Source organism: Diplotaxodon limnothrissa, linkage group LG8 (assembly GCF_057381915.1).
Source record: "Diplotaxodon limnothrissa isolate DT_005_m linkage group LG8, D_limnothrissa_male_GT1.1, whole genome shotgun sequence".
In the NCBI taxonomy this organism is placed as follows: Eukaryota; Metazoa; Chordata; class Actinopteri; order Cichliformes; family Cichlidae; genus Diplotaxodon; species Diplotaxodon limnothrissa.
The window spans coordinates 560,138-689,766 of NC_140603.1; the positions used below are offsets into that span (position 1 = coordinate 560,138).

Consider the following 129,629-nt stretch of genomic DNA (forward strand, 5'->3'; position numbering starts at 1 on the left):
TGAAACTTGCTTGTTTGGCGTTTGACAATTCTGCGTGTATTTGCTTTTCTTTGTTGCTTCAACTCAATAAAAATATCTTTGAGAAAAAAAAATCCTCATTCAGAGTGTATTACTATAAAATGTGATTCACTGTGAAAGCAGTATAACATATAAACTACAATATACAGCATAATTTTTAACTTAAGGAGTAAGTTGCAGCCACACTAAAATTTAATTCCTTGAACTGAATGGAACCTCATATATTAATAAATGCATTTGTTTAGTCAAACAATGTGAAACATTAGTAATACTATTAATTAATAGTATACTTGTAAGGTTAGTATTGTGATAGAGTCGAGTATATTTAATTATACTCTTGTAGACATTATGACATTATGCTAGTACAATTATGGTGAACAAAAAGTACATCTAAAAGTTAATTTCAAGAATACTGTTATGTACTAAAACGGGGGCCAATATAGTCCCAAGAAGCATTATTAGTATACGTACTAGGTAAGATATACTTGGGAAATATAATTGAAGTATACTTATTTTTGTATGGCCAGCAACAAAAACTAATGGCTACATTTAGAGTAATGTTTAAAAATGACTTCATTTAGCAGGATGTTGCTTTTTTTCTCTTCTTATTCTTTCTTATACTGGACCTTCATTTGTTTTGTATAAGGTGGTACTTTTTAAGACACCTCTGCCTAACTACAGTGAACTGACCTAATAATATGCTCTGGTCGTCATTTTACACAAGGTGTCACATCCATGAAACCTACACCACTAACCAGCATCAGTCCTACAACTTCACTCTCAAAATTAATAAATTCTGGGACAAGCAGAAACTGTATTTTTAGCGGTGCATTTTGTTGCAGGCCAGACTGCTATTAAATGCTCTCCTAAAGAAATAATTCCTTTGTAGCACCACTTCGTCTTGGTTCAGAAGAGATGTCCTGATATACGTGATTGTTAGGTATTTTAGTACCATGGGAGCATTTACTGGATATTGTTTTATAGTGACATTATGCAGGAAAACTCTGTCATTCAATAAGGCCCCTTTGTTTTAGTTATTTTTCTCTTTGACCCAAGAATTGATGTGTGAGAATCACAGGCTGGTACAAGGTTGAAATACCACAGAGATCACTCCCTCAGCTACATTAGTTTCTTAATCTTTTAGGAGACGCCTGTTGAAGGCCAGATGGTTTGTTTCAGAATTCACTAATGAAAGAACTCTTTATTTCGTGCCTTGAAAATATGTCGCTGAGATAATCACAATTGTAGCTGAACTGATACACTATACAAAGGATGCTTCTTCACCCAAGGGCAGGAAGACGCTCCCTTATCTTGGTCTGTACTGGTTTAAACTGAGAATCTGCTGACTCATGAATTTGTCCCTCTATATAAACTGTTGTACTTGTGAATAAAGTTGAGTCAATTTGGGAAGACAACCTGAAGCAGTCTCTGTTTTCTTGTTCTCCCAAGCTGCTCCCGAGCTCGTACTAACACGCTGAATGGCATGCTTGAATATTACTTGAGAATATATTTGACTGTGTTACAGACTAAGGTACATTCTCTGCTGATAGACGTCCACGCCTCGGAGGAAGCCGATCCACGGATTAGGCCCTGGAAGCCGTTTCCTTCAATTTTGGTGTCAGAAGTGGGATCCTGACGAAGGTAGGCACTCGTCTTTTATTTTATAAGACTGTGTTATGCCTTTCTCAGTGATCCACATAGAAACGGGATACGCTGACGAGGCCTTCTTCAGTGGCCCACATAGTAACAAGTGGGATACGCTGACGAGGCCTTCTTTAGTGGCCCACATAGAAACACAGGAAGTTGCCTGTTGTTTTGTAAATTAAAGCAGAAAGGACACAGGAAGTTGCCTGTTGTCATAAACTAAGAAGTTGCTCACCAGCAGAAAGGACACAGGAAGTTGCCTGGGGTCATAAAACGAGAAGTTGCTCGTTAAAAAGTGAGAAGTTGCTCACTAAAAAGATAAAATTGCTAGCAAAAAATCAAGTAACCTCAGGTGTGCCACAGCAAAATAAAAACTAACTTAAATCCTTCAAGCGTCTAAACCCCTCTGGAAATCACTGACCATGGGTCAGAATAATTCAAAGACCTTAGACGGGTCCGATAAAAAATCAAAATTAACTGTAAAACCAGATACCACCACTTGGGTGGGCCTGATTATAGATATATATTATGTCAACGAATTCCAGGTGTGACTGAATCTCAGCTTATTGAAGAAGTAGAGGAACTAGACCCTAAAGATGACCAAGCAGCCAACACCACCTCGTTTTTGTGGATAAACGATGACAAAATCACAGCCTTTTTTCAAAATCTAAAGAAATTTCTGCTCACAATGTCTAGAGATAAAATCAAACGTTTCACACACTGCTGGACTAATGAGGCATGCATGCCTGAAGGAGGAAATGATCAGATTTTCATAACAACATTCTTAAACAATATTCATCCAGAATGTTCACAACTATTGAAGCTGACTGCCACTGATAATCTCTATGACATGAAGATAAAGAACTTTATCACACTTGTCAAAACAAAAGCTGGTGCAGATCTTTTCCCCAACAGCACGAAGGCTAAAAGTGTTAAGATGATGTTGAATTTTGATGTTGAAGGCTCAGAGGAAAGTGAAAAAATGATGTATGCAGGGGCCCCGCCCCCTCAACAAGCGCAGCAGGGAGATTTCAGAAGGAGAGATAGGAGTGGAGACGCATGTTTTTATTGTGGAAAAATAGGACACTGGAGGAGGGAATGCAAATCAGCAGCACGTAGGTCTCAACCACAAAACACAGGACCAGCTCCTGCCACTAGGCGTCAGCAGAGCTCTTCCAGACAAGGTAACTGGCAACGCAGACAGGAATCACATCAAAATAATGGCCCTTTTGCACTTAGGCAGCAACCTTATAATCCACATTTTAATCCCCACCCATATGATAACGAAAGACTGGACCGACAATAGGGAGGCCCAGGTGAAGACGAGGGACAGTGTGAAGCACTACACACAATTTGCAATTGTCCCGTAACACAGAAAGCTTGCCCACGTTAGATATAGAAATAGGTGAAAAGATTTATTCCTTTTTAGTTGACAGTGGAGCCACTAAAAGTTCACTGTCTGGAAAATTCTATAGTGGGCCTGTTTCCTCTGTGTGCATCAACACCATGGGAATAAACGGAACTCTAGTGCAATGCCCCAAAACTCATTCTCTAAAAACACGCTGGGGCCCAAAACCAGACGAAATTACATATCATCCATTCATAATTATTCCAAACTCGCCTGTGAATCTATTAGGCAGAGATTTAATGGCAAAAATGAACTTGTGTATTTCATTTAACACAAAGGGTGAAATGTTTGCAGACACTGATAACAGCTATGTTTTCTCTGCCCTATGCACCGACACCATGGAGAAGGAACAGCCTCTGTGTCAGCTGGACGCCTCAGCAGAGAATGAACTCAATATCCATCTGACTGGTACCCCACGTCACACACTGTGCCAAACACGTGTACAGACACCACTACCAGGTAACCCCATGCCTGGAAGCCACATATTTGTTTCTCTCACACTGTTCAACAACATGATAACTGCTCACACCAGTGAAGGCCAAACAGTGGTTTTGTCGCATAACTCAGACATAGGCTATGACATTACTGCACCATGTCGACACATAGATCTAACCTACCCCATACACTGTACTATCTTTGCTGTCACATTGCCAGCTGAATATCAAAACATGACATTATGGTCAAGAGGTGAGAATGATGTAGGATTTATCGACTGTACACCTTATCATGCTCAGCTGAAAAACAACAAGCCGGTATATGTCAAGCAATATCCCATTTCCGCTGAAAAAGCCGCAGCCTTAGACATCATCATAGGAGATTTATTGACAGCTGGAGTAATAAAGCCCACAGTATCTCCATATAACACTCCTGTCAATCCTGTGCCAAAGCCTAACAAACCTGGCGTATGGCGTTTCACACAAGACTTAAGGCAAATTAATGCAGTCATTATGCCTCTACCTCCTCTTGTCCCAGATGTTCCCAGCATACTGACATCTATTCCAGCAACAGCCACACATTTTACTGTGGTGGATTTGTGCTCCGCCTTTTTCTCAGTACCTGTGCATGAGGACACACAGCCGATATTTGCTTTTACACATAGAGATAAGCAGTACACATGGACTCGCTTACCCCAAGGCATGGTAGACAGCCCTGCGGCTTTCTCAATGGTGGTACGTGCTACCCTGGACGGCTTCATTCCTCCAGAGGGCTGTACCTTGATCCAGTACGTGGATGATCTCCTCCTCTGTGCTGAAAGTGAAAAACTATGTCAAACTGCCACACATATGCTACTCCAGCACCTCCAACAGACTGGCCACAAAGCATCAGCAAAGAAAATGCAGTACTGTCAGACTTCTGTTCAATATTTGGGATTTACACTGTCTCACGGACAACGTTCCATGACTACAGACAGGGTCAAAGCTGTGACCTCTGTCCCTAAGCCCACTACACAGAAGGAAATGCTGTCTTTCCTAGGCATGGTGAACTATTGCAGACAGTGGATACCAGACTGTTCTTTTCATGACCACATTCTGCGTGAATGCTGCAAAAAAGACAAGCCTCCTCGAATACTGTGGTCAACAGAAATGACTGCCTCTTTCAATGCATTACAGGGAGCGCTGACCTCTGCCCCTTGTTTGGGTCTGCCTGACTACCACTTACCGTTCCACCTGTACGTCACAGAGAACGGCACAACCTGTGCAGGCGTATTGGCCCAAGAGCATGGCTGTGGCTACTGTCCAGTAGCCTTCTACTCAAAGGTGCTGCCAGCAGTAGTTCAGGGGATGCCGGCCTGCCTGAGAGCAGTAGCAGCTTGCTCTATCATGATAAGGGACTGCGAGAAGCTCACACTCTCACATGACACTATTCTACACACCAATCACCAGGTCACGACCATTCTAGCAAACATAACTACACAACATATGACCGCACAACGTCGCTCAGGTTATGAAGCTACACTGACTTCAACAGCAAATCTCACTATAAAAGCAAACAGCACACCCAATTCGCCAGCACACTTACTCATTCGTATGCTGTGTTCCTCTGACCGACAGGATGGTTCAGACGACCCTGACGATCATGATTGTATGACACGTATACAGGAATCCACAGCACCACGCCCAGACTTAGAGCAGACACCAATACCAGACTCAGTCATTGTTTATGTGGACGGGTCCTGTTCAAAACCAAATGACAACTCATTTCTTTGTGGCTATTCGGTGGTGACATTGCCTGACATCATACTAGAGGCTCACTCATTACCATTTCACTCAGCACAAAAAGCAGAGCTCATGGCTTTAATACGCACCTGTGAGTTACATGTGGATAAGCGGGTAACAATTTACACTGATAGCCGTTATGCATTCGGTGTGGTGCATGACTTTGGCACATTGTGGAGACAGAGAGGCTTCACATCTGCTGATGGAAAATCGATCGCTAATTCTGATCTTGTTCAAAGACTTTTGCAGGCTATACAGCTGCCATCGGCAATTGCAGTTGTTAAAACGAAGGGGCACAGCACGGCTGACACAGACGAAGCAGTGGGAAATGCTCTTGCAGACGTAACCGCGAAAGCAGCTGCTGCCTCACAGCAACCACCCAGAAAGGAAGTATTATCTTTGCCTTTACAGCTGCCACTTGTCGCACTCCCAGACTATTTAGAAACAAATGTTGACCTAAAATTCATACAAGAGCAAGCCTCTGCCTTAGATTACACTTACTGGGAAAGTAATGATTGTACCTTAGATAACAGAGACGGCTTATACAAAAACCTTGAGGGTTTGATTGCCCTCCCATCTTCACTACTGCCAATCCTTGTCCGCCATTTTCACGGTGTGAGTCATGTCGGACAAAGAGGGGTAATAGGAGCAATAAAATCAAGATTTGTAATCGAGAAAACATCACACGCAGTAAAACGCATATTAGCAACCTGTCTAATATGTGCACGAACTAATGTAGGTAGCTCAAAAGCAAAACATCAGCATTTACCACAACCAGATTTCCCATTTCATACATTACAAATTGATTTTACACACATGCCAGCACAAGGAAGCATCAAGTACTTACTGGTAATAGTGGACCAATTTAGTAAATGGGTAGAAGCTTATCCAACATCAAAAGAAACTGCAGAAGTAGTCTGTCAAAAGTTGTGCAATGAAATAATACCCAGATTTGGAATACCTCACCAAATTAACAGTGATAGAGGACCTTCATTCACATCAGAAGTAATTCAAAAGTGTGCTAAAACTCTAGGAATAGACTGGAAATATCATGTGCCATACCATCCTCAGAGTTCAGGAGTTGTAGAAAGAATGAATAGGACCATAAAAAAATCGCCTGACTAAAGCAATGATAGAAACAGGAATGACCTGGATCAAACTACTTCCTCAAATCCTCTGCGAGATTAGAATGACTCCATCCGCAGCAACCAAATTATCTCCATTTGAAATAATCATGGGAAGACCGTTTCCAACACCATGGTCAGCCTCCAGAGGGGCACCGCTATTGGAAGGGGACATAGACACTGCATTGTCTGACTATGTTCATAACCTGGTAGAAACACTGAATAATAACTATCAGAAAGTTTGTCTCTCTCAGCCTCTCCCTTCCACAGATCCAACCCATCCGTGGAAACCAGGAGATGCGGTGTTGGTGAAGTCGCTAAAACCAAGGGCACTCAGGGAGGCCGCGTGTTCCAGCCCCCAGACTGTACTTGCAGTGACGAGAACCAGCATCCTAACAGACGGACAACCTCAGTGGATTCATGCCAGCAGGGTTAAGACCAGCCCCACCAAACCACCTAAGGCGTCGGATCAAGTAGTGTCATGGTCCGCGGCCCGGCGTCTGAGGTGCTGATGGGATGCCCACTCCCGTGGGCGTGGCCGCTGACTCCACACCTGCATCCCATCCCAGGCGATCACCAGGTGGACCATTTAATCCTGCCCAGCCTGCTGCTCCACGCCAGTCCGTAATCGTCCTTCAGCGGTAACGCACACCTACGGGAAAGTCCTTAGGCAATCCTATCCGTGTGAACTAGTACTAACTCTGCCTTGTATACCCAGATCACTGCTCGGCGTGTTTTGAGTCACCAGCCTGTCCACCTGCCTGTCCAGAATTTGGATCACGATCAACCCCAGCCGCCTCGCCCTTTCTGGAGCTTCTCCCCACGGACCCTCACCCCTCCCTCCGGTTCCCTTGGCCCCGCTATCATCGTAAGACGCGTACACTACCTCCCCTCGTATGCTGCCGGTTTACCCGCACCCCAATAATCCTTTTTTCTTTTTCTGTTTCAGCCTCCCACGGTCCCGCTCTCGGCGTTTCCTGCGCGATTCTTCTCCCGGTCCCTCGGTTTCTCTGGTTCCGTGCGTTTTCTCCCTTCTACTCTCCCGGGACACTCTCAGTTATAATAAAGTTTATTTTTTCTCTCGTACCGCTGTGTGTGTGTTCTGCTCCTGGGTCCAGCTTGTGTGTTGAACTTCGGTTCTTGACAAAGTAGATGACGACTCAGGCGAGCCAGCGCCCGGATTCAATACACCTACACACGCACAATCACTGATTAACACACAACGCCTGAAAGAGCCAAGACTCAGAAAGCCCTTTGATCCCCCACCTGAACAACAACAAGGTACTCGAACATCCAGCAGGAACAGAAAGCCTAGAGTACCACACAATGTCTAACCTGATAAAGATAGACTCGTTTCATCCTGATAATGGAAAAAATGAAATGCCCATTGTCATCACACGACGCTTAGGTCTCTCGAACCTGGGACCAGGCCAGGAGACGACTGAAGAACTGTGTTTTTTTATATATTTAGATTATTAATCATATCTACTGCATTAACCTTAGGATTTTTATTTACTATTTTGTATTGTAAACTGCAACCCTGTTCACATTTCTACAAGCCACATTTTGCTGACAATACCTCATGCTCCACTTGGCAAGACACCCACCTAGTACAGCTACTTCAATGTATTTGCAATTAGCACAAATTGATCCTGAGGATGTGCCAGATGTTACCAATGATGATCCTGGTGTGTATATTGAACATTAGGCTGTGAACTATTACATTTTATGATTTGCTTTTTATATTATGTTATTACATTTGTGATTTTTCCTTTCTATTTGAGTTATTATTTTAAAAAAATAATAAAAGAGGGGAACTGTTAGGTATTTTAGTACCATGGGAGCATTTACTGGATATTGTTTTATAGTGACATTATGCAGGAAAACTCTGTCATTCAATAAGGCCCCTTTGTTTTAGTTATTTTTCTCTTTGACCCAAGAATTGATGTGTGAGAATCACAGGCTGGTACAAGGTTGAAATACCACAGAGATCACTCCCTCAGCTACATTAGTTTCTTAATCTTTTAGGAGACGCCTGTTGAAGGCCAGATGGTTTGTTTCAGAATTCACTAATGAAAGAACTCTTTATTTCGTGCCTTGAAAATATGTCGCTGAGATAATCACAATTGTAGCTGAACTGATACACTATACAAAGGATGCTTCTTCACCCAAGGGCAGAAAGACGCTCCCTTATCTTGGTCTGTACTGGTTTAAACTGAGAATCTGCTGACTCATGAATTTGTCCCTCTATATAAACTGTTGTACTTGTGAATAAAGTTGAGTCAATTTGGGAAGACAACCTGAAGCAGTCTCTGTTTTCTTGTTCTCCCAAGCTGCTCCCGAGCTCGTACTAACACGCTGAATGGCATGCTTGAATATTACTTGAGAATATATTTGACTGTGTTACAGACTAAGGTACATTCTCTGCTGATAGACGTCCACGCCTCGGAGGAAGCCGATCCACGGATTAGGCCCTGGAAGCCGTTTCCTTCAGTGATAATGTAACACATTATCACAGTTTAGCGCGTTGGGTTGTGTTGGATTGTTACGTTTTTAAAGCTTTGTAATGCGACAGGTGCGATAGCCGACACCACACCTTCACCTGACGTACAACGTGACGTATGACGCACACGTTGGGTATTCACTTTCAAAACAACACTGGGGATAGAAAATAGTGCTCGAGGTGGTTAATGCTCCTTTCGCTGGTTGCCAACCACCATTAAATAACAACAAGAAGAAAATATTGATCTGCTTCTCTTAGTTTTGCACGTTTAAGCCGCAATTCAGACTCAAAAAAAGCTGCAAAGCAGGAGAACGACATGGCCATCAAATATTCTGTGCCACAGATACAGTTCGCTGCAGCACAGAGTGATGATGAGACCGTTAACATGTGCAACTTAGAAGTAGTCAGAGGTAACTGGATGTTCAATCGGGTTAAATGCAAGGTTGATTGGATTATATCTGAAGATCGTATGCTAATCGTGGTAACTCTGCTAGACTCCAAATTGCTCGTCCATGCGGGAGTATCTCAAAATTAAATGAAACCACTTAACACTTTTTCCCTAAAACGGACTGACATGGGACACATTAAAGTTGGATCGGAACCTGCTAATCAGTCTGAAGGTAAGTGTTTTTTTCACTTATTCGAGAGAAGTCCGAAATGCGTTCTTAGTACTGTTTGTTTTGACTTTTAAGCTACCCTACCAGGATATTTTCATTTAAAGACAAATTGTCAATATCTCTGAATGTGGAGACTCAAAAGACTAGTTAGGTAATTTGCCGATGGATTTATGAGACTTGATAGAAACTTGGACGTTTGCAACAGGTGAATCGGTGAACTACCGAGGTTGCGCCCAAATGCCTAAAGCTGTTAGCTGGTCAGTGTTTTCAGGTGTGCTTGTACTACCTGTACGGTGCGGAGTGCTGACTAAGTCATGTTAAACCCATTAAAGCGTCGAGCTCAAATATCTTTTCATTTTTGTGCACTGTTCTCTTGTTGGCACACATTTTCTGTTTATTGAAGCCTTTTGTGAATAATTTTGATCATGTAAAAACTGGGAATTGGTCCCTATTGACAATACTCTTATTTTTTGCATTGAATATGTCATTCAGGAAAGGTAATTGGTCACTGAAGTTTTTGCAACTGTGTATTTCTAAATTTTGTGGCTTCAGTGCACACAAATTTATATTGTTCAGTTTGCATGTTAAAAGCCTGCCAAGCACCCCAAGGCTGATTATGCTTGGTAAGAAGTCATTTATGACATAGAGCTGATTAGACCATATTAAAATTTCTGTTTGGCACAGGAGCTTTTCGTGGACACAGGTATCCAGTCTCTGTTTTGTTAGCTCAAATTTCTGTAATTTCCTTTATAAACCAAGGTTGTTGGACATGTGTCTCAGTGAATCCAGCAAAGTAACAATATCAAATTTCACATTACATATTACTGATCAACAGTAGTCTAGCTACACCAACAGCAGAAATACTGAAGTCAATACTGTAAAGTTTAACAGCAGCACAAACTATAAACTCCAAAATAACCATACAGTTGATTCACCTCCGGTAACTGGGCTGACTCTTTGTTAGGTGTGTTTAATGTGCAGAATAATTCCCAATTATATACAATTATAATATGTTAAAATGGACCTATGTACACAAGGCCATTAATAATTAACTGTACGTAGGTATTTGCTTTATGACTATCTAGACAGTGTGAAGAAGTGAAGTATTGAAATTATTTTATGTTGCATAATGACAACATGTTGCCCCTATACATTTAAGGACAAAGTTCAATGACCGCCACCTGCTGGATGGTGAGTGCAGAGGGGCGTGTAATTGTTGAGCTGGACAAAGAGAACACCTGTGCTGATGCAATGTCAGTCTTCTTTGGTTCATTCTATGTATTGAACCTGGAATACCAGGAGTCAGCGGGTGCAAGGTTTTTTGTAAGGATAAACCCTGAAGAGGGAACAAAATGTACCTCCAAGGTTGGGACAAGCAGGAAGACTGGGACCACTGTGAAGCGAAAGGTTGTTCACATTAACCCTCATGTCACAACTTTCCTCCAGTGGCTTACTGAATTTGAGTGGAGAACTTCAAATTAGGGAAATTAGTAAATTTCTTGTATAATTTAAGTGACCAATGTGTTGTTACCCATGTCTCCACAGATGATCCATGGCCCATGCTTTCTGGACATTTACACAAGACGAGCAACAATGAAGACAAGCTCTCTCGCCATCTTGCAAGACGCTGTCTCTGTCCAATAGGTTTTTTTGAGTGCAACAGTTTTGATTTTTTCCCTTCTTTTACCCATCCATCCATCCATTCACTTCCGCTTATCCTTTTTCAGGGTCGCGGGGGGCGCTGGAGCCTATCCCAGCTGTCATAGGGCGAAAGGCGGGGTACACCCTGGACAGGTCGCCAGTCTGTCGCAGGGCCAACACACAGGGACAGACAACCATTCACACTCACATTCACTCGCACATTCACACCTAGTGGCAATTTGTATTATCCAATTAACCTATCCCCACAAGCTGCATGTCTTTGGACGGTGGGAGGAAGCCGGAGTACCCGGAGAGAACCCACGCAAACACGGGGAGAACATGCAAACTCCACACAGAAAGACCTGATGGTGGAATTGAACTCAGGACCTTCTTGCTGTGTGGCAACAGTGCTAACCTTCTTTTACCCGTTTGTTAAAAATTATTTCAGCTACTTACACTTTAATTGTCACATGTATTGGCTCACCCTACAAATCAATGAACTCAGTCCACAAAGCAAGATCAGGGTTCAGTGCAGGTCAGTCAAGTTCCTTCACACCACACACGCTCATCCATGTCCTTGTGGACCCTGTTTTGTGCAATGATTTGGTCGTGTGAGCCAGTATTTTGGACAAAGTGTATATAAAGGCAGACGTGTGGGGCTTGATATTATATCCATTACAATTCAGTTTGTTTGTATGGTGCCAACAAAATGAATGCCAAGGCACTTCACATTGTAGGTTTGAGACCCTACAAAATATAAGTAAGGAAACCCAACACTTGAGCATGTGTTGTCTGCCATGATATGGATATGACATAATATTGTTATTGTTTGTACAACCATCTGAGAAAATAATGGATTACATGGTTTAGTAAAAACAAGTGCTTCCTCAATGAAAATATGTTTTCAGTTCTTTTCAGTTTTTGATTTTGGAAATGTGCATTTCAGCAGGGAAGAATCAGAATTGAAATAAAGTGGTGTAAAGCACATGAATTATATTTTGTGTGTGTGTGTGTGTGTGTGTCCATCCATCCAACTTTTTTGGAACCCTCCAGTCTCTTACAGTATGTTACTGTTAGCTGAAATTACGGTAAATTACGACCTGTTAAAAGAGTAAATGACCGCCTGTTAGGACACGGTGTCCTCTAGCAGAGATGAATATTTTTGGTACTGATGATGCGTACCAACGGTAAGTTACTGGTTAATATATTGCAGTTTATTACCTTGCAGCGGGCTTACAGTGACATACCGTGAATAAACGGTAGTATACCAATTTCTTAATCACAGTATGATGTTACTTTGTTGACGTAATTTACGACATAACGACATAACGGTATCTCACTGACATAACTGTCGCCAGTGAGATACCGTAAAAAAGGCTACGGTGCGTTACCATAATTTGTCCAAGAGTATTATACCACACCAGCAAAAAACGGTATCATCCTGCAGAAAGGTAAGCTACCGTAACACGGCGTCACGGTATGACGCTGGCAGCAGTGACGCCAGTATGTTACCGTAAAGTGGCGATGAAAAGTCTAACGGTGCAGATACACGGAGTAATCAGAAAAGTTTAGCATGAATCTGGACATTAGATTTAAGTTTTAAGCTTATCAGATATCACTTGTTAGAAGCTCCTTACCGTTTGAAGAAATCTCTTCTCAATCTGCTGTCCTCTTCTGCTTGCATCTTTTTTTTTTCATCTAACACTGACGTTATTTTTTCTCCGTGAAAAACACAGCAACTCATCTTATCCCGGGGTGCCAGGAAGTCGAGCTGCGGATCTCAGCAGAAAACTTTTCAAACTGATTGCAGGTTGATCCAGGTATACATTTGAAACAGGTTCTCCTCTGTGACGTGACAGTCGGAACGCATCTGCGTAACCATGGTTACAGGGGGACGCTTTGGAACTCTGCTGTTCAGCAGCAAAATATTTCAGATCAATATGTAAATACTCCAACTCTAAAACCAAGTAATATAAATATGCTGCATATGTGTATAGTGCGTTCATGTGTGTGTGCGCTGCGTGGTGACGTAGGCGCGTGCATGTGTGCCCCGGTCACAGCTCCTTTCAGCATGGCCGGAGGTAAGTCACTGCCACTTTGCTCGCAGCTAATTAAAGTTTGTTCAGATCCCAAGCTGCAATGTGAATACAGCCAAACCGCCGCGTTTTTGTTTGTCATTAAGAGACTCATTCGGGATAAGTTTTGTGGAGGGCGGAGTTCACTAATATACGCTTATGAGTTTTAGCCGAGAACGCAGCTAAAATGCTAGCATGCTAAGTTAGCCTGATTGCTAGCGGCTACTCGCGGCAGTCTTTTTTTAACAGCATGCACTCTTTTTTCCTTCGTCAGGAGAGGTGTACTGGCAGTCGCGTGACACACACAGATCAGACACATATTTCTGTGTTGCAGGTATGGAGATGTTCTTATGTTTTGGAGATGCTGTCTTTCATTCATTGTTTTTATAAGTACAGTGTTGTATTGCCTGTTAGATGGCGGTTATTAATATAATTGTACTGAAGTATAATGTTTGAACTATAAGTACCAGAATATTGGGTCCTGGTTATTGAATTGTATTTATCTGACTGTTTATTTGTTTTTGAATTATTTTGTTTATTGTTCTTATAAGTTGTTTTTGATGTTTTTTTCAGTGACATATTATTTATTTTGTGCTTTTTGTTTTTGAGAGCTTAAGTTAATGTTTTAAAACAATTTGTTGTATTTGATTCATTATATTATTGTAGTGTTAATGAAGCTGCAGACACAGCTGCTTTCAGCATGGCCGGAGGAGAGGTGTACTGGCAGTCGCGTGACACACACAGATCAGACACATGTTTCTGTGTTGCAGATGTGCAGTAAAGAGCCAAAGACCCAGTACTGTCTCCTGCCTCTTACTTTCACGCCAGAACACAACGCAAGAACAACAGGCGTAACACATGAACGGGTTACACATACTGAGGTGAGTTGTTGAGGATATGTCGAGCTGTCGATAAGCACGGCTGTTTCTGTGCTCTTATATACTGTTAGCCTGTTTTGCTGGCGTTAGTGAAGCTGTTTTCAACTGGATGTAACATTGTTGAACTCTGATGATTAATGAATAAACTCTCGATGTGACGATGTGAGCATGTAATTGTAACCCTGTGTTCATTTAGTCGTTTGATACCGTTTAATATCCAGTACATCTATTGGGTGTTTTATAACATGCCCTGGAATCATTTTAAGTTTTACAATGCCGGTGATTTACGACTCTTTCGCGACAGTCAACTGTGGCGTAAACTCTGGCGGGTCTCAGAGCTAGCTTATGTGAGCCAGCAGTGACATCTATACATGCAGTAGCCTTAAAATACTGATTATTTATTCTCCTGCTAGGTAAGAATTTGTGTTTTATACGTTTATTGTCACATTGTGCGCCATGTTATTGTTTCGGTGAAATGAATTTCTACAATGGCGGACTTAGACAAAATAGTGTTACTGTTAATTTGACTCTCTGCAGTGTTTAAATGCTTACATATACACACACAGTTACTGTCCCGCCACACGTAGGACTCAGTTCTGCTTCTATGCCCCATCTTTGTTTACTCTTTCCCACCCAACAAGTGCATAAATAAGATGTTAAAAACATCATCATCATATCAAACATGATCGATTTGGGGGGAGTTTGTTTGGCACATGCTGACTGCATCCTAATTATAACCAGAAGAGGAGGCGAGAGCAGAGAACGAGAGTGCAGCAGTTTGGTCAAAGGAACAGGTGAAGAAGAGGTGAGCATCCAAGAGACGAGCAAGAGGACAGTTTCAAAGCAGACATTATGGCACAATAAACTCTGTAAGAGCAGAGATTCATTCATATCTTTACTATTTTTCTTTAGCTTTTACTCCCGCTGCTTACAATAAATCTGAGATAAAGAACAAACAAGAACAACTCACATGGCATTGATTGTTTAGTTCAGTGTCACTCTGTGATTGTTTGACATTTCATATAAATGTGACTCTAAAATATAGTCAATAATATTAAAAAGCTGCTGTTACTGAGTGAAACTTGAAGGATTATGATAAACTTCAGTTCTTACTGAATCTGTAACATTGCTTTTTTTAAAATTGTTAAATGACTTTTGTGTCACTGTGCACAGTGAAAAGCTCACTTGATGTAGTGGTGAGGCCATGTTCACCACTAGATGGAGACAACCTGGCACAGGTATTTTCTATACACTAAATTTCACACTGAAAAGCCTTGGTGGGAATTTTTGTTTCATAGAAAGTAAAGGAAAACATGTCTTGAGGTCTTTTTCCTGTGTTTTCAAAATTGTGTTTTTCACATACACATCAAAACTTCACACAGACAAACACACACAGAAAACAATAAAATATGTCAAATTGCATGCACGTCTCATTCATTTTCTGAGAATTTCAACACTTTTAGTTTTTATGGAAAATAACTTTGTCAGGTCAGTGAATAGCTGCCACATAAGTACAAATCTAAATCATACATGTGTATTATAGAAAAAAGTACAAACCGTTGTGCTGTTAGTTCATAATAAATGGGTAGGGGTGCATAGTCAGTAAAAGTCACCAAGGCTCTGCAGAGCTCCAAACCTGCTCTTCCACAGACAGAAGCATCAAAAATGTGCGCTGGGAGCTTCATGGCATGGATTTCTACAGCCAACTAAATCTATATGTGTGTGGCCAAGAACCTTAGTCCATGTAGGGCATCTTAGCACAGTTTACTTGTGTCAGCTAGTGGGAGGGCAGAGAGCGCAGCCTTTACATTGTTTTATTGTAGAGTGACAGGAACTGCCTATGAGCTTCTAATCAAGCAGAAGTGTTGACGGAAAATCTATCAAAGGAAATACATTGATGAAAATCAAAGAAGAGAAATATTTATGTGATGTTCCATTTTCCTGAGAGCTGATTGGCTGTGATGACTCCTTCAAGTACTACATGCTACTTTGTCCTGCTAGTTAAGCCTGCTGTCTGTTCTCAGGCCTCCTCCTGCTTCACTGCCATATATCCATCACCAGAGGGCTCCACTGACCTGCCTGCTGACATCAGACCACACCCCTGTGTCATGTGACCTGGCAGGAGTAGCAAAGCTGGACTCAGACCTGGCCCAGGCAAGTTCAAAGGCAGCTGTGGTAGAGAGAGTATATGGGCTCAAATTGTGGTCATAAATATTTTGTACTTGTAAATCAGGATTTGTGTGTGTATGGGATCAGAACAATGCCACCTTGACATGAAACCGAAAAAAATATTGAAACTGAAAAAAATGTACAACGCGGCTGCGGTCATTGGTCATTATTTTCCTGTATGAATCGCTGTTACAGTAAAAAATGTCACTTGCATATATCATATAGGAGACACACACATTGATATACACTAAATAGTCATTTCATTTCTCTTTTTTTGTGTTGCCAATTTTTCGCGGGACACGCAATCGTGTTCTCTGATTGGATAGTTAAATTTGTGATTGACATGACATTGGCCAATCAGATGAGAGGAAGAAAAATAGGGTCAAAATTCGTACTTGTAACTTGAAAGTTTAGTGCAGACTTTCACACATATTTTTTGGATAAGTCCACACACAAATCTTTTTTACACACACAAATCCTGATTTACAAGTACAAAACTGATTTACAAGTACAAAATATTTATGACCACAATTGAGCCCATAGTAGTAAAGCACTGGAAGGATGAGGTGGAAACAGGAAGTGTGTAGATACAGTGGACTTGGCATCCTCCATCTGCCTCCATGCTCTCTTTACTGGTCTTCTAAAAACTTCTCCTGTAGCTGTTTAAATGTTTAGGATAGCATTTAGAATTCAACGTTTGTCATTACACATGTCTAAATACAGGGTAACAAAATACAGTTTGCATCTAATCAGTAAGTGCAATAAGAGCAGATTATGTATAAGTTCAGTAGAGAGCAGATATACAGATGTACTGTTGTATACATATGTACAGATATACAGATGGTGTAGCATACAGATGTTCTGTATTGCTGTACAGATGGGCAGATATACAGGTGTACTGTGAACAAATATACAGATGTGCTACATATATGCAGATGTATCGGTGTGAGGTAAACAGATCTACAGAGTGCTATGAATATATCTACAGCAGTGGAAGCGTAGCTCTCTGAACAGACTGTAACAGTGAACAGTGTAGGCACTATAACAGAGACTCTGTCAGTGTCGTAAAACTATAGCAGTAACCAATGTGAGCATGTGGTGAATGTTGTTACGATCCAATGTTGTCAGTGTTTTGTGTTAGGCGTGACTGTTATGTGTTTCCTGTTTTACTTTGAAGGTCTGTCTTATCTCAGTGTGTTCAGGTTACGCTTCCTTGTCTCGTCAGTTCTGATTTGCCCCAGCTGTGTTTCCCTCCTGTTGTCCGTTCCCTGATTGCTCCCTCTATGTATTTAAGCCCTGTGTTTCAGTTTGTCATGCGTCGTGATCATTGTGGTGTTGGTATCGTAGTTTTGTATATAGCTGTAAATAGATTTGTAAAGTAGCAATTGAGTATTTTTTTTTTCCACCTTGTATTTTTTCCACCTTTTTTCCACCACTCTCCCAAACACGTCACTATAAGACTGGACTCTCACACACGTCACCACACACACCACCACACATTTCCTATAATTCTATAATTCCTATAATTTATAATCCTTATCTTTATAATCTCTTCTGCTATTTGCACATTCTTTACTGTAAATTCCTAAGTTAATTTGTAAATTTTTGTAGTAAATTGTAAATATTGTAAAACTTTTCTTCTGTCATTTAATGGTCGGGCATTGTACAGCTACAAGCATTTCACCCCCATGTCATACTGTGTATGGTTGTGTGTGTGTGACAAATAAAATTTGAATTTGAATTTGATTTGAATTTGATTTATATATTGTTCACTGCAGCAGCCTAGTAGGCGTGAGAAGCCATTTTTGTTGATTAAGTTTTCTCCTGTTTTTCATGTAGCGAGTTAGGTAAGTGAATTGTCTTTTGTTTGGTTTTTCATTTTGGGTAGGAAAGCGTAGGGACCATTAGGGAGTTTTGTTTATTTTCGGCACTGCTCACTGCTGAAGCAAATAAATGGCTGCTTAGCATTTTAAAAGATACTATTGTTTGGGTTCTTGTTTTGGGTGGAGTGTGGTGGGCCAATGTTGTGTTGCGTTCAAGACACGCCTAGACTTAGAACGTAACAATGTTGAGAATGAAATCATGGTCACTGGGAGGAGGAGTGTAGAAGGGTTCAGTGAGTGTGGATGGAAAGGTTCAGCGGGGGTTGAGTTCAGTAGGGTGACAGCTGTGGGGGAGGAGCTGTTCCTAAACCTGCTGGTTTTAGTCTGAAGGCTCCTGTAGCACCTTCTGGGGGGGAGGAGCTGGAGGAGTTTATTGGCAGGATGAGAGGAGTCCCTGAGAATGATGCGTGCTCGGCATAGACATCTCTTCTTGTGGACATCCTCAATGGCAGGAAGTGGAGTCCCTGTGGTGAAAACTGCCCAACCCGCTGCAGTGCCTTGTGGCCAGCAACAGTTCCCATACCAGAGTGTGACACAGTTGGTCAGGATGCTCTCTATCACATAGTGGTAGAAGTTAACCAGTATGTCAGTAGACAGGTGGTTCTTCTTCAGTGTCCTCAAGAAAAAGAGGCGCTGAGGGGCCTTCTTGACCAGGCTGGAGGTGTCAGTTGACCAGGACAGATTCTCAGAGATGTGGGTCCCCAAGAACTTGAAGCTGGAGACCCATTCAACAGCTGTGCCATTTATGTAGATGGGGACATGGGGGTCTCTGTTCTCCCTCCTGAAGTCCACAATGAGCTCTTTGGTTTTGCTGGTACTCAGGAGCAGGTTATTGTCAGCACCACACAGCTAGGTGCTTTACTCTTCCCTGTAGCAGACTCATCATTGTCTCTGATGAGACAGTCACCGCGGTGTCATCTGCAGACTGGATGATGGAGTTGGATCTGGACCGAGGTCTGCAGTCATAGAGGAACGGGCTCAGCACACAGCCCTGTGGAGTGCCAGTGTTGAGTGTGATGGTGGTAGAGCAGTTATAGCCTGACCTTACATGCCAGGGTCTGTTGGTCAGAAAGTCCATGATCCAGGTACAGATAATAATAATAATAATAATAATAATAATGGATTACATTTATATAGCGTCTTGTCTAAGGACACAACGACCAGGGGGATCAAACCGGCAACCTTCCAGTTATAGATGAGCTTCCCAATCCCCTGAACCATGGTCGCCTGGAGTTGCTGAGTCCAAAATCCACAAGTTTGGTGATCAGCTTGGAGGGAATGCCTGAGCTGAAGTCAACAAACAGCATTCTTACATAAGTATTGCATAAATATCTGAGTACACGTTGCAAGAAACTGCATTCCCAGATCACATCCACTGTGTGCTGGAAAATTTGCAACGATTCTACAAAAAAGTTCCACGTGGTGGTTTTTTTTTTCTTCCTACTGGTGATGATCCAGTGGAGCTCCAGTCACTCCAGGCTCCCTTGTGGTTCCACAAAACAAACAAACTCGTGCGTCCATGACTGATACTCCTGCTTCACTTCTGTATGAATTGATCTTTTCATCACGGTTCACTTTGGACAAGCAGGGCCCTATTTCAGGAAGCCGGTTTAGAAAACTCAGAGTGAAAAACGATACTCAGGGTTGAGTAACCCCGAACTGTCCAACTCGGAATATTCGGTTTCAGAAAGGCTGATAACAATTAGTTCAATCAACGCGGAGTTGCTTTAACCCCAAGTTAAGCGCGCGCACGAGGATACATAAAGCCCTGATTAGTGGAGCACAGATTAAGCGAGTCACCATGGAGACGGAGGGAAAGAAGGCGCGGTCAATGTATTTTACAGCGCTTGAGGCCGAAATTCTGATGGCAGTATATGCTGATAACATGCAAATTTTGCGGGAAAAAAGTAACACAGCCTCAGCTGCAAAAGAAAGGGAGCATGCACGGCAAAACATAGCCGACAGAGTCAATGCGTGAGTGTTAATTTAAACATTGATCTAGGGATTTCCACCCATTTAACACGTTATCTTATTATATTTCATTATATTTTATTTTATTTTTTATTTCATACATTTGATTTTGTGATGTGATGTGAGCGCAGGTGCAACCCAACAGGCCCCAAACGTTCCTGGCAGCAAGTAAAAATGAAATATAAAAATATAGTCCAAACAGGTAAGGTGTAATTGTATTATGAGCCATAGTGCTTGGTCTGTTTGTCCCATGTAAATCAATTGCAGTTAGAGGCTACATTAATTTTCTTTCTGTAAGCACTTATTGAAATTATCTGAGCACATTACAAGTACATATTTGCTTACTCTGTATGCTCAAATGTGACCCGTTATAGCCAACAGAAAAAAAAGCGGAGGCCTGAAAAACAGGTGGAGGTCCTCCACCACCACCACTCACAGAGCCTGGCCACTTGGCTTCCACATTTGTGATAATGTTGGCAGCATCACATATGATCTTCACAGTGCAGAGAACACAAATTAGCATCCATTACTATAATGAAATAATTTGTTAGTTTGAAATGCTACAGGGAACTATGTACCTGCACATTAATGCTGTGGAAAGACGTCCTGTTCACATAGTCTCCTTCATTTACTGAAGGAGCAATGATTGGAATGTGAGTGCCATCTATACAGCCAATCACGCCTGGGAACCGTGAGAATAAATGTAAAATTTAAGTAGTAGTCCAAGTATCACCACATCATGAATTAAGTTTTGTTCATCCTGCTACCTGCAATTTTGTGGCATCCCTCTTTGATAAATCTTGTGGGTCTATGACCGGGGAACACCACAGACGAGTACAGGAGACGTTTCAGTGCAACTGTAACATTCCTGACTGCCCGACAGACGGTAGCCTTGGAAACGTGCTCAGCGTCACCAATATTATACAGAAAGCTCCCGTTTGCAAAAAACCGAAGTGCAATACAAATAATATGCACAGAACTGAGAGGATGTCCGCGATGTGTCACATGAGCAATATTAGGTCTGAGGATGTTATTCAAATAAATTATAGATTGTGCTGAAAAACGGTAACGTTCGCACAGGAAATCATCAGGTAATGATAAAATGTCCGAACGCGCTCTAATCACTCTCTCCCGGCGGAGAGCTCTGCGGAGAATTTGGGCTTCAACATCTACTGGCTCTTCAAGGAAGGGACACGCCATGTCTGACACTTCCTACTGTCAGGTTTCCGACAAAGAGGCGGAGAACGTCAGGGTTAGTTGAAGTAAACCTGCTAGGGGGCAGGTTAGCTTCACGGAGTGTGTCGTCATAGTAACTCACTCAGAATTAATCTAAACTCGCTTTGTGAAACCGAAAACCCAGAGTTTTCGTTAACTCAGGGTATACTTACTCAGAGTTTGCACTAAACCGGCTTCCTGAAATAGGGCCCAGGAAACAGAGGTGACGCTGACTTGTGGCTTTGCAGGAGGATTCCCTTTAACAACAGGAGCATGCACACAGTTTGTTTTAGGCCACCATGAATAGCTCACATTGTAAATCACAAAGAGCCAGTATATGATACTGTAGCTTCCACTCACTGTGACGGGATGGCTCGTAGGTGATTACACTCTGCTTCATTTGGTTCCAGTTCAGATTAAGGGACAACACATGAAAAGACAGAAACTGGAAACAAATGTTAGAAAAATATTTACTGTTAGAAAACATTCAGTGAAAACAAAATTGATTTTTCTGTTTGGCTTCAAATCTGAGTCTCCAAAAGCCAGTCAGACAGTAGAGTTGGTATAAACAGAGAGAGGAGATGAATCTTTTTTTTTTAGACAGAGGAAGGAAAATATTTAGATTCACTTAAAAGGATAATTCTCTATTTTTAGCACTTTCCACTTTCACTTTCTTGCCATTGAACCATAATTAGCTTTAATTTCACTTCAAATACACGAACACAGAAAAGTAAAAGTGTGATTCTACCAAAGGTAAAACCTAAAATATAGCATTTTGAAAGAGTTCAAGGAGTTCAAATATTTGCTGGTCACTGCATTTTTGTGCGTGCAGAATTGCTAATTTGTTGCAGAGCATGGTTCGAGGTTTTGGAGAAGCGAGGGGAGACAGCCACCGGAAGACACCTGGCGCGGAGGCGAATAAGATGCTCTTTTGAACTTTTTTTAAAATCGTTAATGAAACTTTTTTGGTTGTGAAACCTACGTATCTATTGTATCTGTTTGACGTTGAAGGGGCGTCATTAAATTTAAGCCCTAATGGTATAAAACATCTGCTCGTGCATTGTTAGTTAGAGATCGATGCTGTCTGCGTACAGCGGTCGTCTCTCCACGCGTGTCATTAAAATCATCATTTGACTTCACCCGGCCGGATCAGTGTTGTTATTTTTTTGGATTACCTCCTGTATCCCTCCTTGATATTTGAACCCTAACACTGCTGTATATGTGCTGGATTATTTGGACTACATTGCATTGTACAGTTAAACTATGATTGTATCTGTGGGGCTTAAAAACAATGACATGTGTGCACACACAGTGGATTCATTTTCACTTCTTTAGGGCTGGTCTGGAAACATTAACTGGCTCTAGATGACAGAAAGCGCTGCAAGGGCAGAAAAAACAGTATTAATCCCTTTTTGGTGCACATTATGACAGCTGGGATTCATGTATTGTGCATGTGTTGAGGTTTTCTCTTTGTGACTGAGGTCCTTACTGGCGGTGGGATTTGTATTGAGCGTGCAGTGCAGAGTGATCAGACACATATGTGCTGTTCCACAAACGGGATGTTTTTATTGTAGTCACTGTAGCAAGTGAGATCATTGAGAAATAAACCAGGAGAGATCAAACCACAGATCTTAAGTCCATGATACAATCTGAAGGAAGAGACAAGGCTCACTGTGTGGAAGGCTGAGATACTCGTCACTTCTGCAGACGAGCAGCAGAGATAGTTCAACAGGCCACAGAGTATTTTCCCTCCATCTCTGAGTGAAGTTATCTCAAACTCGTTTCTGTCTCTGTGAAATACAGCAGCTTTTAGCTGCAACACACTGTGAAACAAACTGCACAAAAACAGTTTGTGTGTTTGCTGATGTTTGTTGAGCTGTGTTAAGGGTTCAGTATTTAGGAGGAGAGTAAAAACAACCATGGTCCAGAAGAGCTTGGTCAAACAATTGATTTTAATGACCACACGCAGCGTGGTGAGATGTACACGCAAAACATCAGCTGTAGATCTCCGCCCAAAAAGACACTTCAGATTGCTTTTGATTCATCAGGGTTAACGCCCCCTCATGCGTCATCAGATACAATACATGCATACGTCAAATCAAAACCACAATGACTTTTAACACAGTTTGAAAAGAACATCGCCTCGTCTCCATGCCAGGTCCATCTTCTGACTCTCGCTTCTCCAAAACCTCGGGCCATGCTCTGCAACAAACTAGCAATTCTGCACGCACAAAAATGCCGTTGCAAGAAAATATATCTGAACTCTCACCTAGAACATAAGCCTACCTACAGTGTGTGCAGGTGTGTGTGTGTGTGTGTGTGTGTGTGTGTGCGTGTGTGTGTGTGTGTGTGTGTGTGTGTGTGTGTGTGTGCGTGTGTGTGTGTGTGTGTGTGCGTGTGTGTGTGTGTGTGTGTGTGTGTGGCTCGACCTCACACGAACTTTGTCTTATGAGAAGAGAGGCCAATTCTCATGTGCATAATAACCTAATCAAAAGATATAAATGAATAAAAGACAATAATGAATAACCTGGTTATTCAAATAGCATCCACACAGCTCCTCAAAGTCACTTTCACTTTGACAAGCACGCTCTGCAAAAGCCTGTGCTTCCTGTCTACTTTAACACAGAGTGTACTCAGAGTTAGGCCTTTCTTTTATAATGCAACAGAATCAGCACATACACATTTAAGATTATAACAAGCATTCAAAAGCATTTAAGATTATAGATTTAACTCAACAGTTTAACGTGGTTATAACTGCACCTGTAATAAAGGCTAATTGGCTACCAATATGTTTAAACATCTGAATACAATATCAATGCTGTAGATTATGTTATTAATGTCATTACTGCAATGGTAATGATGATGACCATGAACCATAGCAGTGAAATAATTTCCCTGATCTCCACAGCTGATAGAAACGTTGCATTTGAAATTACCTGCCACGACATGTTACTCCCTTTATGCTTGATCGTCTTCTGTAGGGCTCATTAGATGCTGAAGTACCGCGGCCACAACTTATGGACACCTGCAGTCGTTCCAGAGCTGTGCCAAAAAATCAAAACCACACAGCGGCCCACTTGGACCCTTTACTATGGCACACGTCATCTCTTTTTATGTGACGTCCCCTGGTGATTATTTTAAATGAAGGCTCAGAGTGACAGAAACAATAACTCCCTGTAAATTTGTTGAACCAAAAGTAACGAGAAAATGTAAGAAGTTTCAAAATAGGGCGGCTGTGGCTCACTGTACAGGGAGTGCAGAATTATCAGGCAAGTTGTATTTTTGAGGAATAATTTTATTATTGAACAACAACCATGTTCTCAATGAACCCAAAAAACTCATTAATATCAAAGCTGAATGTTTTTGGAAGTAGTTTTTAGTTTGTTTTTAGTTTGAGCTATTTTAGGGGGATATCTGTGTGTGCAGGTGACTATTACTGTGCATAATTATTAGGCAACTTAACAAAAAACAAATATATACCCATTTCAATTATTTATTTTTACCAGTGACACCAATATAACATCTCCACATTCACAAATATACATTTCTGACATTCAAAAACAAAACAAAAACAAATCAGCGACCAATATAGCCACCTTTCTTTGCAAGGACACTCAAAAGCCTGCCATCCATGGATTCTGTCAGTGTTTTGATCTGTTCACCATCAACATTGCGTGCAGCAGCAACCACAGCCTCCCAGACACTGTTCAGAGAGGTGTACTGTTTTCCCTCCTTGTAAATCTCACATTTGATGATGGACCACAGGTTCTCAATGGGGTTCAGATCAGGTGAACAAGGAGGCCATGTCATTAGTTTTTCTTCTTTTATACCCTTTCTTGCAGCCACGCTGTGGAGTACTTGGACGCGTGTGATGGAGCATTGTCCTGCATGAAAATCATGTTTTTCTTGAAGGATGCAGACTTCTTCCTGTACCACTGCTTGAAGAAGGTGTCTTCCAGAAACTGGCAGTAGGACTGGGAGTTGAGCTTGACTCCATCCTCAACCCGAAAAGGCCCCACAAGCTCATCTTTGATGATACCAGCCCAAACCAGTACTCCACCTCCACCTTGCTGGCGTCTGAGTGGGACTGGAGCTCTCTGCCCTTTACCAATCCAGCCATGGGCCCATCCATCTGGCCCATCAAGACTCACTCTCATTTCATCAGTCCATAAAACCTTAGAAAAACCAGTCTTGAGATATTTCTTGGCCCAGTCTTGACGTTTCAGCTTGTGTGTCTTGTTCAGTGGTGGTCGTCTTTCAGCCTTTCTTACCTTGGCCATGTCTCTGAGTATTGCACACCTTGTGCTTTTGGGCACTCCAGTGATGTTGCAGCTCTGAAATATGGCCAAACTGGTGGCAAGTGGCATCTTGGCAGCTGCACGCTTGACTTTTCTCAGTTCATGGGCAGTTATTTTGCGCCTTGGTTTTTCCACACGCTTCTTGCGACCCTGTTGACTATTTTGAATGAAACGCTTGATTGTTCGATGATCACGCTTCAGAAGCTTTGCAATGTTGAGACTGCTGCATCCCTCTGCAAGATATCTCACTATTTTTGACTTTTCTGAGCCTGTCAAGTCCTTCTTTTGACCCATTTTGCCAAAGGAAAGGATGTTGCCTAATAATTATGCACACCTGATATAGGGTGTTGATGTCATTAGACCACACCCCTTCTCATTACAGAGATGCACATCACGTAATATGCTTAATTGGTAGTAGGCTTTCGAGCCTATACAGCTTGGAGTAAGACAACATGCATGAAGAGGATGATGTGGACAAAATACTCATTTGCCTAATAATTCTGCACTCCCTGTATGCTGGACCAGTGAAATTCTCCTTTCTGTCAGTGTAAAGATGACATATTTAACTGTTTTTCTACATGATAAAGAAAAAGCTGATGTGACAAAGACAGAAATCTGTCGGCACGGCTCTTTGTACTTAAATCGTAAGAAATAAACGTGTAAGATTACAGAAAAAAGCCCTGACAGCTCATTGCCCAAACTGCACAGTTTTTCCTTTCGTTTTTTAAACTGTAGTTGTCAATAGAAAATTGATTAACCGCATAAATTAACCGTATAAAGGTTATACTGACAACAGGAGGGAATGTCAATAGAAAATTGTATTTGTTTAGTCAGTATAAGCTTTTAATGATATAAGTTTATTCGTGATAGAATGCTGCATGATGATCTCTTCATTGCTCAGAACTGATTGTTCTTTATGAAACGTGTTCTGATATTCGTATCTGAATCTTTCCACAGCGATAGTAAGAAGTTGAACAAGCAGTTCTGACATCGCACACACACACACACACACACACACACACATGCACATGCTCATGTCACTGAACGAATGTATTAATTCCTGTTGTATAAAGAAAGAAAGCAGACGGTGACAGAGCGCGAGTCCATGAATGTCTCCTGTGCGAGCGCTCTGTGACCGTCCTCACGAGTAAACACAACTGCAGTGTTTGTGTTTTCTAACTCAGGTGTCTCAGCTGAAGAACTGCGGGGTGATTTTTAAAAATCCCCTGTCAGTAGTCATATAAAACAGAGATTTCTGTAGTAAAAAGTGAAAAACAAACTTTTCTGTCATTTAATTGTTATTTGCTTGATGTCTTTGTGTAGCATGAATGGCAATAAAGGAGGTTTTTATCACTAGGAAAAGCTGTAAAACTTATAAAAACACGGTTAAAAGTCCAAATTTCATGCTTGTGCTTCTTTGTGGTGAGCAGCAGATCCAACAAGTTAAGAATTATTAACGACTTCAAGCGAGCGTTCAGGCCTGTGAAACTCATTTAGACACTCAGACAGTGAGCCATGGCTCTGTGGTATGTGCACACATCTCTGCCATTCAAAGACACTTTGTATAACTTGATTTTATGTTATTTTTCAAATGTACATATTCTTTTTCAACAAAGCAACATTTTATTCAGTGTTTTCATGAAAATAGTATTTTTATGCATTAAGTACTACTTGGGAGAACACACCTGAGGTCTAAGGCCTGGACAAGTTTGAAACAATGGAAAATAGCAGAAAATAAAAACAAGTCTGCACTCAGCTTTGCAGTCTTCCATTGAAATGCAGTCAGATGCTGCCCACTTTACGTTTTCACAGTTGTTTGGTGGTGGCTATGGCGGAGCTTCCACAGAGGCCAGCAGGTGGATGAGGGAAAGGTGAGGCAGGAGGAGCAGAGGCCCGAGGCGGCCGCCGGTCCGAGTGTCAGGTGAACTGAACTTCAGGTAAGAAGTTCTGACCTGCAGTCTATCTGGGTCAGATATAAACCAAGTTTAGGTGGAGTTTATTTTCGTTGTGCTGACTTTTTACAGTCAGTTACAATAACTCGTACTGCGTACTAGCCAGCATGATGGAGTTTCTACAGCTGGGTGGTGCTATGATGTTACTGATAGTGAACTTCATTTTATTCATAAGGTTAGTTAGTAGAGTTGCCAACCGTCCCCTAAAAAATGGAATTGTCCCGCATTCAGAGAAAATATTACTCGTTTCGTATTGAGGTGAAAAGGAGCACAGTTTGTCCCGGACTTCAGCTACAATGGAAAAAGACACAAAGCTGGAGTTACTCTGTGTCTTTACACTGTCAGCTGTCTCTTCTTCTCTCATTCTCTCACCCTCCCTCTCCTGTTGCTACTTCAATCATGAAACTGATCAATGATCAGCTGATCGTCTCTCTCGTTAGTTTATCTCCCACTTTGCGCCAGAAAGAGGAAGCCAGCGGTTGTCGCGCTAAAAAACAGCAGCACGTTTAAGCTTGATCAGCTGTTGTTAGAATTTATTTAATATTACTTTCTAGTATCAGCTGATGTTTGCTGGAGCCACAGCTGTAAAGCTGCTGGTCATGATGTCGGTTTGGATATGTGGTGAGAAACATCTCTCTCTCTATGACAGCTGGGATAGGCTCCAGCGCTCCCCGCGACCCTGAGAAGGATAAGTGGAAGCGAATGAATGGATGGATGGATTATTAGAGTTACAGTCATACATATTTTCAGAAGCTTGTATTTAATCTCCATAAGAAACAATCATATTTAGCAGCATGAAAATTACATATTTATTTAGAAAATTACGTATTTTTATTGGAAGATCATGAGGGAGGAAAATATATGGTTCTTCAAAACAGAAAAATAAACAAAAAATCCATATTATGGAGTTGACAAGTGGTGACACACGAGTAGAAAGCAAGATATTATTTCTTTCAAAATGACCATTAAACCTTAACAACCTTTGTAATATCACAAGACACATCATAACAATTCTGTTTTTGCACATGTCAAGTTCTACATCTTAATAGTTCACCAGCAAGTAGCTGCCTACTACTCCTTGATTCCTAAAGTACTCTGTGGTTGTGTGTTTAGACCCTGCTGGACTTTCTCTACTTTTGACTCTCTGTGCTAGTTTCCAAAACCTTCTCTTCTGCCTTTTTTCTCTTCCTTTCAGATCACTGATGTTCTTTATTTTTCCCTCTTTCACTCTATTTGTCCATCTTTCCCTTTATGAGAAACTCAGGCTGGCTGTTAATTTTTTCTCTACTTATTTTTTGATCCTCCCTGTTCCTTCTCTTTTGTTCCTCTACTGACAGCTTCCCCTTTGCTATTCTAGCCTGAAATGTACCATTTTGTAATTGCTATAATTTTTCTGAAGCATATGCATTTACACATATTAAGGATGAATATTCACAACACAAATATGTATTAAGCAACAGAAATGCTATCCGGTCTTTAAGTCTGATGTCATTAGCCGTTTCCAGGTCCAAACTCCGCTGCAGATCCCAAAGTCAAAGGAACTCTGCGGCATCACTGAGAGTTACAAACTGTCTAAATTCTTTCATCTTTAATAAAATGATCAGTGTGGCTGTTTTACCAGGTGTAACATCCAGGCATCCATGAAAACAGAATATATGAAATTTAACAGAGTTAGAAGTTAGCTCGCCGGTTTCCACCTTAACACCAGCTCTGCTATCACTTCCAACATAAATGAAGACAAAACTAAACAGCAGTGGCGTTTGTAGGGTTACTGATGTTGGACTAGCTGGTATATAATGATGTGCTACGTGATTGCTAGCGACACAGCTATGTTAGCGTAACATAAACACAGTGAAACTTTTTTCCACTTGATAAAAGTTAACGTGAGGGTTCCCGATGGTTAGGCTGACAGTGATCACTGACTGTTTTTAGGGGCTTGTTCAGATTAAATAGAACAAGATAAAAAAGAATAAAAACATGTTAAAACACAACAGCCTTAATAAACACAGAGTAGTTTGGACCCGAAAGCAGGGTTCATACATCATCACTTAAAAGACCAGCTCTCGGGGCAGAGATAGCTCAGTAGATAGAGTGTTTGCCCCATGATCGTTGGGGGTTCAAATCCACTGAACAGCGGCTATCCTGAGATACCCTTGAGCAAGGTACCGTCTCTACACACTGCTCCCCAGGTCATGGATTGGTAGCTGCCCACTGCTTCACTGAGTAAATGGGTTAAATGCAGAGGACTAAGCATTTTCCTACAGGATTAATAAAGTATACATTAACTATGAGATTCAAGATCAGGCAAATTCCATAATATTCAACACATCTGTAAAGCAGAAATATCAGTAAAATACACAGGAAGTAATATGACTGAAATAGTAATAAAAATAACTTAATATAATTAGTGAATAGGACACTTTTGTGACATTTGCCAAAATCATTAGAAAAAGGGTCAACACCGTCAGGCAAAAATCCTGATGGTGCTGACAAAATACCCTACTTTCTCTCATAGCACGTTTTTCTGACAGACGCCATCTTGTTTTTCATCAGTTGCTTATGGCCTCTACTGTGGTGTTGATGCACTATGGGTGTGACACAGAGTTTTTTTTTATCAGAAAGGTATGCAATAAATGAAATAAAAATTAAAAAAACTCACCACAGCAGTGACCTCATGGCATGTGTATCAAACAGGAAGTGGTAAAGGGGTCCTCACAGTGTAAGTTACCCACAATAATTCCTGATTTTTTTGTACTTTTTAAAAAATCTGATGGTGTTGACAGAAACTTTGGACATGTTTTGTCCCTTATCTCAAGAATCACTGATATATTCTCAAAATCTTTCATAAACTGCCTGCTTTTCAGGAATGAGGTGGTAATTCGATTTTGGAGCAGTTCTTGAGCCATAACCTTTCCTCACTGTCACTGGTACAGTGCTGCACTGATGCCTTCCTGAGAGCAAATGCAAGCACAAAGAGTTAAGTCAGCAGTTTTTTGATGAGCTTTCAATATTTCCTTTAACTAACGGGGAGTGAGGTCCTTTTATCTCAGGCATGTCAGGAATACTGAAACCTGGGCTGACTGACCTGACCACAGCCTCTATGACTTCAGCATCACTGTGTCCTTTACACAAGAGGCCGACTGGCCCACAGATCTTGACACCTCTCCTTACTGTCACTTCTTGAAGCCTGTTTGCTGCTGTAGGAAACACATTTTATGGAGCTGTCAGCTGACTCGGCGATGTTCTGTTCACTCTTTGACACACCCTGCTAATTGCTTATATTAACATCTCTTGGCTGGTCTGAGAATGGGTTGGCGTTCCCCGGACAAGCTGGAGGAGGCTTCTCTGCTTGGGCTGCTGCTGTGTTACTGCTGCATTTCTGCTCATCAGACTCACCTAATGAGATGGCTGGAACTGTTTCTTTTTGGCGAGGTGTCTGATGTCAGCTGGCAGTGATGATGATGATGCCACTCGAAGCTGCTTTTTCAAGTTTGATTCAGTTAGTCTTGAGTGGAAGCGCCTCTTTGCAAGAGTCAGTTTTGAAAAGACCTGTTCAAAGTGGTACGTTGTCCCAAACAGAGATGCAAATTTCAGGGCATGTCTCGCCAGGATGAGAAAAGCCTCAGCATGAAAGTACAGTTTGTGAAAGTCCAGCAGAGAGAGGCTGTTATACTTAGCTTTGAGCTCGTAGTTGTTTTGCAGCCCAATTATTTCCACTTGGAAAGTGTCTGGCACAGATGGTTGCACATTAAACGGCGTAGCAAACATCTCCAGTTCCTTTTGGATATTCTTCACATCTTGAAACCTGTCATTAAATGCCTGAATGAGTTTTGCACAACGACTGTTGTTGTGATTTGGCGCTACACAAATAAAATTTAACTGAATTTAGAATTTGTTTGTTTTCTTTTATTGTGAAAGAACTATAGAGGAAGCGACCACCTTTTCGCACATGCGTAGAAAAACATCCTAGTTTCCGGAACCGATCAGGCAGCCAAAGGCAACAACATGGCTGCTGATAGCGATGTGAGTTTGTTTTGTAACATGTCAGTGTGGTTGTTAAGCGCGCTGTAACAATACGACAGCTGATTTTACGTTTACGTTTGTGTTTTGCAGCCCGAGTCGGAGGTTTTCGAGATCACCGACTTCACCACTGCGTCCGAGTGGGAGCGGTAAGCCAGCTGGTCATTACTCTGAAAACTAGGATTAGTCCACAGCTTTACGTGTTCCGCACAGCTCGCCCTCGGGAGACACGAACCTGCATTTATTTCTTCAGGCCTAAACATAACAACATGATTGTATATTACAGCGAACCTAACCTCAAATAGTCAAGCTAAAGAGTGAGGCTGTGTATCTGTGCATATACATTTACCACCACTCTGATATCGCACACCAGCATCACTAAAACTATAACACTGCACAGATATAGATGTGCTTCCGGTGTAGATGAATAGGAAGACTGATGCCATATGTGTGAGCCATTTTTAAATAATCTTCTGGATATTGATTACCAAACAAACTATAGCCAACTAAATGGCCTGCATTTGTATAGCGCTTTTCTAGTCCCTAAGGACCCCAAGGCGCTTCACACTACATTCAGTCATGCACCCATTCACACACTGGCGATGGCAGCTACATTGTAGCCACAGCTGCCCTGGGGCGCACTGACAGAGGCGAGGCTGCCGGACACATTTTGTAAAATGTATTATTACAAAATGTGCGTTAAATAAAATGCATTTTCCAAGAACTGACCTGTAATTAGACACATTTGTCAATAAGGAACTCACCTGCTTGTTAGGGCTTGAGCCAGAAGTTTGAACTAGGAGTGGGTTTCCATAATCGATATTCCAATTAAAATCGATTTTAGCTTGAATAAAGTGATATTGATTCATTAAATCCTGAATCGATTTTAAATATAAATGTATTTTGCCAGAAACTCCAGAATCTCAGGTTAAACCTCACAAAACGATTTCAACAATCACCAAACAGCTGAAACAGTAAATGAGAGCAGCTGCACGGGTTCCACACAAAGACGTAAACACAGAGCGTGGACCGTTCACCCGACGGCACGTACACAGACGTATGAGCTGACCGCTCACAGAGTCTGAGCTGCAGGTTTTGTCACTCTGACCAAAATTGACTGAACCAGCAGCAAAAGAAGATCCAGACTAGGCTTCACGTTTGATACTCATCGTCATTAAATCTCTTATACTTTGGCTGGTTTGCTTCCACCACAATAAAATCACACTTCCTGTACAGCTCTCTCTCTCTGTGTGCTTCAAGAAAAGTTTCCCATCTCAAGTCTGTTTTCTGCATTATTCGCTGCTTATTATGCACCCGTCTACCGTTGTTTACAGTGCTGTTGGAGGCTGGGGTTTTTTGTTGTTTGTTTGTTTTTGTTTTTTAAACAAAACAGCAGTAAACCAGTAGGCTGTGGCTCCTTGTGTTTGTCAGGTGACAATAAACTAAATATAGCTAGATGGTACAGATTAGAGTCACTCTGTCAAAAGTCGGAATTTTCAACCTCAAAATCAGTAATAAAATAAATGGACTGGTTCTTATACAGCGCTTGCCTGCTCTCCTGGAGTACTCAAAGTGGTCTATACAACATGCCACACTCACTATTATCTATACGGTGAGCGCTTTCTAACTATCATACATATGCATTTATACTCTGATGGATGCATCGGAGAGCAAGTCGGGGTTAGTATCTTGTCCAAGGATATTTGGCATGCAAACTGGGGGAGCCGGGGATCGAACCACCAACCCTCTGATCAGCAGCTGACCTGCTCTACCTCCTGAGCTACAGCCAGCCCTTAAATAAATATATTAAATGACGAGAAACACGAGCGCACACTGAAAAAAAAACAAGGGACTCTGAGACACTGAGGCAGCTGATCTGGTTGGCCAATGTTAGCATCAGATTGATTCTTGTTTTAGTGGTTCCTTCCAAAATCACAATGCCACTAACCAAAGGTCACGAGGAGGGGGGAGGGGGGGGGGGCTAAATGGTTGTTTGTACCAAAGCACTGTCTCGGCAAATTACTGCGTTGTCATGTCCTAATATGTTGATCCATTGGTTGGTGCAGCTCGTGTGTGCAGAGGCAGTTCAAATGGCTGCAGCCTCTTTAACGAATCACAGTTAACATTTGCATTCAGTCATATTCATTGCTTACTGTAGATGTAATATTTAAAGCACAGTGTGCTTGGAGGGAAATTCATTTCTGAAGATTAGTTTCAGTGGTTATTTAGCATGAACCAGACACTGTGCATGTATGCTGGGCTAATCTGTTCATCTGCCTGAAGTTTTGTGTCCAGAGTGGAGGAAGTGCTTAATGATTGGAAGCTGACAGGGAACACTGCACGGAAGGTTTCTCCAGAGAAGGTATTTTTTACTCATCAAATCTTTACATGCGTGTGAAGTATGCAGAAAGGAAGTATCTCACCTTCATCGTATGATGCTGCATTATCTGAACACAGGGGGAATACACCAGTGGAACCTGGGCGGAGAAGTCGCAGGAAATTAATTTTGCTGACTTCAAGTTCTACATAAGCCACTACTTTCTGAAACAAGAGTGTGAAGAGGATGATGGGAAGGACAACCTCGAGGAAGGTAGAGTCACTTTGTCTGCACTATTATCAACATCAGCTTTTCATTGACTGTTTGTTGTGAATGATGTCGACAGTGTTGGACAGTCCTGCTCAGTGCACATGCAGGCTGTGGTGGAAGGACCGTCACGTTTTCAGAATTTTGTTATCAGAACGATGACAAGCTGACATCCAGACTCCACACCCTTTATTATGTAGCTTTAGTTTTTATTATCCTGCAGGTTTGCAGAAATATTTATTATTATTAACATCATTCCAGGGCACAGCTGTGGGCCTCCATCCTCTGGTTTTCATGCTTTGACTCTGGCTTGTACCACAGCCTGCTCCCACACCACTGTTGAAACACTGATGAAGTAAACCTTGGAAAAAGCACGAGGTTTGGATGTATCCGCTTAAAAAAAGGAATAAACACCTTTTTTCTTTGTACAAATAAAAGCAGGCAAAGCAGAAATGTTACCTGGATACTTGCTTATTTGGTTGTGAATGGCAGTGGGCGTCCACTGAGGAGGGTAGCAAGGCTCCATCTTTGAAATTGAACGCTGCACTGAGGTCTAGCAGGACAAGCACAGAGATGAGTCCACTGTCAGAGGCCATAAGAAGATCATTTGTAACCTTCACTAAAGCTGTTTCTGTGCTGTGATGAGCTCTGAAACCTGACTGAAACTCTTCAAATAAGCCTCTGCAGATGATCTGTTAGCTGTTTGACAACTACTCTTTCAAGGATGTTTGATATGAAAGGAAGGTTGGAGATTGGCCTGTAAGTCAGCTGGGTCTGTCCTGTACATCACTAGAGACACCAGTGATGTACAGGACAGTAAATTACTGCCACCTTGTGCCCGCAACAGAAATGAGCATCTGTGAAAGTCAACCCAGTACAGTTATTTTGGTAGATGTCCCACTTTAATAATCATATGCACCTCAGATGGTGTTTAAAATGAACAATGTTTTTGACACAGTTCTTCTATTGGCAGATGCTATACCGTTGGCAATGCAGGATCTTCTCTGTATGAACAATGATTTCCCTCCACGAGCCCACTGCCTGGTCAGATGGTAAGTTTAGTCTTTACTTTTTATGCTAAAAAACTGCTTCACTCAAAGTGGAGTGGAGTCATTTATCTGCACGCCTCACAGCGAGAAGGTCCCGGATCAAATCTGTGTGGAGATGCATCCTGTAACTGTGCCTGCGCAGGTTTCCTCCACAGTGCAAAGATGTGCATGTTAGGTTTGTTACGGATTCAAATATTGGGGATGGATACAAGAGGAAAAACCAAAATAACAACACTGGTCCAGCCGGGTTGAGTCAAACGATGATTTTAATGATCACACGCGTGGGAGATGGACACCGTACGCAGACAGCATCAGATCTCAAAATGGTGGAGCATTGATCAAACTCTTATAGCCTCTAGTGGCCCCCACCTAATCATAAAGCCTAAACATTCACATTCTTTCCCTCACACGGCGCCTAAGCTACGACCTTGGCTCCCTGTTTATCTGCTCCTGCTGAGATGGGGCAGAAAACCTCTCCAGCATGTTCTGTTCTCTTCTAATCAGACAAATAAGGCGATGACTTTCTGCGAACACTATTTCTTATAACTCAGCAGTATAATGCATCATAAAACAATATCATTCATTCACAATAAATCAGCAGTCTAATGTAATGCAAATCAGTTTAACAAATGCAATAGTTATCAGCTTCGTCTAATTCAGGAGAATAATGCAAACTAAAACTACATAATAATTCACAATCTTTAATTAGGGGTCTAACATGGCATAAAATAATATTATAATCCCACAGGTTAAATGGATATGTGAGCTAGATACAGTGCATAGCATAAAGTGCAACATGAACATATAGTTTAAGTGTGTCTTTCATTTAAGAGAGCAAGTCCAGAAAGTGCAAGTGTTTCTGGCTTTGAGTTGCCAGAAAGACTTCGTAAATATAAGCAGAGAATCATAGATGCGTCTACAAAGAGGTAATTCAGACAATTTCTGAATATTTTATTTTTCTTCAGAGTGTAATAGTAAAATAATATCCCATTGATTAGTGATGGTCTTTATTGTTACCAAGGGATCTAACAGCATACAGAATGAAGCAAATGTTTCTTCCATCCTATGTGGATAAATGTCTGCTGTGATGCTGTATGTCTTGGTAGGTTTGGCATACGAGAGTTTGTGGTCATCAGCCCTGGAACGAACTGTGAGGCCGTCATCAGTGAGTCGAAATGCAACCTGCTTCTAAGCTCCATCTCCATCTCTCTGGCCAACAGTGGCTGGTAAGTTACGGTCATCGCACTGCGTGGAAGGTTTTGTGAGCACATTAGTGCCTCCTGACGGTGTGATGTGTGTTCATGTTTGAGTTTTAAGTGTGCAACTGAAGGAGTGATGGTTCACCCTTTGAAGGCGAACCATTTCTCTCTCACTATCGATAACGCCACAGTTTTCCCTTCTCCTCAGGTTAAGAGCTTTGGTGTCATCCTAGACAGTTCACTTTCCTATAAATCTCACATCAATAATTTCACCTATTCTGCCTGTTTCCATCTATGCAGCATTTTTTTTTTTGCCTGTCCCATTTGGTTCTTTAGCCGTCAGAATTGTTGTCTGAAGACCAACAAGGAGACCCAATGGATTTACTTTGCCAAATGGATCATCGTGGCATTGCCGTACTGGTCCATTTGATCGACCTTTGTTGTTGTTATTATTTATTTTATTTTCTTTTCAGTTGTTACAGACGGGACAGACATGACTGAGGGATAGGAAAGGGAGAAAGAAAGAGGAAGGAAAAGAAAAACAGAAGGGGAGAGGGACAGCGAGAGAGGGCACTTAAAAAGAGAAAGAAGAGAAAAAAATCTTCTGGATCACCTGTTGAGAGAAAAAGAAAAGAAAACAAGCAAAAAAAACAAAGCAACATACTAAACACAACACCATCGCATTAATCTAGCTAAGTGTAAACAGCAGTAAATACTAAATATTGAATGTTGTTGTGCAGCACGCAGGACAGACAGCGCACAATGTGCTTGGAAATAGCACCAAGAAAGGTGTAGTTTATGTCTATGAACAGTGAACACCCGTGTGCACACCTGTGTGGATCAGCGCGCTTGTATTCAAAAGGTTTCCCCATGTAACGGTCTGCAAGAGGATGTAGAGAGCCATAGCCCATTCTCCAGGGCATGAAGCAGGCATGGAGGAGATCCAGGCTCCAGACATCCAGAGGCCCCAGAGTGTGAGAGCCCAAGGAGGACCACCGGAGGGGCATCCGTGCCACCCTCCTGGGAAGAGCTGAGGAGAACCCCAGACGAGGGGTCACCCCAGTAGCCACGGAGCAGAAGCCAGAGGGGGGCTGCAGTGGCGTGCCCACCGGCTCTGCCGGCAGCCAGCTGTGCCAGAGTGAACCGAGCCGCAGGCCCGGAGGCCCGAGGGCCCCCTTTGCCCAGGAAGAGGCCCCGATGGCCAGCAGAGAACGGGGGTGTGTGAAGACCCCAAACCTCCCTCCTCTCGCTCATGTGTAGTGTTGCTGCGTGTTGTTCTAAGGTGCATTTAAAACATGGGAGAGCATGGTGCTGCTGCCAGAGAGCAGCAGGTGTTAGCACGGCCCCTCCCGAGAACCCTCAATGTCTACATGGATTTAAAGTTGAGAGGTGGGGTATGCAGCGTTAACAGATTACGTCCTTCTCTCTCCACCCAGTCTTCGTCCATTCTTGTCCACAGTCTCGTTACCTCCTGTATTGACTACTGCAATTCTCTTTTGCATGGTCTCCCCCATAAATCCCTCCATAAGCTTCAACTGGTTCAGAACTCTGCTGCTCGCATTATCACCAGAGCCCCCTCCTACCAGCACATCACCTGTTCTTCAGGAACTTCACTGGCTCCCAGTGGAGTTCCAGATAATATACAAACTTCTGCTCACCTTCAAGGCCATTCATAACCTCGCTCCTCCTTACCTTTCTGACCTGTTCAGCACTACCTGTTCTGCCCGCTCACTTCGATCTTCTTCTTCTATCCAGCTTTCTGTGCTTCCCTTCCGCCTCAGCACCATGGGAAGCAGAGCTTTCACCTGCTCTGCTCCCAGGCTGTGGAGCTCTCTGCCCCCACATATAAGAAACACTGGTTCTCCCCCAGTTCAAATCTCAACTCAAAACCCATCTGTTCAAATCTGCATGTTCACTGTGAATCCACTGTTTGTTCATTTTATCTCTTACTTTTGTTTTTATTGCTCTTCATTGTGTCAGTGTTCTGTTATGTGTTTTTATCTATTGTAACGTGTCCTTGGGTGACTTGAAGGGCGCTTTATAAATACAATTTATTATTATTATTGTTATTCTACTGGAAGAAGAGTTTTACATTTAGATTGGCTTTTATTTTTTATATTATTTCACTATCAATCTGAAAAATGTTAAAAAGCCTTTAAATTAACATGGTCTCATCCACCCCATGCCCCCCCTTTAGACTCACCCCTGTTTGCTGCAGGTAAAATGCGACGGTTGCAGGCTGTGACATGTAAACATGGTATCAGACTAAATGAATAGTTCATCAACATATTTGAATGTAGCCTGACTTCTGTAGCTTTCCTGCTGTGATGGAGGACGAGCTCTTTCAGAATAAAGGTTTTAATGATGATCACGAGAGCAGCGCTGCTGAAAGAAGTTTTCTTTCACTTTACCTGAGCTCACCGTCTCAGTAACGCCTCTTTGCTCCTGTCAGTGTGTAAACTTCAGCTCCACGTCAAACTGCAGCGTCATCATCACTGCTGCTGTGTTATCAGTGTTTTTGTTTAACACTGGGGATGTGTGGGCTTAACGTTGTCAGACCTTTTATTCACATGCTGCTCCTAAATAAGTTTGGTTTGCATGGCTGTTTATACTCACAAATGTGGCTGAATAATGTATATGTGTTAGTCCCCGTAGGCCGTAGCGAAATAACTCTGCATTTAACCCATTCACCCAATGCAGCGCCTGGGGAGTGTGTAGGGACCTTGCTCAGGGGTACCTCAGCTTAGCTTTTCACTTGATTCAAACCCCCAACCTTCTGATCCCGGGGCAGCCACTCTACCTACTGACCTATCCCTCACACACGTTTACATCGTTGAACAAGTCTGTGCTACAGAGCACGCTGCATCGCAGCATCGCAGCAAAGAATTGGTTTGGAGGATTTTTTTTAGAAGTGATGAATTGCTGCAGCCCCAGATTACGCCAATGAACACAACATATTAAAACCAGTCTGTGTAGCACTCAGCGGTCCGTGCAGTGACAGTGCTGACATACATGCCAGTACAATGCAGTTCTGCAGCTTGTTGCTCTGTGTTTCAGTCGGACTGTTTAGTTTAGCTGGATTGTTGCTGGTTGAGAGAAACTGAAGCTGGATGTCGGGCGTGTACCAGAGATCCTGCTAGTAATGCCTTCTGCTGTTTATCTTGTGTTCAGTCAGGTGCCGATGTTTGTGCAGATCCAGCAGAAGTGGAGGCGGATGTATGCCGGAGAGTGCAAAGGACCAGGCGTGCGCACCGACTTTGAGATCGTTCACCTGCGTCGAGCGCCCGTGCAGTACAACCACCTGTCCGGCCTGCTCGACATCTTCAAATCTAAGATAGTAAGTGCTCTGGAACAAACATCTTTATATGGATCATATTTCAAGGTTGTTTGTTTGTTTTTAATAAAGAAAAATTAAAATTGTGCAGCCACAGAGCGTCATGTACCCATGTTCTACAAGTATCACCTCAGCATCCTGTTCCAGACCATTTTAGGACGATGTGAATCCTGTTAAATGCAACTAATAATCATAAAAGCATCCACGAAGTGCATGTAAATGTATTTTCTAAAACATTTATTCATCTGGTTTTTCCTGCTCATGTACAGTCTCTCCTCCTCCTCCTCCTCCTGCTGTGCTCTGACAGTCACACAAAAACTGTATTCAACTTGAAAATAACACAAACATCTTATCTTATAATAAGAATATATTCTTGTAATAGTTCATCAAAGAGCAGGTTGATAACAGTACAGCACACTGCTTAGTTATGTGAACATTGGGAAAACAGAAGAGGAAGAAGAAGACGTCTAATTCTGTGTAAATTCGGTTTCTGGATTTTTGTGAAATTAATTTGTGAATAAAATAAAGACTGTTAGGAAGTGGATGTTGGTTTAATGATCAGTTTGTTTGAACTTTGTTTATTCCTATTCCTGGAAACACAATGGATTCCCAGACATCACGTTGTTTAACCCTTTCATGCACAGTGGTCTGCAGCTATTCAAAGGCTGTTTTCTTGTATTTGTGTTGATGTTGATGGTAAACTTGCACAGAAACACTACACACTGATGTCTCCATACCCTTCATAAGTCAAAACCGATGTTGTCCACCTAAGTGGACATTTAAAAAATGAAGTTCAAAAATCTTATATTCATTCCTAAAGAAGAATAAAAATCCTGATTGATGTTGTCATCATCCACACATGAGGGTTAAATGTGTTCAGTATGTTCCCAGAAACAGCCGACAATGACGAGGTGTAATCCATGCCTGTACAGAGAGATTAATGCTGCAGCTTGTTACCATAAACATGAGCTGATGTCTTCCTGTTGTCATCAGGGTTGTTCCCTGTTCCCTCTGCCTCCAGTCAACATCGCCATTCGCTTCACCTACGTGCTCCAAGACTGGCAGCAGTATTCATGGCCACAGCAGCCTCCAGGTAGGCAGTACATGTTATGGTATTAATACACAAATAAAAAAAATGTAATATTATTATTAAGAAATTATTAAATTTTTTTAAATACATGTCAGCAAGTGGCTGACATCCAGAAACCCTGCCAGTGGCTTTTAGGAGTCGTGTGTGTGATGCAGGTCATGTTGTTGTTTCCTGTGGAACGATTGTACCTGCTGGTTCCAGGTCGTTCTTCTGATAAGTCTTTTCACTCGTCTGTCTGAAATCGTGTGGGGAGCGCTTGGTCGTGGCTGGTTTATCGTAAATAAATAAAAACCCTGCAGGGGCAACGCCAGGTTTATGGCCCCAACAGTGCTCACTGGAACCTTCAGTAACTTAGAAGTTCTTCTGTAGCCGATGCCATCAGTCTTAAGTGTGCAAAGGTCTTGAGAGAGCTTGTTGGTTTTACCCATCATGAGACGCTTCTTGTGTGAAACCTGGCTAATGAGGCCATAGTTGGGACTGAACCGGCTGATATTAATTTGCACTAAGTGGCAGGATTGCTCTGTAATTACTCATAAATGTGTCTTTTTGCACCTTTCTTTCTGTCCAATACATTTCCCCCGTGTCATTCTTCATTGTTAGACGTCATGTATGGACATCTATGGTGGCGCTGGGTGATATGAGCAAAATGTAATATCACAATATTTTTTTGCTATATCACAAAACACGAAATAAATCACGATATGTTTAAGTTATTTTCAACCATATAGGATCTAAATTTGCACTTATTCAAACCGACCATTCAGGATGGTTTTCTATTGTCAACATAAAAATGATCTGAATGAACTGAAATGTTTTCTTTTAACCATCAGCTGCACACAGAGGATTTTCACAGATTACAGTATAATCACAGTAAGTCTCTTTCTGTGGTCAACACTAGACTTTAACATCAAAAGATCACAGCAACAAAAAACGACGTCAAGAAAAGAATCATGAGTCAAAATAAAACGACTGAAATGAAAAAGCTGCTCTGTTGTTCCTATAAAAATGACAAAAATAAAAAAAATGGATGACATCAAATTACAGAAACAAGTCGAGACAGTGACTATAAAACAGTTTATTTAATGTTTGCTTGGTGTGCAGGGAGACGTTGACATGCAGGGTTTAAAACATCGTTACTTTTGCAGCGAGATTCATTCTCTCACCGTCTGAAACTCCTGATGTCGCCATATTTTTACCTGTTCAATTCCATTTTATTTATACAGCACCAAATCACAACAACAGTCGCCTCAAGGTGCTTTATATTGCACAGTATCGTACAATAATAGATACAGAGAAAAACCCAACAATCATATGACCCCCGATCAGCAAGCACTTTGGTGACAGTGGGAAGGAAAAACTCCCTTTTAACAGGAAGAAACCTCCAGCAGAACCAGGCTCAGGGAGGGGCGGGGCCATCTGCTGTGATTGGTTGGAATGAGAGAAGGAAGACAGGATAAAGACATGCTGTGGAAGAGAGACAGAGGTTAATAACAGATATGATTCAATGCAGAGAGGTCTGTTAATACATAGTGAGTGAAGAAGAAACACCCAGTGCATCATGGGAATCCCCCGGCAGCCTACGTCTATTGCAGCATAACTAAGGGAGGATTCAGGGTCACCTGGTCCAGCCCTAACTATATGCTTTAGCAAAAAGGAAAGTTTGAAGCCTGATCTTGAAAGTAGAGATGGTGTCTGTCTCCTGAATCCAAACTGGAAGCTGGTTCCACAGAAGAGGGGCCTGAAAACTGAAGGCTCTGCCTCCCATTCTACTTTTAAATACTCTAGGAACAACAAGTAGGCCTGCAGAGCGAGAGCGAAGTGCTCTAATAGGGTGATATGGTACTACAAGGTCATTAAGATAAGATGGGGCCTGATTATTTAAGACACAGGCATCGAACTCCAGGCCTCGAGGGCCGGTGTCCTGCAGGTTTTAGATGTGTCCTTGATCCAACACAGATGATTTAAACGGCTAAATCACCTCCTCAACATGTCTTGAAGTTCTCCAGAGGCCTGGTAATGAACTAATCCTTTGATTCAGGTGTATAGACCCAGGGTGAGATCTAAAACCTGCAGGACACCAGCCCTCGAGGCCTGGAGTTGGCAAAGCCTTATTTAAGACCTTGTATGTGAGGAGCAGGATTTTGAATTTTCACCATCGTACGTAGAAAAACTCACAATACATCGAGTTTATTTGTTATATTGTTTGATTTAAAGTTGTTTCTCTGCATGTGTGGATTGGATGGGTTGTTACCAACATCTAGTGAGAATTTCATGTGAACATCACCTTTAGAAATATATGTAGACAATTGGTGATGCGTTCAATATGTTTTACGTGTGTGTGTGTGTCACAAACAGAGGTTGGTTGTGTTACTGAACTCCCTGACTGTGAGGACGCCCTGGGTGGGCTCTGGTGACAGACTGCCTGCTCTGCTGTTTGGACGATTATTCAGTTTTTTTGTGTTTTTTCTGGCAGATTTTGATGCGCTCCTTGGTGGCGAGGTGGGGGGGGTGGAGTTTGGGAAGTTTCCATTCGGTGCCTGTGAGGAGCCAATAAGGTAAAAACTGATGATACTTTCTAAAAATTACAGTCACATGTTTTCTGCACACTGAGCAGTCGGTGTGACGGCTTTGTTGCTTATCACGTGGTCTCGGAGCCTCTTCATCATCATCCTTATCTGTGGGTCTGAGGAAGACTTACTTTGTTTGCTGTTACTGTGTTTCTGTTTTTCACTTTTGTAGTGAACTTCATCTCGCAACAACCTGGCCTCATCTTACTGAAGGCATAGTTGTGGATAATGACGTGTACAGGTAAGGCTGTGTGTGCAGTGTTCTGGTGTACTGTACTAAGAGCAGCTGCAATATACCAGCTAGTTCGTTTTGTTACCTCGCAACACTCAGCCTCACTGCAACTGTGTCACCAGCTGAGCCACGAGGAAACCGATGGGCTCAAATTGTGGTCATAAATATTTTGTACTTGTGAGTTCAAACTCACACACTGCCAGGGGACCTGAGCGCAGAGTTTTACACCCAGTTTGTTGCTTTGTGTCTGTAAGACGACCTTAACAAAAAAAAAATTGTAACTCGTGTAAATATTTTTTACAAACACACAAATTCTCATCTGTAGATGCACAAACATAAAATCTTCAGATAGTCTGGCTTACAAGGTTACAAAGCTCACAACTACACATTTGATTTGCAAGTACAATTGACCACAATCTGAGCCCATAGAAACCAGCACTAATCAGCCAGTGACCACAGCTGATGCTAGCGTGGGCTAAAGTGCACCACACTGAGTGATGAGGTACCCGGGCTAGAAAGACAACTCCAGTTTGAGGCGCATGTCCTCCTGACATTTGGTGTTTGTGTTAACGATCCAATGGAAAAGCTTTGATGGGAGTGAGCTGTTCACTTGCACTATAGCACACAAAACGCTGCGCTGAGCACTGAGTGTTGCATCCGTGTACACACTGCATTGCTTCATATTTCACTCGTAAAGTAGGAAATGGGTGGAGCAGTTTATTAAAAGGGTAAACGTACATGGGTTTGATTGTAAGGCCCAAACAGAGCTGGCACAGGTCTAACAAGCATGAAGGGACAAACTGAGTGTGACATAAGGAAATGCTTACATCTGTAATTATCTTGATTACTGGTGAAGGACTACGTCACATGTAATCAAACATGACTCATTACTTATAAAAACCCTTTAACTAAAAGTGTATCAGAAACTCTCCTCTACTGTTTACTCTGTTTATCACCCAACAGTGACCTCGACCCTCTTCAAGCTCCTCACTGGTCAGTTCGAGTCAGGACGGCTGAAAATCCTCAGTGTTTACTGGGTAAGTTAAACTGATCAGTGGGACACTCAGGGGCAGAGACCATGATGCTTTGGGGCAGACCACAGAGGTTTTACTAGTCAGTACAGATTTCAAACACACCGCTACATACTACATTAAGGTCAGTGCATTAAGTGCACTGACCTTAATGTTGTATTTTTCTGGTTGCTAATACACTTGGATCCATTACAAACATACACATTGTTGTGTGATGTGTGAAGACTTTTTATGGCTTTGTTTTTTGTCCAAACAGCACAGAGGAAACTATTTCTAAGCTAAAATTCATGCATCAAATGATACGCAGCAGATAAGACGGATGTAATCAAGCTACCGATAGAAAGAACATAGTGAAGGACAAATAAAGTGTCTTTTTTTCCTCATTGTTCTATGTGTGGGCCTCCTACTTCCTCCCACAGTCCAAAGACATGCAGTTAGTGGGGACAGGTTCATTGGGGCTCTAAATTTCCCACGGTGTGAATGTCTGTCTCTGTGTTTGCCCTGCGACAGACTGGCGACCTGTCCAGGGTGTGCCCCGCCTCTCATGACAGCCCCAAGCACTTTACATGTGATGTAAAGTGGACTTTTCTTTTGTTGCCACGTCCATGATTTAGAAAATGTTACACAGATGTTGTCCTGCTTCGCTGTGCTGAAGCGTGTGCTTCATGAAAAGTTTGAATAAGAAAATATCAGGTCAGTAACTGTTTGTGTTCCCTGTAGGTGAGGCTGTGACAGAGCTCTTTAAACTCTGCTGTAGGACTGAGTGTACAGAGGAGATTCCTGGAAGAGGATACGCTGAAGATGAGGGCAAAGGTCAGGTTCCTGGCTTTACTTGTTGAGTGACCATATTGCATTCTGGAAACGTGCGTAGCTTACTGGGAGATCTGGGCATCTGTGCTGACCCAGGCCTCAGCAATTGAACAGAAACTCTTGGATGTGTTTGTCGTCTGTAGAAAACAGTGATATCAGCTCTGCTTTGTCCAAGCTGACCGAGCCAGCAGCAACTGTGCCCATTTCCAAACTGTCTGTCTCCAACATGGTGCACAGTGCCCGGAAGCACATTCGCCGCCATCGACGCATCGATGAGTCGCCCCTTAACACCGAGATACTCAATTCTGTCCTTCTGGTAAGAGTTAATCATGTAACCTGTTTAAAAGGCATTAACTAGTCGGAGTTGACTAATACTTGACTGAGTTTTAATGGTTTCAGCTCATTTTATGAGGAAACTGATTCTGACAGAAGAGGTGTGGATCCCGTGTTAGGAGACGGTGAGCGTGATATTCAGAGCAGCAGAGACCTCGGAGCGTGTGGTAGTTTGACTCGTACTGATGTGGCTCCTCTGCTTCTTTTCACAAACAGTTTTTCCTTCCTGGTTACTGTTGAGCCCGTCACACTCAGCAGCTCGAGCTCGAGCTAAGACAGCCTTGAATCTTCAAACTACAGCCGTAATTGCATTTATGTCTTAGAGTGCTGGCCACAGATATTGATCCCATCTGACAGCAGCTCAGTAAAGCACAAGAGCGTCATCTTAAACAGGATATCAGGCAGCGTTCTTATTTTTATTGTCTACTTCTGGTCACATCCTGCTTTTGCCACTGAGCGATCAGCATCCTGTGTTTTATCATGAAGTGATGACTACGTGAGCTCCACTTGTTTAATTCTTCTAACATCTATAAAACAACAGAGTTTCTAAATGACAGACTTATTTATTTGTGTTTGTGTCTCAGTATCTGTTTCCAGATGCTGCTGTGGAGAAGTCTGACTTTAAGAATAACACTCAGCTGTCCAACTCCAGTGGGACATCGGAGCAAGAGAAAACCTCTGATTATGTATGTTTGCCTCTTCACCACTCGCACACTCAAGGTTACACTCAGGTCAGGTCCAATATAAGTTTCAGAGTGAAGACAGGCTCAGTGCTGTCAGTACTTTGTCAGGATTTTTATTAGAATGTATTAAATTTGGTGTCCTGCTGTTTGATTTCATGCTGGTCTTTTCCCTCGTTGTAGAAGCTTTTCCACCAGCTGAAGTCAGCCCCCAGTGACAGTCTGACCTACCGTCTGGCTCTGTGTGTGTGTCTGGTCAACTATTACTACGGTGGGCTGCGGGCTGTTGGACACCTCTGGCAGGAGTTTGTCCTTGAGTTGCGTTACCGGTGGGAAAATAACCATCTTATTTGTGGGTGGGTACCTCACAGGCTCGTGCTGCTTTGATTTTAAAGATGTCACACATATTAACATTTTCATTTTATAGCAGGTAAAATAAGTAGGGATGGGTATCGAAAACCGGTTCTTGTTGAGAACCGGTTCCCACTGTTTCAATTCCTTGGAAGTGTTTGCCATTTTTGCAAACGATTCCCTTATCGATTCCAGTCGCCCCGAATGACGTCACCACGTTGCGGAGCGTCATTTACCTGGCAGGAAACACGGCGCCTAAACGGCTCAAACGCTCAAAAGTTTGGTTAGACTTTACGAGAACGGATGACAACAGGGCAACTTGCAATACTTGCAAAGTGGATGTTTCATTTAAGGGAGGAAACACTACGAATATGCAAAAGCGTTTGCTCACAAAACACGCGATGACCTTAAATGAATGTCATGTTTTTAATTCCGCTCCGGACTCGTGAATCTCAACCCAGCAGCAGCGGTAACGTTTGCACGTCCTCTCCCGTTAATGCGGCAGGTAAATAATCAGCTAACAGTGCATATTATGTTAGCGCGATCTGCCTTATTACAAAACCATTACTGTGCATTTAGTGACCATGATGAGACAGACAGAGTCTGGCTCAGATGCTGGCAGCTCTCGCTGCAGTCTACCGGTAAAATCTCCTTTCAGGCCAGGATAGACGAATGTCACCGAGCAGTGACTCAGTTTGTGGTCAAAGGCTTGCACCCATTTGCCACAGCAGATGCCCCCGATTTTCGGTAAGTGAATGTGTTTAATTGTAGGCAGGGACATTTCTGGATATTCTTGTGTAATTGCTACAGAATAATTTATGTTATACTTTGTTATTGCTACAGAAGAACATTTACAATTTTTTTTCCTGGGGACCCTGGGACACCCCATTGAAGAGCCGTAGGCTGTGGATCTCTTAAGATCTCACTGTTGGGTTTGTAAGGCCATGTTACTCCTAAATTTCTATCTTGTTCAAAGAGAAGATATAAAACAAAGTTCTAAGCTAATCGACCTTAGTGTTCTCCTTTTTTAAAAAGAATCGATAAAGAATCGAATCGTTAAACAGAATCGAAAATGGAATCGGAATCGTGAAAATCTTATCAATACCCATCCTTAAAATATGTATTGAACACGTCAGCAGTTCTCTAAGCAAATATATTTCTAAAGGTGCTTTGATGTGAAATTATCACCAGATGTCGGTAACACAGGGACATTAAACACACAGACATTTATTTATTACTTTATACAAATGTTGGTGATGACAGTTCATGGCAGCTTCTGTATGGAGAAACCAGTCCCATCATTGCTCATGACTTTGACCCACTCACCACACAAACGGTCTCTAAATCCCGAATGCTCCGTGGATCCTTCCCACAGATTCGGCTCAGGTGATTGGCTGGGCCGTTCCAGCAGCTTTACTTGATTTCTCTGAAACCAACGGTTTCCATTGGCTGTGTTTGAGATCATGGTCTTGCTGAAACATCCATCCTTGTTTCATCTTCATCATCCTGGTAGATGGCAGCAGATTTTAATCAACAATGTCTCCATTCATCCTTCCTGGAGTTATGTTTAATGGCTCAGTCCCTTTTGCAGCTTGTTATAAAGTTTTTATGCATAACTTTTCTAAGCAATCACACATTTTTTTGGGAACATCAAAATCATAATGCTCCCACCTCCAGACTTCAGTGTTGCTGTGGTGTTTTTGGGATGAAGCCACCCAAACACGGTGTGTTTACAGCATTCAAAGAGTTTTGCTCTTAACAAAGGTGGTCGCACTTTTCTCCTCTCCTCCTCTCCCTTATCTTCCCTGCTTAGCCTCTTATGTCCTTGTCTTGTCTCGTGTTTTTTGTATTACTTTTCCCTGGAACACTCTCTCACAGTCTGTTCTCTAAAACCTAAAAGAGGAATTATGGATTTGATCAACTGGTCCCTGAATGCAATTGACACCCCTTTCTCAACGAGAAGTCTGGGCTCGGGTGAGCCTGAGTGCTGAAGATATCTACCTATTCGGAACCATGGTAACAGGGTTCTGGCTGATCGGAGCTGGCTTGGCCCTGACTTATCGAAGAATTAAGAAAGCGGAACCGGCTGTTCAAACCCCCACAAGGCTGCCCGCTGGGATTCAAACGATGGGAAGAGGCGTGAGTTTCTCAAAATGAGCTCATTGAGTGCAGCATGGATAAGATCTCGGAGAAGCTTACGGCTGCTGTGAATACTCAGAATAAGACTTCTGAGTGCAAATTGGATCACATCTTGGAGAAGCTCACTGCGGTCGTTGTTAACTTGTTATTTTCTGTTATATTGCGAGAGTACTGTTGCCTGCGAAGGGTTGTTGTTGGTGTGGAGAAAAATGGCGTAACAAATAAAGCGCTTGGAGTGAGACTACGACGTCGTGTCTTTTGAGTTAACAGTCGTGAGTTCTCAGAATCGGCTCTCTGAGCACAAGAATGACAACATCACGGAGCGCAAGTTTGATAACATCATGGAGAAGCTCACGGCTCTCCAATGGGAGATTGAGAGACCAGTGTCGGAGTGTTAGAACAGCTTTGAAATTCATATGAGCTGTTCGCACTAAAGTAAAAACTTCCATCACTTATGCGGATACCCCTTCGGCCCCAGCCGTGGGCTCAAGGCTGGGGCCGAACAACAACTCCCTGATAACGACTGTGTTTAGACTGTTCTTCCCACTCCATGCAAGGCCACCTGGGTTGGCTGGAAGACTGTTTACTTAGCCTGGCAGGGAGGAGGACACTGTCTCAGCTGAACTCTGGACACGCACACGCTTACACAGACATATATATACACATGCAGATGTACACTCCTCCCCCCTCCAAACGCCTTCGACGCTTATTCCCCTCCGATGCTGACGGTGGATCAAGGAGACCAGCGCACGCAGGCCCGGATGTACTGTCTACACTGGCTGTCTCTCACCCTTTACCCATCCCTGTTGCTTGTCATGTGTTTCTTTCGTGTATTAAGAGTTTTTTCATGTGCAGAGGTGTTTTTTTTCTGTTCTCAAACTGATCTCCCTGTTGGAGCTCAGTCTGGGGGGAGTTATTTTTTTCTCCTTATCTTTCCTCATGTGGTGCATTTTCCATTGTTACACCTCTCTGACCTGTCTTCCCCATGTGATGTTTGTGTCATGTATGTATGGTCAGAAGGGTAAGATGGCACTGGCAAAGGTCGGCAGCCTTAACCCAATTTCCATCGGGGTCAGCCTTCAGGATCAATAAAGTTTTATTGAATTGAATTGAATTATGTGACCAAACTATGTTAAAGTTAAAGCGTATTGTTGTACCTATGCATTACACTGGAGCAGAGCTTACATACATTCTTACCTGCTTACACTCATCATTCATTCGTCAAACTGAATAAAATGGCAATAAAATAGGGTGGCTGCAGCTCAGGCGGTAGAGCGGGTCGTCTACTGATCGGAAGGTTGGTGGTTCAATTCCTGGCTTCCCCCAGTCTGCATGCCAAATATCCTTGGGCAAGATACTAACCCCAAATTGCTCGCCGATGCGTTCATTGGAGTGTGTGTGTGTGAGAGAGAATGTTACTTAGAAAGCACCTAGAAAAATGTGCTTGTGTGAATGGGTGAATGCACAAGTTGTGTAAAGCGCTTTGAGTGCTCAGAAGAGTAGAAAAGCGCTATATAAGAACCAGTCCATTTACCATTTAACCAGGGGAGTATTGCACTGGTTGGATGGCAGCAGCCATGGAGGGAGGGTGTAATTGTCCCGTGTTATGCTGGTGTTTTGTATTAGATGTAAGCTTACATTTGGCAGCATTAGTGAACATTATACTGAATGTTACACAGGACTGTCTCAGGTAGGAGGGAGGCTCACTCGGTCCGTTCACTGAGCTTAGTGTTCAGTGATCGATGGTCCAGGGGAAAAGCTGTTTTCTTAGCCTGGCTGTCCTGTTTCTTGAACAGGTGCTGTCCAGGATGAGATGAGATTTGATTGGCTCTCCTGAGACAGCGAGTGCTGACCATGTCCTCCAGGGAAGGAAAGGGACAGGCACTATTCTTCTGTGCTGTCTTAATGACCCACCGAGCAGTTAGCATACCAAGCTGTTAGCAGTAGGTGGGGACACACTATGGTGCTGTGGTAAAAAAGCCACCAAGACTTTCTTCTCCAGATGGTGGTTCCTCCTCCTCAGCATCCTGAGGTGGAGTCTTTGACTTTGGACCATGAGAGGTCCTCAGCTACGTGAGTCCCCAGGAACGAGGACACTCGCTGAACACAGTCTGCTTGATGTGGAGAGGAACGTGTTTCCCTCTGCTGAGGTCACATCTCCTTAGTTTTGATGGCGCTGAGCAGACGCTTGTGTTCATTGCAGCAGCCTGTCAGGTTTTTAACCTCCTGCCTGTTCGCCGTCTTCTCCACTGATGATTGTCGCATCATCAGCAAATGTAACGATGGTGTTAGAGGGGCAGGTAGGTGTGAACTCATGAGTGTACAGGAGAGCAGGCAAAGACGCCTGTGGATACTTTATGAATGCAGATGATAATATTCTGCCAGCGTTTCACAGACTTGTTCAGCAAACTTTAAACACACTTCACGCTTCTCTTTTTTTCTGTGGCTCTTGCACACATATTGTTTTCTTTGAAACAGTCGTACCTGCTGATTCCAGGCCTTTCTGTGGCTCTTCATAACTGGGCCTTGACTCTTCTGATAATTCTTTTCACTGGTCTGTGTGAAATCTCGTGGCCCATTTATGGTGAAATAATATTCTTTCCACTTTACCAAAAGTGCGCTGGAACCTTCAGTAGTTCTACTGTGACCACTGCCACCAGCATGTTTTGCAAAAGTCTTGAGAGAGCTCGTTGTTTTTACCCATCATGAGACGTTTGTTGTGTGAAACCTGAATAATGAGACCATCAGTTGGGACTGAACCAGCTGATATTTGATTTGATATTAATTGGCGAGGTCTGTGACGAGTTACATGACTCTTTGGTGGCAGGACTCCTGGGCTGGAGGTGCGAGTCCCACTTAGTCTGTGGATGTTGTTGGACTGTCCTGGTTTCCCACCTCGGGATAAGCAGACTACAGTAGCGGTTTCCCTTTCTAAGAAGTGGGACTAGGGGCTGTGCTTGAACTTGGGAATGATACTCCAAAGCCTCCCTGGAAGTCTGTGACTGGGTCAGTTCGTTAGTTGAACCTGAGGTTGAGGATATATTTTCAGCCCTGCAGCTCCTCTGCCTGCTGTCAGATGGTGACGGCATACAAAGTATCTGGTACCACTGTCCTCTGTGTGCTGCTGTTGGTCCATCAGCTGTGGAGAGAGTGAAGAATAAGTGATAATGAAAAGTTGTTGTTCTCGTTGAACTCTGTTATTGCTGCTTTATTCGTGGCCAACACTCAGCAGATATTGGCATCAGCCGATTTCAGTCGGGATCTCAATGGAGTTCATGGAAGAGCAGAACCTATTTGCAAACATTTGTGGAAACACATTTTGAGACCAGAGGAGATGGATTTGTCAGAGCGGGGGCCCCCAGGCTGTGGAGTGCTTTGCCTCCATCATTATGTTGCCTTGATTGCATTTACAGTGGGGCAAAAAAGTATTTAGTCAGCCACCGATTGTGCAAGTTCCCCCACTTAAGATGAAGACAGAGGTCAGTAATTTGCACCAGAGGTACACTTCAACTGTGAGAGACAGAATGTGAAAAAAAAATCCATGAATCCACATGGTAGGATTTGTAAAGAATTTATTCGTAAATCAGGGTGGAAAATAAGTATTTGGTCACCTCAAACAAGGAAAATCCCTGGCTCTCACAGACCTGTAACGTCTTCTGTAAGAAGCTTTTCTGTCCCCCACTCGTTACCTGTATGAATGGCACCTGTTTGAACCCATCATCTGTATAAAAGACACCTGTCCACAGCCTCAAACAGTCAGACTCCAAACTCCGCCATGGCCAAGACCAAAGAGCTTTCGAAGGACACCAGGAAAAGTATTGTAGACCTGCACCAGACTGGGAAGAGTGAATCTACAATAGGCAAGCAGCTTGGTGTGAAAAAATCAACTGTGGGAGCAATCATCAGAAAATGGAAAACATACAAGACCACTGATAATCTCCCACGATCTGGGACTCCACGCAAGATCTCATCCCGTGGGGTCAAAATGATCATGAGAACGGTGAGCAAAGATCCCAGAACCACACGGGGGGACCTGGTGAATGACCTGCAGAGAGCTGGGACCAAAGTAACAAAGGTCACCATCAGTAACACACTACAACGGCAGGGAATCAAATCCCGCAGTGCCAGACGTGTTCCGCTGCTGAAGCCAGTGCATGTCCAGGCCCGTCTGAAGTTTGCCAGAGAGCACATGGATGATACAGCAGAGGATTGGGAGAATGTCATGTGGTCAGATGAAACCAAAGTAGAACTTTTTGGTATAAACTCAACTCGTCGTGTTTGGAGGAAGAAGAATACTGAGTTGCATCCCAAGAACACCATACCTACTGTGAAGCATGGGGGTGGAAACATCATGCTATGGGGCTGTTTTTCTGCCAAGGGGACAGGACGACTGATCCGTGTTAAGGACAGAATGAATGGGGCCATGTATCGTGAGATTTTGAGCCAAAACCTCCTTCCATCAGTGAGAACTTTGAAGATGAAACGAGGCTGGGTCTTCCAACATGACAATGATCCAAAACACACCGCCCGGGCAACAAAGGAGTGGCTCCGTAAGAAGCATTTGAAAGTCCTGGAGTGGCCTAGCCAGTCTCCAGACCTCAACCCCATAGAAAATCTGTGGCGGGAGTTGAAAGTCCGTGTTGCTCGGCGACAGCCCCAAAACATCACTGCTCTCGAGAAGATCTGCATGGAGGAATGGGCCAGAATACCAGCTACTGTGTGTGCAAACCTGGTAAAGACCTATAGTAAACGTTTGACCTCTGTTATTGCCAACAAAGGTTATGTTACAAAGTATTGAGTTGTATTTTTGTTATTGACCAAATACTTATTTTCCACCCTGATTTACCAATAAATTCTTTACAAATCCTACCATGTGGATTCATGGATTTTTTTTTCACATTCTGTCTCTCACAGTTGAAGTGTACCTCTGGTGCAAATTACTGACCTCTGTCATCATTTTAGGTGGGGGAACTTGCACAATCGGTGGCTGACTAAACACTTCTTTGCCCCACTGTATTTTTATAAACAGCAGCTTGAGACTCATTTATTTAGCCTGGCTTTGAACTAGATTTGTGCTGTTTCATATTATTGTGAAGCACTCTGTGGTTCTTATCCTGTGCCATATAAATAAAGTCAAATGCTGGATGTCTGTACTTTGTCCAGCTTCAGCTGACCAGCTGAGCCGACACTTTAGAATCGGGCTTTGGTGTTGTTGTCAGTCATGTTGGATCTCCGTCCGTCTCTAATAACAGACAAATGACCAAAATGTAAAAATCCAACTCCAAGTACATAATACCAGGTACAAAAGCCCCTGCAGTGTTTGTGCCGTGCTCTAACTAAAACTTTGCTTGAAATTGTTTAAGCAGTATTTGTTTCTCTGTTAACACACTGGTGTTCACTCATATCCATCTCTGTGCTTCCTAATCTGCAGGCTGGCAGGTGGAGCTCCTGATCTTCGCTGTTGTCTTTTGCATCAGAAGTTCCAGGTAGCCACACAGTGCAAGGACTAATTGAACGATTTAAAAGACAAAAAACAACATCATGCACATTTGTAGACTTGCAACTTTAATTCCAGTGGTTTATCAAAAGTGTTGTGTTAACTTTGATAATTGGAACGATGTTTAGGTGATAAAGAGAAAAATGAATTCTGAGAGCTGATGCTCAGTGTGATACAGCATCTTCAAACTCCCAAACACCTGTTTATGTCGTGTTGTCTGTTGAACACAAGTAGCAGTGTTATGTTTCCATGTGTGAAAAGAGTTTTTGTTCCTGGACAGATGCTGAATTGTTGTATCGAAAGGAAGAAGGCCAGAGATGAATCTCACAAGGTACCCGAGGGGAAAGAAAAGGAACACAGGGTCTCAGGTGCCTGCCAGAAGAGCCGCCAAGGACCAGAGTGTGCAACCAGTGCTTCCAGTTCAACAAGAGAGATGTCTCAAGGAAAATCCTGGGACTCGTGGAGTGACAGCGAGGAGGAATTCTTCGAGTGCCTGAGTGACCAGGGCGAGACTGAGGCGACACAAGCTGAGGGCAGAGCTGAGGGCAGGCTGCACCCCCACAACAACATGACTCTGCTCAACTCTGCAGAGCCTCTCTATGTTCCCGTCACACAGGTCAGAGTCACTGCCTCACTGTGCAAACACATCATATGCTGTTATTTATTCCAAATACAGCATGTTGAAAATAATAGTCGGGTCACATGGGGTGGAGCCTATCCCATACCATAGGGCGAGAGGCGGGGTTCACCCTGGACAGGTCGCCAGTCGCAGGGCGAACACAGAGAGACAGACAAACATTTAACCCAGAGGTGTCCAACTCCAGGCCTCGAGGGCCGGCGTCCTGCAGATCTCACCCTGTGTCAACACACCTGAATTAGATGATTAGTTCAGCCTCTGGAGAACTTCCACGATAAGGATAAGCTTTATTTGTTGGTTGCCTGCAACTGAGATGACCTAATCGACCATAGATACAATGTACAAACTTAACATTGGGGATACAGGTCAGGCTAACTAGCAACAAAGGATAGCCCTAACCCAAGACACGTTGAGGAGGTCATTTAGCCATTGAAATCAGCTGTGTTGGATCAAGGACACATCTAAAACCTGCAGGACACCGGCCCTCGAGGCCTGGAGTTGGACACCTCTGATTTATGCTCTCATTCACACCTGTGGGCAGTTTAGAGTCAGAGTTAACCCAACCCCACTCGCTCCATGTTCAAAGACGTGCAGCTAATAATTAGAACTAAAAGAAAGCGGTTGTAACAGTACAGAGGCGACCTTTGTGTGACAAAACCATGAAAGCAGATCTCATATAAGTAGTTCACAGAAATGTCATTAAGCTCAGCTGAAGCTGACTGAGTCTGATATCTGTGCATCATGTTTCATTTTCAGGAACCTGCTCCAATGACAGAGGACCTGTTAGCAGAGCAGTCAGAGGTACTGACCAAACTGGGCACATCAGCTGAAGGTACCCACCTGCGTGCTCGGATGCAGAGTGCCTGTCTGCTATCTGACATGGAGTCCTTCAAAGTGAGTCGGACACACTCTGGGTCAGCTGTCTCCTAAGTTTCTTAGTGCTTCCTGTCTAACATCCACACTTAGACGGACACATCAGAGAGCAGCTTGGGGTTAGTATCTTGGCTAAGGATACTTGGCCTGCAGACTGGAGGAACCAGGGATTGAACCACGACCTTCTGATCAGTAGATGACCTGCTAATGAGCTACAGCCACCCGTTAGCCTTCAGCATTAGCCACATGTTGTGGAAGTTTTCCATTAAATAAAGCCTGCAGACGAGCGGTAGCTAACATTCTTTAATCAAAACAAAGAACAGAAAACCAAGCTTGGTGGAGAGCATGCATGACCGCGGGGCAGACGGTCAGCAGAGTCTCCCTGAGCCTAGCGTGGCTCTCAGTTAAAAAACCTTCTTCAGGAACAAAAGGCAGTGCACCGCTGTTTCACACCTTAAGGTTCACACTCCCTTGCTACCTCCCAGAGTCCTCGAAGAGACAAAAGATTCTTCCTGTGGAGTTCTGCTTCCCCCCAACTTCCTTACCAGACTCCCACCATCTGTGTAACTGCATGAGTGTGAGACATGCTAAAATCCAGTGGCACCAAGGCATCATACAATAACATAATATGAATAATACATAAATATAAGAAATTCTTATACACACATTAGCGTCAGTGTGCCCTCGAGTTGCTACATGTCTGCTAGTTTTACTGTTCAGGATGTTTTGTGTGTGTGTGTGAACTGCCTGCAGTGAACATAACTGTGCAGTCACACACACACACAGTAGTCACAGAGAGTACCGCTGTGGTAGGGTGACCATAAAGAGGACACTGGGCCCAGTCATGAAGAACTTTAATAATACTGTTAGCTTAAAGAAAACGACGTCTTCTCTGTGCAGTTAATGAATGGGATATTAATAAAAAATGTCATGTAGGCTTTTACAAGTAAACTAGTGTGAAATAAGAGGACTGTTGATCAGCCTACGCTGTGGAAAGCTGTGACTCTGTCACTGACACGTGTGGCATGATGGATGCAGTCATGCTGGGAGAAGCTACGTGAGTGCAGAAACCTCTGATCACCAGACGATCACGTGGTCGTCAGTTTTCAAACAGCTCATTGCAGTTTTATAAATCATCTTCAGAGGTTATTTGAACCTTGTCTTTGCAGAGACCTGCAGACCTGAGGCAGTAATGCAGTGATAATGACCAGCACGCAGTGTAAGTCATGCTGCAGCTGCCCTGAATCTACAGTGTTGGTTATTCCCACCATGTCTCTATGTTTCTGATCCAGTGTGGACGAGCTCTTTATTCAGTCTGAACTGGTTTTAATACTAAAATACAATTGATTTGTTATTCATAGATTTTCAGATTTACTCTTACACAAAAAAGTAAAACATTTTTGTTGCCAGATCACACGTATTTACTTCCAGTCCTGAACAGAAGGAAATCGTTTTGATGCCTAAATGACATTTTATGTTCAGTGACAGCCTGGTGTGCTTGGGTCCATGAATGCAGTGGTGTTGTGAGTGGGCCCTGCTCGAGTCGTCAGTGCCAGTATGAGGTGTCAGTGAATATATTTACACATTACTTCATTTAAAGTACGAGTTTGTGTCTCTGTCCACAGGCAGCCAACCCCGGCTGTGTCCTGGAGGATTTTGTGCGCTGGTATTCACCTCGGGATTATGTAGAAGAGGAAGTGGTTGATGAGAAGGGCAACACGATGGTGACCGGGACACTCAGTCCCAGGATGAAGATCCCAGGCAACATGTGGGTGGAGGCTTGGGAGACTGCCAGGGTCACACCTGCACGACGCCAAAAAAGACTTTTTGATGACACCAAGGAGGCCGAGAAGGTCTGAAGCAGGTCGTTCGTTTTGCCGCATGCGTGTTTTTAAGCCAAACGTGTTTACTAAGTGGATCACAAAGTGTTTTCATGAATGTTTCTGCTGATTTTCAGGATCCGCTTGTGCCATGGGACCGTTTTGGCTCATGTATGTTGGAGAAGTCAGTTTAACACAGATCTGTGCTCACAGACATGTTGAAGCATTTTCACATGTTGATGAAAAAGGATCTGATGCTGTCACACACGATGTTTAACTGACACACAGCAGCTCTCTGTGGTGTGATGGTGTTAAATGAAGAACAACTTTAAACCAGCTTCTATTAATGATCCGGTCGGCTTTATGGGAAAGGGACAAACAGTAACTGGGGTTAGTTGTTTCCTCACCCAAAGAGGGTCCTGGATTTGGACCCGGGCAGGTCCCTGCCAAGCGTTTGCATGTTCTTCCTGCACATATGAAAGCAGAGCTCGGAGCTCCAGTTTGCACCATCACTGAAAATGTTGCCTGTCTTTTAAAGACATTGTTTATCCAAAAAGAGAAAGTTAAAAATAATGCTCACTGATAGTCTTATGACAGATTTAAAGATCTGGGTATGACTGGTCCCTCTGTAAATAACCATCATAGAGAAAGGTCACCGTTTATCTGGAGTCTTCTTCAGAGGCAGCCTGTTGGCTGTGCAAAAATATTCTGTTGATCTGAAAGAGCAAAAGGAAAACAGAAGCCAGGCAAACTAAACTTTTTGGGGGTTTGTCTTTAGGTTCTGCACTACATGGCGATGCAGAAACCTGCAGACCTGGCCCGTCACCTCCTGCCCTGTATACTTCATGCAACTATTCAGAAGTTGAAGGAAGAAGGTAAGTCCTCACCGTTTGGTTGAAAAACACGTTTATATGAAATAAAATCAGGGAAAATAACTCTGAGCCCACAGCAGGTAAATTACAGTAAGACCGAAATACAAAAAACTAAAGATATTAAAATAAGTACTAAAAAAATGAAATGCAACCCGAGATGTTAATGGAGAAAAAAAACCAGAAGCTGCATGAATAAAAAAGTAGAAATCTTGGACGCTGCCAGCATAATGCACAGGCTTTTGACGGGGCTCGCACACAAACACAAAGCAGAGGATGAAGCATCACCAAATATGTTTCCAAACCAAAGAAGATAAGATGAAGCATACCTGCGCAGCGGTGGGTGATGAGGAGAGGCCGCAGCGTGTCTGTCTTAAAGTGCAAGTTTGTGACAGTTTAAAGCTTAACAAGCTAAGACGCCAAACATCCAGAGCACAAAGACAAGTCAGAGGGCTTTTTCAGACACACACTTCTAAACTGTCGTGCTCAACAGTGTCTCTGCTAAAACTGCGTCTGTGCTCTGCCCCTGTAAAGTTGCCTATCGAGTGCTTAATGATAAGGTGCATGCTAGCTGCTTTCCTCTGCAGGTGGATAAAGCCACTGATAGTGACAAAGGAATGACTTCTGCAGACAGGCTCCTGGCAGAGCCACTGCAGAGGAACTCTTTACAATCACTGACTGTGAAACGTGAGGACTGTGTGGGGATGTGCAGACGGGGGCGGGACGACTGGGAAACGAGGAGGGCTGCAAGTGGACGCACTGTATGATACACGCTGGCGTCTACACAGCTCAGTCCTGAGCTGAGTGATGTAATGACTGATTGCATCGACACAGTCATTACATCAAAATACAACCCCTTTTTTCCGGCACTGAAGCGAAACAGGCTCCGCCCACACAGCCGTTCTGTATCACAGCTGTGATGCAAAAAGATTTGGGCACCACTGGTATAGAGTGACTGGAACCCAGAACCTGGAAGTGTCCAGTGATGTGAGGGTAAAGGACGTCTCACTGTGTACTTTGGTGCACAGATGAGTTTGTGGTCGGTTCAGTGAATGCAGCCCATGAGCTGCAGAAAAAGCCCAAATCCTGAGCCTCCCAAGATTTACTGCACATGTTTCTTTTTCTTTCTTTTTCAGCTATTTATTTATGAGTGACTTATGTATGTATGTATGTATATATATGTATATATTGTACTATTCTTAGTTAGTGTATTGTCTGTCTTGTCTTAATGTTGGTTTATAATGGAGCACTGTAACAAAAAATAATTTCCCCCGGGGATCAATAAAGTATTCTGATTCTGATTCTGATTGATTTGGGCTCAAGATGTGTTCTGCACTGCAGGCCCTTGGACTCCATCAGGGTTTGGGCCAGTTTTGAGCTCTTATAAGTATCAGAGATGGACACGTGATATTTTCAGGGCTGCGTAGGCATGATGGGTAGAACATGACCCTGGTGTTAAAATGCAGGTAAATGTGATTTAGTTTGTTTACTCTAACTAGCTACCCAACCCTCACTGTGAAAGGAGCCTGGAAAGTTTCCCCAGCATGAATTTCTTTCAGTCAAGTTTTCTCCAGTAATGATCAGAAATCAGATAAAACCCACTCTTTATTTTATTCTACACACAATAAATTGATAATTATTCCAGGATACAGAAAAGTCTAGATTTCGTCTTCAGACTGTCACATCTGGAGCAGGGCATAATTTGAATTGGTTTTTAGAAGAAGCTAAAGATCTTTCAGTCGTGTTGCTGTTGTTCCCTGACACCTGCAGTGCAACCATTAATTTAGCTAATGAGAGTTCACGTATAATTATAACAGGTCTTAGTTTCTGGATCGTCTCTAAGTTGACGGTATACTGCTAAGACCAGTTCTGAGTCTAGAGACAGCCAATGAGAGACACTAGTAAGGACATCACTGAGGAGAGTTTTCTAGTACTTTGGAGAAACCTCAATCAGCTAACGTCCTGCTGTGATACTCAGACCTTTTCTCTAATTAAACCAGAAAGCTAGTTTTCATTTATTCTATAATATCCCAGAATGTTTCAGCAGGTCAGAAATGCTTTGGTGCATATCCAGGTTGTATGCAAATTAATTCTGATTAAGTCTGGACTACAAAATACAAAACATAGCTTGGACACAACAATAATGTCCTCGTTTCACTTCTTTAAAAAATGTATTTTGATCTTATGACACTTACTAAAAGCTTTACTTCCAGAGGTTGACAGAGACGCTCCGTGCTGATAACACGTGAATGTGTGAAGGTTTGTATCATATCTATCTAACAGACTCCAGTTTGTGCATGTAAATGGAGAGTCCTCTTCACACACTGAGGTTAATTATGGAGTTCCACAGGGTTCAGTGCTAGGACCAATTCTGTTTACATTATACATGCTTCCCTTAGGCAGCATCATTAGAAGACATAGCATACATTTACACTGCTATGCAGATGACACCCAGCTCTATCTGTCCATGAAGCCAGATAACACACACCAATGGGTTAAACTGCAGGAATGTCTTAAAGACATAAAGACCTGGATGGCCGCTAACTTTCTGCTTCTTAATTCAGATCAAACTGAGGTTATTGTACTCGGTTATTGCAGATGGCCCCGCCCCTCCCTGAGCCTGGCTCTGCTGAAGGCTTCTTCCTGTTTAAAGGGAGTTTTTCCTTGTGCCAAAGCACATGTGGGTATATTCCTGGACAAAAGGCTTAGTTTCTATTTGCAGATGTGTTCTGTGATCCTCTGAAATAGCTGGATTAATTAACTCCAATAATAATCCATCAAGACTTTGTGGATATGTTTTAATCTCTGTAAAGATTATTATAAAATGTTGTGAAGGTTTTGTTTATTTCAAAAGGATCTGTATTAGTAAGATAATAGTTTGCAGGTTTACTCGATTTTAGGCTTTTTCTCATGTTAACAGTAATTGAGGTTACAAACGTGGCAGGTCTTTCTTTTAATCACAGCTTTCTGTCACTCTGGAAACACTGTCATTTCTTCTCTTTCAGAGTCTGCTGAAGATATTCCATCAGTGCAAAAAACCATTCAGGAAGCTACAGTTCAAGCGAGCAAGCTCCTGCAGTCCCCCAACCAGGACTACAAGAAGTTAGAGGTCAGTGAAAACTCGACCGGACTTTCCACAAATAATTCAGTTTAAAAGAAAGTATCATTAGATTCACCCAAAAAAGTTTTGTTTTTAATACATTATTGATTGATTGTTAACTGTGTTTTTGTTGTAGTTGAGTATGTGCTGTACATGAGGTGTACGTAGACTGGACAGTGTGCACCATGGCTGAGAACTTGGCTGATAATTATTATGACTGTTGATGGTTGAACCATGAAAACAGGGGTGTGGTGCAGTGGGATTGTAGTGGGAGCTGGAGTAATAAACTCCAGTGCTTCCTCAGTGATGGCTAACTTTTTTCTAAACCTAAGTAATTCCTTCGGCTGTTCCCACCTGGGCTCAAAGCTTTTATACTCTGCTGATATCGGATGTGTTTATCAGTGATCGAAAACAGAGACTGAGATTGTTATTATTGAGTTTGATCACACGTTAGGTGCATTAAACACCTGCTTTAATACTGTCCTAAAGTCTGAGAACAATCATCACTTCTTCACATATAAAAATGTTCTTCTCACTAGCACTCAGTATCCATACAGCCCCTTTTCTTTGAATAACACTGTACAGCTGCACAGCTAAACCCCACCATGTTATATTTGCTTGATTGGACAGTCTTGTTGTGTAAAAGTATTCTTGGCTTTCTCAAAGTACATTTAAGTATGCCATGTATCCACTGTGACTCCAAACACGCCTTTTACACCCTGAGACTCAGCCTATAACGTTCCACGTAGGAAAAACCATGTACAGTGGGGCAAAGAAGTATTTAGTCAGCCACCGATTGTGCAAGTTCCCCCACCTAAAATGATGACAGAGGTCAGTAATTTGCACCAGAGGTACACTTCAACTGTGAGAGACAGAATGTGAAAAAAAAATCCATGAATCCACATGGTAGGATTTGTAAAGAATTTATTGGTAAATCAGGGTGGAAAATAAGTATTTGGTCAATAACAAAAATACAACTCAATACTTTGTAACATAACCTTTGTTGGCAATAACAGAGGTCAAACGTTTACTATAGGTCTTTACCAGGTTTGCACACACAGTAGCTGGTATTTTGGCCCATTCCTCCATGCAGATCTTCTCGAGAGCAGTGATGTTTTGGGGCTGTCGCCGAGCAACACGGACTTTCAACTCCCGCCACAGATTTTCTATGGGGTTGAGGTCTGGAGACTGGCTAGGCCACTCCAGGACTTTCAAATGCTTCTTACGGAGCCACTCCTTTGTTGCCCGGGCGGTGTGTTTTGGATCATTGTCATGTTGGAAGACCCAGCCTCGTTTCATCTTCAAAGTTCTCACTGATGGAAGGAGGTTTTGGCTCAAAATCTCACGATACATGGCCCCATTCATTCTGTCCTTAACACGGATCAGTCATCCTGTCCCCTTGGCAGAAAAACAGCCCCATAGCATGATGTTTCCACCCCCATGCTTCACAGTAGGTATGGTGTTCTTGGGATGCAACTCAGTATTCTTCTTCCTCCAAACACGACGAGTTGAGTTTATACCAAAAAGTTCTACTTTGGTTTCATCTGACCACATGACATTCTCCCAATCCTCTGCTGTATCATCCATGTGCTCTCTGGCAAACTTCAGACGGGCCTGGACATGCACTGGCTTCAGCAGCGGAACACGTCTGGCACTGCGGGATTTGATTCCCTGCCGTTGTAGTGTGTTACTGATGGTGACCTTTGTTACTTTGGTCCCAGCTCTCTGCAGGTCATTCACCAGGTCCCCCCGTGTGGTTCTGGGATCTTTGCTCACCGTTCTCATGATCATTTTGACCCCACGGGATGAGATCTTGCGTGGAGCCCCAGATCGAGGGAGATTATCAGTGGTCTTGTATGTCTTCCATTTTCTGATGATTGCTCCCACAGTTGATTTTTTCACACCAAGCTGCTTGCCTATTGTAGATTCACTCTTCCCAGTCTGGTGCAGGTCTACAATACTTTTCCTGGTGTCCTTCGAAAGCTCTTTGGTCTTGGCCATGGCGGAGTTTGGAGTCTGACTGTTTGAGGCTGTGGACAGGTGTCTTTTATACAGATGATGAGTTCAAACAGGTGCCATTCATACAGGTAACGAGTGGGGGACAGAAAAGCTTACAGAAGACGTTACAGGTCTGTGAGAGCCAGAGATTTTCCTTGTTTGAGGTGACCAAATACTTATTTTCCACCCTGATTTACCAATAAATTCTTTACAAATCCTACCATGTGAATTCATGGATTTTTTTTTCACATTCTGTCTCTCACAGTTGAAGTGTACCTCTGGTGCAAATTACTGACCTCTGTCATCATTTTAAGTGGGGGAACTTGCACAATCGGTGGCTGACTAAATACTTTTTTGCCCCACTGTATGTGTATAAATGTGACAGTCTTGGGGTCTCATGCTGTCAGGATTGAGCAGACAGTTGTTCTTGTCCTGTGTGCAGGATTTCATTAACCAGCTGCTGAGCATGGAGACAGTCATCACTCAAGCTCGCTCGCTCAAGGCCAAGTTCTCCATTCCTGAGGACGACAGCGGAGAGGCTGCTGATGAACTGAAGAAGTGAGTCGCAGAGTTTGAGCTGCGCTCACTGACAGCTTTGTTTGTGCTGTTGGTGACATGTAACCGTCTTCACCGTCACTATAGATAGTTTGTCAGTAACAGGTTGTCACGATGAATCTGTTAACGTTTCACAAAGACGCCGTCTGAAGGATCACAGTCAGTTCACACGTTTCACCTTTCACCTTGTCACGCCTGCAGTTAGTGCAAAACGCGGCGGCGCGATTTTTAACCGGTAGTAGGAGATTCGATCACATCACTCCGGTTCTGGCTTCCTTGCATTGGCTTCCCATTGATTTTAGGGTTCGTTTTAAGGTCCTTTTATTGGTTTTTAAATCTTTAAATGGTCTGGCTCCTGTGTACTTATCTGACTTGCTGAAGCCACATGTTCCTCCTCGCTCGCTCCGTTCAGCTGAGCAGCTGCTGCTGTCGGTCCCTAAGTCGCGGCTGAAATGCAGAGGAGACCGTGCCTTTTCAATTGCGGCTCCGATGCTCTGGAATAACCTTCCCCTCCAAATTAGACAAGCGTCATCAGTGCAGGTCTTTCAGTCCAGATTGAAAACCTATTTTTATTCCCTGGCTTTTAACTGTAGGAAACTGACACCTTCTTATTTATTTTATTGTATGTAATGATTTTATGGTATTTTTAATTTGGTTGTTGTTTTGATCTGTGTTGTTCAGCACTTTGGTCTGCCTGGTGTGTTCTTAAAGTGCTATACAAATAAACGATGATGATGATGATGTTTCTTTCTCGCTCATGTTGGTGGTCTTATTTATAGTTTTGGTGTCTTCAGGTTTTACATGTTCTTATTTAAGTGTTTTGTTTTGTGGGAATATTGTAACATTTCCCACATTGTGTGTTGTCTCTAGGTTTGTGAGCTCCCTGCTGGAGGAACCAGAGGTGGTAGTGACAGGAGCAGGCCAGGGCCTGGCTGGCAGTATAATCCACAGACTCTTCATCAGTGCTCAGAGGGTAACTCTCACTCTGCCTCCGTGTCCTTCCCACGTCTTGCTGTCAGTTTCATGTATACAGTCATGTATTTGTCATCTATAGAGACATCTTTAGAGGTACACACACACACCAGTCAACCACTTATTCAATATCAGCATCAAGAATAGGTCGGTGTCCCGGTCCTAGAGCAAGACATGAAGTCAGCGCTGTTTTATTTATATATGCTTCATGTAGATGAAACTGGAAGGACGTGGTCAGCACTGATGTAAAGACGCAGTGTTGTCTGTCAGTGTCAGGAGAGTCTGCTCTATTGTAACGTTGTTTCTTCCTGAAACACACAATTGCTGCTGCTGTGCTGTGAAGCACGTTCAGAGCTATAAGAACCAGTCTGTTTAACTATCAATGAAAAATGAAGAATTATCAGTTTGACTGTGTGACAATTCTGCAGGAACAAAGTTGTGCAGCTCTCTCCACAGTGGAGCAGATCTCCTTCCTGTCTTTGACGCTTCTTTTTCTCTTTCTGCTGTAACAACTATTAATGTGCATTTGTATATGTTTACAGTGTTAGCAGAAACAAAGCTTTGGTGGCCGTGACTCCAGAGATGGAGCCGAGTATCTAATCGAATCATCGGTTTGTTCTTTAAGCCTTAAAAGTGTCCATGTGCGCCACACTGGATCCCAGATTGACTCTGATGCATCAACTGGAACATGAATCCAAAATCCTGCTCCTTCAAGGTCTTAAATAATCAGGCCCCATCTTATCTTAATGACCTTGTAGTACCATATCACCCTATTAGAGCACTTCGCTCTCGCTCTGCAGGCCTACTTGTTGTTCCTAGAGTATTTAAAAGTAGAATGGGAGGCAGAGCCTTCAGTTTTCAGGCCCCTCTTCTGTGGAACCAGCTTCCAGTTTGGATTCAGGAGACAGACAAAACTTTCCTCTTTGATAAAGTTGGATCAGGAACCTTAATTAGTCTGCAATAGACCCTGTGCACGAGAAAATGCTAACTTCCTGTTTTAAGATCGGATGCAGGGTTGTACATTTCCGGTAGCTTTACTTTGCGGTCAATTGCTGCTGCAAAGATGGACTCCAAAATCATGTCCAAAATATGAAAACAGAAAGATGGCGTTAAGTTACAAAGAGCAGAAGGTGGGAACACTCACCACTGCTGTGTCATAAAAAAATCAAATGATCAGTTTTGACGTTTGAAACGTGCAGATCGATTGGTGGTTTACATCACTCAACACAAGCAGAACTGCATTACAGAATCAGAAGCACATCTCTGTATAGTGACAGTTCTTATGATTTAAACAGCATTCAAACTACAGGTGAACAATAGTCAAAGGTTTCCCTGCTAGTCAAGTACACACCTACACAGCATGTCAACAAACCGTGGTAAGGGTCTCTATGCATGAGTATTTACGAAGGGTATGTTGTGACGTACCTTCAAAATTACCGCGGTCCCTCGCTATAACGCGGCCTCGCTGTTTCGCAGATTTTTTTTTTGTGCAAGTTTGCATGCTTTTTTTTTTTTTTTGCGCACAGCGCTTTGTGTTCTGCATCCTGATTGGCTGCAGACTATTGTTGATCTCCTCCGTGCCGTCTCTCCTGTACAGTACAGAATCGCTGATTCATTGATTCATTAATGATTCACTGATGTTGAATTATCTCTCAGCTGCTCTGTTCTCATGTGCTGGACCTGAAAACACGGTTTGATCTTTGGTTTCTGTAATACTGGACTTATTTGTCTACGAAGGTTTGAACTTTGAGAGCTTAAACAAGAGAGAAACGTGTGAAAATGTTCATGCCTGTCTGAGTGTATAAATCAAATCAAATCAAATCACTTTTATTGTCACATCACATGTGCAGGTACATTGGTACAGCACATGTGAGTGAAATTCTTGTGTGCGAGCCCCACAAGCAACAGAGTTGTGCAAAATACAAGAATGGCTACATCTGAAACTAATAAATATATGTAATATATAATAGTATATGCATTTCTGGATGTGTATACTAAATATTTTTCTACGTGTGTGTGTGTGTGTGTGTGTGTGTGTGTGTGTGTGTGTGTGTGTGTGTGTATACATATTTTACAAATTAAATCGAGTAAACAATAAATAAAATATATAAAATATACAGAGTTGAATATGTGCAAAACAGTGGCGTTACTGTACAGTATGGAGTGCATAATGTTGAAGTTCCAGTAGTGAAGCTGAGGTGTCTATGAAGTGTTCAGCAGTCTGATGGCCTGGTGGAAGAAGCTGTCTCTCAGTCTGCTGGTACGGGACCGGATGCTGCAGAACCTCCTTCCTGATGGAAGCAGTCTGAACAGTTTATGGCTGGGGTGACTGGAGTCCTTGATGATCCTCCCCGCTTTCCTCAGGCAGCGCTTCCTGTAGATGTCTTGGAGGGAGGGAAGCTCACCTCCAATTATCCGTTCAGAGCACCGCACTACTCGCTGGAGAGCTTTGCGGTTGTAGGCGGTGCTGTTGCCATACCAGGTGGTGATGCATCCAGTGAGGATGCTCTCAATGGCACAGTGATAGAAGGTCCTGAGGATGCGGGGGCTCATGCCGAATCTTTTCAGTCTCCTGAGAAAGAAGAGGCGCTGCTGCGCTATAAAGTGTGTAGTGACGGGTTTTACCTTAAAACATCTATAATAATTGTAAAAAATAAAGTTGGCTACTTCGCAGATTTCACCTATCGCAGGATATTTTTAGAACGTAACTCCTGCGATAAACGAGGGAGCGCTGTTTACAGATACTGAGAAGTATAAAATTTGAATCCTTTCTCTCGTTTGCTCTGAGGCGCGGGGGGAAAATATCGACAAGTCGATCAACATCATCTACAGATACATTCGACATCTCGAGAAATGTAAATCGCCACTTGATTCGTCCATTTGGTTGAAAAAACGACCGTGAACAAGGAGCGAATATCACACCGGAAACTAAGCGCTATACGCCGGAAGTAGCATATGCTAAGGCGCACAGGTCTAAGTTATAGGTCTAAGTTTCCCATGATGCACTGGGTGTTTCTTCTTCACTCAGCATGTGTTAGTACACCTCTCTGCATTCAGTCCGTCTGCCCCTCATCTATCGATGGATGTTAGAGGCTTTGGTTCCCACTGTCGCTCACAGACGGTCACCTAATGTTGCCTGTGTTACTGCAGGGTCTTTGCCTTATAACATAGAAGCAGCTTGAGGTAACTGTTGTTGTGATGCTGTGTGTGTGTGTAATAAAGCTCCCTTACTGACAGTGGGTCACCACAGCTTGTAGCTCCATGTATTTGATGTGGCACGTTTGCCCTCGCTGACACAACCCTAAAGAGATTTGTGTGTATGAATAAAGTTTATTGTTCATACAGTACCGTATGTCTGTGAAAGGGTGAATGAGGGTTGTAGCTCCCTCAGCAGCTGTGGAGCGATGGCTCGTGGTCACCTGATTCAGCCCTGGAGATGTGGTTGGTTAGACACGCTGCTTTAGTTGGACACTACAAACCACACTCACCTGTTTACACAAACACATACACACCTTTTGTGTTACAGCCACCTTGTTACACTCAAACACCAGATGATGCATCTGAGCCAACTAAGGATTCACTGAGACTGAAGAAGCTCGAGATCATAAGAATTTGAGGCTCAGCTGATACCATAGGAGAATCCAACCATTGTATGTCAAGAGACTATAGGCAGTGAAAGCTCCATCTGGAGGAGGAACGACGTGGTTCAGAGCGTTGCCTCCTGCAGCTGGTGACATGTTCAGATTTCAGCTCTGTCGGTTAGAAAGTCTGTTTTTGTTTTTCATCTGTGTGTTGCTCTTTCATCCTTTTGTTCTTCCTGTTTCTTGCATCAAGCTGGCTGACTTCACCACTGATGAGGTAACCATGCAGTAAGCCTCGTGTCGCTCACAGTTACATTTAACATGGTGCGATAAACACACTCAGTCACTGTAAGGTGCATCCTCTCTAAAGGTTCACATAACAGACAAACAGGATAATAAAAATAATCTGGTTCTCTGCAGCGTCCTCAGATGAACAACACACAACAATAATACACGTCTCAGTATTTGTTACACTGAACACAAATATAAACACAACACTTTTGTTTCCATGAGCTGAACCGGATCCTGACTGGTTTTGCGACATGTGTGTCATTGTGCTACACATGTACGGCATATTTCAGAGTGGCCTTTTATTGTGGGCAGTCTCAGACACACCTGTGCAATATTCATGCTGTCTAATCAGCACCTTGACATGCCACTCCAAAAAATAATTTCTGTCCACTATGAGATGAAGGAGAACAACAGCCTGATACCTGCAGGCCTGACAGCAGCAGATGAATCACTGCTGTAACACCTGTAACACTCAGCAGGCGCCTCATTGTTCTGACACACAACAACACTATTGACTACACTACACACTAACTACACACTAACTACACACTAACTACACACTAACTACACACTAACTACACACTAACTACACACTAACTACATAAGATTTGCGCTAAACGTCGCAAATCTCTCACATCTCTAAGCACCGCCGTCACTCCTAAAACTTCCTCCCGTTTCTAGCCCTTGCCATATCATTTTTGATTGGTCCACATGGTACATTTTTCCACCAATAGGAAAGGCTGGGGGGTGTTGTTTTTGCTCACAGGCTTTCAAGCGTTTTCCTTATAAAACGCCGTTTTTACCGTTTCTTCCTGCAGTAAATAAACAACGACAGTATTCAGGAAGAAAACCAAACATTGCAGATATTTTATCATAACTCTGGTTTTACGTGGCCGATCAACACAATTTAAAAACTGGTATAAAGTCCACACTTTGTCCGTCAGTTGTTCCGTCTGTCCTGCTCACATCTCCAGTGGTTGTACACGTTGTCATTAACGTGGCTTCACTCCACATCAGCCGCTTTGCTAAAACACCGGTGTCGGCACATAAGGACGCTGTCATAGCCTGACAACCACGTATGCGAATGTGAATCGGATCATTGGCTGGACTGTGGGATAAGGTGGCCTCGTTCTAATCCCATACAGGAGCAGCCAGTCACTGACTCACACTGCAAAACAGAATCGTTAAAGTTTTAATTTTAATTTCAATTCAGGTGATTTTTTAAAAAAAAAAAAATTTTTGTGTGCACAACGCAGATTTTCTGTGCGCAGAGACGTGCCAGCAGTGCGCAATTGTGCACGCGCGCAGCTTAGAGGGAACATTGCTTGCGAGTCTCGGGTCTTTTGTGTTTGTAGAAAATGTTTCATATCTTTGAGTTCAGCTCATGGAAAACAGGAGCAAAAACAAAAGTGTTGCGTTTATATTTTTGTTCAGTGTAAAACATCAGGTTTGACCCAGAATAGAGTTTGATCCACATGGTGGCGCTGTGAAAAGTGCGCGCTGTACTGGTGTCACCAGTGTTCCCAGCCCACAGACCAGTGCTGCCACTAATCGAGTTTCATTAGCAGCATCTAAATGCTGTTTAAAGGTGGACTTCATCTGTCACACAGGAGCAGTTTGGCTTCGCTTTGCTTAAATAATGACCTGGTGTATTTCTGTATACACACCTGCTGAGGATCAGGTCACTTTTATAATAAAAGGTTAATACGTAAAAACTTAAAGATAAAAAGGGCTGTTTTTAGCAGTATTTAGGCTGCAGTCTGTGTATTATGTCCATGATATTCTACATTACAGTAAAAACAGTAATTATATAAAGAACAGATGGATCAGGATCCTGTCTGTGTCTTTACTATGATCTCAGCTGATAATGAGGCTTGAAAGAGACATGTTTGAACTTTTGCATTGATCAGACAAATAAGCCTGCATGTTTGCATGAGCTTTAACTGTAAAACATGAAGCCTTTATTATTAAAAAAACAAAACCCTTTTGGTGTCATACAGGTAAGAAAGCAGCGAAGCGTTTTTCTCTCTAACAGATGTTTCATCTGTTTTCTCTGCTGTTGCTCTGACGGGACCTGCAGGGTGTTTTTGGTGACGTGGAGGTTTGCACAGTTGTTGCCTGTGGTGTGTGTAGAAATGTTCATGTTCTAGTCCCACTGTGAAGCACATAGGCGTGTCCTGACTTCCTGTCTGTCCCACACTCTGTTGTCTCTGTTTGTTGCTGCCAACAGTACAAATCATCTTTGCAGATTTTACTGAATTAACAAAAACATGTTTACTGAAAGACTTATTCAGTAAACACGTTTGTTACACTGAGACTGAAAAAGAGATCCCTGTTTACGCTCATAGAAAACGAGCCTCTGTTTTACTTTATTAAATCATTTCTAATCACAGACAGGATCAGCAGCGTGCAGCTGCAGTGAGGTGTTAGTAGAGGAGCTGTGTTTGTGAGCTGTAGTCTGGATCAGGTCTCTGTGGGAGACTCGGTTACAGTACTTCTGAATATCCACGTGTCGACCTCACACAGCACATTTCTTCAGAATCGGTTGCTGTTTGCTAACATTTGACCTTTGCCCTTTTAGGCTGCCCTTCTGGCGCCCGTCGATGAGGACTTGGGATCTGACAAGAAGCAAACTGGGGGAAGCAGCAGAGTACCAGACTTCCCTCCTCCAGCAGGCCGGGAGATCTTGTTGCGCACCTGTGTGCCGCGACCAGCAGCGTACTCCAAGGCGCTGCCTCAGCGGCTCTTCTGTGTCCTGATGAGGGAGGAGTTTAGGTTGGCCGGAGCCTTTTCCACAGACACGTCCTTCTTTTAAGTCCTGTGAACAATTCACACCTGGGATAAAGATAAGTGAAGGACACAGGATGGAGACTTTCACATGTATGAACGTGGCCATGGAGTAAGATCATAGAAATACATTTCTTCATTTGTTTGCTTTATTTGTAAGAACAGTGCAATATTTCAGCATCTACGGCTCGCCCAAGCTTAAAAGCAGGAAGCAGTATATTACTGGCATTGATTAAGAAGCATTTATGGCTTTGTCTGGAAATATGTGAAACTACATCCTTCTGTGTATAAAGCTGCAGCTTCCCACGGTGCTGAGATAAAAGTTTCACACTAAAACCTTCATTTTACCTTCAAAGCTTCTCTTGATGCCTTTTTAAGGAAATGAAATTTGTCGTTAGGATGGAGTTCCCCATCCTGCACTCACCACACGCTAACACAACCTTCTCAACTCTGATATTTAGTAGATTATATTTCAGTTGCAGGGATTGGTCCTGATGGTAAACATGAGAGTCGGTGAGGACTTCATGGGTCGTTTCAGCTGAGCTCCATCCTCCAGCATGTCCTGCTGCTGGATTAACACACAGCTGTTTGTTTGCATCCGACCAGAACCAGACCGTGCAGTTCTTATTCCTGTTCATAAGCTGATTGTTCAAACATGAAGCTCTTTGACGTTGTATAAAAACTGAAACGACACTTTACAGCTGACTGTGATGTTTTAGATCGAGCTGGTTCCTCGAGGCGCGTCCGACAGCGTGAGGGGAAAATTGGTTTTGTAATATTTTCTTTGTTTTGTTAAGGGTGTATCCATCCCATAATACAGACACTTTTAACGACAGGGCGTTTTCTGATTTGCTTTCAGTGTTCATTTGATTTGTTACTAGAGCAGCAGTCAGTGCTTTACAGTTGGTTCACTGTCGTCTTGTTTCCTCCCTCGTCCCGCTGACCACCCCATACGCTACCTCCTGTTAAAGGCTAACGTGGGTCCTTCCACCCACAGCTGCAGCGCACACGCAGGATTTTTGATTTGGGGAATGTTCTCTGTAATATTGTAGAGCTGACTGCTGTTGTTGGCACTGTAAAACAATAAAGCTGAATTGAACTAAAGTGAATAATTTGAAAATGACTCAGTGTTTTATCAGCGACATGTTACCACAGCCTTTTAAGATCACTGAACCTGTTACTTCAAAAAACAACATGTAATGTTGAAGGGGACAAAGAGTTAGATCATGTTTGACACCTTTGTTGATCAAAACTTCTAAGATCCAGGTTGAATCAAACAGCATTAGGTGTGTGATTTCACTCTGCTCCACACACCTGCGTGCTCCAATCAGAGACACCAGAGGAACAGGTGATGAATGTGATGGGGAAGTATACGCAGGTGTGACATACAGAGCCGTGGGAATTACAGGACATTATTACTGTTGATATATTCTCAGCGATCAGCTGTTAGTGAAGAGCATGAAAACCTTACTGCACGTCGGTCCGCTCAACTTAGCTCGCTGGATAATTTACTCGTCAGCTTGAAAACATTTAACTTTAACAAAATGTTCACCAACATAGGGGTCAGTGCAGGTCACTGAGTCATCCTGCACACTAGCCCTGCCCCGCCCACCTGTGTTTATACACCTCTGCAGCCCCTCCTCCTTCAGCCGGGACATTTGTTCTAGCCTTCATTCATAAACTCGGCTTTCTAACATGCAGCTAAAGTTCAGTCTGCATGCTCGACCCACACTCCTGGCAGCTGAAGTGAAATACTGCTGTGCGTAAGGGTCGGGCGGGTGACCACGTCACCTGGTCATGGGGTAAATGCTGCGGCCGGGTTCAACTCTGACCTGAGGCCCTTTATTTCTCCCTCCCTGCTTTGCTGTCTGGTCTTCATTGTGCTATTAAATACAGACAAAAATGTTTGTTCTCCTCCTCCCATCACCACCTTTGTTGCATGTAGAAAAGTGTCATATAGAACCAGTCGTTACTTTAATGGTCTGAACTAAACGGTCGGGTGGCGCCATGTCAACAGCAACTAAGAATTTTCTGGGCCAACAGGATTTGTGTTTCAGTCCCTGATAAACTCACCCATCCTCTAAAAAACAAAACCCAAAAACTGTATTTACAAGATAAATGATCAGAAATAGTAACGACAACAAAAGCACAGGAATCATAGATCCAACGGGACAGGCTCGTTACAATGAAGGAAAACACTGAGCGACTGTTGAGGCCTTTATTAGTCCTACAAAACATAACAGAAATATTACAATAAAACACAGAGGCCTTTATTGTCGCGTCCATCGTACTGTGACTCCTCAGCACATTCATCTCCAATCAGCAGCTTCCTTCACTGACCCAATCACAGGTCTCAGGCCAGCTGTTGTACTCAGGTTTGGATTATTTGCTGAGGTTTTAGCTCTCTGGACCAAAGCCTTTAAAAGGAAACAGTTTCTCAGAGGTTACATCAGTAAATATGATCTCACTGGTACAGTGATCATTCACATCTCTGATTAACCTCTGAAGAGACACATTTGGTCCTTAGCGACGCCTCTGTCACAGGCGTCTGTCAGAACAACAGCGTGTGTTTGATACAGTCCATCATGAAGAAAAGCAGTTTTTCTTCTGAATTAGTGAAATAACTGGTCTGTAAATTACAGTAACACGAGTGTCATTGTTAAAACACAGTTTATGAAACAATTAATTTGTTGTTAACTTACTGACAACGTAAACATTTGCTGGTTGCCACAGTAACTGATGACTGTGTGGTCACATGACTGAAAAGTAAACAAATGTCACAAAATAAAGAAATGCCTCCAACTGGTGTTACGAGTAGTTAGTGTGCAGAAACACGGCTGCAAGGTCAGCCCTCCACAGTCGCTCATCAGGCTGGTCGCAGCGCGTTTGTCTGTCTACTGATGTCTGCATGAGCAGAAACACCAATTTAAGTGATGTTATGTAATTCAGGATTCAATGTGTCAGTGTTTGTTACTTTGTTACATTCATTTTTTAACCACGTATTTTGTTGTGGGATGAACTTCTGCAAACAACAACATGGCAACAAAAAACAAAACAAAACTTGCAGTTGGAATCGATGGAGCTGTGAGATGTTGATTGGTTCACTAACCATTACCATTTGGGATATTAGGATAACAGTAGCATGTAAACATAAGCAGTGCAAAGACTTCCTATAACGGCACATTTACAGTCTAGTTTGGGGAAAGCTGAGGAATTAGGGTGAAGAGACGGTGGATGTTTAACCCTCCCTTGGTTTGACAGCTCGCTCAGCCAGCGAGTTATGAATGATGTTCTTGATAGACTCCGCCCCCGCGCCTTCTAGGAAAGTGCGGTGATCTCCCTCGATGACGTGGACCGACACCTCGCCATCACAGACCTGAAGAAAGACGCAGTACACAGTTTGAACATTGGAAGGCTCAGACTGAGTTTATAGAAACACACGCACAGTGAAGATAAGTACTACAGACTGATGTAAATGTGCATCGTTACCTCGCTGAGCTTATAGTCAGCTCCCAGGTTTTGCTCATATTCGCTGCTGGTTTCGGCGCGCAGCAGCTTCACGCTGCCGTGGTATTTTGCAGTAGGTACATATGCATCAGCAGCCTTTAGCTTGTAGTAGAAGGCGGAGGCTGCAAAGTGCAGTGAGTCTCGGTCGATGTCCTTGTGAGCGGAGGTGATTAGGTCCACGGCCACACTGACGCGTGCATTCAGGTCTGACAGCGGGAGCAGAGTCTCCAAAAGCTGTAGGACGTAACCATGGAGACGACTGTAAGTTCATAGCAAACGTTACTGCGTGCTCGCGGAGATATTATTGTTTTCAGAAAAGTAAGTGACACATAATAATGAACATCACAGATCTTATGTATATGAAAATGCAAAATGAAGATGTTTTGATATTCAGGAGTTACAAATGTCAGCTTTCAGTGAGAAACTGTACGAAGCTTTGATTTAACCGCATGTTTTACTTTAGTCTCCATAACAGCTCCAAACATCACATCATTGTTGAGTCAAACCTGCACCACACACAGACTGTGCTGGAACAGCAGCTCCAGACTGTGTTACAGTCACCATCTTTACCTTACAGGCAAAAAGCTCAGGTTGTGTGGCCTTTAACGCTGATGCCACATAAAGGAATACTTGTGTGTGAACGTGTGGGTCAGACACAGTATACCTTGTTGTATTCAATGCCAGTGAACTGCTGGATGAAGGCACACAAGGCTTCAGTCTCAGCCTCAGACTCGTTGCCGGGTGTTAGCTTGGCTCTGTAGCTCTGCAAATGAAAAACACAGATAAACGTGTTCACATGCAGATCATGTGACCAGAGCTCATCACACACGCTATACAGCAGATTAGTTAGAATAATAAACAGCCTTTATCATTGTTAGAGTGACGTGCAGTAAATTCCCTCATATACTGAAAGCTTAACAAATCATATTGTGACAATCATAACCTGGACCTGTGAATTCGTCCATCACAGGTCGACACGTTCAGGTCAAATCCCCGAGCGCGACACGTGACCCTTCCTTCATTTAACGCATCTGCGGCTCACTGCCAATCATCCCTAATATTAGGGCTGCTCGATTATGGCAAAAATGATAATCACGATTATTTTCACTGAAATTGAGATCGCGATTATTTGACGATATTTATTTAACCCTTTAAGACCTACCATAGAACCAAGTCTGCCAGAGCTTATATTATTTTTTTACATGCTGTAGTGCCATTTGTGGGAGCATTTCAAGTTGCTATACAACTGTTATAGCCCATATTTTAATAATATGTCTGCATTAAGTCCATAGTAACTACATTAATTGCAAAAAAGTGCAATAAACTACAAAAAAATTAAATTGTTTTTGTTTTTTTACATATATTTCTACTTGGAGAAATTTAAGAGGTTTATCCCTCAAAACTTTAAATACAAAAAAGTTTATTTTGAGTGTCTTCATAGTTTTATTTTGGAGATACAGCAATTTTTATATACTGCAGGAAAAACAAAAAACAATCCTATGATGCAAATTTGCAAAGAAAACAGCAGGTGCATCAAAATAAACTATTTCCAGCTGTGGAATTCGAGTTCTAAGCATCCCAGAAACTATTCAGAAAAGTCAAACATGACCAGTATAGGCTTTTAAGGCCTACAAGTAAAAAAAACTACATTTTCCGCGAAAATGACATCACTTCCGGTTTCGGGCAGGAAATGGCGGACATGTGATAGTTAGCGGTGAGTCTGTTTCAATGTGCCAAGTGTTACGAACAGCTGATCGGATCGGCAAAGCGTGTTTCTGGAATATTATGTTTTTGTTCCTGCAAGAGCTTTTTATGCAATTTATGTGGAAGGAAACCGTGACCGAGGACAAGCTGATGGCATCAGATGTAAGTACAACTCCTCTGGTTTCATATGCAAAACAAATTATTGCGCTAGCTTACGCGGTTCAGGTTCTACAGGGATTTAAAATAGTTACACAAAACAGAGCGTGCTGCTCTGACCGGCTTTAAAGGGTTAACAATGACTTTAAAAAATAATATAACATAGTGTGCAACACCACTGAAGTTTTTTTACCTCTCTTTTCAACCAGCGGCAGTCACTCTCCTCTCCAAATAACTTCTGCTTAGCTTTCCGAGCTTCCCTCGGGTCCTCTTAATCAGCGGTCTCCAACCTTTTTTGCGCCACGGACGGTTTATGCAATATTTTCACGGACCGGCCTTTAAGGTGTCGCGGATAAATGAGGGAGGGGCTAATAATCGGCTCAGTCATTTTTAATGATCGTTGAAAGCCCAGATCGTAATCGTGATTAAAATTCGATTAATTGAGCAGCCCTACCTAATATGTTTTGATTACATGAAATAAAGATGCGCGAGTGTTTCTCTGACCTGTGTGTACGCCGCCACATATGAATGTGAGCCATCAAAGAGAAACAGGAACTCCACAGGCTGATTCTGGGTCTGCAGCTGAGAGCACATTTCAAATGCTACACAGGCACCAAAAGAATATCCAGCGACTCTGTACGGGCCGTCCGGCTGCACCTGCCTGACGCAGCTCACGTAGTAGGCAGCCAGGGACTCAATGCTATCCAGAGGAGCAGCTGCAAAGGAAACACACGAGGGGAGTTAGTTTAGCTGCACAGTGACATAAACAGCTGATGCACAACATGTGAGTGACAAAGGTCTGAGAACAGAACCACAAACTTTTAAACTGTGAAAGAAAGAAAACATGAAATCACATCAGGTCTTTGGTTTTCCTCAGGCCACTATGGAGGGAGCTGTACATGTACAAGTGTTTGCAGTTTCACCTTTGAACAGTCAGACTTTCAGCTTCAACACATTTTTCTGTTTAACAGTTACACACGTTTTGATACACATGATTGTGACACCTGGTGAGGACGCACACTCATCATTTGATGACGATGGTTCAAAGTGTTGATTTTGTATTTTAAAGTTTTTCTCTGTGACTGTAAAGTCATTTTAATATGAGCCCCATTATGCTGACAAACCCACACCGACGATGCACACCGACGATGCACACAGCTCAGCAACACCAACGAGCCTGAAACTCAAACGACATGAAAAGTTATCCATGAGGCGCCAAAACACAACAACAGCTGCAGCAAAGGCTCTTTGTACTGTAAGATGAAGATCCTACAAAAGTAGGAAGCCTCACAAACCACATGTAGACTGGTTGTGCAAACTCCCACAGACCCTGCAGTCGAGAGGATAACGAGCTGCTCCAGTGATCATGACCAGGACACAAACTGCTTCCTCCTGAATCAGAGGCCTGACTGACAGACACACCCTGGCATAGAGGAAGCTGAGGAGTGTGACAGTTGGAGCACACGCTCAGGTCTAGGTCTTTAAACAGGGGAACCACCACCCCAGTGTGCCAGTCCAGAGGCAGCATCCCAGAGCTTCACGCAGCGCCGTGTCAGCCAGGACGGCCCTGCAACACCCAGATCCTTCTCATCAGCCTCAGGTCTGTCCTAAATCCTAGCAGGAGCTACCACGACGCGTACCACAAAATGCATCGCACTGGTTCTTCCCAGTAGTTCAACTCCTTGGAACTGGTTGTCTGCTTGCCAATGAATCCTGCTTATTGGTTCCACTTGTGCTACAATCAGGACGAATTGTAGTGGCGCAGTCTAAAGCTGGATATGAATATTACTTTTATGTTTATTGCACAAAAGGACAGCATGCTAGCTCCAAGCTAGAGCTCAGAGCGATGAGGAAGCTGAGCTTCAGCAGGTAACAGAGGTGGTGATGATCAGTCGAGCGGTCGCCTCTGATCATGTTTCTACGGTACCAGCACAAACACACAGTGTGTTTGTGTGACTGCAGGTTTATATTGTGAAATGTAATTATGAGACAGCGCGCTTCACAAAGAAAGCACTGTAACAAGTAACTAATAGACAAGTAACTAATTACTTTGTCTTGGGAGTAATTAAGATAGAACACTTCTAAAAAGTAATGCAGTATGTAACAGAGTACACCCATGACCCAAACACTGATCACACCTCCAACATGCACAAACATTTGACATCATATAACTGATTCATAATGAATGTGTTTGACTGTTCTCTCACAGTGGAGCCGATAAGAATCAATAAAGGAATTAATTCCATGAGTGACGTCAATAATGGAGTCCGTTTCCATCCGCAGACACACTGCAACACTATCAGCCCAGAACCCGGACCCGGACCTGGACCCAGCAGTGTGGGATCCTGCTGAGCTGTGGACGTCCTGAAGGATTCTAGATTTGATTGACTTCAATCACAAAAAGCTTCCTCAGAGTCGAGGCTGTGCTGAAGAAGGCGGACACACCAAATACTGACTGAAGTCTACAAACTGTTCCTGACTGCATCCACCTGAGTCTGCACACGTTTCATAAACGACTCTGCATATTTCCTTTCCAAATGCAAAGTGCACAGTAGCTCGTGTCTGTTGTGCAGGACTCGGTATTTTCATTGTCTTTAAAGTATAACAAACCTTTGGTGCACTGCAAGCCGTAGCAAGGCACGCTGAGCTTAGAAGCAAGCGTCTTAAAGGCTGCGATGGAGCCCTCGATGGGATGTACCAGGAACAGCGGCCCGTCCTGGCTCTTCACCTTGTTCAGTGACATCACAGTAGGGCTGCTGGGGCTGACCATCAGCTTGGTCAGATCAGACTCCAACACAGAGCGAACGCCGTCCTTCTTAGCTGTGGTGTGTGGAGATGTACTCAGTTATGTTTGTACACATGATAACACATTTCATATTAACAAGAGTCTTAACAGCTCGATTTAAACAAATACATAAGTGCTTTTTTACAACCTGAAACCTTTTCAAAGATCTTTCTGCATTTAAAAAGCAGCTCTTCATACCGCTTTGTCCTTCTGGCTTGCTATTGGCCAGCTCTCGCAACTTGTTAATGGTGAGCTGGCGGATATCCCTCATGGCCATGACGATGTCATAGTCGCGTTCCAGAGTCTGGCGAACCTCAACGCCCATCAAAGAGTCCAGACCCAAATCAGCCAATGAGGTGTCAGCATTCAGACTGCTGACATCCCGCACACCTGTGAGTGAGAAGAAGTTAAAAACAACGAAGAAATGAGTCGATGTCTGTGATACAAAGTAACCTCAAAGATCACCAAAGCGACTCAGGACGGCGGTCTTTTCTTATATAACACCTTTATGAACGCTAGTTTGGTATAACCTGACTCTTACCTAGAATGTGAGCTACAGCGTCCACCAAGTCTTTCCGGTTTCCTGCTTCACTCTTTACGACCGTCCTCTCCGCCAGCACAAAGCTGGACACCACTGGGTGCTGCTGGCACAGGAAGAAGTCCAGCACTTCCAGACAGGAGGCCATGCGCTGCGGGAGGGTGCCACCGATCACAACGTCATTCCCACCCATGGTCTCTAGAACCACCCCAACATCACCAATGGCACCCCACTGGACTGCAAGTCCAGGCAGGCCATCATAGTGGCGCTTCTCACACACGCGCTCCATCGCAGAGTTGGCGTAGCCATAATTACTTTGGCCAGCGTTGCCACGGCCACAGCTGACTGAAGAGAAGGCCACAAAGTGTCTGAGCTCTGGACACAGTTTCCTTGTTACTCTAGAGAGGGGATGGAAACATCCAGAGGTCAGCTCATGATGGTACCCAGTGACACACAGAGGGAGGAGCCACTCTTCTCACTTACCTGTCCAGGTTGATGGTGCCGTCATTTTTAGGTTTGTTAACTTCGAGATAAAGCTGAGGAGTTAAATTCTCCAACATACCGTCTTTCAACACCTGAATGCAAACAAACATCAACAAACGGTCACTTTAAACGTTAACTGGCAGTAGTTTAGCTTTTAGCATGTTAGCATCTGATAATTGAGAAACTTGAGTCGACATCGTTAGCATCGTTCTTGCTTTTGTTTTCGTTGCATGTCATGTGACACTGCAGCTATTGAAGTCCAACAAAGGGATCTGACCATCATTCTAGTATGCAGTAATAATGCAGTAATAATGCAGTAATAATGCAGTAATAATGCAGGATCCAAACACTGACAGCAACGTCAGCATTAGACAGCGAGTGAGGCGCCTGCTGGAAGGTGGAAGACGTCGTAAATGTAAACAAACCGTCTTGACTGAGAAGTTACTTTAGAAAATAAAATGTATTGTTTCAAAATAAAAGTAAAGAAAGAAAGCTACTGTTAGGTACTAGCACTGGTACACACATGAAAGGTAGCACTCTCCCCTGCTCGCTGTAAAAAGTCACTGCTGCCTCTAACACATCCACGGCTTGTTTCTGGGAGGGGCAGTTACCCCCCCACGGTTAGTTAGTGACACTGAAGAGCAAAAGTATGGAGGGCTCAGCTCAGTGACAGCTGCAGCAGCCAAAGTGCACGAACCAGATATATGTAGTCCAAATTTAGGAAGGACCATAAAACCTGTGAAACATGATTTTTCCAAGGTGACACATATAAATAACTAAAGGGAATCTGACCATGGCTAGGTGAAAGACACCACCCACTGCACCCATGGCACAGGCCTCAGCAATCAGTTGCTCTGTTCCTTTCAGTGTGCCGACATCACTGGTGGACACAAACACCTCCACACCCTGATTCTGCCAGTCCTGCACCCGCTTCGCCTGGTAACCTGAAGACAGTTCAACAGTGAAGCTGTAAGATGAGTCACATCAGCACTGATGCAGGACTTGGCTGTGCACATCAGTAGGAGCACCGTGTCATCGTGCATTACCGTTTCTCACGCCTGATCTAGAAGTCAGCACCAGTTTGTGGGCTCCCCTCTCCACCAGCCACTGAGCAAGCTCCAAACCAAACCCCCCGAGCCCCCCAGTTATAATGTAGGAGTGGGACGAGTGGCAGAAGGTGCGACAGATAGCTGGCAGAGACAGAGGGGAAGCAGCCCGTACAGCTGCTCCCTGCTCCTCACAACGGACCTGTGAGAAAAGAAAAGCTGGTCAGAAGATAAGCAGCAGTCCAGCCACTCTGCAGTCACAGTAACATACCAACCACATGCATGTAGGGATGGGCAGGTCCAGTACAAACACCTCACTCACCTGAACCAGGACCTTGCCGATGTGCTTGCCCTGAGCCATGTATCTGAATGCTTGTTCCACTTGGTCCTTATCGAACACTGTGGTTCTCAGAGGCTGAACTACTCCTCCCACAATGCCCTGCTGCAAACACTGGGACACCTCCTCCCACTCTTGGTTGCCCTCTTCAAAGAGAGCATCCAGCAGGATACCATGGAAAGCCACATTCTTAAGGAATAACGCCATGCCTGAAGGAATCACAGCAACGTGACAGCGTTTGTCAAGGCTTCAAGAATCATTTATGACAACAAAACTCTGGTTAACACCTGCAGGAACCTTTAAAAAGCTAATAAAACATGTTTATATATTTATCTATCCTGTTGTCAATAAACACCAGATCTACTGACCCAGAGGAGTGTTGTTGGAAAGGTCATATTTGCCGATCTCCAGGAATCGTCCGTGTCGAGCGAGGCAGCGAACACTGGCCTGCAGCTTCTCCTCGGCCAGAGAATTCAGCACCACATCCACGCCTGAAACACACGCAGCAAACACGACGTCACATACAGTCAGTGTATAACATGGAAGAATAACTGAGTGGGGATTACTCAGTTCACACAACTGTTACTTGTTAAACTCAAAAACCTGCTAAAGCTTTGTGTGCACAAGTCTTGTTCCAGGACATTCTTGGGTTCCTCAACATGGAACAAAGTGTCTGCAGTACACGTGCCGTGTTCCACACCGGCTTTAAAGTCCCAGAGGAAACATCAAACATGTTAGAGGAGGCGGAGCTGACAACCACGAACAGCACCAGTGCTCACACAGAAGCACACACAGTCATCGATGCAGCACTGGGAGGAAACACACTGGCACCGGTGCATGATGCACATTTCACCAATGAGTTTACAGTGAGAGCTGCTGAGCAGCAGCACTGTGACCGGACGGGGAAAATTACTACTGAAAGAAAGACGAGAGATTCTGGACTTAATGTCAGTCTTTGGATCCAGGACCTCGACACAGGAAGTCTGGACCGGCTCTCTGTTCAAACAGTCCAGTCTCTGATCCTTTGAGTATGATCCATAAGGCGGTGCAGAGCCTGGATGGAGCCGACGGGTGGGGGCACTGCCTCTGGCCTTCACATATCTCGCCTGCCTACTCAAGCCGGGGCCCCGAGCAGCTTTGCAGGCCCAGCTTTCATCAGCCACTCACAGCAGCTACTCTGCTCTTGGAATACGACTGTGTTCAAAGGCTGGAGTAACCTGTAAGTGCCATTTATACTAATGTATATCAATACTCAGGGAATATTGTTTGGAAGAATGGTCTTCCATCCCTGCAGCAGAGCACAGGGAATGATTGCTGACTGCTAATCCAAGATATCTGATGTCATGTCAATCGTCCCCTGAAGCACTGAGCAGCTACCTTTGCCTTGTGTGTGGAGCAGAATGTGCCGTTCAAAGGAAGTATCTCTGGAGTTGGCGAAAGCCTCTGCTGATAGCTGAGGGAATCTCTTCTGCAGGTACGTCCGCTTCTCCATTGAGCCTAGACAAGAGGCCCCGCCCCCAAAGTTGGGGTAAAAAGACATGAGATATAATTACAACTTATTAGCAAGAGGCTTTAAAAGAATCTATAATAAGAGTTGTTACTGTGAGTCTGTGTGCGAGTGTTACATACTCACCGACTGTAGTGAACACTCTGCACTTCTTACTGAGCGCTATGGCGATGGCAGCCTGGCCCACGCCTCCTGACCCCGAGTGGATGAGCACGGTCTCTCCAGGGCGTAATCTGCCACGCACTACCAGGGAGTAATACGCTGTGGCATAAACCACTGGCACAGAAGCTGCTTGCTCCAGTGTCCTGAACACACACACAACACAATAAGTGTGTGGTTTATGTAGCAGGATGTAACTGTGCTGTATGCTGGAGAAACTGCACAGCAGCAGCTTCATGAATGAGACTAATGAATAAATGAATCCTGTGTCAGTGCTCCGCCTTCAGGCTTGGACACTGAAGACTGTCTCACTTAATAATCGAGCACGTACACAACGCCTGTCTGCTCATTCACACACACATTCATACAGTGATTCTTTTATCTAAAACACGGACACACACACGTCACCATATCAGCAGGAGTCTGGATCTTTGTGTTACAGATGTGTAGGACGTGCTGTTACTGTGTATCTGCAGAGTTGATACAAAGTTTCTGATCACGCGTTTAGTTTGAACTTTCAGCACAAACAGCTTCATGTGTGCAAACAGACTGAAGACCACTGCCAGTTAAACTAGTAACTACTGGCATCAGGTGAGCTTCTCTGAAGGCTGCTGATGATTAAAAAAAAGATTTCTTGTATTTTAATGTTCATGTTAAAGCTGCTGAGAACGTTCAGAGTTCTCCGCACACTGACCAGCTGTGGGGAACCTCCCAGAGGAACCTTCTGTCAGCGTCCACGACCGTTGCCAGGCCTTTGGCAGGCAACAGCCCCATCACACGACGCCCGCTGGGGTCGCGACCAGAAAACTCCATACCCAGCATGCACTGCTTTAAAGCCTGGTCCCCTTTATAACAAATAACAAATGGAAAAGGTTTGTCATGTGACTGTGAATGTTCAACAACAGCATCACACACTACGACCCAGCAGAGTGTGGCATTACTTGGTGTGTACAGACACACTACCTGGGATGGCGTCGGGCGGCAGCTTGCCAGTAGCCAGCATGATGTCTCTGAAGTTGAGCGAGCTGTAGTAGACGTGGCACAGCTGCACAGCAGGGCTGCTGCTCACAAAGTGGCGAAGCGGGGACGCGATCCAGCGCAGAGACGACAGGTCGCCGCGTGTCAGCACGTTGACGTAAGCGGCTTCGGTCGGCGCTTCATTTACATCTGAAACAGCAAGCAGACAAGCCTCAGTGAGCGTGGGAACCAAGAGGGAAGGAGGCAGTACTGTCTAACTCACTGCTGGGTTCAAACACCTGCAGCAGGGGCGCCTTACAGAGCTTTGTGAGAGAGCACAGCTCTACAATTAAAAGTCATTCTGACGACTGTTTGTTCCATGTAAAATTACAGTTTTGCAGATTTTACGGATTCATTTTTGTAAAAGTGCAGCTGAATCTCAACTCTGTGTTGCAGCGTCTTGAAACAGAACTGTAAGAATGACGTGTAAATAACAACGTCATTCTTATTCTTTATGTTTGTGATGTCATTCATAGGAAGTGCGTCCTCCACACGTTTAGAGCGCAGGCCAAGACATGTAAAGTGACCTGGACCAAACATGAGTGGATCCTGACACGTGACCATCTGCAGCTCATTCGCCTCCTTAAATACACGTATGAGTGCGAGTCGAACCATGAGTGATGAGCTGGTGTCTGAAGGTGCCCCAGCGTCCGTCCCTGAACACGTTCATGACCAGATCCTTCTGCAGTACTGACTGGATGGACTGGTGATCCTGCTGGAGGTCTGGTGCTGCTGAAGACTCGTTTAGGTTGGACACAAACACACAGCTGGTGGCAAAGCGAGAGAAGAAACACAAACAGGCATAAAGACACGTTGGTCCTGCAGTAACACATGAATAATACAACAGTGAACCCAAAGTGTTGAACCAGGGCAGACTGAGCGTGACAGACTTTAGCTGGTCTGAAAGCAGAGGACGAGTCCTCAGAGGTTTGAGCCTCTGAGGCCTGTGGGAAAAACTGATCCTTATCATTTGACTTTACACAGAAATATAAGCAACAGAAAGGATCCACTATGTTTCCACTGTACAATGAAGTGTTAACGTCTGAGGAAGCCTCACTGATTACACTTGTGCTGAGTCTATTAGAAACCTGTGCTCTGGCACATGTGTGATCATCAGTAAGACTCTAAATCCTGACTGAAAGTCTTGGTGTGATCCTTTGTACATAAAAGCTGCAGTGTGAGAACAACGAGCTGTTAACGATGTCGTACCGTATCCGGTTGCCACCAGGCTCTTGCCGTAAACAGTTGACCATTCCCACAATCCCACACTCTGGCTGAGAAGCAGTCAGCCACACTGGATGGTCTGAGGACTCTGACATCACTTCCTGCTGCAGAGCAGAGTCCCCACAGTTAGACTTTTAAACAGCTCAAATCTCTCTCATATATACTTTATGATAACACAGAGAAAACAGCCAATCAGACGAGCCCGATGAGCGAGCTGTGAGTGTTCGGGGACAACGACAGACAGGGAGACGAAAGTGGGACTGACCTTGAGCGTTTCCACCCACTGATAGTCTTTGCTGTCCACAGGCAGGAAAACCGGCTGTTTACTCACAGACTGACGGCGACACAGAAAGAGGGCGGAGCCGTAGAAAGACTTCCTGACAGCCACCAGGTTAAGAGAAGCCTCTGAGAGCACTTCCTCCCACTCAGCCTTCCAACAAGATCAGAATAATCAAAACTCAGCTGACAGCACGTCACAGCAGGGTGGAAAAATGTTCTGTTTAAACACACCTGTGTGAGGAGTCCCTGCTGGCTGCTGCTCTGAGCAGTGCTGGACAGGAAGGCCACAGCCTCCCCCACAGTCTCCCCCTTCAGCAGCGTGTGGAGGAGAACAAACCCACTTTCTTTGGCTCCAGATGCCAGATTTGCTACCAGCAGCCTGGGCTCTGTCTTCACTGGACCCCATGCATGGTTACACAGCACCAGGTCCGCCCCCACAGCAACGTCTCCAGCAGCTGGGCCGGTCAGAGGATCCCACTGAGCCGCAGCGACACCGAGCTCCTCCAGGGGAGCCTGGTGGGGGGCCAGAAGCTCCAGACTGGCCGCAGTCGCAGTGTAGTCCACACGGAGCATGGGCTGGATGTTGAGCAGGGGCACGACGCGAGAGAAGAGCTGGCCGTCGTCTGAGAGAGCCTGCAGGAGTCAGAGGCGTGAAAATGATGTGTGTGGAAATAATCCAGCTAAATCCAGCTGTTTGAGAGTCTTACCTCCAACACTTTGATCCTGCCAGGTGTGCTGTTTTCCACCGTGATGTCGAGGCAATGTCTCAGGGCGTCGTCGACCAGCAGACCCTGGAGCAGGTCGTCTTTAAGCAGGCACAGCCGCTCCTTCTGCACCACCTGCTCCAGCTCAGAGTGGAGGTTCCCATTGAACTCGAGGCCACAGAGCAGGGTTAGCAGCCGCAGCAGGCTGGGCTCAGAAGGCTCACCGCTGGGAGGAGGTGCATCAGAGCCCCCCTGTAACCCCGGGATGGAGAGCTTGACACCATGAGGGGCCAGCTTCTGCTGCAGTGTGTGGATCAAAACTGGACACGGAGGACAGGAGAGAAGACGGACTTTAGCACGATGTTTGGTTTGATGTTCGTCATCTCCTCACAAGGAGATCAAAACAAGTCTAACAGGTAACAGCTCTTAAATACATACAGGGAGAAAGATGCGAACAACCAGACAATCCCATCATGTCCGTCTCCTCACACAGTTTACATCAGATCACACGTGCAAACATTATTTTGATCCAGTTATCACTCATATGTTTACTGCATGTGAGTGATGGAGAGATTGTCTGTACCTTTGCAAAGCCTCAGCTGCTCTGCCAGCTTCCCATTGGCTGTAAGGCAGTCCGTCTCCACATCAGGAACAAACAGGAACTCCTCCAGTGTGGGCGGGCTCTGCAGCTGCTGCCGGCGAGGGGCTACTGTGGCGTGCAGGCCACAGATCTGGACTCCACCAGCAGTGATGTTGTCAAGGTAACGGCTTACGTGGACATCAACCGCTGCAGGAATCAAACAGAGTCAAACATCGAGCTGAAGGGGACCAAACGCTGAGAGCGAACAGCAGCCGGTGTTTTACACATAAAACGGTCACATCATGTTGACATGACAGCCACAAACCGCTAAGTAACGATCAGGAGGATCACTGCTGCTGATCTGAAGTGAGGGAGGCAAACACACCTTGCTTTCCTTCAGCGTGCTCGCTGACTTTTTCCAGGTGTGCAGCAGGATGGACGCACACGGAGCGGATTCTGGTCGGCAAACGCAAACCTCCACCCGGCAGCCCCAAGACGATCATCTGCAACATGGTGTCCAGAAACGTCACCCAGTTTCCTGTCCATTCCAGCTTCCCACGGTCTCCTAGAAACAGCCAATCAGATTATTAGAAAAACAGTCCTACCAACATTTATCTGAGTGTAACTAGAATCATGTCCTTTTATGTCCCAGCAGGACAATAAGCCACAGCTCCAGCGTACCTGCTGTGTTTGACTCCAAGATGCCCTGAAAGGTTTTTCCATAGTCGTAGCCTCGCAGTCTGAGCTCCTTGTAGATCTCGTGTGCGTTAAGCTTCATCGAGGCGTCGCTCCTGTCGGCAGCTTCCCGGCTGATCTCACCGTTGAATGAATCGAGTGCCGAATCCTCCAGGATGCTCACCTTACCTGAAAACCAGCGATTCTGAATATTCACGAGTTCATACTGAAAGTCAAAAGTCTGCAGACGAGTTTTACTCTGTCGCTGGAACAACTAACAGACCTCTGAGGTTTTCTTGCTCTGGTCACAGAGCTTCACCTCAGCCTGATGGATGCAGCTCGGTGTCATGTGACCTGAGCTACAGCCGGCCTGTGCTGAACCAATCAGCAGCCGAGCGACACGGGAAACCCGTTTAAACGACACTGCACTAAATAATAAACAATATGTTTGTGGATATAATGTTGTGTGATTTTCAGCGACAAATGTAAATGATGTGTAAACTTTGGGATCTTCATCAGCAGCTCAGCCTGTGTGCTGATGCAAAGACGTACCGCTGACAGTCAGGCTCCCGTTCTCCGAAACCTCGAACCTGCTGGTGGCGGGCATGAGACGCACCTCCAACTGGACCGCACCTGTGATAAACAGTCAACAGCTTCATCCACTGTAACAATAACAATAACAATAATAATAATAATGCACTTATCAAAATCAGAGTTTTTCACAATAAAAGTCACAAAAACCAGTTAAATGTAAAAGATGTTGCTGTTGATTATTTTAGTAATGAAGTCGTCTGTCAGTGACTCCGTCGAGTCATCGAGGAAACAAAATACTTTTGTCTTATTAATGAGGAAAAATAATTATTCAGAAGAAAATCAGACTGAGCTGCTGTGTGAGCAGCGTCTAACCCTCATGTGACACAGTGAGACAACATCTGTAAAATTATCTCAAAGGTCAAATTCAACTAGAATAACATCGATATGCAACCGAAACAAAGATGTACGTCCGTCTCCTTGAAGGTTTCTGAATTTAATACAAGGTGGAAGCAAGGAAGCAAGGAAGGAAGGATGATTTTCAAACATTAATACCAATATTTGATATTATTTCACTTTCAATCTGAAAAATGTTACAAAATCCTCGTTTGACGTGTGTTAACACGTCTGTGCACCGCAGAGCGCCGGCGTGTTAAACGAAGCATGGCAGCCAATAACGAGCATCGAGGATTTTCATCATCCAATCACGCAGTGAGTTCAGGGATTTAAACGTGTGAAATCGTCAGTGTGGCGTAACTAAGACGCTCGGCAGGTCTTACAAAGCTGTAACAATCTCACCGCCTCCACATCATCTCTTACTGGTTAAAGTGGGACTGACAGGATAGGCACTGGGCCGATCACATGACCTCACCTGCTCGACGAGGTCATGTGATCGTGGTTCAAGCCATTAACAAGCCACGCCTCCCATACTTACTGGCGTTTGACAGAATGGTGGCCCTGTGGATAGTCACATCCTCAAAGGTTACGGGCGTCGTTTCCATGACAACCCCTAGACTCCTCACCAAGGTGCGCCAGGCCAGCACCAGGTAACCAGTTGCCGGGTAGAGGACACGCCCATCGATGCTGTGTCCAATGAGATAGTGGTCTGCAGACTCTGGGCTGACGTCTGTTACATCAATGACGCGACGTTAAACCAAATCAGAAAAACGTTTTCACTGCGATGGAAACACTGCGAGCGCACTTCTTACCAATGTTATACACCGCCGCAGAACCAGAGCCTCCCGAGCCCGACAGGAAGTGTTCCGCTTTAGGGATATCCCACGTCTGGGCGTGGTCCCACTGCACCAAGGGCGAGATCATTGGAGTACCAACCGGCACAGGGTAGGTCACAGCGGGGCACAGGGCGTTGGCGTCCACGTTGATGCTAAAGGCAGAGAGTGGTGTGAGTGAGCAGCTGTCACAGTCAAACAGCCAATGAGGGAGGCTCTCCTCACCCGTTCATGAAGATCCTCCCGACGTTCGAGAGGAAAAACTCGAGGTTGTTGGTGTGACCTCTCTTCATCAGGGGGACGACTGAACACGTGGGCTTCAGGCTGCGCTTCAGGATGGCCTGTGTGAAGAAGTCAACGCTTCAGTCACAGCAGCGAGTGAAACGCTTTACAGCCCTGGTTTCCAACGGTAACACCACCTATTCAGGCTAGTGTCCCTGTAAAGTACATCACCCAGTAACATCTGGACAGGTGTGTGTGGAAAAAAAGCTTTGATAAATCAGTGTTTCTGAGCTTCAGACAGCAACAGCTGCTGAACGCTGTGTGTTGAGGCTGACACACACAGACACACACAGGAAGCAGCCCCACATGTGTGGACAGCACTGGTAGCAAACCTGCAGCAGAGCATGCGGAGCTATTTCCAGCACCACAGCGTTTTCGGGCACCAGGCTCAGGCCCTCCTGGAACAGCACGGGGCTCACGAGGTTGTTGACGTGGTATTCAGCCGAGCTGTGCAAAGCCAAAGCAGAGTCCCACTCAGACTGAGGGATGCTGGTGCTCACCCAGCGCGCCGAACGCTTCTTTGGCTCTTTGATCACCTGCAGTGACAGGATGGCAGCTCATTAATATTCAGCACAGCAGTCTGCACCAGGTTTCCTGTGACAGTGTTGGCGCCTGGCACGCTGATGTGTGAGCCCTGCTTCTACTGACAGGACCGAGCATGGATGGGACGTGCGGCGCTACATACCTTCTTCAGAGCTGCGAGCAGGGCTGGAGCGATGGAGGCCATGTAGTAGGAGTGAAACGCCACCCCGGCACTGCGCACTTCCTTTGCAAACACTCCTTGTTGTTTGAGCTCGGACACAAAGGCACTGACTGCTTCCTAAAAATCAAACGTGGCACATGTTCAAACATCTGGGACCACAGCTGTACAGCAGGACACAGCTTCCATAGTTTAAAACACACTGAGCTGTCACTCATCTGGACTGATGGAACAATGAGTTCACTGTGTTTGGCTATAAATAAGTGAGAGCGTCACGGCGATCACGTGTGTCATATGATACATGAAGCTCAGGTAAAACAGAGACGTGCTGTATGCAAGCACCTTGATTTGGTGCCATAACTCAAACTGAACCAACCAGCAGAAAAAGAAATTCAAGCTGCTAGAAGAACCAGGAAAGTGACCTGAGGGCCGGAGATGGTGACCGTGTCCTCAGCGTTGTGGCAGGCTGGAACCACCCCCTGAGGACACTGAGCGATGCACTCCTCCCAGGTCAGCCCTGCAACACACAGGAAGCACAAAGCTCAAACATGGCGTCCGACCCTGCAGAATCAGAGCCCTGAACACAACACTGAGTCCCATCTGTTAAAAGAAGACGCGCTCTCACCCACTGCAGCCATGCCTCCTGGAGGAAGGCTGGCCTCCTTGATGCAGCGGCCTCTCCAGTACGCAGCCAGGAGGGCCTCGCTGTGACTCAGGGAGCGGTCAGCATAGCCACAGGCTAGCTCTCCCACCGAGTGCCCCACGATGCCATCGGGCTGCAGACCCAGCTTGGTGAGCAGATCGATCTGAGCGATCTGTAAGGAGAAAAAACACAACGATTGCTCTGGCAGTCTGAGTCATCGTCCACCTGTGAACTCAGCAGCCATAGAAGGCCACTGCATGTTTATGCTCCTCCTCCTCGTGCCCACAGATCGCTGCAGGCTCTTTCTGGTGCTCTCCGGTCTAATGTGGCTCGACTGTGCAATGCATTCACAAGATTTTCACAACGCTTGACCTCTGACCCCTGATGTTGAGGTCGGGGTCACTGAGATCCAAACTCCTCTGACATTTTCAGTAGATAGATCTAAGGTATCGATTTGAAGCTCCTCTCAACCTTTTCCAGCTGAGAGGTAAAAAACACCCAATAACTCTTCCTCACTGTGAGCTCAGACTAAACACTCGTTTCCACAGAGTGAGACGTTTCCACGCAGGTGTTAGTTAAAGCAGGGGCACAGTGATTGGTCGGGTCATAAATAAATGTTTGTGCTGACGTCTTCTATAAACTGAGTGGTACACATGGATCTGTGCTCGACTCGAAGCTTTGAAAACAAACGAGTGTTGAAATGCTTCCCTTTTCTCTCTGTGAAGCAGCATCGCTGCATCGCTGTACCTGTACTGCAGCCAGGCCAACGAAGGCGTGAACGGTGTCTTCGAACGTGTCCTCCTGAGCCTCCATGAGCAGACGAGACACCACCAGCCCCGTCTCCTTCAGCGCCGCATCGGACCGCAGAATGGAGTCTCTGAAGTCTGGCAGCTGCATGAGACTGCGGCCCATCCCGGCCCACTGCGTCCCCATACCTGCATTACAGACAGCGTGTAGCAACACGTTGGTATATGAGGTGTGTGCGTGCAGCTCTGCATCGCAGCTGTGTTCAAACCCTTTTAAATAAACTGGAAACAAACTTTCATGTTGCCCAGCTGATGGTTGCTTAGTAACAGCGTGCTCTCAGCGACTCAACGTCACTCCTGTTACGTTCTCGTTCCTCCATCGATCTCATCGTTCACCCCAAATCTGTCCAAACATCTTTGTATCATGTGAAGCGTCTCATACTTCTGACTGCGTGCAGCGACTCACCTGAACAAACGTACCACAGAGGCCTGGCGGCGCCCGGCACCTGCTGCACTTCCATGACGTTGCTCTGAGAGCCAATCAGAGCGAAACCTCTGTAGGGCATGCTGGCGGCGGGCGCTCCTGACACTTCGTTCAGCAGAGACAGGAAGGCGTCGTCCGCAGCGTGTTCCTTCCCCTTCTGCAGGACGGAGCTCACCGCCGTCTCTGTGCGCCCGCAGGCCTGAAGCATTCTGGGAAGCTTCCCGGGTGAAGCCGAGGCGGCCGTTTTCTCAGCCGGACGAAGGATGACGTGAACGTTGGAACCTCCGAATCCAAAGGAGTTGATCCCTACGATGCCTCCTCGGACGGGAACGGGCCGATCGACGACGCGAACCCGACCGTCGGTGAGGGCGGGGATGTCAGGGTTAGGATGGAGGAAGTGCAGGTTGGGGGCCCAGACTCCTCGCTCCAGAGAGAGCAGCACCTGCACGTCGCATCAAACACATGAGCAGCGGTTTAAAGCAAATAATGACTCATGATTCCAGTTTAACCCTTTAAGACCGACCATAGAACCAAGTCCGCCAGAGCTTATATTATTTTTTTACATGCTGTAGTGCCAATTTTGGGAGCATTTCAAGTTGCTATACATCAATACAACTGTTATAGCCCATATTTTAATAATATGTATGCATTAAGTCCATAGTAACTACATCAATTGCAAAAAAGTGCAATAAACTACAAAAAAAAATTGAAAATCGTTTTTGTTTTTTTACATATATTTCTACTTGGAGAAATTTAAGAGGCTTATCCCTCAAAACTTTAAATACTAAAAAGTTGCAAAAAATAGTTTACAACAGGAAACTTATTTTGAGTGTCTTCATAGTTTTATTTTGGAGATGCAGCAATTTTTATATACTGCAGGAAAAAGGAAAAACAATCCTATGATGCAAATTTGCAAAGAAAACAGCAGGTGCATCAAAATAAACTATTTCCAGCAGTGCAATTTGAGTTCTCAGCTTCCCAGAAACTATTCAGGAAAGCATCAAGTCAAACATGACTTATGAAAACACCAGTATAGGTTTATAAGGCCTACAAGTAAAAAACTACATTTTCCGCGAAAATGACGTCACTTCCAATTTCGGGCAGGAAATGGCGGACATGCGATCGTTCGCGCTGACGTCTGTTTCAATGTAGGAAGTGTTACAAACAGCTGACTGGATCGGCAAAGCGTGTTTCTGGAATATTATGTTTTTGTTCTTGCAAGGGCTTTTTATGCAGTTTTTGCAAAGCTATATGTGGAAGGAAACCGTGACCGAGGACAAGCTGATGGCATCAGATGTAAGTACAACTCCTCCGGTTTCATATGCAAAAAAAATTATTGCGCTAGCTTACGTGGTTGCAGTGCTACCGGGATTTAAAAATAGTTACGCAAAAAAGAGCGTGCCCGCTCCGACTGGCTTCAAAGGGTTAACACAGAGCTCATCATAAAAGAGGCCACAGCTCCAGATTTCTACTAAGCAGCACTTCAGAATATTTGGAAGCATTTTTATTTCTCTGAGACGCCACTAAAGGAAGAGTGGAGGAGGTGTGTTTGGGTGGGTGTGGCTCCACCCGGCGATGACTGCATACAGGACACAGTGTGTTCGTGATCTGTGTGTACCGTCTGTCAGCTGATTGGATGTTTCCAACATCACACGGTCTCAGTGAGAACATTAGAAGACGACTGTGGTTTCAAACCTTTGCCAGGGCAGCCAGCCCAGAGGCCGGCTCTGGATGACCCATGTTGGACTTGGTGGAGCCAATCAGCAGAGGCTCTCGCTTTGACTCGCAGAAAACGCTGACGATGCCATTCACTTCCTGTGGGTCGCCGACCTGCGTGGACAGAGCAGAGGTTAAATACGGTGGATCTGGTTAGTAAGAGCGCCTCTCTGTGCCGACACACCTGATGGCTGCACTGACCTTTGTCCCGGTGCCGTGGGCTTCGATGTACTCCACCTGCTCTGGAGACACGCTGGCCTCCTGGTAGAGTGAACGAACCAGCCTCTGCTGCATCTCACCAGACGGAAACGTCACCCCTGCGTGAGCACGTCACAGAAAACCGGTAAACGAAACCATTTCTCCGATCGGCCGTGACTTCCAGTGCTCCCCTGGACCTCCTTACCTTGCTCTTTGTATCCGTCTGTGTTGTTGCCTGCGTTGATCACTGTGGCATACACTCTTCTAGCCGCCGGTCGTTTGGTCAGCAGCACTGCCACCGCTGCCTCCGAGCGGCAGTATCCATTTCCTGACAACACAAACGTGACGCTTTAACCCTGCAGCACGCTCGCATGTATGTCACACATTGAAGACAGTTAAAGCTGAGACAAAAAACGTTCTACGTCATTGAGTTAGTCAAGAAATGTCAAAGTAAATGTAACACAGAAAGATTAAATGTGCCGGCAGCCGGTGGAGGAGCGGCTCCTCCCCATCGCTCCCAAACAGAAACTCTGTGATGTCACGTGTAGACCAGGTGATGTTTTACCTGAAGCATCAAATGACTTGCAGGTCCCCTCTGGACTGAGCATGCCCAGCTTCATGAACTGCACTGAAGTGTTCGGCTTGAGAAGCAGGTTCACTCCCCCAACTAAAGCAGCGTCACAGTGGCCCTGCCGGATGGCGTGGAAGGCGTTTTCTAGAGCCAGCAGGCTGGAGGAGCACGCCGTGTCTATGGCAGTGCTGGGGCCTGGAGAACAAAGGCAGCAGGGTTAGAGCCGGGCGCCACATACGGAGCCGCCCATCTGATCGTCCGAGCTGTGGTATGCTGAGGAAACCACTACGGCACAGAGCGAGAAACAGAGTAAAAACACACAAAATATATCAGCAACAATTCAGTGGACGAATAAAATCAGAGCCCAGATCGTTCATTCAAAGCAGTCCAGCTGCTGCAGCGTGCGTGCTCTCTGCACGTTTACGTCCTGCCTGTCGACACAAACACTACTGCATGTCACTGATCTGCAGACTCCTTTGCTACTCTAAGATCAAAGGTGATCCTGAGCTGCAGCAGAGCGTCCACCTAAACCTGAGTGTGTGTCTCACACTGGATCACGCTGACAGCACTGCAAACACACACGTGCTGAGCAGCGCTGCGTGCACGTACCGCTGAAGTCGAAGAAGTAGGACAGTCTATTGGCCAACATGCCGCGCTGGCAGCCCGTCATGCTGTAGCCCAGGAGCTCCTCTGGATCTCTGCTGAATGCTTCGCCCGCCTCGGAGCCGCTCACACCGATGTACACGCCTGTTTTGCTGCCGCGCAGCGTGGCTGGATTCAGTCCTGCAGCACAACATTTCATTTTCACTCACATGTCGTCTTTCCCCCAACTGCAAACTAAACCTCAGCTCACCACTCGTTTGCTCTCACCTCCATCTACAATAGCCTCGTAGGCGATCTCCAGCATGAGGCGCAGCTGCGGGTCCATGCTGTTGGCCTGTTTGGGATGGACTCCAAAGAAGGCTGCGTCGAAGTGGCTGATGTCTTTGAGTTTCCCGTTCCTCTTTGGAAGACCGTACAGACCTGCAAACAGCACAATGTTACAGCAGCAGGACCCCACACACGGTCCACAGCCACTGCTCACACTGAGCACCAAACACGATGCTGTGAGACCAGACTGAGCCAAAGAGGGGAGGAAAATCCTCACGAGGACGTTTCCCTTTTCCAGCACAGAGAGCGACAGAGGACATCTGAGTGCTTATTACTGCCTGTGTGCAGCTCACAGGAAGCAGGCAAAAGCACACAGCAGGTTTATGATCACACCAGTTAGGAATCACCAGTAAAACTTGGATAACAAAAAATGAAACCATGAAGTTAAATCCATATGATGATGATTAAAAAAAACTTTACTTTTTAACAGGAAGTGGAATAAACTGAAGTGACACTGGCAGCGATCAGATGAATCAACTAAAGTAAATAAACCAAGCTGTTGGTTAAATCTGCTCCATCCTCTGTTTCTGATGACTCACATTCATTATTTTACCTTCAAATATGTCAAAGCAGCTAAACTCAGCTCAGCCTGCAGAGGCACCAACACTGCTGCACAGTGCAGGAGGTATAAAATATTAGTCTTTGAAGAGAAACTCAGCTCAGTAAATATGTTACATAGAAACCGAAGGGAAGCTTTTACCTGGTGTCCATCGCCGGTTGTCCTCTGTTACCATATCCACACCATTGATGAGGTTTTCCCAGAATTCCTCCAGGTTGCTGGACTCAGGCAGGCGGCCCGATATTCCAGCTATGACGATCTCATCCATGTTTATTTACTGCAGACACAGAGGGCCAATCAGTGACAAGCATTCTGCAGTTTAACAACAATGAATGTGGTCGGTGCTGGGGCCAGACTCACTATTCATGTAACCATGGCAACAACCATCCCAACAATACAGCACTCCACGCTGCACCGGACAGTGACCTAGAAAAAAACAGGTCTGTGTGTGTGTCAGTGTGTGTGTGTCCTCTCTGATCACACTGATGTTTGCAACTTTGTGGACACAATAAAAACACTGCTGCGTGTGACTGCGACCTGCAGAGCTGCAGCTACGCTGTGTCTCCAAAACCATCCAGGTCCTGAGTAAAGCTGTGCCAGAGCCCGGCGCAGCATCACATGCAGCTCTGACATGCACACTGTGAGGTTGCACCAACAAAAACCAACAATCACACTCATGCCACTGTTTTGCTTGTGTGGCATTACAAATGTGAAGACAACGCGACCACGTTACACAACACGACACAGTCTGAAGGGATTTGGACTCCAGGATGTCCCGCCCTGGGATTACATCTAGCCCGGCTCCTTCAGTGCACCATCTTGACCCAGATTACACCCCATTGTGAGCGTATGCAGACAATTTGCTAACTACGAGCTAGCTGCTAAACTGCAAAGTCACTGTGTGCGCACAGCTCGGCGTGACCATTTCTATTCAGGGCACATCCTCCTCGTCTTCCCCCGTTCTCCCTCACTCTGCTCCTTTGTGTCAGGGCTTCGCTCTGCAGCAGCCACAACAGGCAGGACCTGACTTGTCAGCATCTTCACAGGAAGAGCGTGAAACAGTGAACAACAATGACACATTCTCAGCTCCTTCCATGACTCCACACTGTAACTATGTGTGGATCCACGGGCGCTGCGTGAACAGGAAAAACGTGTTCCTGGATTTCATCTCCACATTAGTTTGTTGCTTCAACACTGCTGTCATTAAAAAGTTTCACGTTGCACTGCAGGGGGCTCAGCCACTGACTCGATGCTTTCTGAAATAGTTCCAGGAATGAGTTTGGTTTCTTTTGTCAACATATTCTTTAATCTCACTGTCCTACACATGCCTGTTAGCTTAGCTGGTCATTTTAAACAACTTTGAATGTGAAGCTGATGAAGTGCTGTGAACGATGGTGACTGTAGTTTAAAGCGATCTGACAGATGAGTGAGTCTAAAAAGAATCAATGAGCCCTGAAGCACCGTGGTGACCACAGGGCTGCAGTAACAACAGTGCTGCTGTTCACTGGACCCAAGCACCAGCGTGGCCACCATACTGATCAGGGCCCAGGCCTCCAACACATGTATGTCCACGGACTCTCGAGTTCTCCCAGAATAACTGATGGCAGTGGGCTGTCACAGATGCTGATGAGCTACGTCCCTCATCCTCAGTGCTGTTCTGTCCTGGGATCTTGTATGCCAGCTCCATGCTGTCACACAGCTGAGCTTGGGGATTATTTTAACAAACCATTAACATTTTGGCTGATAACTATTTTTATTCTCCTGTAACTTTACTATATAAAGAGCTAAATCCTCTAAAGTTTCAGGAGTAATGCGTCATAATAAGAAGTGTTTGTGAACTAAAAACCAGCAATGTGGGAGACTGTTTGTCCGTGATTTACACAGAGGGAACAAATCGTGGCAGGATCAGCCTGATATGATTTGTATCCCACTATAACTTCGTTGTATGAAGAGCTAACATCTCAAGAATGTCAGGAGTAGTTAGTCATTATAACAAAAATTGTCGGGGATGCCGAGTTTGGACACCGGTCGGGACCACAATAAGCAGCAGCCGCGGACGAGCTTACCTGTCTGAGCCGAACCGACGGATGTTCCGGTAAAACGTGAGGCTGAGCCGCTCAGCACGCTCGGTCATGTGTCGAGTCTTCAGCCGCCGTGGGTGTGAGAGCCTCCGTTAGCCTCCGCGCTTCATTCACGCTTTTTTCTCTGATGAACTTAAATGTGTCACACTCTGCCTGCCCACGCCACATGGGCTGACAACCGCTTGGCTCAGCAGTCCAATGAGAGGAGAGGCAGGGCTCTGCGATCCAGCCAGTGATGGAGCAACTGTGTGGATGCGCGCAGAAAAAAGAGCCGGGGTTACTAACGGTCAGCCGGCAGATGGGACGCGATAAACTCTAGTCATCCTCCTACGACGGTCACGGAGGGAGGTGGGGGGGGTACTGATAGCGTGCACGGGGCGAGGGAGCGTCTGTGTCTGCGGGGCAGCTGACGATGCGAAGGTGCAGCCGGCAACTTCTGGATGACAGGCGAAGCTGGCCAATCACGGAGCGAGGATGTGAGGCTTCGTCCAATCGCTGCAGACCTGCAGCCACTGTTGAGATAGGGTGATTAAAGGGCGGGACCCAACTGTGACGTAGCCAGGAGAGCTCGCGTGACTTGTCAGGGTTACTGGAGTTCACGGTTCAGTCGCATGATGGTGTAAGGAGCTGCTGACCTCCAGCTCCACCTATGGTCAGTACTCATCAGCTCCATCCAGCTCATCGGGACTTTGGCTCCTCAGCTGAGGTGAAGTGTCCTGTAATGGACCACAACAATCACACTCATCTACACAAAGCACACAGCTCACCAAAGCAGCCACACCGTGACCTGTGTGTCCCACCTGGAGCCTCAGAAGCCAGGGCAGGTCTCACACTGGAGCGTGTGCTTCGGTCCCTGCTGATCCAGTCTGCTTGCCAAATATCCTCAGGCAAGATTTACTCACACATCCATCGGAGTGTGTGAATGTGAGAAAAAACAGAAGAAAGTGCTTGTGTGAGTGTGTGACTGCTATATAAAAATAGGTGCATTCACCACGATGTAGGTCTGTGGATGGATGATAGCTCAGGTACAGCTCGTGTTGTCTGAAATAACTTCATGTCATACCCCACAGTAAAGCCTGTCTGTGGATCCTCAGGGCTGCATGACAAAGTGCCCTTGGGCAAAACGCTCAAGCTGAATCTGCATCCATGTGAGTGCTGCAGGCAGTGAGCGTGATACAAAGCACTCAGAGTTCAGGTGTGTCTCGCTGTCACCCAGCATTCACCTGTGTGTCCCTATACCAGTGCTGCCACACATGATGTCCTGATGATGGTTCACTTTGTGTCGAAACACTTTGTGCACGCCCACACTTGTATTTCACAGATCAGCGTTTCCCAGGTTTTCCACAGATACTACGATAATATAATGAAAGTGAAGGGGACAGTCCCAAACAACACACAGTGGGTCAGTGTACAAAATTAGCAGTGTGTATCACCTGTTTGGTATCTGGGAATATCAGGAATAAAAGGACGGACTGACAAAGGTTTACTGAGAGGTGAGAGGAAATGTGGCAGGGTGACAGCTGATATCATATGGAGCATATGAAATATGGTCTCCAGCACTTATAAAATCTCTATTCCAGGGGAGAAATGCACTTCCTGTTTCTCCACAACAACATGTAACAGGAGTGGGTTTCTGAACCTGAGGAGAAACAGCAGCAGCTGCTCGTGTTTCAGAAAGAAGCTGCCTGTAGATTTGATCATGTGTCTGTTAAACCATGAAGACAGAGTGTTTAGAGTTCACCAAAGCAAGTTGCTTTATTTACATGCAAACCTGTCAGTGATTGTTTCTGTCGCAGACACACCACTGTCTGCTCTGATTCACACCCACAGTGTACGCTGATGACCCAGCTGATCTCTGTGGTAAAGCAGATACTTTCTCGGGGATGAAGCATGTTTTGAAGCTGCTCGCGTGGAAGCCACCGTGGTCTGCTGCAACAGTGTTTGTGTGCGACTGTCCTCGTGTGCACAGAGACGGATGAACACCAGAGAGAATTACACACGACAGGACAAAACCTGAAACCTCCCACTAGAAGGACATGAAGATGTACTGAAGGACAACAAGACTGGAACAATGATGGGGACACATTTTAACTTTATAAAGGATTTATTCACGAGTACGTGAATTTATGTTGGAGTTCTAACCCACTGATCAGTGTTACTTCCTCATGCTCCTCAGGTTGGTTCTTCGTCTTTCTGTGGATTCTGTTAGTTCACTTTTGTGACTCTAGTTTAGCTTCAGGTTTATTAGTTTCCTCCACGTGTCTCCATGTGTCTTTACCTTTTTGTCCATGGTTCGTCCGTCTTTGTGTCTGTGTCAGTGTTACGTTTCCTGTTTTATTTTGACAGTCCCTTACTGTGACTCTGTCCAGCTGTGTCCCCTGTGGTGTCCACTCTGCCTCGTCCCCTCGTGTGTGTTTAAGGCCTCGTGCTGTATGCTCCTGTGTGTTCTGTGTCTCTGTAGTTTCTTCAGTTATTGGATCTGACAGAGTGTGTGAGAGCGCAGCAATAAAGGTGTAACGCTCCTTAAAATCATGAATATTCCTCCCTGAAACTCTCACGTGGGTTCAACACGTTTGATTTCTGTTCAGGTTTTTGCTGGTCAGGGTTTGTTTTCTCCTTCTGCTGCGGTGCATATGTGCATGAAAACAATCACATCTTATTCAGTAACCTGTTTGTTGTATAGCTTCATTGTCGGTCAGTCATAGTTGTCCTGTTGTGTTATTCGAGTTCTGCTTCCTGCTCAGTTTGATGGACTGTGTGGTTCAGCTCCAGTTTCAGGTTTTTGGTCCCTTGAGTGTTTCTTATCCGTCCTGTCTCTGTCTCGATTGTCTCTGTCCTGCAGTGTTTTTGTCTTTGTGTTCATGTTTACTGTGAGTGTTCTTGTGTTTGTGGCCTGTGTCCTCCTTTGCTGGTGTGTGTTTGCTGTTGTTTTCTGTCTGATTGTCTTCATTACATCCATCAGAGTCTCGTTCCCTTCCTTGTCCCACTCTTCTCTCTTTTTTGTGTTGTCCGTGATGCTCGTGTGTTACTCCCAGTGTGCCAGCTGCTGGGAGCTCTGGTCTGGGCTTGTCCTCAACATCCATCTCAGTCTTTAACATTGTAGTTTCTGATCTTGCTGATCCTGGCAGGGACTGCAGGTCTGTTGGTCTTGGTAGTGCTTGGCAGTGTTTTAGACTGGCTCCTGCTTTGCTGGACCTCAGTCTGGGGCTGGCTGGGAATCACACCACTACCATGCACCATCATCTGGACTCCAGAGCCACCAGACTGTCTGCTCCTGAGCCCACGTTCACCTTTTGGAGAGACAAAAGAAGTTGACTTACAACTGTTTCATTTGTTGAATTCAGATCCAAAAACACACTAACAGCAGCACAGGTCACTGCGATTCGCTGCAGTGACGTGTCGGTGCAGGTTGGTCCAGTGCAGCCTATTAATGCGTGCCATGTCTATGATCTATAAACTGTTCAAAGACATCATAACTCCCACGAGTTTCAACCAGCTGTTCATTACCTGGTTTGGTTACAGATGCTACAAGTGTATTTATGACATGTGTGCTCAGCTCAGCTAAAGTGATGCTTCCCATATATATATGTACCACATAATGCCTAAAATGAATAAAAGGATTCTGTTGCTGATTTTTATGCAGTTCTGTTGACAAACAACAACAACAGTACAAAGTTCAACCTCTCCCTGACTCGTGCTGCCATTCCCACCAGTCTGACGCCCTCCACCATCATTCCCATCCCCAAAACGACGTGAGACCTCACGTCTGTACTCACGAAGCACATCCCCATGACAGTGACACCAAAGGCAGACATTCATCATCACTGAAATGAGCTGTCAGGGCTGAACAGAAGGAAATAAACGGTAAGTGGACGCGTTCTTATTTAGCACTGTTCTGCTGTAACTGAGCACTCAGTGCTTTCTGCAATCTCATCCATCCACACAAGCACTTTAAGCACTTTCTATCTAACATTCACGGAGTAACTTGGGCCCAGCCTGTTGCCCAACGATATTTCACATGAAGACTGGAGACGACCTGCTGGATGGACAAGAAGATTTGTGGCTGTGGTCCGAGTTAGAGATGGTCTGTAGCTCGATGTGTCTGTACCTTCCTGTTCATCATGACCTCCTCTACCTGCTGAACCACCCAGAAACATTGGCTCAAATAAGTTTATTATGTCTATTTTTTTATGTTTAAGGACAACAGATGGAAATTAGCCTTTGGCTATAATCTGGCATGTTTACATTCATGTAATTGTTTTGTTTTTTTTACATTTATGTTCATTAACATGCACTGTCCTAAATAAATAAATAATTAAATAAGTCATCAGTCTCAGAGTTCACTGTTGGATGTCGGTAAAGACAGAAGATAGACTCACGTTTCTCCCACAGTGGAACTGTACACAAGAAAGCAGCACTGTTGCTTTAACAGCTATCACAGACATCTCTAACTCATCCTTTATCAACACATCATTCAAACTTTGTGCTTTGTTTTTCTGGTTTCACAATTATTGACTGCTATGATGCCAATCACTGCAAGTCAGCTTTATCTGGTTGGGAAATTGTTCCCTGGAGCGCTGACAGAGACCAGGCCACACGTTGAGCAACAGCTGATCTGTCGCTGACTCACACTGGGAGCAGAGTTTGTTTTATTCCAGTAACATAGAGTAACTGTACTTATGATCACAAACTAGATACAAAATGAGATGAAATGAATGTTTGTGATGCTGGCTGTGAACTTGTTTTGTCTTCTGCTACAAACTGACACTCAGTGCTCTGACTACACTACAGTGATGTGCAAAGACTGCGAGTACAGCGCATCGTGGGGAGGATGTGGATACCTTCTGAGTCCGTAAGTCCACGATCCAGAGTGTCCCACAGCATCGTTAATGAGCACAGCGATTCATGCGACACAGTCCTGGACAAGTGCAGCTGTGAGCGTGTCTAAAGAAGAAGAAGAGTTATTTTACACTACGGCTGTGCGAATCACAGATTTACTCTTCTGATGTTTACTACTTCATTAATATATACACACAAATGTGTACTTGCATTTACAGTATGCAGCATTTTTCTAGTGTTACTGAACCCACACATTTAACCACAGGCCATTTAGGAACACCACTCAACATAACAAGCATGTTAGAGGAGAACACAGCCATCCAGGCAGGGAGTGAACAGGCCAGCTGGGCTTGGCAGTGCATTAATGCATTCTTCAAGGCTCTCACCTCAGACGTGTCTCTGGGTTTGAGCCCATGGCAAGTGTTTGCAGTCCCTTTGAAGAAAGCCTGGCTCTTTGTTGGTGGGATGTGCTGTTCAGCAGCAGCAGAAGCTCTCTGCATCAGTGCATATTGCAGCTCCTGATGGCACAAACACACCAACACTGTATCCGGTGCAGCACAGACACGGACGTGTTCTTATTAAAGTAAAGCACATACTTTCCCCTCAAGTAAAAACGTCAGATTTTTAATTTGAACACATTTGCACAAAGTGCCGCCTGCACTCATGTGTCAGTGTGATACTGAGGGATGGAGACCACGGCATTTGTATCCATTTCAAATGACATCTACAACAAAGTAACACATTCAAACCTCTGTAAACCTGCTGGAGAAGAGGACGAGGACGAGCAGATACCTGAGTGGTGAGCTGGTACTGCAGCTGTTCCACAGCAGAAAGGCGGCCATGGTGGTCTCCTAGTTTCTCTGTGGGGGTGTCCTTCTCCAGCCCCCCCGGTGCTGTTGGACACAGAGATATTTAAGGACCTCTGACTGCTTCATTTTTCATGAGTCTGTCTGTAAACACCACAGAATATATCATCCACCTGTGGAAACAAACACCACACATGCATGCTAATAATAGTCCATACGCGTAGAGTCTGAATCACTTTTCTTGTAACTTTTCCCACTGCAGCCCCACACAGTACTGCTGTGTCTGAATCCATCCAGTAATAAAACGTTCTCATGCAGTCGCTGCAGAACATTTGATATACGTGTGACTCCACAATCCTGGAACTCTAAATGCTTTTGCTGTCGTTTGCTGTCTCCTCAAAAAGGCCCTGAGTCGCTGTTTTACATTCCTAAAAGGAGGAAACAGCAGGAAAGCCCACGTCAGTGCCAACAGGAACTGAATAAAAGAAGGCTAACTGGTCAGGTGGAGTGATGTCAGACTGATCTGAGATGATGACGATCAGGTACGTGCTGTTCCTAACTGTGTGATTTCACCTGCAGTATCTGAACTCACAGGTGCTGGAATCACATTCCTTCTCTAAAGGAAACTTCATTATGTCCTTTATTACCTCCTTTAGCATACAATTAACCGGAGCATTCTTTACAACAGGAGAGTAAATAATCCCCACAATTCATAGCGGCACACCATCCGACTATTCTTAAGAGGAAAAGTGTGACTGTGCAGGTCCAGTTTGATTTTGTACTGCCAGCGTCTCAGTTTGTCCTTAAATTCATTTATGCTTCCAGTAAACTGGGCTGGGCTGCAGCCTCCCAGCACAGCCACCCTGCTGTGCTGTACCGGGGTGTGCAGTGACGGGTGTGTAACTCTACCCTGCCGTCCGTCGGCGGCGATCTGGGCACGGAGGCGGTTGCCCAGCGCTATCAGCTGCTGTTTCTCTCTGCTCAAACGGGCGATGCAGGACGCTGCCTGCTTCAGCCTGACGCGAAGGAGCTGGGGGTCATTTTTAGCAGGATGGACGCTCTTAAACACGCCACACATCAGAGCTGGTTTCACATACTTGCTGTCTCCTTGGAGCTGCTGCACCAGTGTCCTCTGAAAAGATGATGATGAAACCATTTTGTGCTTTCTAACAGTGATAGGTAGGGTTAAGCAGATCAGTGGCTCCACCTCCACTGACAGATCAATAAACCTCCTGTAGTACCTGCTGTGTGATGTCATTGGAAGCTGACTCCACACGTGTCACAGCGGGGCACCTGCCACGTTCATCCAGACACGAACCACCTGAGGACCCACGGCACAAATATGATGCAGTGATATGAGGGAGACAATGTGACCAACAAACGTCAAAGATACAGGTTTCAGTGACTGTGGAAGATGAACATGTTCAACAGCCACAAACACCTCTGCTGCTTAACGCCTTATGTTCCTCTCTATCATCTACTTACAGTGTTTGTGTTAGCTAACGTAATGTTTTGGGGTTATATGGAGGAAATTAACAGTATGAATAATACCAGCTTGATTTTCAGGCTGTGATCTGCCTGGATTGATGTGTTGTGGGTCCTCCATGGCTGAAACCAGGCCTGACAGTCCTGTGACACCTCCTCGCTGCTCCTCGAGGTGCTTACCTGACAGGTGCACCTCCTGCTCCAGAGGCTGACGGGAGTCTGAGTCCAGTTTTACAGAGAAGGAGAAGGAGTGTTAAAGTTTAGCTTAACACTCAGATTATCCAAAGCTATTATTTTATACATTAAAATGAAAAACAGAAAACAAGTTCATGATAATTCTAAGCTTTTCTTTCTTACATGCGATGAGCAGAGTGTCTGTGGCTGTAAGTTCAACAAAAGCATGTTTAACAGAAGAATCAGCAGCAGTGATGTGGGTCACTGGGTCAAATCTATCTTAGCATGTGGAGCCCACTGAAAGGGTTTGCGTGTATAGTTTGTCACAGTGATGCAGAAACTCATCAAGGTTTGTATACAGAGCCAGACAGCACCTGCTGTGTTGCCTTTGGAGGCTGAAGATTCCTGATACGGAGGTTGCACTGGTGCCTCAGCATTAGGTAAGACTAGGAGATGGCCGAGACCTTCCATGTCCTTTCTCATCTGGGTAACCACAGCACGCAGGGCGCTGTTCTGCTCCTGTAGACGCCGGATCTCCACCGATGCCAGAGAATCCACCTTTGGAGTGAGACCCTGTGGATTTAGATGGTTTTATGTCGTGTAAGTGATGTTTCACAGGAAGAAGAACAGGAATTGGAAATTTGCATTATTGTGTGTTGAATGTTCAGATCAAAAATACACAAAACGATGAGACTGCAGGGACACCAACAACACAACAATAACTATAAATCTGCTTCCATCAGTACTGAACAGGACTATGCAGAGCTCTGTGCCGCTCTCAGACATGTGCATCACTGTACAGCTTTTTAACCATAATTGTGCAAATTTATGGGTAACAAAATTACAAATGTTTTGAGCAAAGTGTATATTTATCCTAAATGTACCTGTAATACCTACAGCATGTTCTAATCGCTCTAATAGGATATTATGGTCGACAGTATCGAACGCTGCACTGAGGTCTAGCAGGACAAGCACAGAGATGAGTCCACTGTCAGAGGCCATAAGAAGATCATTTGTAACCTTCACTAAAGCTGTTTCTGTGCTGTGCTGAGCTCTGAAACCTGACTGAAACTCTTCAAATAAACCTCTGCAGATGATCTGTTAGCTGTTTGACAACTACTCTTTCAAGGATGTTTGATATGAAAGGAAGGTTGGAGATTGGCCTATAATTAGCTAAGACTGCTGGGTCTAGAAGATCCTCAGTCATCAGTGATGTACAGGACAGTAAATTACTGCCACCTTGTGGCCACAACAGAAATGAGCATCTGTGAAAGTCAACCCAGTACAGTGATTCTGACAGATGTCCCACTTTAATAATCACATGCACCCTCAGATGGTGTATTCAAACCCAGGACCTTCTTGCTGTGAGGTTAATCACTGCACCACCGTGCAGCCCTTCTATTAGCTTCTTGTATTCATCTGAAAGTCCCATCATCATAATGAGCCAGCATGTTGTAGGCAATGAGAGCACGGCAGAAATCAATAGCAAAACTACCGCTATCCAAGCCGAGCCACCGGTGTGGCTGAAACCCAGGGATCCAGCTCACTGGAGGCGGTCTCAGCGCTCCTGAAAGAGGTGTTTTGGCTTGACAGGGAAGTCCGCGTGGAAAGATTTCATCGTAGTCTGACTCAACGGAGACACGGGGATACCCCACAAGTTATCATTGCTAAATCAAACAGCAAAGGAGATGCCGTGGACATCCTCAGGAGTGTGCGCAGAGGTAAACTACTCTTCAACGGAAACCCAATCGCCATATTCCCCGACTACACGGCAGGGTGGCGAAAGTCAGGGCAGCTTTCACTGCGTGAGGAAGATACTCCACGATAGACTGGGAGTCCACATCCTGTACCCTGCCAGATTTCCTGTCTCTTACAACAACGTTGAAAAAGAGTTTGTGGATGCTGCCAAAGCCATGGATTATGTCAAGGAAAACATACTTTCTCCAGCAGGTGGTGAACTATGATGGTCTTATCTCCTGGACCAAGGTGGAAGGTAACTCGGAGTTCTTTACTTCAGTAAGCTACATCACAGAGCTTAGTTGCAAGTTGTGCAGGCCTGAGTTCCACTATTGTTCTAGCAGACAGCACTGAGACCTGTTGGTTGCACTGAGACTGCTCGCAGCAATTCTCCCCGAACTTCAGTTCATCATTTCATATGAAGTCATAAGTTATAATGTCAAAGGCCTCCACAGCCCCGTTAAAAGAGGTAACACTAGGTCAGCTACAAAGTTTCAATTGTCACATATGTCTGTGAAGGTTCTCAGTCATCCAGGTCATCGTAGTCAAAGGAGCTTGCAAAGAAAAGCGTCTGGACTTCTTTAAGTTGCTTGAAGACGTTTCACCTCTCATCCGAGAAGCTTCTTCAGTTCTAAGGTCAAATGGTGGAGAGTCCCAGATATAAACCTAGTGGGAGTGACCCCCCACAGAGGGACAAAAGGACCCCCTGATCCTCTAATCGCCTGAGCCAAGGTGTGAAACTGGGTGTGGGTCCCAATCAGCCAGAGTTTCGGGTGTGTTCATTGTGAAACCTGGCCCCACCTTATCATGCGAATTCCTGAGGTCAGATGGCCCAGGATGTGAGTGGGCGTTAAGGCGTCTGGGAAGGGATCTCAAAACTGGATTATAGATGGCAGAGAGTTGGTGTCGTAAACCCCGCCTCTGTTCAAAGATGGTCGCTCACAGTGGACATAGATGCTTCTTTCACTCCTCTTTCAAACCATCTGTCCTCTCTGTCCAAAATGTGAACATTGGCATCCTCGAAAGAGTGACCTTTGACCTTTAGATGCAGATGGACTGCTGAGTCTTGTCCTGTGGAGGTGGCTCTTCTGTGTTGTGCCATGCGCTTGTGAAGTGGCTGTTTGGTCTCTCCAATGTAGAGGTCTGAGGTCACATAGCTTTTTTACAGGAGACACATTTATCTGATGTTGAGCATGACAAGCTAAAAAGGTCGTGGGCACAACAAGTGTTTTATTCATCTCACAAATCTGGCAGGAAAAGAGGGGTGGCTATCCTAAAGACCCAGATGGAAGGTACATTATGGTCAATGGCTCCATCGATGGAGTATTGGTTTCTCTCTTCAATATTTATGCCCCTAATGAGGATGAGCCAAAGTTCATACAATTTTTAATGTTCTGGTATTTTACTGCTTGGAGTGATTTTGACTGTGTCTTGTCACCTTACATGGACAAACAACCAAGCTCTAAAAGTCATGTGTCTCACATGAGTAAAGCTCTAAAACACTTAACAACTGAACTGGGACCAACTGATGTTTGGAGAAATAGGTTTCCTAGAGTCAGAGGTTATACTTCTTACTGGCATAGACATGCATCCTATTCCAGGATAGATTTATTTTTTACCTCCAAAACAGAAGAACATAGAATTAACAATATTGGAATTTTACCAATTACACTATCTGACCATGCACCGCTATCACTCTCATGGGACTTAGGATTGACACCAAAACTAAAACTTTGGCCTCACTCCTAAATGATAGCGAGTTTTGTGAGTTCATACATCCATCCATTCACTTCCACTTATCCTTTTCAGGGGCGCTGGAGCCTATCCCAGCTGTCATAGGGCGAGAGGCGGGGTACAACCTGGACAGGTCGCCAGTCTGTCGCAGGGCCAACACACAGGGACAGACAACCATTCACACCTAGTGGCAATTTGAATTATCCAATTAACCTATCCCCACAAGCTGCATGTCTTTGGACGGTGGGAGGAAGCCGGAGTACCCGGAGGGAACCCACGCAGACACGGGGAGAACATGCTAACTCCACACAGAAAGACCCCGGCCTGATGGTGGAATTGAACTCAGGACCTTCTTGCTGTGCGGCAACGGTGCTAACCACTGTGCCACCGTGCTGCCTGAGTGAGTTCATACATACTGAATTAAATATTTACTTAGAATTGAATACAACTCCGGAGATATCGCCCTTAACTCTATCAGATTGCACCAAGGCATACATTAGAGGTTGCATAATATCATTTGCAAGTGCCAGAAAAAAAAAGGGAGGCCAGGTGGTGTGAATTGGAGGCCAAAATAAGGCACCTCGAGCAATAACACACAAAAACCACAGACAGCCGACTAGCTGTCCGATCTGAAAGTGCTGCGTAGTGAGATTAATAGTTTAATTAACAATAAAATTGAGGGCAATTTAAGATACATTAAACAAAAGTATTAGGAACAAGGTAGTAGGGCTGGTAGAGTGCTGGCAATAAGACTCAGGAAACAGCAATTCTGTAATATGGTCCAAAAGCTGAGATCGAATCAAACCCTAATTACTAAACCAAACCAAATTGGCAAGTTGCTTTGCCAATTTTTTCGAGTCATTATATAAAAATTCAGATACATGCAAGGATGACAGTACACTGTCTGATTTCTTAGAAAAGATCAATCTAAGAACACTGCTGGAATCGGTAGCAAAAGAGTTAGATGAACCAATTCAGGAACAAGACATTTTACAGGTGATTTCAAACCTTAAAACTAAAACAAGTCCTGGCCTGATGGTTTTATTAATGATAAAGACTTTAAGGAAAAAGTCGCCCCCTTATTACTAAAAGCTTACCCCTGCGCTCTGCGCAGAAGGAAATTGGGTTAAGGCTGCTGACCTTTGCAAGCGCCATCTTACCCTTTCGACCATACATACCTGTACATGACACAAACATCACACGGGGTAGACAGGTCAGAGAGGTATAACTATGGAAAATGCACCACATGAGGAAAGACGAGGAGAAAAAAGAACTCCGCCCAGACTGAGCTGGGAAAAACCACCTCAGCACGTGGCTAAACACTGAGAAGACAATATGATCATTGGAATCCCTGCTTTTCTCTAACATTTCACTTAAGATGTGCATATGGGGGAATGGACAAGGGTCACACTAAAGATTTGGCGTAGAATCAAACAAACATTTGGTCCAAAAGAAATTTTAATTGTATCAAGCCTTTCCAACCTGCAGGGTTTTTGTCCTATTATGGAAGACCCTGGCTTCAGAGCATGGTCAAATAACGGGCTTCATAAACTTTGTCATGTTGTGAGGAATGGGCACCTGAGTTCAACAGCTGAGAGGTCAGTTTCTACAGAGCCCCTCTGATGACATGGTCCAAAAAATAAATAAATTGTGGCCACAAAATACTATTTCGTGGGCACGAAATGCTAATTTGTGGGCACGAAACACTTGACCGATAACCGTGATCCTTCCCAGGCCCTTGCAGTTGGTTGACAATAAAATCTATCCCAGCGTCCAGGTCATACTTACGTCTGTAAAGCAACTGGGCTTGCAGTATCCTGTTTTAACGTCTCTCCGTAATAATGGTTCCTTGCATTGCAGGCTTTTCAAAATGTATTTGTAGCTCATTCCCAGCCTAAAATAAAAGTCAATCATACCGTCTCTGCCCACGGTGTGTAGGTTTAGCCTACTCTCATGCTTATGTCTCTACGCAGCTGTCCAGGATTGTATCAATATGATGTGCGCACGTTATCTATTTTGTTGCCACAAATGCAGAATTCGTTGCCACGTTTTACCCAATTCGTGCCCACAAATGAGCATTTCGTGCGCACGTTATACTATTTCGAGTGCACGAAGTAGTATTTTGTGGCCACAATTTATTTATTTTTTGGACCATGTCATCAGAGGGGCTCCAGAAGTTTCAGCTTCCTTCTTCTGACTTTTTTTTAGATTTTTGCAGCTAAGAAGTTTTTTGACAAAACATAAAGAATGGAAGCAAGTTTGGAGCCCTCACCCATCGAGGAAATATCTCTAAAAATATTTCACAGTAATTCCTCCCCAAAATTGATTAGTAATTTCTATCATGCATTTATGAGTTTTAATACAAGTGCAACTTTGTATATTAAGGCCAGGCGGGAAGCTGAGCTTGGCACTCAAATCTGAGAGGAGACTTGGGAAGAAGAGTTCAGTGAGGCCCATCTGGTGACTAATTCTGGGCTGTGGAGAGAATTTAAAGGGAAGGTGGTCATGAGATATTTTAGACCCCCCAGAGATCGTTGCTAAAATGAACCAACTCCTGACACTTGTTGGCGAAATTGTGGTACTCACTTAGGAACCCATTCACACATATTCTGGTCATGTCCATTGGCTCCGTTTGGAAGGACATATTTAAAGCTCTCAATAGTTTCCCAACAACCGTTAACAAAAGACCAACAGTTAGCCATGTTAGGGGTACTACCAAATGGTTTTACAGGAAACAATAAAGAGTATCTCTTGAGAATCTTGCTTACAGCAGCACTAAAGTGTATCATCATTAAATGGTTAAATCTTGATTGATAAAATAAGAGAGATTTATCAGATGGAGGGAATAACACATGCTCTGCAGATGCAGAGAGGATTGTTCAGTGATGACCCATACATGCTTATTGTTTCAATAATCCAGCAGAGGTTCACTCTGTTCATTTATTGCTACTAAGATTGCCACGTCTTATTAATATTATTTGAAGTTTTTTTTAATTTAACTTCTACATTGCTGCCCTGTTCCTGTATCTGTTCAACTTGTGAACATTGACAAGTATAAGTTGCAAGGTTGTAAATTATAATAGAAAATGGGTTTTAAAAAAAGCTGAATGACAGCAGGAGCTCTGTTCCAGCACGCTTTGGCTGAGCAGCCAAGCCGTAGACTGATATTAGTGTGTGGTTAAACATGTGCTCACCTGTACAGCCTGATCTTGCTCCCTGCTAGTGGACTGGAGCAAGACGGTCAGATCATGCAGCTGCTGCTCTCTCTCCATCAGCTCAGCTTTAGCCTGACACATGAAAACTGTGTTACATTCATAAAACATCCTGGGCTTTGAAACCAGCAGCTCTCCTCTGTCAGTGTGCTGAAACTGAAACAGGTCACTGTTGAGGGGGGGTGGGGGCCACCCGAGCCTGCTGCCATTACCAGCAGGTTTGCTGTGTCTCCCAGCACATCAGCATGGAGGAGATTCGGGAGATGGACAGTTACTCTAGGAGAGCTGAAGGGCTGTAGCAGGTCCTGAACCCCTCAGCAGGTCTGCTTCTGCACAGGAATGGGATGACTGGCACTAGCCATAGAATACCAGTATTGGCAGATCCACCCTGTGTTTTTCACAGATGAAAGAAGCTTCACCCTGACCACAGGTCACACGTGAAAGAAGCTGTGGAGAGCGTTATGTTGCCTGCAACATTGTTACAGACACCATCACATTATGGGGAAGGACTTTCATGTAGGGATTGGTACCAAAGTACCATCAGGGTGTACACCTCACCCCTGGCGTCGTTGCCCACCTCTCAATTTTAAATACACGTAGACATTGAGGGCTAGCAGGAGGGACCATGCGCTTACCTGCTGCTCTCTGGCAGGTAGCTCCATGCCCTCCTGGGTTTTAATTGCACCTTAGAACACACATGCATCAACACTACAATGAGCGGGTGGAGGGAGGTTTGGAGTCTTCTCTCACCCCCATTCTCTGCGACCTGCTGGAGCGGGGGGGCTAGGAGGAGGAGTTGGCTGTCCGACTGCGGTCTGGAGTGTGGGGCCTCCCTGCTGCTGCGGAGTCGGGGCGGTCTGCTTCTCCCCACCGCAGGGAAAAGGGTAACACCACCTGGGTCTGGGTGCAGTTCCCCCCTCCAGGGGCAAGGGTACCTAGACCCGGTTCGTAGAGTACGCTTGGGGAGTGTGATCGTGTGTACAGCGTCTCTTTATGTCTGTCTCCACGTTGGTTGAGTGTGGAGTAAGTGCATATGAGAGCATGAGGGTGGGAATGGATGTTTGTATCTGTGTGTGCCTGTATGTCTGTGTCTATATGTCAGGTTGGGTGTCAGGCGCCACCTCCCTGGGGACATCTCAGGCCCTCCAAGGTTTGGAGGCCTATCTCCACCCACCACCACTTCCCCTGCCAGTGGCAGACGCCCTCAGACATCGGTGCGTTGGTGGTTCTTTGTGTCCGGGGATGGGCGTCCAGGTACACACCGGCTCACTCCTTGGCGGCCGCTTATCGGGGCCTGGAGCCTGGGGCTCGCTCGGGCACTTCGGAGGTGGGGTGCCCCCGGCCTCTCGGCCTGGGGCTCGGTCACTCAGGCACGGCTGGCTGCCGGCGGAGCTCACGGGCGCGTCACTGCAACTCCCCCTGGCTTCTGCTCCGCGGCTGCTGAGTGAGCCCTCATCTGGGACTCTCCTCAGCTCTTTCTGGGACAGTGGCGCGGCTGCCCCTCTGTTGGTCTTCCTTGGTCTCTTGTGTTCTGGGGGCCTCTGGATGTCTGGAGTTTTGATCTCCTCCATACCTGCTTCATGCCCTGGAGGACGGGGCTGTGGCCCCCCCACACCCTCTAGCAGATCATTACATGAAGGAACCTTTTAAAAAAAAAAAAAACAAGCGCGTCCATGCTCACAGGTGTACACACGGGTGATCACAAACTACACCCTTTTTGGCTCCTACCTCAAAGCACACTGTGTTCTGTTGATCTTATGTGCTGCACAATAATGTTTAATATTTAGTATTTACTGTCATATTCCCATATATCATTGTGATGTTGTTTATTCTATTACTCTTGTTCTCTTCTGCTTGCTTTCTTTTTTCTTTCTCAGCAGGTGATCCAGGTGATTGATATATGCATTTTTTTTCTCTGCCCGTTCTGTTGGTTTTTGTCTTTTGCCCTTCTCCCCCGTCCCTCTTCTCAGCTGTTTCTCTTTCCCTCTTTCTTTCTCCCCTTCTTTCCCCCAGTCAAGTCTGTCCCGTATTCAGTAAATGAAAATAAAATAAACAATAAAAGGTGAATCAAATGGACCATTACGGCAAGGCTGGGATGGTCAGTTTGGTAAAGTAAATCCGTTGGGCATCTTTGTTTGCCTTTAGACAACAATTCTGATGCAAAAGAGCCAAACGGGACAGGCAAAAAAAAAAGGAAAAAAAAAAACAAAAAAAAAGGGATTGGTAAGGACATCTTGATTACATCTTGGGATGAAATCCTTGTACCAGTGTCAGACCCTACGCTGGTGCAGTGGGTCCTGATGTAAATTCAGTAGGACACCTCTGGGACATTATGTCGCGGCCCCAGAGACACTCCCAGGTTGCACCTCTGACTGTTCAGGAGCTCCATGATGCCCTGGGCCAGATCTGTTATCTCATCAGGAGCATGCCCCGATGTTGTCAGGCAACGTGAGGACCATACAAACTCCTCAGTATCATCTCTAACTGCTACAAGGAAATGTCATCCACACAGACTAGCCTGCTGCATCCGAATCTCTCTGTAATCATGTCCATCATTCAGTCCTTTCATTCCTAACACTACCATCAGTCTGTATGAGCGTAGATCTGATGTGTTCTCATTTCTCGTTTTTTAAATGACACCTGCTGACATGAACACGCGTGTAACAGAAAACACGTGAAAAAAAGTCTCTTTTTTCTGTCCTGCAGTGAACTGTCCAGCTTCCATCACTGCAGGTATTTCAGTTAGCATTAGTGCTAAAGTGCACACAGAGTCTATTGAATGGGTTGGGTTATGTGTGAGCCACTGACCTGGTCTCTGGCCTCGATCAGGTCTTGTATTAGCTGCTCATTTGCAAGGTAGTAGTCCGCCTTTACATCTTCAAAGCGTCGCTGCCATTCCAGCTCCATCTGCACGCTGTTCTTCTCCAAGACTTTCTCTCTGTTGAGGCCAGCTCTCAGATGCTGTTTGTACCTGACAGGAAATTATAAATACAAAGAGATGATGCCCATACTCCCTGTTTATTACTCCATTCAATGCATCAGGAAGGACCTCCATGGCACTCCCGACTTCGTATTTCTTCTTTCCCCCTCTCACCTTTCAGTCTGTTTCCTGCTCCGCTCCAGCTCAGTCCTTAGTGTGGTTTCTCTCTCCTGCAGGCTGATGATTTGTGTGTCTTTCAGGACCATTTCACTGGACACCTGCCTGACATACTCGTCCCACTGAGTCCACATTTGTGGCTGCTCTGTGTGAAACCTTTGAAAATGCAGACCGAATAAGACTAGTACTTAAAATATGGGCTATTATATTTTATATGTGATATTGCTGTGTGTTGGACTGAGCCTTAGGGAACATGGCGAGAAAAGGTGGCTGAGGAGGAGGACGTAAAATGAAATGCTGCTGTGAGAGAGACAGGAAGCTAATCCAGACACGCCCACGCCTCTCACGTGAGGGTCACTGTGATTAAGGCTCATGTGAGAATTTTAGCAGCTATGGTATCAGTTTCAAAATCCTAGGTCACTTCCTCGTTGAGTATTCATAATTCAATTCAATTCAATTCAGTTTAGTTTTATTTATACAGCACCAAATCACAACAGCAGTCACCTCAAGGCGCTTTATGTTGCACAGTAGATCGTACAATAATAGATACAGAGAAAAACCCAACAATCATATGACCCCCTATGAGCAAGCACTTTGGCGACAGTGGGAAGGAAAAACTCCCTTTTAACAGGAAGAAACCTCCAGCAGAACCAGGCTCAGGAAGGGGCGGGGCCATCTGCTGTGATTGGTTGGGGTGAGAGAAGGAAGACAGGATAAAGACCTGCTGTGGAAGAGAGACAGAGGTTAATAACAGATATGATTCAATGCAGAGAGGTCTGTTAATACATAGTGAGTGAAGAAGGTGACTGGAAAGGAAAAACTCAATGCATCATGGGAATCCCCGGCAGTCTACGTCTATTGCAGCATAACTAAGGGAGGATCCAGGGTCACCTGGTCCAGCCCTAACTATATGCTTTAGCAAAAAGGAAAGTTTGAAGCCTAATCTTGAAAGTAGAGATAGTGTCTGTCTCCTGAATCCAAACTGGAAGCTGGTTCCACAGAAGAGGGGCCTGAAAACTGAAGGCTCTGCCTCCCATTCTACTTTTAAATACTCTAGGAACAACAAGTAGAATAGAATAGAATAGAATAGCCTTTATTGTCATTGTACAGAGTACAACGAAATTGGAGTGCCACTCCCTTGGTGCAAGATTCAATAATAAATATAAATGTAAAATATAAAAAGTACAATAAAACTAGAAAGTGCATTTTCTGAAGAAACTGCAGTGTGAATGCTTGAATCTGAATGTATGCACTGAAATTAATTAATTACTGAATTTAAGTTAAAAATCTTGAATGAGATAAAAAAAAAACCCGAATTTAACCTGAAAACAAAAGTGCTGAACTGCTAAAAGCTGAAGGTTACACAGAAGAAGAAGTTGGAAAAAAGCTGAAAATGTTTTAATTGTAAATTAGAAAAACCTAAGAAATGAGAAAAGAACATTTAGAGTCAGAAAACATCTTTAAAAGGTCATATTCTTTGAATCACTGAATGACTAAAATGTGATCCCTCCACTTGGACCCACACAGTTTAAAAAGTTTACATCTCTGAGCTTTGAAAGACAAAATGTTGGAAAGAGAACAACGATGGCGACGTTTTGAGGGTAAAATGATGGCTGTAACACTGTGGACACAGCAGCAGTTGAAAGAGAAGTGTTTAAGATGAATCTTGGTACAGTGGCAGAGAGAGCTCGTTAAGCAGGCAGGTGTGAGCCTGGTTGCTATAGTGACCGCACCCAATGGCTCCATACACACGTACACAGACATGCACCTCACTTTTGCTGCTTAAAATGAACAGAAAAGTCAGGCCGAAACAAATCGCTCCCAAATGAAAAGTAAAAGTCGTATTGACAAAATTCTTTCACTGTGAGCGGCAGCAATGTCTAGTCTACCTAATTCTCAGTTTTCATGCCTGTGGAGCTTATTATATGGACGTGGTGACAGTGGAAAGACACCATGCTCTTCTGATTTTCAAACGAACCTTCTGAGCCATTTTAACATTAGAGTCTATGGAAGAGTTGGAGGGAGGAGGCTGTGCATTGGTGACATTTATGAAAGAACCATAACACCTAGTACAATAGTAAACACATTGGATGAAAGAGGACAGCCATGGCTACGTTTTGAGGGTAAAATCATACCTGTAGAGCAAACGCTGTGGACACAGCAGCAGTTTTAAAAAAGATTTTAAGATTAATTTTTTTGCTCCTCTCACTCTAGCAGTTGAGCTGCCTCACTCTAGCCCCAACATTCCGTCCCATACACACCCATTATAAACTCTGAAACGGGTGAAAAAACATCATGAAACTTAAACTGGAACTGAAGAAAAAGTATAATAGATATTGAAAAGATAAATACAAGTTGAATAGTTGAATGTCTTGTCTTCGTTTTAAAGTTTGAATGGTGGCTCTATGTGAACGTATGTTGAAGTAGTAAGAGTTTAAAAATGAGTAAGTTGAATGAGAATTTGAAGGGTCTCCCCATTGAAATACATGGGAAATTTTTGTTGAATAAAGTTGAATAAAATTAAAAATATAAATGTTAAAAATGAGAAAAGTAGAAGCACACCATTCCAAAAGAAGAGGAATCTAATGGTGTTTGAATGGTTTTTCTAAGTTGAACGGTTTTGAAGGAGATAGTCGGCGAAAAACGTACGGAATAGAAAATAATAATAAAGATTAGAAGAACAATACTGTGAATGCTTTTCAAGCATTCACACTAATAATCGCAAGTACTCAAACAATAGTAAGTACAATATATACAGGATAGCAGCATAATATAATGACAGTATGAATAGCAGCATAATATAATGACAGTGACTGTATGGAATAGGTTCAATTGTTTTTGTGCTTATTTACTACGGTGATAGCTCTGGGAAAGAAGCTATCCCTGAATCTGTTTGTCCTGGTTTTATGTGACCTGTACCGTCGGCCTGACGGTAATAGTTCAAACAGTTGGTTGCTGGGGTGAGAGTGGTCCTTGATGATATTGCCAGCCCTGCTGAGGTACCGAGAGTTTGCAGTGACCTCCAGGCTGGGCAGAGAGCAGCCAGTGATCTTCTGGGCTGTGTTGATGACCCTCTGCAGTACTTTCCTGCCCGCAGCTGAGCACCCTGCATACCATGTTGTTATGCCGTACGTTAGGATGCTCTCTATGGTGGCTCTGTAAAATGTCACCAGCAGCCTCTCCTCCAGGTTGTTCCTCCTGAGCACTCTCAGAAAGTGGAGACGCTGCTGGGCCTTTTTAACCACCGCCGTAGTATTTGCAGTCCAGGAGAGGTCATCAGAGATCTGCACGCCCAGAAACCTCATGGAGAAACCATGAGGTTTCCATGAGGCCTGCAGAGCGAGAGCGAAGTGCTCCGATAGGGTGATATGGTACTACAAGGTCATTAAGATAAGATGGGGCCTGATTATTTAAGACCTTGTATGTGAGGAGCAGGATTTTGAATTCTGGATTTAACAGGAAGCCAAAACAGGAGAAATCTGCTCTCTCTTTCTAGTCCCTGTCAGGACTCTTGCTGCAGCATTTTGGATTAGCTGAAGGCTTTTCAGGGAGTTTTTAGGACTTCCTGATAATAATGAATTACAGTCGTCCAGCCTGGAAGTAATAAATGCATGAACTAGTTTTTCAGCGTCACTCTGAGACAGGATATTTCTAACTTTAGAGATGTTGCACAAATGGAAGAACGCAGTCTTACATATTTGTTTAATATGTGCATTGAAGGACATGTCCTGGTCCAAAATGACGCCAAGGTTCCTCACAGTGTTACTGGAGGCCAAGGTAATGATGAGCTCTGAAACCTGACTGAAACTCTTCAATTAAGCCATTCCTCTGCAGATGCTCTGTTAGCTGTTTGACAACTACTCTTTCAAGGATGTTTGATATGAAAGGAAGGTTGGAGATTGGCCTATAATTAGCTAAGACTGCTGGGTCTAGAGATGCTTTTTGACTACAGCCAGCTTGAAGGCCTGTGGTACATAGCCGGTTATTAGAGATAGGTTGATCATATTTAAGATCGAAGAATTAATTAATGGCAGGACTTCTTTGAGCAGTTTTGTAGGATTGGGGTCTAAAAGACACGTTGATGGTTTGGAGGAAGTAATTATTGAAGTTAACTCAGAAAGATCAATTGGATCATAATAACTTTATTACTTCATTAAACTCAATAGGTGCTGTTTACTCGTTTTACTGAGGCTACTGCTGGTTAGGGTTAACAAACACAGCTGACAAAAACACTGTTACTCCAAAGGCTACGGTGACTCACTGTTATTTCAAATTGAGGTTCTACAGAAGAGTTTGGCTCTGACTTACTTCTTATTGTGGTAGTCTCGCTCCACCTGTAATTTGTTCTCCATCTGTTTCAGCTCATCTCCACGATCTTTTATTCTGCAACACACACACACACACACACACACACACACACACACACACACACACACACACACACACACACACACACACACTTTTACATAGCTTTAAATAACATCACTCAAGTAAAGACAACTCCTCGCAGTTGCACTGAAATAAAACTTGTTAATGTAAAGCAACATGTAGAGCTCCTCAGTCATCCTCACAGCCTGTGGACCACTAGACCCTTCAATCAACAGCTTAAACATACTGTGAAACATATTTTTGCAAATGACATATTTCCTGATATCGTTCTAGAGCCCTGTCCTGGTTTCATTTGGGGATTGCATGTTATCTAAACAGGGACAATAGAGGTGCATGGAATCTAGTTTGCAGAGCTTGTTGCATTGAAAATTAAACAATGACATTTAAATATTTAGCAAAACCAATTTGTCTTTCCAGATCCAACGTCTTAGTGTCTATTGATAGCCCACAGACCTCTATTGTTTTCACTAGAGGCAGACGAATGTTTCAAAATGTGTGCAAATAAAGAGAAGTTCAAATCGAGTTCATCATGACAAAGAGAAACATGAAAAAGTGCTGATGAGCGTCCCACTCTGAACAGCCCGACTGCTGAGTAACTGCAAACACACGGCTACACTGGTCTTACTTCATTATTTCCAACACCAACATTGTTCTGGTGTTACACGTTCACATGTTTTCACATCATCCTTCTCAGAACATGAAACAAATATTCTCACATTATTACAGATTTCTATCAGACATGGAGCTGAAAGCTAGTCTAAGTTTAGGAGACAGACAGCCTCTACTTTAAAGATCAGCCTTCAATCGCTCTGATGAAGCCTGGAGTTTGGCTGGGTCAGCTATCCTGCTATGGCCTCAGGCTGCAGGCCGACTGCCTCCATGCACTGAGCGTTTCCTCTTCACTCACCTGTTTTCACTCATGCATTTCTATAGTTCACCTCTCTGTCCTCTCCTTACTGACCCTGCATCTGTAGGAGGACACTTCCTGTTGAAAGGGACTTCTTTCCTCGCAGTTGTCAGCGGGCTCATAGAGGATCATGTGATCGTATTACAAAGAGCCTTGAGATGATTGTTATCATGAGGTGCAGTTTAAATACAATGAAAAAAATGTTTGTTTTAAAGCACAGCTTTCCACTCCACATGCTTCATGTCCCGCGCCTGCAGCATGCTACAGCGTGCCCATAACCAGCTCATGTTCTATAAAACCTCGCCTGGCTTAATATCACAAGAGTGACCACAACATCTGTAAAGTACATAACAATAATCATAAATGCAGTCACAGTTTTTTTATATCTATAGCTGCACGACTATAGTCAAGACAATTAATCATTATTAGGATTAAACATATCACTGCTTTCACATTCATGTGGTGCTGCCAGTGTACAAACCTTTGCATTATATAAAGACACAGAGCGCCTCTAAGAAGAAAGATGACCACACACACACACACACACACACACACACACACACACACACACACACACACACACACACACACACACACACACACACCCTAATTGTAATGAAATCACTGTCCTCCTCTTTACACTGTGCCACATGCTTGTTAATTAAAACTTCTTTGCAGACAGGTAAGTTGTTTATTCACCTTGATTGACTCTCCAATAAATGAGAAGCTACAACAGGGATGTCCAAAGTCCAGCCCAGGGGCCAATCATGGCCCTAGGTCTGATTTTTTATGGCCCGCTGCCACAAACAGAATTAATAAAGCGTACTTCCTCTGTCCACCTTATGTTGTCAGCACCATGAGATGCGATGCATGAAAGCTTTATACACACGTCAGTAAGTGTCGTTTAAAATGAGGCTGAGATACTGACGTTTCAGGTCCACACGGTTTGATCTTTGTGTTACTCTGTGAATGAAAAGTCGTTTTATTCTGTTAAGGCTTGAATGAACCTGATCTCCATAATTCTTGTGTTATTGAAAATAAGGTGTGAAAAACACCTCTGAGCTGCACACAATCTGCAGCAAACAAATAAACCATCTTTAACTCCATTCATTAGACCTGCAGGACGGATGTGACTAAAACCTGAAGCAAATAACTCGACGTCAGTGAGAAGTGCTCACAGCGGGTCGTTTGGTGGACGGAGTTTCTCTCTGTAGGATCGTTACCTTGCAGCTTGATGTATCTTGAGGCTGCCGCTGTGATTTGGTGCTATAGAAATTGAATTGAACTGAATTTACATGCAGTGCAGGTTTTGTCACTTTGGAAAAATAACTACATGAGGGGATAACGCCTCCTCTGCCTGGTAAGTTGTCCTCGTTCCATCCAGGTCGTGGTTTTCTAAGGAGGTCAGGAAGAAAGGGACTGCACTTCACCTCTCAGCCCAACAGCTTCTTCACTTCTAGTCAGTCAGCTGATTACTTTCCGAGCTCATTAGACTCTAATGGATACGCTGCACCGGCTCACTGTTGTGGATGTCTGATTGAGTGCTGGGCAACAAGGATTAGTAACTTTTTTTTTTGTGGTGTGTTTTCAGACTACGTCCAAAAACAGATGATGTTGAGTCTCTTTGAGGATCAAGGTCCTTGTTATGTATCTATCTAACCTGGTTACTCATTCAGAGGATTCCAGGTAACTTCCAGCTCCATGGTGCAGCTAACAATCTCATTAACTCTGTGTATGAATCATTCAAACACAAAAAGTCTCTAACTGAAGGTATGAACCAGTGTTGTGTCGACACATAACAGCAGTAAATAAGTAAGCAAACAAAAACTGTATAGAGCCAAGAAGAAGAATGAAACTCACGGTCTTGGCCCTCAAAGCTGGACCATTGCAGCTGGGTCCTGATAACACTTACAAAAGAATCAATGTCAGATTGTACCTGTTCTACTGTGTTACAAGGAGCCTGTTGGAAAAACACTGCATTTGTTCCCATTTCTTTCACTGACTACAAAAAACGTCAAAGAAACAGGAAACAGGGAGAAAACGCTGAAGTACGCCAAATTACACAGATTTTGATCCACCGTGAGACACGTGAAAGACGGGAACAGCTTCATTTTTCACAATGACAGTAATCAGTCACACATTGGTCTCCCCAATGCACCACGTGCCCCGCTACAGTACTGCACAGCTACAGTACTACACAGCTACAGTACTACACAGCTACAGTACTGCACAGCTACAGTACTACACAGCTACAGTACTACACAGCTACAGTACTGCACAGCTACAGTACAGTATGTGGGGATGAACAAAAAGTATTTCACCAGCATAATATAATCTGCAGTATGATCATTGCTTTAACAATGTAACAGATAGCTTTAAGATGGCCTTAAGATGTTTATGATGATGTTAACTTTGTATTCCAGGTGCAGTTATAACTATTTTATACATATTGCATATCTGTGCTTATTTGAGTTGATGTTCAGGTTCATTAATGGTTTTGAGCTTCATCTAGTGAGAGTGTCTAGATGATCCATGCTGAGGGAAAACTAGAACATAGAAGGAATTGCAGTACATGCTTACACAACAGTTCATTTTAATATCTTTTATATGTTCATATTCTTGTATTAAGCTTTAAGTAGGGGTTCTTGATTAAAACATTTATTTAGTAGAGGACACATACATAGTTTCAGTTGTTGCATATCAGAGTGGCTTCTGTCTCTCTGTCTGGTTAGAGGTTAGGAGCTAGTCGCGAGGTGAAACAGGGTGCAATTGTGGTTAGCACACAGACACACACTTAGTTAGAGAATCATTTATAGGTGAAAGTTTAATCATGTTTTGCTGGGGTTGCAACAAGAGCAGTTTGTCGCAGAACTGCTGCTGAGGTGTCAGGATGACAAGCGAGCATCCGGCAGTGACAGGAAGCACCTGTTGTGAAGATAGGAGACAATTGTTCTTTTAAACGGTGTCAAAAGTCGTTGTGGTTTTGATTTGATCTATGTATAAAATGTATCTGTGACGTTGAAGGGGCGTCATTAAATTTAAGCCCTGACGGTATAAATATCTGTTTAATGCTTTGAGTAAGTTGAAGATCAATTGCTGTTTCCAGTGATCTTCCCACATGTGAATTAAAATCTTCGTTTGACTTCACCCGGCCGGACCAGTGTGATTATTTTTCGATCACCTCTTGTACCCTTTCTCAATTTTTGAATCTTAACAAGTACTACACAGCTACAGTACTACACAGCTACAGCTACAGTACTACACAGCTACAGTACTACACAGCTACAGTACAGTACTACACAGCTACAGTACTACACAGCTACAGTACTACACAGCTACAGCTACAGTACTACACAGCTACAGTACTACACAGCTACAGTACAGTACTACACAGCTACAGTACTACACAGCTACAGCTACAGTACTACACAGCTACAGTACTACACAGCTACAGTACAGTACTACACAGCTACAGTACTACACAGCTACAGTACTACACAGCTACAGCTACAGTACTACACAGCTACAGTACTACACAGCTACAGTACAGTACTGCACAGCTACAGTACTACACAGCTACAGTACTACACAGCTACAGTACAGTACTACACAGCTACAGTACTACACAGCTACAGTACTGCACAGCTACAGTACTACACAGCTACAGCTACAGTACTGCACAGCTACAGTACTACACAGCTACAGCTACAGTACTACACAGCTACAGTACTACACAGCTACAGTACAGTACTACACAGCTGTACTGTTTCAAGTCCAATATTCTCCAGGACTCAGGCTGCTGTCCTGGGGTTTCAGCTTCAGAGGTCCAGCTCTGTGACTCTGACTGTTGTCTGTGCGCATGTGCTGAACAGCTGGGTGCTGTATGTCATATACAGATTTATAGCGGTATTATGGTGGACACCACTTTAATGATGACGTCAGTGGCTGTTTCCATCACAGTCGTGGTGCGCAGCCGCAGAGACAAAGTTACAAACGTATAACTTTTACACTCACAGTGTGCTGTAGCCGGTGCATCACTCCTGCCGCGAGCGCAGAGACAGCCCGGTCCCTGAACCTGCTGTTACCGGATGAAAACAGGAAGTGTAAAGACGTAACGAGCACGCGCTCACACATCCGCCTATCGTTGGGTTACCTTAAACAGCTACGTGCACACCTGCAGGCCTGGTCTTCATGCAGTCACCATGTCACAGCTGGCGTGAACTTTTTGGCTTATTCCCCTGCGAGGTAAGCGGTTTCCATGGAAACCGTGCGTCGGCTAAATTGCTCCCCGGCTACAGCGATGACATGGTTCCTGTTTACTGCTGTGGGTTCAAGACTGTGTGCGATGTTGTGTTTGGTATGAGATGACAGATGGGCGATGAGGACAGTGGAGCACGGACTTCGTGTTCTTCTAGAAGTGACAGCTCGGAAGTCCCATTACATTAATACTTATAACAGTCATGTCCCACCTGCAGTGATCAGTGCTCAGCATCACGGAGCGCCACCCTGACATAGTTCTGATGGAGCACGGTGTTGTGCCAAAAACTGATTTCCAATGTTTCTGTGTATTTTTTCTGTGCAATATCTTTACGTATGTTCGTAAACAGACTTCGGCGAACACGGTTTACAAAGGGGTTATATATAGAATTAAAAAATTATCTGTTTTTCAAGTATCTTTACAACTCTGTGTTATTGTACTTACATTATAACCAATCCGGTCCTTTATCCTCACTTAAAATATTTTTACTGAACTATTGTAATATTTGCTGCCGTTTCTGCTGTCCTGTTGGCCAGCTTACTCTTACAAAAGACATTTTTAATGGTAATGAGATTTTTTTAACTGCATAAATAAAGGTTACGTAAAAGTCATTGCCAAAAACTGATTGCGGCTTCTACCTTGTTACACGAATGTTGTTTGTGGCTCAAGATGACTTTCAGGGGTGTCAAACTCAAATACACACTGGGCCAAAATTCCAAACTGGGCTAACATTAATATTTATTGAAAAACAAATCTTCCTCTAGATATAAGAATGAATCTTTTCTTATGAACTCAAACACGCTTTGCTGAAAAACTGAATATGGAACAAACAAAGCTTAATACTAAGCAATATATATATTAGCTGTATAATACCAGTAGGCCAGCTCTAATAGGAATTTGGTATGGCTTCGCGGGCCAAATGTAATTAGGCTGCGGGCCAAATTTGGCCCACGGGCCAGAGTTTGACACCTATGCTTTATGTCATCCATAAGGGATGCATTTAACATATGTTTCACATATTATAGCCCAATAAGTTACTTATAGCAATTTAAATACGAGCAATCAGTTTTTGGCAAATACCGGAAATCAGTTTTTGGAAGACGATCACTTTTTGGGACAGCACCGGCGTCATCAGGAGGAGTCTTCTGAGCTTTGTTGTGCTGGTGCTGGTACAGATCCCTGACTTGGAGCGGAGTCCGGTTTCCTGCAGTGTGGATCTGAAAGCGGGGCGTGGTTTAGGCTTTCCGTGTGCGCGTCATGCTTCAATAAAAACGAACAACGGACGCGCGCTCATGCGAGGAAGTCCAGCCGCCAGACGCAGACAGCATCTCAGCAGGTACGTGATCGATGAGCGATATTTGTTTCATTTCACACTCTGCTGTGATTGTCGTCATCACTGGGTGCTACAGGTGGGGCGCGCAGCGACTGCTTCACAGTTTAATACAAGTTCAAATAGACTTTAAACTCTCAGAGTGATGGAGCTCAGGTGTATCTCAGGTCTGCGTGATGCACTGAAAGCTGAAGCTCTTATTGCTCCAGTCAGGCGCATGTGTGCCCAGCTGCATGCATCACACCAAGTTTAGTTTTTGGTCATTCAGTCTATTAAAGCGCATCAGCACAATGTAGAAAAGCATATATGGGACATGTAGCTACTGAGAATGTACTCTGTGAACACTGGCTCGTTCCCCTCGTGTGAAATTATGGGAAGCAGCACAAAAGTAGGCGATTAGACAGAAAGTGTCTGCTCGTGTCCTGAGTCGCTGAGACTTCAGCAGCTACATAGACGTGCAGCGTTTTCACCAGGTTGACTCGTCCGTATCTGACTGATTTCAAGATAATAATAATAATGCTGTTTGGAATAACCAACTTAGTAATAAATTTCTTGTATACATAGACACCATGTTGCTGTTGCACTGCCGGTTTCCACTATATTCGCCGCACATACAGCGACTGTATCACTGATACCGGTTTGTGCCAAAAACTGATTTCCAATGTTTCCGTGAGTTTTCTATGTGTAATATCTTTACTTATGTTCGGTGAGCAGGGTTTACAAAAGAGTTTTATATCAAATTTAAAGGTTCCATGTTTTTCAAGTATCTTTTTGACTTTGTGTGATTGTACTTACATTATAACCAATCCGGTCTTTCTGTCCACTTAAAATATGTTTGCAATATCTGCTATCCTGATTACTCTTAAAAAAGATATTTTTAGTGTCAATGATTTTTTTTTAAAACTGCATAAATAAAAGGATATATTAACGTCACTGCCAAAGGTCGTGGTATTCTACTGGTGGTGCCTACTGGTGGTGGTCAGAGGGCCCGGTGGCGCCAGTGTCCGGCAGCCTCGCCTCTGTCAGTGCGCCCCAGGGTGGCTGTGGCTACAATGTAGCTGCCATCACCAGTGTGTGAATGTGTGTGTGAATGGGTGGATGACAGGATGTGTAAAGCACTTTGGGGTCCTTAGGGACTAGTAAAGTGCTATATAAATACAGGCCATTACCATTCTAAGGAGCTCGGAGCTGCAGGATTGTTGTTTGTGGCTCAAGATGACTTGATATCATTCATGAGGGATACGTTGACATATGTTTCACATATTATAGACGACACTGGGCTGAAGAAACAACAGTATCTGTGCAGAGAATCACAGATTATGGTGGCAGAGATGTTGCAACAGACTTTTAATTCTGTACCAGAACATCTAGAAGGTTTTTGTTTTTTCTTTTGGTCTGTTGAAAGAAAGCCCACCGTGGCAAACAGTTCCCGTTAACATGCTCGATTCTGGGCCCTGCTGTCCTGAGTTTTCTCATGTCTAATGTAGGAACAGGAAGACCAGTTTCTATCCACATGTGTGTGACTCGTTGGCTTCTAACATAATACAAACTGTCCCTGCCAGTTAAACAGTCATTCTGTTCTTTATCGACATTTCCTGCTGTTTAGATTTACATTTTTTTTTACATTTTATTTTATTTATTTGAACAACTCTCCTGTCTAGTAATAATTTGGATTTATATAGCGCTTTTCTAGGCACCCAAAGCGCTTTACAATACCACTATTCATTCACTCTCACATTCACACACTGGTGGAGGCAGCTACGGTTGTAGCCACAGCTGCTCTGGGGCAGACTGACAGAAGCGAGGTTGCCATATCGCGCCATCGGCCCCTCTGGCCAACACCAGTAGGCAAGTAGGGTAAAGTGTCTTGCCCAAGGACACAATGACCAGGACAGAGAGCCCAGGGATCGAACCGGCGACCTTCCGGTTACAGATGCGATTCCCAACCCCCTGAGCCACGGTCAACCCAAGTACACATACAGTTTCTTCAGAAAAACAGAATACTAAGAGAGTCACAATATATATATATTTAATACACATATATAATGGTAATTAGAAAAATAAGATAAAGTAAAAGAAAAGAAAAGGAAACATGCCTGCGGTGTCAAACATTTCATTCATTCATTTCAAATTCTCTTTTTTCTGTCTATCTTCATTCAGCTCTCTTTTTTTTTGTTGTACGTTAACCATTTTCCCCAGTCATTCAAAAAGCGTTCTTCCTTCAATTTCAGTTTATATGTAAAGTTCTCCATCTCCATAATGTCCTGCACCATTGCTAC

The 129,629-nt window shown here is 44.2% G+C and overlaps 3 protein-coding genes across 4 annotated transcripts; 1 reads left to right on the forward strand and 2 right to left on the reverse strand.

Annotated features, from left to right (window-relative positions):
* The first annotated feature begins 31,587 nt into the window (after positions 1-31,587).
* rab3gap1 (RAB3 GTPase activating protein subunit 1) lies at positions 31,588-73,097 on the forward strand. Of its 2 annotated transcripts, XM_085361137.1 has the most exons (25): positions 31,588-31,635; positions 31,726-31,781; positions 33,916-33,994; positions 34,090-34,222; positions 35,190-35,268; positions 36,372-36,491; positions 39,636-39,801; positions 40,792-40,891; positions 43,362-43,443; positions 43,628-43,696; positions 44,651-44,724; positions 45,439-45,531; positions 45,672-45,844; positions 46,446-46,547; positions 46,725-46,897; positions 54,463-54,517; positions 54,809-55,144; positions 55,922-56,059; positions 57,664-57,891; positions 58,637-58,733; positions 61,733-61,836; positions 64,268-64,383; positions 65,251-65,353; positions 69,187-69,210; positions 71,806-73,097. In XM_085361137.1, the coding sequence occupies exons 1-25, from the start codon at positions 31,618-31,620 to the stop codon at positions 72,037-72,039; spliced, it is 2,952 nt and encodes a 983-aa protein (XP_085217263.1). In that variant the 5' UTR covers positions 31,588-31,617; the 3' UTR covers positions 72,040-73,097. The 2 variants fall into 2 exon arrangements, with proteins under 2 accessions (XP_085217263.1, XP_085217264.1); XM_085361138.1 differs by lacking the exon at positions 69,187-69,210.
* A 1,122-nt stretch (positions 73,098-74,219) lies between these two features.
* fasn (fatty acid synthase) lies at positions 74,220-99,575 on the reverse strand. The gene is made up of 41 exons (XM_085361139.1): positions 97,443-99,575; positions 96,683-96,835; positions 96,422-96,595; positions 95,807-96,007; positions 95,447-95,569; positions 95,245-95,360; positions 95,023-95,157; positions 93,310-93,769; positions 92,845-93,032; positions 92,080-92,269; positions 91,877-91,971; positions 91,440-91,574; positions 91,087-91,290; positions 90,698-90,813; positions 90,452-90,627; positions 90,178-90,369; positions 89,265-89,345; positions 88,719-88,901; positions 88,423-88,602; positions 88,041-88,244; positions 87,461-87,777; positions 86,985-87,386; positions 86,740-86,904; positions 86,460-86,578; positions 85,863-86,017; positions 85,197-85,400; positions 84,928-85,078; positions 84,201-84,379; positions 83,945-84,064; positions 82,936-83,058; positions 82,553-82,776; positions 82,231-82,432; positions 81,977-82,128; positions 81,185-81,276; positions 80,705-81,099; positions 80,362-80,553; positions 79,989-80,198; positions 77,883-78,094; positions 76,183-76,281; positions 75,501-75,752; positions 74,220-75,387 (listed from the first exon to the last, which is right to left on the reverse strand). Exons 1-41 carry the CDS (start codon positions 97,567-97,569, stop codon positions 75,250-75,252), a joined length of 7,536 nt encoding a protein of 2,511 aa, XP_085217265.1. The 5' UTR covers positions 97,570-99,575; the 3' UTR covers positions 74,220-75,249.
* A 2,891-nt stretch (positions 99,576-102,466) lies between these two features.
* Positions 102,467-120,818, reverse strand: ccdc57 (coiled-coil domain containing 57). The gene is made up of 12 exons (XM_085360300.1): positions 120,775-120,818; positions 116,464-116,622; positions 116,178-116,340; positions 113,352-113,444; positions 107,061-107,259; positions 106,579-106,731; positions 106,269-106,348; positions 105,937-106,159; positions 105,014-105,114; positions 104,608-104,739; positions 104,224-104,326; positions 102,467-102,672 (listed from the first exon to the last, which is right to left on the reverse strand). The coding sequence occupies exons 1-12, from the start codon at positions 120,816-120,818 to the stop codon at positions 102,467-102,469; spliced, it is 1,656 nt and encodes a 551-aa protein (XP_085216426.1).
* Positions 120,819-129,629: the final 8,811 nt, after the last annotated feature.

What these genes read in the sequence shown, in the direction of transcription:
- ccdc57 (XM_085360300.1), bottom strand. Translation starts at nt 120,818, where the DNA reads ATGGAGAACAAATTACAGGTGGAGCGAGACTACCACAATAAGAA. An exon ending in CCAATGACATCACACAGCAG is followed by an intron (nt 106,160 to 106,268) that starts GTACTACAGGAG and finishes TCATCTTTTCAG; the next exon opens with AGGACACTGGTGCAGCAGCT. An exon ending in AGTACCAGCTCACCACTCAG is followed by an intron (nt 104,740 to 105,013) that starts GTATCTGCTCGT and finishes TTGTGCCATCAG; the next exon opens with GAGCTGCAATATGCACTGAT.
- rab3gap1 (XM_085361137.1), top strand. An exon ending in GCTGCTGATGAACTGAAGAA is followed by an intron (nt 64,384 to 65,250) that starts GTGAGTCGCAGA and finishes TGTTGTCTCTAG; the next exon opens with GTTTGTGAGCTCCCTGCTGG. An exon ending in TCTTCATCAGTGCTCAGAGG is followed by an intron (nt 65,354 to 69,186) that starts GTAACTCTCACT and finishes TCTTGCATCAAG; the next exon opens with CTGGCTGACTTCACCACTGA.
- fasn (XM_085361139.1), bottom strand. Translation starts at nt 97,569, where the DNA reads ATGGATGAGATCGTCATAGCTGGAATATCGGGCCGCCTGCCTGAGTCC. An exon ending in GGGAGGATCTTCATGAACGG is followed by an intron (nt 90,628 to 90,697) that starts GTGAGGAGAGCC and finishes CTCTGCCTTTAG; the next exon opens with CATCAACGTGGACGCCAACG. An exon ending in GCAGCTGAGGCTTTGCAAAG is followed by an intron (nt 87,778 to 88,040) that starts GTACAGACAATC and finishes CTCCGTGTCCAG; the next exon opens with TTTTGATCCACACACTGCAG.